This window comes from Zalophus californianus, chromosome X, assembly GCF_009762305.2.
Source record: "Zalophus californianus isolate mZalCal1 chromosome X, mZalCal1.pri.v2, whole genome shotgun sequence".
NCBI lineage: Eukaryota > Metazoa > Chordata > Mammalia > Carnivora > Otariidae > Zalophus > Zalophus californianus.
The window spans coordinates 35068341-35212519 of NC_045612.1; positions in this window are offsets into that span (position 1 = coordinate 35068341).

Consider the following 144179-nt stretch of genomic DNA (forward strand, 5'->3'; position numbering starts at 1 on the left):
CATTATATTTCCCTGCCTCAGTATGAGATATGCTATCTGTGGAGGCAGAAAAACTTATCTGACAAATAAAATTAAATGAGACTATATTTTAAATAGAACAGATGGCTTTGTTTGTATCCAAAAATATTCAACTGTTGAATTTTTCTCCATATTGTGTGAGGAAGATTTATTGGAATTTATTATTATGTGAAAGAAGACAATGTTCTGCAGATCTGAACAGAAGTCAAAGAACTGTCAAAGATCCTAATAAAGAAGCTCTCCAAAAGTCCTCTCCTCCATAAAAGCAATGAGAATATTGAAAAAAATATTCAAATCAACTTTTTTTTTTAAAAACTCTGAAAATTAACTAAAGGCATATAATAATCCAAGGAGTATTTTTTTCAAGAGAAACAGTTGAATCTCTGTAAAAACAAGTTTTGTGGTATTTTAGCTTGCCCTTAGCTATCCCCCACTCTCCAGATCTATGGAAACCTTAAAACTAACAACCTTGCAACTACAGTAGCTGTGAAAATCAGCACACTAGCAACCACTGGAAGGAAGAGAAACAGGTTTGGAATTCCACAAAACCTATCTTCTGATAATTGTCACTACTTGACATGGCTAGAAGCTCCTCACATAGCTCCCTTCTCAGCATTATTTTTAATTGATCTGAATCAGAGCTCCCTCTGTGCAAACAAACCAATACCTAGAGAATTTGTTGAAAAAAAAGTGGTAATTGTTAAACACGGCAGCTACCTAAGATAGTGATACCACTTGGAGTTAATAAGAGGCTGACTAAAAAACTTAAAAGGAAAAACTGGTGAGTGAAATGTTTGTAGCAAGCTTTGAAAAGCTCGACATGTGTTTGGGACTCCAGAAGTCCACATAGGTGTTCAGGGCTATAGGCATGTCCAAGAAAGACCTCAGAAAACACTAATTTCTCACCTCTGACTTTAAGGCTCCAAATAAGCAGGAAGTAAGGCTAAGGCAGAGCTGTAAACTATAGGAGAATGGAAGGTATGTATCAAGGAACATATAAAATCCTTTGGCAAAAAGCTGGGAGAATTGCTGGTTCATAGCATTGAAGGAAATCTCTGTCCAGTTATTAGCTGACTCCTGGGTTAACCAAACAGACATTTTACTGGATGCATATGGACAAGAAAACAGACTTTATAAACTTAATACAAGAAGGTCACTAAACAAATGAAGAATAGCAACAACGACAGCTAACAGCAATAACAAATCCTGGGGAGAGTGAAATTCTGATTTCTAGAGTTACCACATTTTATTATTTAAAATGCAGGTGGGTGCCTGGGTGGCTCAGTTGGTTAAGCGACTGCCTTCGGCTCAGGTCATGATCCTGGAGTCCCAGGATCGAGTCTCGCCTTGGGCTCCCTGCTCAGCGGGGAGTCTGCTTCGCCCTCTGACCCTCCCCCCTCTCATGTGCTCTCTCTCTGTCTCATTCTCTCTCTCTTTCAAACAAATAAATAAATAAATAAATCTTTAAAAAAAATAAAATGCAGGTAAATTTTAGAATACATGCAAAGAAATAGTAATGAATGGCTCATACAAAGGAAAAATGGCAGACAACAGAAAATGTCCCTGTGGAAGCCAAGATGTTCGACCTATTGGATAAAAGCTTTAAATAAGTTATTATAAAAATGGTCAAATAATCAAAGAAAATCTCATCTAAGGAATTAATGGAGTGTATGATATTGATATCTCGCCAAATGGAGAATGTTAGTAAAGAGACAGAAATTATTTAAAAAAAACAAATAGCAATTATGTAGCTTAAAATCACAATAATTGTCTCAAAGGTCTGTGGAACACCATCACATATACCAACATATATATAATGGGAGTTCTGGAAGGAGAAGAAAGGGCCAAAAGAGTAGTTAAAGAACTAATTGCTAACTAACATTTGCTAAATCTGCATAGCCAATAGTTCAGTGATCAATCAGTAAGATAAACTAAAAAATATCCACACATACACACATCACAGACAAACTGCCAAAGTCAAAGATAAAGGGAGACTCTTGAGAATAGCAAGTGAATAGCAAGTGAAATGTAACTCTTACATACAAGGGGTCCTCAATAAGAATAACAGTTGACTTCACATCCGAAATGGAGACCAGAAAGCAGTGGGATGATATATTTAACATGATGAAAGAAAAAACAAAACACCAAACAAGAATTCTCTATCTATTAAACTATACTTCAAAAACAGATTTTAAGGGGTGCCTGAGTGGCTCAGTCAGTTAAGTGTCCGACTTGATTTTGGCTCAAGTTGTGATCTCAGGTTCATGAGATTGAGCCCCTTGTCAGATTCCCAACTCAGCAGGGAGTCTGCTTGAGATTCTCTCCCTCTGCCCTTTCCCCCACTCGTGCATACTCTCTCTATCTCAAATAAATAAATAAGTACAGATTTTAAGACATTACGAGTATTTACAATTAGTAAACTTTTATAAATCAGCAACAAAAAGATAATCTAATTTGAAAAATAGGCAGTCTCTGAATAGGCATTTCTTCAAAGAAGATACACAAGTGGCCAATAAGCACATGAACATTTGTTCAGAATCATTAGTCATTAGCATAATGCAAATCAAAATGACATTAAGGTACCACTATACACTACACCACATGGATGGCTATAATCAAAAGAAAGAACAATAGCAACTGTTGGTGAGGATGCAGAGAAATTGAAACTAAAAGTGATAAGAGTATGCCACTTGGGCATAAGGATTATTTTGAGCTGAAGGCAACTAAGAAATAACAGACATAGGAGGAACTCTCTGCCCTCCCTTTCTCTATCCAAAAGCAGGGCATACGTTTCTCTTTTGGCGGTATCCTCCCTCCTCTCATCTAACAGGAAGAGGAGATGACTCATCAATGGAGAGAGCATTGACTTGTCTACACAACTAATCTTACTAAATAACCCTCATCTTCTTGTCACTTCTTCAAAATTTACCACCCTTTGTTAGAGTGGTATATAAGCTCCTGAGCCTAACCATTTCCTTGGGATTTTCATGTCCTTCCTGTGAAGCTCCTGTGTGCATGCAAAATAAATCTTTTCTCACATTAATCTATTGTTATTTTAATTCACAGTTCTTAGACACTGAACTTAAGGTAGTAGAGGAAATCTTTCTTTCCTCCCCTACAGAAATTTTATCCACTGGTGGGAGTGTAAAATTGTGCAGCTGTTTTGGTAAAACAGTTTGGTAATTCCCCTAAAAATTCAGTGCATATTAGCCAGCAATTTCACTCCTAGGTATATACCCAAAAGAACTGGAATAGATAAGTACACACAAGAACTGTGTACAGGAATGTTGAGAGTAGCATCATTCACAGTAGTCATAGAGAAGCAGGGAGATGGGGCGGGACTGCTAATGTATAGAAGATTTCTTTTCAAGGTGATAAAAATTTCTAAAATTAAATAATGGTCATGTCTGTAACACTCTAGTTGTACAGTGAATACACCATAGGCTATTACAATATATATATTTTTAAATGGATTTTATGATACATGAATTTTATCTCAAAAAGTTGTTATAAAATTGCTAATGAATCTGATTAAAAGGAATATCCACAGGGATGACTGGGTGGCTCAGTCGGTTGAGCACCTGCCTTCGGCTCAGGTCATGATCCCAGGGTCCTGGAATCGAGTCCCGCATCGGGCTCCCTGCTCCACAGGAAGCCTGCTTCTTCCTCTCCCACTCCCCCTGCTTGTGGTCCCTCTCTCACTGTGTCTTTCTCTGTGAAATAAATAAAATCTTAAAAAAAAAAGGAAAGGAATATCCACAATTTTTCAAAGATGTTAGTCTGTCATACAGAAAGGTATTTTCTATCAGGCCCCGTCTGTTTTCAAAAGAACAGAGTAACATTTATCTGTCAAATGACAGCCTTTTGTATGCTAATTATAAAAAATTCCAGTTCAAAAATTAGAGTTCCAGTTTTTTTCTTTCACATGCTAATCATCTATAGTATTGCAATTAAATATTAGAATTCTTATTAAGAAACAAGGCTTTCATTGAGCTCTAGTAAATGTCAAGAACATGAGAAGTTTGAAATCACAAGGAAATTCATGAGTACTAAAGGTACTAAAGACTGCCAAAAGAAGCCAAGCCTATATTAGCCAACCAACAGGTCTGGCTTCTTTTATTCAAATTTTGGTATAGTCGTGTAAAAATAGTAACAATGATAATAGGTAACATTTGTTGAATGTTTATTACATAACATCAAATGAAATAAAGAAGTATTACCATGATTTTTATAGATACAGAAACTGAAACCTAAAGTGGCCTAAGGCCACTCAGTTAAAAAGTGGCAGAGCTGGGATTATTTGAGTTTGTCCATATACTGACACGTCTAATCTTTTTAAACTTGATTTTCAGTGATCAGTTTATAAAGCAAGTATTTCTTTTAACAAAGTGGAATAATAAAGTATAAAAAAGGAGCATATTTCTTCCGACTCTTGAACTGAATAAAGTTTGGTATAGCATAAAATAAGGTTTTTATTCTTTTTGATTTTTTTCAGCCAGGATCTAACAACTGAGGTCTTCTTTCAATCTCGATTTTCTCAAGGGATCAGATTTAAAAAGAAAAGTATTTGATCATAGTGCAATAATTTCAGTTATTTTCAAATTCCCAAACAAAATACATTATAAGTATAAACATACACCTCTCAAATATGAATGAAATATTTAGTTTGATGAATTGGGTGAATAGACCAACGGACTATTGCATTCCCATGTTAAAATCTAGTTTTGACAGAGTACTAGTTGTGCAACAGTTTCTGATTTGTAAGTACACATGAATATTTATAAATTCCAGGTAAATCATATGTCTTAATTTTTCACAATCATATGATCAGGCAATATGAGGAAAAATGGTGAGTTACTGGCTGTAGTGACTATTTCTTAACTTATTAGCAACATTCAAATTCTTCATACTGTATTTATAATTGATGACATTTGGCTGAACAACCACCCAAAACATCTCATAGTGTTTTTTGTATTATCCCAATACCTACTAAGGAAGAATGTTTTCATTGCATAGATATAAACATTTCAGAGTCAAAAGTAGTGGGAAAAATGTGAGTACCCCTGTTCAGAAACTCCTCAAATAGTTAACATATACACTTGATAAACAGACAAATTTTTGCTTTCAGATGGCATCCCAGAATTTCAAATAGTACCCCCAAGTCATGGGGCTTGCCACAGCAAATACCTACAGCAGAGGATAAGAAATTATAAGGCATATATCTTACAATTCCTGTTACTAGGATTTTGATCTACAACATGCTTTCAAAGTACTATCACGCAAGGTACTAAATTGAGTTATATCAGCAGTAAATAAGTATCAATTATCAGTGATATTTTAGGAAAAAAAATCTATGGTCAAGTTTTAAAGGCCATTATCTTAGAAATTTTCTTCTGAGTCTTATATCTCAACACCTCACATAAATTTTAGAGACAAATCATGGAAAATGATAGACATTTTCACTTTACAAAAATATGAACTGCCTTTTTAATAGCCCTTTTAGTAAAAAGAGATTTATTACATCTTCTTCAAATAGGGATTTTACTGAAAAATGTTTCTACTATGAAAATCATATACATGTAGCCTGGTAGCCTTTCTGGACAAGGAGATATTATATTTGGGGATGTGACTGCCAACCTCCCCCAAAGCTCCATACCTCCCCAGGTATTAACTCTTCTGCTTCTTCCTGTCTGATGTGATGTCTGAACTTCTCTTAATACATATTAGAAATAGCTTAATGAATTTATTAAATGTCTTGTATTTTCTTATGTCATTGCTGCCTGTTGACCTGCTCATTTGTGGTTCTTAGGATTGGGCAAATAAGAACTTTGAAAATATCATTCTAAGGTTATTGTAACAAAACTGATCTCATGCACACACTAAGTAAAGCTGTAAAGCAATGAAAACAGTTCCTCAAATGAACAAAACAAAAAAGGAAATGAATGATGAACTAGGTATCAGTTACTTTCTTTTCTTATTTGACAGATATATTTATTTTTATTCACTCTCTGTTTTCTTCTCTCAGCCTATTCATGACTTTGTAACAAAAGTGAATTTTTACATGGCCTTTTCTACAATTACATTGTGAAAACCCACAACGTAAGAGACGCTAACTTCTTTTAAGAATAAAGGAAATTTCGGGCGCCTGGGTGGCTCAGATGGTTAAGCGTCTGCCTTCAGCTCAGGTCATGATCCCAGGGTCCTGGGATCGAGTCCCACATCAGGCTCCCTGCTCCTTGGGAGCCTGCTTCTCTCTCTCTCTCTCTCTCTCTCTGTCTCTCATGAATAAATAAATAAAATCTTTAAAAAAAAAAAAAAAAGAATAAAGGAAATTTCTCTTTTCAGAGAAGGATCTGCAGCAGTTTTTCTCTCTAAACAAAACCTCTGCTCTATGGTTCATGTTCAGATGTGGGCTTCATTCAAATCTGCTTCCCTTCTTCTGAGCTGCTAATGAGAGCATATGGTAACATTTCTGCCTGGGCTAATTTGAATCATCTCCCTTAAAGTGAGGCTAAGTAGATAACTTAGAAAGTTATCTCTTTTATACAAAGACGGCTGTTTTGACACAGTGTATAATCGTATATTTACAATTGAATAAATACAATTTTAAAATAATAGATTTTCTTCTCGCACACACTGAATGGAGATCATTGTACAGTGAAAATAACTGACATGTAATCCTTTTCTGAGAGCACCGTTAACCCAGAAAAAAGTGGGGACAGATCAACAGACCCCTGGGTTTGTATGCCGGGAAAGGGAAAATCACTGTGGGGTTAGAATTTACGTGAATCTTATTTTCAATATACCTTTGCCTCAGGAGATGGGCCATACAAGGAAGCTTGTATTCCACTCCCCTTGTGGAATGTGAGGTGTTTTTTTTTTTTTTAAATCTATGAGTAGGAAGAAATGTACAGCACATATTAACAAAGAACCTTGTTGCAACATTTTAAGTGTCAAAAAAGGCATGTCTATATCCAGTAAGGTTTTCTTTTTAAGATTTAAATCTATCCCTGCTATAATAAATTAAGCTATTCAAGCAATTCAGGGCCCATCTCTCTCGTCTCATGCTTTTGAAATATAAAGCTTTCAGTCCTGTTGCTTATAAGATCATATAGTGCTCGCTTTTATTCCAAGTTATGTTGCTTTAGTTCAAATAATGGAAATTTTAAATCACATCACAGCTATTTTGACAGGTGTACAGACCATGGTAAAATGGTTTTGGACATGTGTTCAGAATTCTATAAGCAAGGGGAAAAATAAGAAATATGAATATAAAGGATTCCTAATTCCCAAAGGTTGCTCTTTGCGAGAAATTCATTTGTAAGCAATTATTTCATAAGAACTTTAGATAATATACACTAAAATAAACATATTATAAATATGTTGAAACTCCCATTAAGTTTAGTTTTATATCAAAATTCTCATTAAAAAGATGTTGCATTTTATTTCAATAGAAAATAAAGGGCAATGACATTGTCAAGTTAGGAGACCGAGTTCTGATTCACAAAAATTTAATTAGTGAGTTCCTAATGCCATATATTCCAATAGATTAAAGATATTTGGACTAAAAGTGAGTAATTCCCTTGATCCTGACAAGCAGTGGGTGTCTTACCCACACTGAGAGTTTTCCACACAGTACTCAAATTGATTGACAGGTTTATAGATCAAAGTTCTTTTCCTTTTAACCTTATATTATTTCTCTTCCAACATTATTTCCACCCCGGACACTCTCTGGCACTTGGGGCATGGTAGTTACAATTATTGAACTTGAACAGCTTAGCTTTCTGACCGTTATAAGAACTCAAGGCAGGGCTGGCCTTATGCTCCAATATAATAGCCAGATGGGATATAAAGATTACTAATCTCTGTATATACCCTTCTCTCCTTCAGACTCATTACAGTGCAATTCCCACCAATAATGGTTTCCCTTTATGAACAGTCTCTTTCAAAATTTCAAAATTTGGAGAGGTAATAGACCAGGTATTTGACACCTTATTGACAATTAACTTACCAGAATCCTTTCCTTCATGACTGGGAAGATCCAGGCCATCAGGAAGGCACTGGACACCTGGGGCTGAGGCATTACGCAAGGGCCAAAGAACACTGAAGAGAGTGGCAGAACATCTCCAAGGATCAACATGGCCCCTTTACAGTTTGGCTAAGGGCTGACCCTTGAGCAAAAAGAACCTCTCTAATGAACAGCTGTGTCCATAGGGTACACCTCCGAAGGACAATTATTTCTGGCTGGAATGTACAAAACTAAAAAGCTTATTTTCCCCCCTCTTGTTCCATTTAGGTTATAAAATCTTCAATCCAAATTCCAAGACAAAGGTCCTTAATAAGAGGACATTCCTCTGGCATTGAGTAGGGAAGATTAGCAGTAGCTATTATCCCCTTTTATAATCATGTAGCGACTAAAAACAAAATGGAAGAAGACCCCCTGCCTTGCTTACATTGTAAACACATGGGAAAGAACGGGGAGCGCATGCCCGAGCAGGCCTGCATGTGCTTGAAGGGCATTCCAAGATCCTCCACCTCCATCTCCCAACTGCTTGGCATTCATACCATTCAAGTCACTTTAGATCTGTTTTAACAAACGGAATAAAAGAATCAGGGGACCCAAGAGCCCCCAGGGTCATCCTCTTCCTAGTTCCAGGGTAGCTCTGTGACATCACTGAATACTTTACTACAAGGAGTAAAAAAAGATAATATGAATGAATGTTCATTATATGCCTGGCACTTTACATTTATCTGAGTTAACTGCGACAACAATTCTGTCTAGGTATGCTTATTATCTTCATTTTGCAGATGCAGCAATAAGAAAGGAATGGTTATTGAACCCCCTTTAAGGTGACACGGCTAGTGAGCAGCTGAAGAAAGATTTCGACCCTAGCAATGTACCGACACTGCCCACACTTCTTGCCATTATACTAAGTTGTCAGTGGATGAACAGGACCCAATGAAAATGTCATCAATAGTCGCACACTCTGCACACCGTTGTATATTTCCCATCATGGGACCAATATTCAGATGGAAGACTAAATGTTTTATATTACATCCGAGTTTTCTGGCATCGGATGGAGAAAGGCAAGGGACTTCTATTCTGTTATTGACTATTTGTGGTGATATCAGCACTCCATAAACAGAACAAGAGAAACAAATGCTCGTGTTCGTACTATGTCTCTGTTATGCTGAAATGCACCTGCACCTCCAATTGCTTGCTTTAATATATTCCAGGGACATGTCACCAGGAGTAGCCTCAGCAAAAACCGCAAGTTAGATTCAACTCTGGTGCCCTTTGCATTTTCAAGGATGCACTACCCTTTCATCCACACCAGGTGAAAGGTGACTTCATGCTTTATAAATTCCCCTTTCACAGCGTGCTCTTAAAGACAAACCAGTCATGAGGCCCTTACAAGCCCTCTAAAAGGCCACTGGATTATATGATCCCAAGGCCTGCAAGTCTTGAGATTCCTGTATAGGAAAAATGCAGTGATAAACTGACTGATTGGTTGCTAATTATGTAAGTTAAGAGGATGGGGAACGCACAGACTACACATGGTAGTGGCTTAGACAAGAAAATTGTTTTTTAAATTTCAGCGAGCAAATTTTGCTATGCTACTGCCTTCCAAAGGCTGTAATTGCAGACCCTCTGTAAAGGCTACACAGGTACCAGTTACTATAAAACATAACCTCTTGGGGCGCCTGGGTGGCTCAGTCTTTAAGCGTCTGCCTTCGGCTCAGGTCATGATTCCAGGTCCTGGGATCGAGCCCCGCATCTGGCTCCCTGCTCGGCGGGAAGCCTGCTTCTCCCTCTCCCACTCCCCCTGCTTGTGTTCCCTCTCTCGCTGTCTCTCTCTCTGTCAAATGAATAAATAAAAAAAACTTAAAAAAAAACATAACTTGTCAATTTGTGTGTGTCAATCCCTCTCTCTCTGTCCCTTTCTCTCAAAATTGTCTGAAGAGATAAAAAAACATTTAAAAAATGATAAACTTTTAAGATCTGATATAATTTATTTTAGGCACCTGGAATCCATTGATTGAATGGCAAAAAAAATTCACTGCCTTCTCCCTTTTACCTTAATACCCAAATACTAAACTTCATTGGGAAGTTGCCTTGAATCTCTGTTCTATTAGAACAAATAAAGGTCATATCTAGGTAAAAATTTTAAAAAAATTGTCTTTAGAAATAAAGCTCTCAGCTCTGCTGTTGTAGCATAGAAACCTCTATAGAAAACAGGCAACCACATGGGTGGAGTTCTTTCCCAGTAAAACTCAATTTATAAAGACTGGTGACTAGCACACAGGCCGTAGATAGTTGAACCCATCTCTACAAAAAGTGTTATAATTTTAGGCTGTATATTTAGGTCTATGATCTATTTTGAGTTAACTTTTGCGTATGGTACAAGATATGGATAAAAGTTCATTTTCTTGCATATTGATATCTAATCGGTAAGTAACATTTATTGAAAATCCTTTTTTTCCACTAGCTTTCTTTTGTACCTTTGTCAAAATCAGTTGCCCATATACTTGTGGATTTCTTTCTCAGCTCTTTCTGTAGTTCCATTGATTTGTCTATACTGAAGGCTAAAATCACACTGCTTTCTGTGTTTTATAACTATATAATGAATCTTGAAATCAGATAGTGTTAGCCTTCCAAGTTTCTTCATTATTCTCTGCCTACTTCTAAGATTTTTCTCTTCATTGCTGGTTTCAAGCGATCCAATACTGGCGTGCCTGTACTTTTCCTTTTGGGTTCTTGTCCCTGAGCTTCTTTGAACTTTCTGGATCCCTGGGTTTATGGTTTTCATCAATTTTGGAAATTATTTGGCCATTATTTCTCGAAATATCTTTCTTGTCCTGCCTTCTGTCTCCTCTTCTCTAAGGGTATGAATTATACACATATTAGACTCCTTGAAGTTATCCCAGAGCTCAGGAATGGTCTGTCTCTTTCACTGGATTATTTTTCACTCTTTGCTTTGTTTTGGAAAGTTTTTATTGGTATACCTTTGAGTTCATTAATCCTTTCATCTCCAGTGCCTAGTCTGCCCTTAATCCCAGCCAGTGAAGTTTTCGTCCCTAGATGTTTTATTTGAATCTGTTTAAATATCTTTCATGTCTCTACTTACCTTTCTGCACTCATATAATACAATTATAACCACTGGTATAATGTCCTTACCTGCTACCATCTAATAGCTAGGTCAATTTCAATTACGTGATTTTTCTCTTCATTATAAATTATATTTTCCTGCTTCTTTCCATGCCTGGTAATTCTTTATTGGATGACAGAATTTGTGAATTTTACCTTGTTGAGGTAACATATATATATTCATATAAACAAATATTCTAATATATGTGCGTATTGTATATCTATTCTTGTGCTTTGTTTGGGGATGCCGTAAAATTACTTGGAAATGGTTTGATCCTTTCAGGTCTTGCTTTCAAGAATTGTTAGGCAAGACCAGAGCTGTGATTAGTTTAGCACTATTTACTCCCCACTAATGAGTTAAGACCCTTCTGAGCACTCTGCCCAATGCCCCATGAATTATGAGGTTTTCCAGTCTTGCCTGTGGAAAAGGCATGATTTCCAGTCTTGTGTGAGTGTCGGACACTCTACTCTCTGATCTTCTCTGACGATGTCCTCCTCTGAGTCGGGTAGTTTCCTCATACATTTAATCCAGTCATCCACTCGGAATTCTCAGTACTCTAAGTTCTCGCTTGTGTGCAAAGAAAAGAAGCCAGGCCTGAGAGTCGGCTTATACAGGCTTGGCTTCTTTTGGTACTCATAAATGTCTTTAGTACTCATGTGTTTCCTTGTCAGTTCTGACATCTCATGTTCCTGGCATTCTTTACAACTTCCTGAACACTCTCTCCAATACAGGGCCCTATATGTTTTAGTTCACTTTGTTTCTCGAGACCTCCAGCCCCTCAACACAGGGACTCCACAGGACTCTGCCTGGCTTCTCCCTACCTGTGCGATGGCCTCGAAATTCCCTTAAAGCAGTAAACTTAGAAAATCATATGGCTCACCTTACTTAACTGGATTTCAGGCTTCACTGTTCTTGATAACCTGATGTCCAGTGTCCTGATACCATTGTTTCAATTACTTTATTTTTTGTTTGTATGTTTGTTTCAGGAAAGATGTGAAATCTGATCCCCATAACTCCACTTTTTGCCAGAACTGGCATTCTCCACCTGTTTAACTTTACATTTAAGTGTAAGAAGACATCCTTCTTGTTGAGATGTCTTTCAGCAACTTAGAAATTCTGGTTCCATTCTGTGAGAACTCATTTAGATGGCACCCAATAGACTAATTGAATATTTTAGTCTTTACTAAAGTACTATAGTAGCTATGGTTACTAAAAATCCTCATTTTGCTTATTTTATAACTTAAGGTACTGAAAGCTAGTACTTGATATTATCATTATTAACTTACATAGATAGTCACCAGAGCATTGTTTATAATTGCAGAAATTAAAAAAAATACACTGCACATCTCCAATAACGGGAATGTTAAGATAAATACATAAGGTGGAATATTATACAGCCATTAAATAACATGTCTCAAAAATATTTAATTACATTAGAAAATACTACTATGTATGTTAAATAAAATTATATATATAGTTGAATGTCAATTTCGTTAGTAATACATAAATACACGTTTTAAAACTGGATGAAAATGCATTACCTTCTTAATAATAACGCTGGTTATCTCTGAGTGCTAAATGCCATAATCATTAACTATTGTTTGTTAAAACTTTAGCCTTCCCAACATATGAGAGGTTTGCATTTCCTGGCTTCCTTCTAGTCGGATGGAACCACATAACTACTTTTGGCCAGTGTGCTGTGAACAGTGCTGGGATGCAGCATTTACTTGGTATTATTAGACTCTCTAAAATCCCTCTGCCCTCTGAACAGTAATGTTCAACTCAGTTTCTGCTCCATCAAGCTCAGTTCTTGAATGACCATCATGAGTAGAAATTCTCATTGCCAAATCACAATTGACAGGTAGAATGAGTGAGCAATAAATCTTTGTTTTAGCAACTGAGATTCGGGGTTGCTTGTTATTACATGGACTGGACTACCCTGACTCATACCGGGGGCTTATGGAAGATTTCATTTTTCTTTTTTATACATTTCTCTATTTTACAAAATATACACAATGAGCCTGCATCAATCCTGTTATATAAAAATCCTTTATTATTAACTTATTTCACTGAATGAAAGATGACATCAATTGTTAGAAACACCATTAGCTTATGTACCACTAAGAAAAACAAATGTAAATTAAACGATGACTTAATGCTTTATTGATAGGTCTACATACTATTTGAATTGGTCACATCAGTCTCTTGCTGCTTTACCATTTCTTTCATCAGCTCCAAAGGATTTGGTCATTTTTTTTCTGTCTTCTGCCTTCAGTTGCATTACTAGATGTATGGTAAATGATCATTTTTCACATATAGGAAAAAGAAGGTAATGCAGGTTCATCTACAAGAAGGCATCATTATTTCTTAAGTTTCATAAAACTTCTGGTTTGTTTTTTGAAAGAAACTTAAAAATCTGCCATTTTCCTGCTAATCTCTAATATAACTAGCCTCCTATTGCAGCTGTAACAAACTGCAGCCAAATCAGTGGCTAAGCAACACTGACTTATTATCTTACAATTATGGAGGTCAGAAGTCTTAAATGGGTCTCAAAGGGCTAAAATCAAGTTGTCAGCAGGGCTACATTCCTTCTGAAGGCTCTACTTGAGAACCTGTTTCCTTGCCTTTTCCAGCTTCTAGAGGCTGCACACATTCCTTGGCTCAGGGTTCCATTCAAAGCTGGCAAGGTCAGGCTACATTCTCACACTGCCATGTCTCTTATTCTCTCTTGCAGTCAAATCTCCTGCTGATTTTGACTCATCTCCTGCCTCTCTCCCACTTGTAAGTGCCCTTGTGATCACACTGGGTTTACACTGATAATCTATTAAGATAATCTCCCTATTTTAAGGTCTCCTGATGAGCCACTTTAGTTATCCTATGCTATATAAGATATAGGGTAACATTCCAAGGTTCCTAGGATCCAAATGTTGACATCTTGGGGAGAGGGGATGGCATTTTCTGCTTACCATGATCATTAATATTAAACTCAGACCCCCTGTTCATTTTTCTGTCCCTTTCCCGCATGCTCAGTAACTTTTGCCTCAAAGAGAAATCACATTACGGTCTTTCTGGAGGCATTAAAAAAATAACACATATAGTAACAAGAAAGTATGCAACACATTGTAGTGATGACTACATAAACAACTCTGATCAAATTTTACCATGTAGACAATGACAACCAACTTATACCTGATAGATGGTAAAGCACCATAGATTTTTAGAATGCAGCCCTATATCAAAGATGTTGGATGTAAGAAAACAATGTGTGTCTTAGAATCAACGAGATACCTGTGTACAAAGGAATCATCCACCCAACTGCCAGCAAATCATCTGATGGGTCTCTAAAGAATGGAATCTATACATGGTAAGCTTTGATAGGAGAAGTCAAACAAGAACAAGGGCACTGTCTATGGTGAATAGTGAAAATGAGGCATGAAGACTATGGGTCTGTGTCCCAAAATGAGGGCTGAAATGACCAGCACATACAAGGACTGAAATGTAAGTAATCTCACGCTCATTTAAAAAAAAGAACCCTTCAATACATCTTCAAGGAAGTTTTCCATTTTTATAAACATAAATTAGGCTTACTGTCTACATGTGTTTGTCTATTTCGACATTTTGAATTGCACAGCAATGACTGTGTTTTGGAGAGTGATTAAGAAGTCAAATCATGCACCATAAATCAGATAATGGGTATAAAATTATTTCACAGTCTAACATAAAAAGTCTTCGAGTGCACTTTTCTAAAAACCATTTTTCATAGTTAATTTCCTTTCTCTTTATATCCATGGTAGGGACACTGATTTATTAACTATCTTAAGGTGATAAAAATATAAGGACAGCAAATAGAAACAAAACTTTACCACTGTTTACTAAATTTCCACTTTGAAAAACAACGAATCTTCAAGATGCAGCTACAGACAAAACTTCAATAATTAAGAGTAATTGGGAGGAAGGCAATTCTGATGTAGCAAAAAGTCTAAATCACAAACTTTGAAAAGAAATATAGCGGAGTTACTTTCACACAGTTCCCTGAGATGGATTTTTAAAGAGCTAACCAATTTTTAGCAATTGATGGGCCTTGTTTTTGTAAAAATATGATTGTGATTAGGTTCTACATGAACAGCATGAAAAACAGTAGAAATACCCAATGGACTGGGAGTCAAGTCATATGTACCCTGTTCCCCTATCTGCTGCCAAGCATACTCTGTCTCCTCATCTATAAAATGAGGGGATTAGAATGGATATTAGCTGAGATTTTTGAAGCTCTACAATGTTTGAAGGATTTATTTATCTGTAAATAGAGGTTGCTACAGTGGTTATGGAACTTAAGAGCTTGAATCAGTGATTTAGGCATTCCTCCTATAATCCTCTGGAAAATATTAATTTGTTTAGCAATCCCCTTTTCTAGACATAGTCCAAAAATAAGTCAGTCTCTGGCAAAGCTTGCTGTTGTTGTTTTAAATTGGAATTATTTTTTTGGTATTCTGACAGCTTCCTGTAGTTTACATTCACAGATAAACGTCAATTGAAGCAATTAAAAAAAGTAAACCCACTAATGGGAAACATGACGGAGGAAGACGTCAGTATTTCCACCTGCTTTCATCTTGGCAAAACATTAAAATTGCTCTTTATATGAAAATGATGCAATGCAGGCGTTTTGCTGTCAGTCAAAATCTGCTCTGTGCTTTCAACTGAATGACAGCAAGGATTAGCGGGACTGATCTAGTCTGAAATGTGTGTGGGAAGGACAGGGGATGAGCAAAGCAGGAGGAGTAAGCTCCCAAGCATGAGGCTCAAGCTCTTTTTGGTATGTGTGTGTGTCTCACAGCCCACTCTTCCTTATTCGTGCAGCTGCAAACCTTTCCAAAATTCCTTCCCTATCTTTTCCACCCAATTCGTTTTGTTTTACCCCTTGTCTTTCTTTCCTTCTCTTCCACAACTCTCCCTCTGTAACCACAGAGTTAAGTCCTACCCCGTAAATGCATTGCTCGCATTCATCACTACTGAGAAAAAGGCAAATCTAGATGAGATGAAATAGTGCCTATTTTGCTTAAAACTTGCTAAAATTCCCGTTAGAATGTCAAAATGGGATTACTCGGCCAGCAGCTGTTTCCTTCTATTTTATCAGGAACATTTTTAATAAAAGCAGCCCACAAATTTTCTCTTATGGTTTTACATTTAGCTCTTTGTTTGTAACGGAAAAAGTCTATTTAAACTGAAAGAAAAACTAAGTCATTTGCATGCAAACATAGCAATAAGGAGAGCTTGCACAAATAATGAACATGGCATATTAGCCAATCTTCCTGCCATCAGTGACCAGGAATATATTCATTCTGAATGAGTCTCTGATTCATTTTAGCTATTACCATAAAATGTGTCCTAAGATGTGTATATCACTTGAGATTAAGTGGCAGTGACTTGCAGTATATTTTCCTCACAATGTCATGAATTATAAGGACTGCATCTGCATTGAATATGATTAACAGTCATATCATTAAATTATAAACTGCCAAGTGGACTTCGATCAGAAAGCATTTGGAAAGCTAACATTTTGTGAATGGTTCATGAATGGTTTGTTTTTCTTCATGGAGCTTTACTTCATCAAACTGAAATATTACTTACCTCCTTTGACAAGGAAAGGTTTGGATTTCTTTGACTTGGAGAACAATGAAATACATGTGGATGCTTTTAGCTGAGGATGAATGAGCAACTAACAGCAAAATGACAAGTTTGCTGCCATGCACAGCAATAACCATGTCTCTTTTGTGGATCACGCTGTATGGAATAGAAAAGGCCTTTCTCTCTGGTGTTTCATTTGATTCTCAGTGCATCCTGGCACAGGAGATCAAACCTGTGTATTTATCCCTGTTTTACAATAGGTGACTGAGGTTCTTTCTCAGAGACTGTATCACTTGTCTAAGGACACTCAGCACATGTTGTCATAGCTGCTAAGTCAGTGTTTCTCAAATGTAAGAATAAATGGAAAGTGTATTTTGAAAATAGAGCTACCCTTTGTTGCATTAACTTCAATCTGTTTTCAATCTTTATATTTAGTTTATCTTAAAATTACAAATAACATTAAGGGTAATTTAAAATTGTTTACATATACCAAAGAGGCATGGCTTATAAAAGGTAGAGAAATAATATTCTAAATATCCTGGTATGTTTTGATATTAAAAAATGTTCAAGGCAAAATTACTGTTAGATGAAATTGGCAAGGAAATCCTAGTTTTACTTGTTTTTTTTCCCACTTACTTGTAAACACTCGTGGACAAGGACTTTCTTTTAATGAATTACTCTATTTGAAATACCAATAGCCTCTCATTATTGACAACTGTCAACCGAATGATGTAATAAAAACAGTAACAATAGCTACCACTTATTTAGTACTTTCTTTGTACCAAGCATTATTCTAAAGCTTTAAAATTTTTACTAATTTTAACTCATTAATTCTCCTTAACAACCCTATGAGACAGACACTTTATTGTTCCGTTTTACAGGCATGGAAACTGAGGCACAGAGAATTAACACCTTTTTTCATGGTCACACGACTAGTAATTGAAACAATTAAAATTAAGGGATTCAAGCCCAGGCAGTCCAGCTCCAGAGTCACAACTCTTAACTATTATCGATGCTGCCTAAAAAAATAAAGAAAACTTTCTAGAGTCTGCCTATTTGGGTTCCAGTCCTGGATTTATCCCTGACTAGTCACAGTCAAGTTATGTAATGTCTCTAGACCTCAGTTTCTACATCTGTAATACTATGATCATATCAACCTCATAGGGTTAATGTAAAGAGGATAGAAAACAGATTTAATAAAACATAGCAAGGTGCCTAGAAACTAGTTGTTATTGACTCTTTTTTCTTTTAAAGATTTTATTTATTTGTGTGTGAGAGAGAGAGAGAGCACAATTGGGGGGAGCGGCAGAGGGCGAGGGAAAGCAGACTCCCCACTGAGCAGGGAGCCCCGCATGGGGCTTGATCCCAGGACCCCGGGACCATGACCTGAGCTGAAGGCAGACGCTTAACCAACAGAGCCACCTGGGCGCCCCAATTCTCCTTCTTGTTAATGACAGTTTGAGTACTGCCTCATGAGAATTCTATATGTGAATTTGGAGGTTATCATAAGTTTGTATTTGTAACACGATCTCATCTATGCCTCCCATCTCCCAAAGAATTGCATTTTCACTATCTAGAAGTACCTGGGTGACTTGGCAAAAAGGAATTAGTCAACCAAATGATTAATTGATTTACCTGAATGAGCTACTGATTTACCAAATTTTTGTTTATCTCGAGTTATTTGATTTTAGACTAAAATTCCTTAAGAGACTGCTAGCTTTGGTCTCGTGCATAGACTAAACTATCACCGTTAAAAGGCACAGTATGATTAGTGTCCACCTCTGAGAAATGAATGTGATCATCCACCTTAGTTTGTTTAGGGGATTACAAACGAATACCCCGAATGGAGAAATTTTAAAATCCTAAACCTCTACTACATTAACCACTTTAGCCGAACATGCTTTCCTGGCCATCTGACTACAGACCAACAAATATTACATTTGCAAGAGTTAAAAATAAAGTTCAGTGAAATAACTATGAAGCCCCCTTTACAGGCAAGAAACTGTAGGGGCTCCCAAAAGATTTCAGAAGTTTTGCAATTGTGAAGTCAGCTTTCCAGAATTTGTCTGTGGTGTGCACTTTAGTAAACCCAATTTATTTTATTTTTTTAAAAGATTTTATTTATTTATTTGACAGAGAGAGACACAGCGAGAGAGGGAACACAAGCAGGTAGAGTGGGAGAGGGAGAAGCAGGCCTGCCGCTGAGCAGGGAGCCCGATGCGGGGCTCGATCCCAGGACCCTGGGATCATGACCTGAACCGAAGTCAGACGCTCAACGACTGAGCCACAGGTGCCCCTAGTAAACCCAATTTAGAAGGATGTTTCTCATTGATAACAGAAATCTGAACCAAAAGCCAGCAATGAGTTACCCAAAACTCAGATTAAACTCCTGTCTAGAGCAGCAGGAAAGTTCAGTTTTGATTCATCTATCCAGATTTTGTAATAAAAAATACCCAGAAGAGAAATATCTAGAAAAGATATCTAAATTATTTAATCTTAGCCTCTAGTCAAGTTTTATGTCATTCTGAAAAACAAAGTTTTATTTTTAATTGCATATCGATGTATCGATCACACTCTTTCCAGGTTTAGGATCTTAATCTAATTCCACCAAAAATTATTTTATTGGTGACACCACTGTGATCTGTGCGACTAATCACTGAATGGGGTATATTCTGGAAGAGGGCCTTTGAGCAGAGATAGCACAATTGAGGACAGGCCTATTCTTTTTTTTTTAATTTTTAAAATAATTTTTTATTGTTATGTTAATCACCATACATTACATCATTAGTTTCTGATGTAGTGTTCCATGATTCACCGTTTGTGCATAACACCCAGTGCTCCACGCAGAACGGGCCCTCTTTAATACCCATCACCAGACTAACCCATCCCCCCACCCCATCCCCTCTAGAACCCTCAGTTTGTTTCTCAGAGTCCATCGTCTCTCATGGTTCGTCTCCCCCTCTGATTTACTCCCCTTCATTCTTCCCCTCCTGCTATCTTCTTCTTCTTTTTTTTCTTAACGTATATTGCATTATTTGTTTCAGAGGTACAGATCTGTGATTCAACAGTCTTGCACAATTCACAGCGCTCACCATAGCACATACCCTCCCCAATAGGACAGGCCTATTCTAAGTCATCTCGCCAAAGCTGAACTCTGAGTTAGTATAAAAACTATGCAGTTTCGAACTTCGGAAGTTCAGCTCACTTTCTGTTAGAGCTTGACGCAGAACAGCGGCTTCATAAAGACTAGCTGGTTGAGGGCTGACTGATCGCTTCAGGAGTCCGTTCTGAAGAGCCTTTAGAAGGGCTGCCTGCTTCGTGGCCCTGCGCGGTTCCTGCAAAGCGGGCACCTGACAGATTTCCTAGCTGAGGCTGACTGCCCCTTGTTCCGGGAACGAAGCCCCTTCAGGCATCCTTGAAAGGCCTTTTCTCTTTGGAAAGAGCATCTCGCAAACCTTCACAATTTTGTTTCCTTGGATGCTAATTGGTTTTTAAGCCTGATGCATTAACAAAAGTTAGCTAAAATTCCAAGTTGCATTTGACGTGTAAATACCCAAATGGATAGGCATCTCTAGCCGATTTTTTCTTTCAGGTGACTTAGGCTTTGTCTATATAATCCCGGTTTCATATTGTAGAGTTAGGGCTGAATACAGCCAGTTTTGAAACGGATGTTGATTGCATGTTAACAGATTTCAATCACTGGGCGAAAAAGGCCATTGTATTTAAGAGTTTCTCTTTAGGAGGCAGAAAATAGTTCAAGCTTACGAAAGACAACAGGGATTTTTACCTCTTCACTACATTGATTAACACTCCTGTGTGCCCATATGAGCATAGGCCTTTCTAGGAAATTGACAATTGCACAAAATAGTGACCCTGCCTCAACTGACCTCAGGCTCAACTAAAATTAGAACTCAGGAACTGGAATTAGTTCCCAGAAACTTTCCACTATTCAACAATCACACGTTTACAGAAGTACAGAAGTACACACACACACACACACACACACACACACACATTGAAATTGTGAAAACCTTAGCACTTCAAAATATATCCTTGATACCTACTTGAATTTTGGTTGAGCCAATTTATTTTATTTTCTACTCCCAAATAGCTTCTTTCAAGCTTGCTCATTCTTTTCCAACATGTTGATGGCTTAGTTATTTAGGTTGGCATGCTTGGACATGGGCAAGGTTGCTTAGACATATGCAGGCATGGGAAGAAAAGTTCATCAGATCACTCATAGTCCCTTTCTTTCACCTCAATCTAGAAAAACAAGGCTATTTTTTTGGACAATACCCAGAATTGTTCAGGAGTGTGGAGAAATGTTTAAAATTGCTTTACTTTTACTTTTATAAGCAATAGTTAAAGCAACATCTACGGGTTTTCGCAGATAACGATATTGTTAAAATGCCCAATTCATTACACGTTCTTTTAAAAAGTAAGATTCCAAAAACATTTAACATCAACATTTAACAGCAATGTGTTTCCCTTTTGCAGCTCATTCCATAAAAATGAAAAAAGGTAAAAAAAAAAAATTTAAAGGAAATAAAAAAATAATAAGCTTATAGCCAAATAAAACCTTCTTTTAAGGTGAGCAATTTTCTTTTAATGTGAATATCTACTTCAGTTTGGAAAATTCTTTTCTATTAGTAGTGCTGTGTGGTTTTGTTTCATAGTTATGTTCATTCCTTTGCATGAATTCACTTATAGTTAATAATAAACATTACAGACCCCTTGAAAACCTCTGAAGTCATGAATCTCCCTTATTAAGTCTTCATGTTTAGCATAAAACACATCAAAATGGTCACATGTGAACTTATCAAGTGGAAATGTGAAGATTAAGGTAATAGCCCATCCTCTGCTCATGCACACTTGCTGGGAAAAGCTTTGAATGACAAGAACAATGGCAATGTCTTAACTCCTTGTCAGAAAAATCACAATTCAAATCCTTATGAATATATTCACAATGCTGCTTGGAAAAGAAAATCTGGCTTGAAGAGTTGTCACAGAGCTTCGACAATGTTGCTGAACTAGGGAATATTTTGATTTTGGCCCCTGTGATAATGGTTTAGTTATATATTTTTTAAAATGTTGCATGTACACAGTGGGGATTTTGAGTGATTACTGGGGTTGGAGGAACAGTTTTTCATGTAATTAATATAATTAATGAATCAAACTAGCTAAGGACTGGAAGACTGACAAAAAAGTAGGAAGATGGGAGTGATTCATTAGTTAATGAAATCAAGTTAGAGCTCTAAGATTAGGCTTAATTGGATACACATTTGGAGCCTTATTGAGAAACTCTCTTAAAATCCATGTTTTCTAACATCAGTAATTTATGAAATACTTGTTTATTATAAACAAATAATGCCTATTCCAAAATCATGATTTTCAAATTACTTCTCATGAATGAGAATTCTTTGCTTTACTTGTTTTTACATAGTGAGCTATGTATGCCCGAACACCTGCAAATAAAGCATCCGACTTCTATTTCAGAAGTAGATTGTGATATTTTTATTCATGTTTTAGGAGGGAGATTCCAAGATCAGCAAACAGTTTATTTTCTCCTGAGTACTTTGACTGCAATTAAAATCTGCCACCAGGTGGAAGGTGGTATTTTCATAACAGCTAGGATCACCACCATATGTCCCAACTGGCTTAGGAGAGATTTAAATTATGCTTGTCTCATTATGAACTATTAATAGCACCTCCTTTTCACTCTCAAAAGTTTCCAAATTTGGACAATTAATTTTATGATCACCCTACTGATGACTTCGCTATCAAAGAGCATTGCCGACTCTAAATTTGGGTGAATGGGTTCAGGGTCTTGCTAAGATGATGCATGAGATAAAGAACCCAGCACTCCAGATAATATTTCCTTTTAGGTACAGCATTTTCCCTTAGATTTAATAATTGTATATATTTTTATTTGTCATGTTTCCTTTGAATTATATCTAAGTTTTTTTTTTTTTTTTTACAGCCGCTCATATGCTTAAACCAGTGTAGTAATCTGTAGGTTCCATGTTTTCTGGAGAGTTCTATCTTCTAGTCTCGTCTGGACTTGTTGCACATCAGCTCTGCTGAATAACTGCTATTCTGGGACTTCCACTGGCCATTAGTGAGATTCCCTTCATCTCTCTGTCACTCTCTCATGCATTGATTAACCTGCTTCTTAGATACCACTCTATTGGCTTCTTTTCTTGTTTTAGTAGAATACTTTCTCCAGTAGCTTTAAATTTTTGAGGCTTTTCATATGTGAAAGCATGCACAAAAATAAACCCCGATTGATAATTTGACAGCTTATGGAATTTTATTGTATTATTATTTTTTAAAAAAATTATTTATTTGAGAGAGAGAGAGAAAGAGCAAGAGTGAGGAACAGAGGGAGAGGGAGAAGCAGACTCCCTGCTGAGCAGGAAGCCTGACACAGGGCTCCGTCCCAGGACCCTGAGATCATGACCTGAGCAGAAGGCAGATGCTTAACCGACTGAGCCATCCAGGCGCCCCTGTGCATGAAATTTTAGATTAAAATAGTTTTGCCTGAGGATCTTGAACACTGCATTCTAGCTTTCTGGCACTGGTATTAAGAATTTTGAAGCTATTCTGATTCTCGAACCCTTGAATGTAACCTATTTATTTTTCTCTTTGAAAGCTTCTCTTTGTCCCCAGAGTCCTAAATTGTATGCTGTTTGCCTTTGTGTCTTTTAATTTTTTTTTTGTACTAGACAACTAATAGTTACTTTCAACCAAGGAGCTGATAGCCTTCCATTCTAGGAATTATTTTTCACCTGTTTCTTTGATGATTTCCTAACCTCTATTGTATCCATCCTCTTTATTAATTGAATTGAGTTTCACGGTGGTGAAACCTATCTCTCAGTACAGATATCTTTCAAGCGCCCTTTGAAAATAACTTCAGAGAGCCTAGCTCAGTTCCTGGCACAAATTTAAAAAGTAAATAAAAGTATATTGAATAAATGACAACTATGATCACTTAATGCCAAGTATTAAAATGCAACCTCTGCTTATGTCTAGTCTTTCCTCATATTGATTTTTCTATTTTACCTGGAACCATCTGTCTCAAGGAGATGTGACAGGAATATTTTGATGATGTGATATTATCCTCCCTCATAATGTCCCATTTTACTCTCAAGTTATTTCTAACATTTAGATCTTCAGGTGCTGTTTTTCACCCTCTTGGCTTGTAGCTACTGCTATCATTCAATGATGATCACTAATAGGCCATCATATTTTGAAAGACATCCAGTTGGTTCCCCTGAAAACAGTCTTAAAGGCTGAGTTTGAAGAGAACTATCATTGAATACCCTGCCAGCTAGAGCTAGTGGCCCAGAAGGGGTGGTCCATACCTAAGCAGGGCATGAAGGTGAGATCAAATATAATCTCCAAAAGGTTAGCTTATTTTCCAAGTTTCTTCTGCTTTAACAGTTGAAAAGCTTAGTATTAGCAAGTGACATTTAAGAAATTCAGGAATTGGGTGAACTGTAGCAATGAAAGTTTCTGACAGCATCTAAGAGCTATTTACTACTCAAATCCAGGCATATGGTGAGGTCTCAACCTAAATAAAATAGACAGCATCCTGTCAAAAATGTTATGAGTTGTGAGAACTTTCCTCTTCAGGAACAAGCAACAAACTTCCCTATCACGTGTTCATCTTCCACAGCCTACCAATTCCCATCATTAGAACCTTTTTGGCACTAACATGGCAAATTAGTCAATTAATTAATTCTGGGATGGCATGATTCTTCTCTGTGGAAGCTATACTCAATAATCTTCTTGGACCTTCAGAGGATCAATTCTTTCACCATTAGCAACTCTCTCCACCACCCCCCTACACTCAATACACGCACAACCAGATTTCCAGGTGATCTCTAGGCATGATAGAAATAAAGACTATGTCTTCCATGGTGGTGTACTTTCCAGAAATTATTAAAAAAAAAACAATCTAGCGATTCATGAATTCAGTGAAGCCTAAGTGGGGTATATTGTAGATCTATCTATCTATCTATCTCCACCCTAAGACATATCACGGTGAAACTGTAGATCAATGGTAAAAAGAAGATTTTAAAAAACAGTTGCAGCTAAATAATAGTCGGCTTGTCATGGGCTAAAATGGAAGTCAGAAAATAGTAGAATAATATTTTCAAAGTGCTAAAACAATAACTGCAAACCTAGAATTCCATTCCCATTGAAATATGCTAATCTTCCAATGATTAGTGAAAAATAATGACCTTTTCATACAGTAAGTAGACTGTCACTAAAAAAGAAAACTCTAAAGAATGGACTTTAGGCAGCATAAAAGGAATCTGGGCACAATAATAATCATAAGAAATCTTGAATGCAATAACAAAGGAATAACAAAGAAAGTGGAATAAAAAAGTATTGCTCTTCTCTGTGAAAATGTGACAATCTCTGAGTTAAAAGTTCTCTGTAAAGTCTCTGTTAAATGTAAACATGTTACAAAAAAGGAATGACATATCATGTCATTAAGATTTCTACTATAGTGTATTCTAATACAGAAAGTGTGTTGTCTGGACGATTAGTGCTCTGAGAGACATTAATAGGTGTGACTTGAAAATAAGTTTACATGTTCAAACAAGTGTGGGAAGCATGGTGTTAAATAAGGTGAAACCAGATTCTTGACCGTGGAACTTCTCAGGACCTTTAAGTATGCTAATGCACATTTTGAATTACCAAGAAGATGATAGAATATACAGCATTCCCCAGTTTTATTTAACTACAGATTTTCTTTCAGAGTAACTCAATGAATTGGCATTCCATAGATCACACTCAAGGATGGCTATATCCTAGCATTTTCCTTGTGATTCTTTATCAAATTAGATAGATGTTAACTTAAAAAACAGCAAACAGTCCCTGATTCAGTGGTGCAAGAGGTAGGTAAATCCTTACAGAAAGAAGCAAAAAGGGCAAGATTTAGAGTATGAAGTGGTTCCTGAGATGAAAGATCCAGGTAGGGGAGCTACCTTTGTGAGAAGGAGAATTGCAAAAACACTGAGGACCAAATGGCAAATGACAGCATGTGCTTAAAACTTGGTCTGGGGCTGCTGGTGCTCAACTACATGGGTCATCCATGAGTATCTGCAATCTTTTGGCAATATAAAATAACACAATTGAGACATGAAATAAGCATAGGCACCCAAAACATGCAACTGGTTCTCTTTCTGATGCATCTGATTAGAAAGCAGTGTCCACCGACCATTCATGAAAACTAATGTGGAATCCTCAAGTATAATTTTTGTCTCAGTACAAGATATAAAATAAGAAAATCAAATGGTTTTTCATTATACAATATTAATATGATTTTACATGCAATGACCAAACATTTATTACATAAAATAATCATCAACAAAGGCCTATTGATAGGTTTCTTCAGTTCCACATATGAGTGAAATCATATGCTTTTGTCTTTTTCTGACTGACTTACTTTGCTTACTGTAATACCCTCTAGTTCTATCCACGTTGTTGCAAATGGCAAGATTTCATTCTTTTTTATGGCTGAGTAATATTTCATTGTACATATTTAATAAACAAAACAAACAGACATGGGGGAACAAAAGAGAGGCAAACCAAGAAACAGACTCTGAACTATAGAGAACAAACTGATGGTTACCAGAGGGGAGGTGGGTGGGGGATGGGTAAAATGGGTGATAGGGATTAAGAAGGGCACTTGTGATGAGCACTGGGTGTTGTATGGAAGTGTTGAACCACTAAATCCTATACCTGAAACTAATATTACACTGTATGTTAACTAACTGGAATTTAAATAAAAACTTGGATGGAAAAAAAAGCCTATCAATAGGTTTCTCATTCATCAGTAAGATTCATGTCTATTCTAATACTAAAAGCAATAATATATTCCCTAATAACAATAAGAATTTGTCCTAATAAATTTAGAATTTAAAAATTTTAATTATTAAGTCAGTATTTGTATTACATTAGTATTTTATTATTAAATTTTAATAAAATAAACTTATTTATGGAAGAGAAGAGTCTTGCAGAGTTGTGTAGTATATTTCTACACTTTTGCAAAGGCAACATTCTGAGAAATAGGCAGACCAGTAGTATTTTCACTGATTGGCAGATTATGTGACTTGCCTAAGGTCATGCAGCTAGTCAAAGATTACAAGGATTAAAGGATTATAAATATTATATGAAGATATACAAAGATTATAAACTGATGTTCTACTCCAGATACTTCTAATTAGATCACATTGTCTTACTTTATTATTTTTTCTTTCCATGAACTAAGGTCTGTGCCAGAAATGTATTCCAACTTAATTACTCATGGTACAGAGCAAGGAAGAGGTTTCTGTAGGCTTTATATAGAACTGCTTTCTTCTGAAAAAATCACATTGCTTTAAATCCCATATATTTTCTCCACATGTGCTATTTCACAAATAGAACAAATGAGCCTTAGAGAGTATAGGAAAATTGCCCAACATTACGTACAAAATACACTGGGAATCTTTGACCAGAAAGAAGGGCCTGCTTTTGTACATATGTTCAATGCTTTGTGGGACTGTGCTAACGTATGCTAATGAATAGAGATAATTGTTAATAGAGAGATGATCTCTGGGTTTCAGAAGAACCAACTCCCCGCACCACTGGTGGATAAAGAGCCAGATCTCAAAATGAGGCTAAGTAGGGAGAATAGAGTAGCTAAAAAAAAAAAAAAAAAAAAAAATATATATATATATATATATATATATATATATATGCACACTGGTCATCTTTAAGAGGTGTGGAGACCAAGAAAGGCCAACAACTAGGGGAATAGAAGCATTTATGCATATGCCAGAATCCATCCCAGAGGAATCAAATAAGAGTTACTGCTTCATCAGTGATGGCAAGAGCTCAGAGAAAGTTCAGGTTGCATTGACAGTAGAAGTATGTAGAAGCAGAAAGAATTCAGATTTCTGGGAAAGACTCCAATTAGAAACAGGCTGACTTCATAAGGTCAAGCAGAGGTATTGTTCTAAGTTGTACTCGCATTATTCTAAATTTACCAGCAGATATTAGTTGACATACACTATAATTTTTTCAGATCACATGAACTTAAGGACAGGTAATTGTTTAGGTTTTGGTTCTTAACTCCATTCAACTTTGTCACTGCACTCTAAGATTCCATATTTTTCCTTTTTTGTGGTGTCCAGGTGATTTTTAGACCTTCTTAATTAGTCATTGTAAATTTTGGATTGTAGCCTAGATTGTAGATTGTAGAATTTGCTCTCCTATGGTTACTTTTCCCCATCTTTGAAATAATTAAGTCATTGCCTTTCTCTTCTTCCCTGCTTACAATGCTAGTGCAGGATCCTCAAGGAATTACACCTATTTTGATTAACTTTGAATTGTCTGATCTTTATGGGACCACAGCTAAGTTTTCATTCTACATGTAGTCTCTTTGAGCTTAAATGTTCCTTTCCTCTATGAGGGATGGACATTTATGACAATCAGCAAACTGATTACATGATTTCTAATACTGCTAACTAATTACATGATTTCTGTCACTGAGTCCATGATTACATGATTTCTGTCACTGAGTCCACACAAAAATGATATAACACATTCTATGGGTGAAGTACTGTTACACGCATTTTAAAGGTATTAACATATTTCACCTCCAGATTCACCTCATAAGACAGCTATTTCCATTATCTCCATTTTACAAATGGGGCAACTGAGGCACAACAAGTCTAACTTGACCGAGATTGCACAGACATCACTTGTAGAGCTAGAACTTGAAACTGGGCAGTCTAGCTCCAGATGTCATGTGCTTTACCACTGATGCTACATTACCTCATATTCCCCAAGAGAAAAAGCTTACATGATCAAACCCCAAATGACCACAGGCCTTATTCCTATAGATTTCACATTTCTCCCGCTGATATAGAAGAGGGGGAAAATGGCTAGCATGCTATGTGTATTCAGTCATAGCTCTCACTGAATTCATCTCCTGCTTGAAAGTGATGAATGAGGAATTAATCACACAGAATCACACAATACACAAACTCAACTATGATGTACAAACTTGATTCTTTAAACCTTGGACCTAGAACAAGAATTTGTTTCTGCTTTGTTAGCTTCCTGATGTGAAGTCTAGCTACTATGACTGATTCCTCAGAATTTGGTGGCTATGCCTCATATTGGAGGTTTGGCAACCCTATTAAGGAATTAATAAAGTTGGAGACAATACTTGTGATGTGTATAGCAAAACAGGGCACACAGATTAAGAGAGCCTCCTAACAACTACTAATGACACAGAATTGGTTTGTCAGAAGCTGTGACTTGGGAAAATAGAAACGTGGGTTTTTCCCAGGGCAAATAAGTTTTGATGTCTGAGGTTTTAGGAAGGGAGAAAGGAAAGAGGGAAAAAAGGGTCAAGGTGCATGTTTGGAGATGCTAGAATGCTAAAAGATTCTAGAAGGGCCTAACCAACCAGGCAATAATATCAGAGAACACTGTGTAGCTGAGAGCCAAAGATAAAATCAGTCAAAAAAAGCTAGAGTGGTAAAACAGCAGAGATTAGAGTACTAGTTAAGATCCAGCTATCATTTCTGGCTCTTCTGAAAGCATCATTACTCTGTATACTTTATCATAAAATATCTCACTTCAGAGTTCTTATTTATTAAATGACAAGCACTGGACTAAACAATCTCTAAATACTCTTCCAGCTCAATCCTTCTATGATTCTATGATCCATAAATTTACAAAAAAATTAGAATTCTGACTTTTCTGAACTATACAATACAACCAATTAAAAAAGCAGTTTTTGGCAGGCTGCTTGGCCGAAAAATTGAATCATTATCAGATGGATGGTGTCCCCTAGCATTTTTTTCTTATCCTACTACAAGAACTCAAGTAATCTTAGGACTTGCCTTTGACTTTTCCCAAAGGGTTTCCAAATCTGCCATTCAGTCATCCAACATTTACTGAATTCCTACAATATGTGTGGACACTGGGTTAGGCTTTAGGAGGAGAAAGATGAATAACACAGAATCATGGTTTTAAAGACAATCACAGTATAGTGGGGGAGATAGAAACATATGCCATGAGCACAATATCATGATAGAGATATATGTAGGATATTATGGGCACAGAGGATAAGAGTATATAACTCAAATTGAGAGAGGTGATAATAGGTTTCTAAGTAGAGATTTTACCTTATGTCATTCATCAAACCAAGATGTGTTCTTGTGGGAGAATGTTGGGCAGAGCATGCAACCAAAGAGAATAATGTGAGCTAATGAATGGAAGTGAGAAATAGCATTATGAATAAGGTAGGCCTCTATTGTGTTTGTCTGTTCATACTCCTTTTCCTTTTCTTAGTTTAGCCATATATTTCTCTCTCACTCCAATTATGTAGTGGGACTGTTAAGCATGTTATACTGCCCCTGTGGATATAGGGGTAGGCGTGTGTCCCAGATACAGCCAATCATAAGATACCATTCCCCTGGGCATAGCTGTTCATACAGAGGATGGCATATTAGCCACACCAGATCAATCAGATTCTTTCACTAAGGTTTTAATATACCAAAGTTGCAAATGAAAAAGTATGTGTCACAAATGTTAGGATAATATACTCTAGTATAAGGCTGCTTGGGTTCAAACATAAGTTCCACCACTTATTAGCTGTATGAACTTAAAGTACTCAATCTTTTTGTATCTTAGCGTCGTCATTTGTAAAATGGTGACCACAATAGTACCTACATCATAGTATTGTGAGGATTAATGTGTTAATACACATAAAGCACTTAGAATATTTCTTGGCACACAGTAAGTACTTAGGAAATATTATTGATAATATTGTATTTTTTTGTAGGTTCAAGATGCTCTTTATTTTTTTTTAATTTTTTAAATTTATTTTTTTAAATTTTTTGTTATGTTAATCACCATACATTACATCATTAGTTTTTGATGTAGTGTTCCATGATTCATTGTTTGTGCATAACACCCAGGGCTCCACGCAGAATGTGCCCTCTTTAATGCCCATCACCAGGCTAACCCATCCTCCTACCCCCCTCCCCTCTAGAACCCTCAGCTTGTTTTTCAGAGTCCATCATCTCTTGTGTTTCGTCTCTCCCTCTGATTCCCCCCCTTCATTCTTCCCCTCCTGCTATCTTCTTTTTTTTTTCTTAACATATATTGCATTATTTGTTTCAGAAGTACAGATCTGTGATTCAACAGTCTTGCACAATTCACAGCGTTCACCATAGCACATACCCTCCCCAATGTCTATCACCCAGCCACTCCATCCCTCCCACCCCCCACCGCTCCAGCAACCCTCAGTTTGTTTCCTGAGATGAAGAATTCCTCATATCAGTGAGGTCATATGATACATGTCTTTGATTGACTTATTTTGCTCAGCATAACACCCTCCAGTTCCATCTCATTCCTTTTGATGGCTGCATAATATTCCATTGTATATATATATATATATATATATATATATATATATATATATATACCACATCTTCTTTATCCATTCATCTGTTGATGGACATCTTGGCTCTTTCCACAGTTTGGCTATTGTGGACATTTTATATAGTATTATTATATTTGTTATATACTAACTACTGATTGCTATGGGATTCTTCCTTCAGGATGATAATATGATTTGAATCACCACTAGAGCAAGGTTTCTCAACATGGGTACTATTAACATTTGAATTAACAAAGTTAGTTCTTTGTTGGGGGCAGTTGTCTTGCACATTATAGGATATTTAGCATCATTCCTGGTCTCTTCCTATTAGATGTCAGTAGCATCACCCCAATTATGACAAACAAAAATGTCTCTAGAAATTTCCAAATGTTTCACTGGGGACAAAATTGCCTCAGAGTGAGAACCACTGCAGCCATTTTACCTTTCAACTAGAGAAAGACTACTTACCATAGGAAAGAAGGAAGTCAATATGTGAAGAAAAACCTAAACAAGAAATGGGGAGATTTAGACAGAATGAGTCCTTCATTATATACTACGTCTTCCGTTCTAGTCCCTAAATCTAAACTCTACTGGTGCTTGCAAATCATCTTTTCTTTTATTTTATCTTTCTGTTAAAATTTTTCGTTTTTTAGGGTAAATCAGTTTCCTTGGATTTCTCTCACTTGCAAACTGGAAGAGAACTGGAATACTGACACATAGAGATTATCATCATTATACGTGTGGGTGTGCATGTGTGTAACTTCTGTGTCCCCACTGCAGTGTAAGTGCTATGAGAACAGAGACTATCTGTCATGTTCACTACTGTATATCCATAGTCCAGAACAGTGATTGGCATATAGGAGGTACTGTGTAAACATTTGTGGATGAGTCAGTGAAGAAACCACAAGCAGTTGCATGTCGCTAGAGCTAAAAGTGTATGAAAGTGAGTGTGTTGTATGTTATAAGGGCAATTAAATAGTTTTAGAAGTGCCCTACTTGCAATAATCTCTCCTGGGGTTGTCAACACCTGAAATATCACAATCAGGAATTACTTCCATAAGGATCGGTTACTTAACATTGATCATCTTTAACAAAAACTATACCATAGGGTCTACTCCTTATTTTCAGGAATATAAGAAATGAATTTTAGGGGTGCCTGGGTGGCTCAGGAGGTTCAGTGTCTGCTTTTGGCTCAGGTCATGATCCCAGGGTCCTGGGAGCCTGCTTCTCCCTCTCCCTCTGCCACTCCCCCTGCTTGGATTCTCTCTCTTTGACAAATAAAAATAAAATCTTTAAGAAAAAAGAAATGAATTTTAATTGATAAAATTAATGGTGTTTAAGGTAGATTATCGTTAGAAGTAATATATCAGACCTGCTTACCCCTTCATGGAGAAGGTTTAGAATGCAACAAAGAGCTAGTGGTCCAGAGCCCCTTTGGTTTTATGTACCTCCATTTCTCAGTCTTCTCCCGCCTAACCTGACTGCAAAACTCTCTAGTCATACCACTGCTGCTTCACTGCACCTTCCTCAGAATGTGATTTACATGCAAAGTGCCAATCTTTGGGTTTAGGTCAGAAAGTGGGATCTCCCAGAACTATAAAACAGGCTGAAGTATATTTGTTTGGTTTCATTCCTAACACATGTTTTATATGTTGGATGGAATTTAATTTGAGATTTTCCTTCATTGTAAAATAACATCTGCAACCCAGGATGTGTGAGAGAAGACATATAGCTCCCAACTACCTCTCACCACCAGAGGCTACCAATATTTACAAAACAACAACAACAACACCATACACACACACACACTTAGCATTTACTATATTGTCCAACTTAATTTCACTTATTTGCAACACATAACCATGGGCTTAAAAAGAAAGGTAGGGTAGGTTTAGACTTATCCTAAATGGGAGACCACTAAAGAGTGTAAAAGAGGTGAGTGAACTAATAAGATTTGTAATTTTGATATCATTGCTCTTACTGTGTGGACAAAGAACTCAAGAAGGGAAAGAATACGAAAGCAGGCAGATTAATTTGAAAGTTTTTTTTTTAAAGATTTTATTTATTTATTTGACAGAGAAAGACACAGCGAGAGAGGGAACACAGCAGGGGGAGTGGCAGAGGGAGAAGCAGGCTTCCCGCCGAGCGGGGAGCCCAATGTGGGGCTCGATCCCAGGACCCTGGGATCATGACCCGAGCTGAAGGTAGACGCTCAACGACTGAGCCACCCAGGCGCCCAATTTGAAAGGTTTTGATCCAAGTAAGAAATACGAAAGTGATTGCAGGGAGAAGATGAGGGGACCTATTATAAAAGCATATGCAGTATTTAGAATAAGCATGTTGTTAAGTAGGATGAGGGGAGTAAAGAAGGGATAGTCATAGACGCATCCTAGGTTTCTAGCTTATATAACTGGAGGAATGATGGTGGCACCAAGCGAAATCGAGATTATAAGAGGAGGTGCAGGTGCTTGTTTTTTGTTTCTTGATGTTTGTTTTCTCTTCCCTACTTTCCAGTCATCTTCCTTTGACTGCCAAATTCCATCTTAACACCCTGACCCCCTGACTGCCTTCCTTGTAGCTATGGTAAACATTTACTTTTCAGGCCTCTTTGAGCTATGTGTGTTCATAAATCATTTTGACAATAAACAAAATAAAATAGTTGAATTCAGCCAAAAATGGTTATTAAAAATAACAACATTGAAATAAAACAGCATTGAATTGCAACTACTTGTTGGTGATTTGTCAGCATCATCAACTTTACAGTCAACAAATACTTCACTGCCAGCTCAGTGCTAAGTACTGTCCTGGGCCTTAAGGATACAAAGACCCAGAGAGGCAGCCTGTTAGAATGAAGAATATGTTGATTTTGGAATTAGAACCAGAGTGTATCTCTTGTTCCACCTAGTAGGCTTGTGACCCTGGGTTAGTGGTTAGCCCCTGAGAGCCTCATTATTTTCCGCATGTAAAATTGGGATAATTGGATAATTGCATAATACATGCATCATTCAGCTGTCATGTTAAGTGAACTAACAAATCCAACTTAGCCCAGTAGCTGATACATTACAAACACCTGATAAATGGTAGCTGCTATGAAATAAAGTCATAATTATCCTCTCAGGAAGCTTGTAGTCTATTATATATATATATATTTTCTATATGAGCCTCCCATATCTTTTTTATTATCAGTTCAGAAAAAAGAGTTCTATTGTATCATTCTTATCACAAGGAATGTATAATGATTCAAAATGTTAGTGTATCATAGTCCTAGACAGCATTTCTTCAAAACTCTGAGTATAATCAAGTATAACATTTAAAGCCTTTGGAGACTTACTTCAAAGATCCAATGAAGAAAAAGCAAACGCCTTTAGAAGAGTAATGAAAAAATGGTGTATTGCTAACAAGCAGTTAAAATGTGTTAATTGGTTGTAATGTAGCACCAAGGGAGTGATGGGGTTTGGAGGCAGGAGAAAGCAGAAGCACATGAAGTAATATCAAAGTTTTTGCCAGATTGGGTTATAATGAACTTACTGTGTTTTAATGAAGCTAGTAACTGAGTATCTTATTAAATTTCACTAGAATCCACTGCAGGCCATTTTACTGTAGCCCTGTTAAGATCTTTTATGAACCCAGAAATGTGCCAAATATTATAAAAAAGAAAACCTAACTGCATTACTTTACTCCCATCATCATCTAATTTGCTTAAGATGTTTGTCAGCAGTTTATAACCTATATTCTTCCTCATTTCAATATTATTTATATTATAATAAATGAAAAAACATTGGAAAATAATATGCATCTAAAATATTCTTTGCTGTTACAAAATAAGAGAGAGTAAATTTTGGGTGAAACTTATATCCTAATGAAGTTTTAAGTTAAAGAAGTAAAAATAAAAAAAGAAACTTTGCCTTGGATTTTCTTTTTCTTTCTTTTTTTTTTTTTTGGCTTAGATTTTCAAAACTCAGTAAGTAAAATTTTGTAAAGACTAAACTTACACATTCTATGCAAACTCTTGGCTAAACTCTGCAGAATACAAATGCCAGTAAAACAGATGGCAATGACCCCTGTGTGGATTAGTCCAAGCCATGCTTTTCAACATTCAGCAATAGTTTCTTTGATCATCTACATGGAAGGCCAGTGCTTGGCAGTGCTATCCATTTGGCAAATTCTTTCTTTGTTGTCTACTATTCCTGGTTTTGTACCCTTTTTCAGACTTTCAGCTGTCTCTCCATTGACAGTCAGCAGTACTGACTATGCCACTGTCCTCAAATCTTTTCAGTTGAGAATATCTCACATAAGAGCAACATGTCATTTTCCAAAGGGCATTTTTATTTCACAGGTTAATGCCTTGAAAGCCTCTACTGCACACAAAACATAATTACTTAGTTTGAGTTTTGGGCCACTTTAACGGAACATCTGAACTCTATGTATCTCCTAAGTGGATATTTTATACCTAGTAGGCAATTTAGTGTCCCTACCTTGCCCAGAATTAATGCTTTTCCTCTTCACATGCCTTTCAAATCACCACACAAGGCAGAGCCACAGTCACTTCTCTGTCTCACTCAGGAATGCTTTCTCTAATGGTTCTTAGCTTGAGCCTCATTGTAACCAACTTTCTTTGCTTGGGGTAGAAATGGAAGGGAGGAGGAAAGCTAGCTTTTGCATGATAGTTGAGCCAAGTAAACTCCCAAACAGACAATTTCATTATTTATAGAACCGTGTCCAAATTTGTAAGCTAAAATGAAGAAGCAAACTTTTCAGTGTTATTGACACTAGCAAAAAGTAGAGCTAGTGGACTTAATGATGATGTTTTATATAAGGGAAGTCCAGGTTAGACTGAAAGAAACAGAAAGAAAACATTTAATTTATTTTTGCTGGGGAGAAGAAAGGGAAGGCAGGAAGGATTAGTATCCAAAATCTATAAAGACTTATCAAACTCCACACGGAAAGAAACCCAAATAATCCAGTTAAAAAATGGGCAGAAGACATGAATAGACATTTTTCCAAAGAAGACATCCAGATGGCTAATAGACACATGAAAAGATGCTCAAAATCACTCATCATCAGGGAAATACAAATCAAAACTACAATGAGATACCACCCCACACCTATCAGAATGGCTAAAATCAACAATACAGGAAACAACAGATGTTGGTGAGGATGTGGAGAAAGGGGAACCCTCTTACACGGTTGGTGGGAATGCAAACTGGTGTAGCCACTCTGGAAAACAGTATGGAGGTTCCTCAAAAAGCTAAAAGTAGAATGACCCTATGATCCAGCAGTAGCACTGTTAGCTATTTATCCAAAGGATACAAAAATACTGATTCAAAGGGATACATGCACCCCGATGTTTATGGCAGAATTACCTACAATCGTCAAGTTATGGAAAGAGCTCAAATGTCCACTGACTGATGAATAGATAAAGAATATGTGGGATAGATATACGATAGAATATTATTTGGTGAGCAAAAGAATGAAATTTTGCCATTTACAATGATGCGGATGAGGCTAGAGAGTATTATGCTAAGTGAAATAAGTCAGTCAAAGACAAATACCATATGATTTCACTCATATGGAATTTAAGAAACAAAACAGATGAACATAGCAGAAAGAAGGAGGAAGGCAAACTGTAAGACTCTTTTTTTTTTTTCTCCTGCAGAACTGCTGTGACTTTTTAAAAAATTTTATTATGTTGTGTTAGTCACCATACAATACATCATTAGTTTTTGATGTGGTGATCCTTAACTATAGAGAACAAACTGAGGGCTGCTGGAGGGAAGGTGGGTGGGAGGAGGGGCTAAATGAGTGATGGGGATTAAGGGGAGCATTTGTGATGAGCAGTGGGTGTTACATGTAAGTGATGAACCACTAAATTCTACTCCTGAAGCTAATATCACACTGTATAGTAACTAACAGGAATTGAAATAAAAACTTGAAAGTAGAAAAAAATAAACAAATAAATAAATACAATGGATCAGTTACATATTTTGAAAATATCATCCTTGTTACAAGTGTCTTGTCAACAGCGTTCTCACTTCCAATGTTTAGTTATTCTTAAGGACTTTCTCCTGAAGCCTACTACTCTCCTGCCTCTCCCCTCAGACCCTGCCTTCTTAGATGTATTCATAAGGGAACACCCATTGCCACTTTCTCCTCACTTCTTCCCTCTCCCTAAATGTGCATCCGTCCTTATATTCTGCATAGCAGAAGCAGTTTCTCTTCTTCTTCTGACAAAGCCTGTGTTTCCTATTGCAAAACAGCACTTATGAAATCCAAGCATTGTGTGTGTGTGTGGGGGGGGGTGAAAGTGAGAGAGAGAGAGAGAAATTAATTTCCTAAATTCTTGTTATTCACAATTAACATAGCGAGAAGCAAAGGCACTTGATCTAGAGTTTTATATAAAAGAAGTAATCACGGTCAGATAAAAAGGGGAAGGAAAAATCTGATCCTAGTAGCCTCAGTGGAATACAGGGATTGAAAGGGGAGATAGGTATATGTCTGCCTGCCTACTTTCCCTGTCTGGCTTGCCTCTTGTTTGGGATTCTGGAAATTTCTGAAAGGAGAAGGCCTCAGAGGTTGCCCCTCTACCAGAGTTTCCCTAAGAGCTTCCCTGTGTTTTGAAAGATACACAGAAGTTTCTGTTTCCTGTGAAGAGTTGTAGAATATACCTGCAGGTTATCCATGGGGAGCTTATCCATGAGGTTGTGGCAGGGATAAAGTAGTTCTGGATCCCATGACCACATACGATCCCTTATTGTGCCAGACATTATTCTAAGCACTTACACATTCATAACCATTCAGGCATGACAACATTCCTCTGAATTCATACCATTATTATTATTTCAAAGTGCAATATTGTATAACTCAGTCTTAAAACACCAGGCCTACACAATAGATTCAAAATACAACATCAGCAGGAGAACAAGTATAGTTTATTTCAGAAAGCATGATGTTTGCACATTGGAAAGGTCATAGATATCAAGCTTTACTGTGTTCATCTTATACTTCGGGTCACTAATGTAGTTCAGTAACTTCTATTTCATTTTCCATTTCACTGGATAATAGCAGGAACCTTGGCTCTTCTATCCTAGTTTCAAGTGGTAATCATATCTTCCAAGTAGACGTCAATCCAGTTAGCTGGCTGTTGTTATCTTCTTTCAGATTAATTTCCTGCTGAGGGAATGTCCATTCTCTTTGCACCTTCATCTACGTATTATCAGGTGCCAGTGCACTCAATCATTTGTAATGTTATAACTGCGTCTATCTATGCAGAGAGCACGTTTGTGAGGTGGCCTTCTTTTTTTTTTAAAGATTATTTATTTATTTATTTGACAGAGAGAGAGAGAGAGAGAGAGAGAGCACAAGCAGGCGAAGTAGCAGGTGGAGGGAGAGGGAGAAGCAGGCTCCCCGCTGAGCAAGGAGCCAGATGCGGGGCTCGATCCCAGGACCCTGGGATCATGACCCGAGCCCAAGGCAGTTGCTTAACCAACTGAGCAAACCAGGCGCTCCAAGGTGGCCTTACTTTTTAATGTAAGCTCAAAAGGGTTTCAGTGCACAGGTTCCCTTCTTCAATATTATAGATATTCCCCAAATAACATTACCCACAACAGATTTTACTTAATATCAATTACCTGAATAATATTTGGAGATCTCTCAGACCTATTTCTCACTTCTATGTTCATTCTCAAAGACTGAAATCATAAAGTATCAAATCTGTCTCTCTGTTAAAGAGAACTCTGCTTTCCCCACCCCCAGATGGCTCTGAATAATTATTCTTTGATGGTGCACTCATATTCTTTCCTTCACAGATCGCTTATTACAAAGATGTTACTCATATTCCTTAATTTCAGTGCTATAATTGGGTTCTCCAATTCTTTGCCCTGATTTTCAGAAAACCAATAAAGTTTACTCAATTGGACATCCCTCTGACTTGGATCCAAAAGCACTTCAGAAAATATCTGTGTGGTATTTGACAAATCACGTCCCCTTTCCAGATCTGACCTACACACATAGTCCTTCCTGATCTTTATCATCTTTTCTACAAACTAAGTTGATTGAAACATGTTGATGCTTTTGTATTTTTTTATACCTATTTTGACTTACGTTGTGTGAAATTATCATCCTTAACTAAATTATTACTTGTTAGTTGATTCCAATTCCTTGGAAACAGATTTGCATTTGTGTTTTTTCCCAGCAGTGTTGTGGAAACAAACAAATTGTTTTTATCTCATTCTTTTATGCTCCCAGACAATGTTGTCTGCTCCTCTATCTTAGCACTAACCACAGTAGGCTTTGCGGTATTTTCATATATAAGTGTCTAGCTAAGTGTTCCGATCTCTGTGATATGCTAGGACCACGTCCTAGTCATTTTTCAGTATATTGTGCAGTATTGTGAATACAGAAAGCTTTTCATAAAGTGATAGGTAATTTTCATCGAGTGACGTGTCTTGGCTAACTAACAGTGAGCACGTAGCAGTAGCTGTTTCTTGAAATAGTGTTTATTTCCATCTCCCTCTCCATTGCTTTCTGCTAATATATTTGGCCAAATGCCAGTACTTGCTCTATCCCATGTTTGTTTCAGTGGCATGGCTCGGCAAAGGGGCTAAGCTCTTTATTGATCAGAGTGGAGGAAGTTTGTGGTCCACTGTGTGGTTATTTCCTGTGTTTTATTATGATTGTGGTTAATCATTGTAATTACTAAACCTTTTGTTGCCCTTTGCAGTCCTGCTCATTGAATGGCAAGTTATATATTAGGAACTTTATATATTATATCACAACTCTTCACAGCACATATAAGGAAGCTATTATTCCAAAAACAATATAAGCAGCAGTATTTACTGATATACCGGACATTGTGACAAGTGCTTTACACACATATTTTCACTGACCCATCACAACAACCACATGAAGTTAGTATCACCAATACAGATGACCTTTGAACAACGTGAGGGTTAGGGGCACTGATGTCCCGTGCAGTCAAAAATCTGTATATAACTCTTGGGGTGCCTGGATGGTTCAGCCAGTTAAGCGTCCGACTCTTCTTTTTAAAGATTTTTTTTTAATTTATTCATTAGAGAGAGAGAGAGAGCAAACAGGAACATGAGCAGGGTGGAGGGGCAGAGGGAGAAGCAGACTCCCTGCTGAGCATGGAGCTCAACCCAGGACTCCGGGATCATGACCTGAGCTGAAGGCCGATGCTTAACCAACTGAGCCACCTAGGTGCCCAAACAACCAACTCTTGATTTCAGCTCAGGTCACGATCTCAGGGTTCTGAGATCAAGCCCCCTGTTGGGCTCTGCACTGGGCTTGGAGCCTGCTTAAGATTCTCTTTCTCCCTCTCCCTCTGCCCCTCCTTCCTCTAAAAAAAAAAAGAAAATCTGCATATAACTTTGACTCCCCAAATACTTAACTACTAGTAGCCTACTGTTGACTGGATAGCTTACCAATAACATAGACAGTCAATTAACACATAATTTTGTATGTGATATGTATTATATATTGTATTCTTTCAAAATGTAAGAAAAGAAAACATTATTAAGAAAATCATAAGGAAGAGAAAATACATTTACAGGACTATATTGATGCTGTAAGTTTATGTCACCTGTTTAAAAGATGAATTATCTGTGGGTACATCTGTCTTATATGATACAGAACACTAAATGTTATATGCATTATTAACACTGGACATCAAAAATGAAAAGATAATGTGAAAGAGGAGGTGGCTATGAAACTATCATAGCAGAGTATGTACTACAGTTAATTTTATGCAGTTATGATTTAATACTGCATCTTCATGTTTGTTTACATTTTCCTTGACTACAAATGGTGCCATGTATAGTATGTGTGTGCAGAAGTTTTGGTAAATTTTTACTTTTTATAATAGATTTGTACACACATATATACATGCTTTGTGTGTGTGTATATGTATCTGTATAGATAACATATATATACTATCCATATTTGCATACATGCCAATTTACAAAACAAATGCTTCAAATTCATTTCTACAAAATTAACTAACTGCCTACTATAAGCAAACACTATTCTCCTTCCACATCCCACACCCCATGTCCAAAATGACCTTTAATTTAGGCTTTAAACCTATATTTGATATTTCCTATTTTATAAGTGAATGTTTGTGTTGCCCCCCAATTCCTATGTTGAAACTCTAATGCCTACGGTGATGGTATTAGGAGGTGGGGCTCTTGGGATGTGATTTGTTCATGAGGGCATGACCTAAAGAGAGCTTAGGTGTTCCTCATAAAGTGGCATGGTTCTGGAAGAAGATAAAATAGGCTCTGAAAGAAGAAAGACTTAGTTTGAACCTTGACTTTTATTCTTAACACCAAGGTGACCTTGGGCAAAAGCCTTTAAAGTTTTTAAAGTCTTTAAAGTTTTCAAACAAAGTCTTTAAAGTTTCCAAACAAAACCAGGGGATTTTACTCCTAGTGTGGTTATGCAGATTAAATGAAACAGTGCACACTTAAAACATCCAAGAAAGTTCGTGGTATACACTAAGCACTTAAACAATGTTAGTCTGCCTACCCACTTGGTATTTTCAATATGTGGGACAACAATGATGGTAGGCTAGCTTTACAAACACATAGAGGGAACTCCAGAAAGTGGTTGATTCAGTACCCAAAACAATATATAAACAATATACACAACAAGAAGATTTGCGTAACATAGTGCTTTTTTTTTTTAATTTAATTTTATTTATTTGAGAGGAGAGAGAGAGAGCACAGGAGCACTGTGTGAGAACACAAGAAGAGGGAGTGGCAGAGGCAGAGGGAGAAGCAGACTCCCCGCTGAGCAGGAAGCCCAATGCAGGGCTCCATCCCAGGACCCTAAGATCATGAGCTGAGCTGAAGGCAGATGCTTAACCAATTGAGCCACCCAGGTGCCCCCAAATAGTGCTTTTATACTTTTCAAAGTACTCTTTCTTAGATTGCTTCATCTGTATTTTGCAAAAATTCTGAGGCAAATGGATAAATTATGAGGAAATTGAAGCACAGATAGGTCAAGTGATTCAGCCAAATTATAGGGGATAATTAGCTAAAACTAGGTTGATGCAGACAAAGAGAGAGCTCTAAAAATTCCAAAACTGATTCAAAGTTTTGAACTTGGGAGATTTGAAGTTCCTACTGCCAGTTCCTACAGCCAGTTGTCCACCAAGCATGCATAATCTGGCTTAATCTCAGGTCATTCCATGACTGATGGGTCATGTTAAAATGCAATCTGGAGGAAGGAATGAAGGTATTATAGTTGACTCTCTGAGGTGAGGCTTATAAATAACAATAAGATTCCACATCCAAGACCCAATTTGTCTTAGTTTCTTATGCTGAAACAGCAGGGATAGGGGAGCAAAATCATCTGAAAATAGCATTACACACTTTTGTGGTTTTGATACTGTATCATAGTTATTCAAATTGTTACCATTGAGAAAAACTAAGGACATGATGCATGGGACTCCCCTGTACATTTGGTTGGGGGGGGAGGTAACTTCATGTAAATCATTATTATCTCAAGATAAAAAGTTAAAAAGATAGCATTGCGCAGCATAATCCTGTGTTATTTCATACCTAATTCATTTTTTTTTATTTAAAAGCAGTTGCATTAGCTTTTATTGAACTGAGATTGGAATTTAATATTTAAAGAGCTGAGTATGACAAAAAAATCAAGGAGCCACCTCAATAAATAAAAGATAAATTCTGAAACTCAATCATGAAAAACGACACCAGGATAAGAAAGCTCCTGGACACTAGGACAGCTGGGCACCAGGCTGCGTGCACTGAAGTCTGTAGGCACAGATCACAGTTCCAGAAAAGGAGTGATGGATGGCATGGCATGTTGTTACTGTGAGTTAATAGAGCTCCTTAGGAAATTTCTTTCCTTACCAGCTATATTTCTGACCCAAACACTGTTTAGGCAGGTGACTATTGGCCACAGTGGCCATGGAAAACCCTTTTTCTGGTCCAATGCAATCAATACTATTGTGAGACGGGCCCTTGTAACTGAAGAGAGAGCTCTGTCCAATATGATAAGCTTTAATCTCTTTGTCAGGGCTCACATAATGTTACTGGGAGTTAGACAACACGATCAAAATAGAGAACTGTTGAGGATGGTATTTTCCAAGCTATGACAGAGCTAGACCTTTGTGAGAACCCAAATATAAAGCTGGGATGCTCTGTTTATCTATGCTTGGCCCTGCTTTTCTTTTTGTTTCATTTATCTGTGTTCATTATGATTGCCTCTAAACTGTTTCCTTCAAAAAATGTCCTTGTCATTATCCGTACGATAACCCATCTCCTGATTACCATTCTCTATTTAGAAGGGATATTCCCAAATGTCTTCACACAGGCTCCTAGGTATCCAGGCTCCATACTCTGGATTATCCTGATCTGAGCATTAACCCTATGGTTAGGTTTTTTTCCTCCACTCCCCAACTATCAAATTTTAACTGTTCTGTGTCTCATCCAAACAGAGACCAGATGTGGCATGCCACACTAGAAGAAACTGGTCAACTAATATACTAAATTCTGGATTAATTCTTGGCACCAATAGTTATTGAAGACTTACTTTACAGAAGACATGTTCTAGGAAATGAGGTTACAGCAATGAACAAAACAAATTTTATGTCTTCAAGGAGCTTACATGTTAGCAGGGGAGACAGGAAATAAAAAAGTAATATAATGTAATATAATGTCAAGTAGTAAAATAACTATGAAAAAATAAGACAGAATAAAGGAAGAGAGAATAATTGTTATTATGGGGGGATCTCAGGGAGGTCTCTCCCAGAGTTAATGGTATTTGAGTAGAAACCTAAATGATATGAAGGGGAAGTCATGGGAAGGAAGAGAGTTCCAGGTAAAAGGAATAGCAAGTCTAAAGATTGAGTGAATATTAGTAAATTATTATATTAGATATTTGTTGTTCTCTAAGGACCATAACAAGACCTTTGTAAATTTCTTTTCTTTTTTTTTTTGTGAATGTCATTTATAATATTAATGTCCTAGAGGCCCTACAAGCTGGTGGGTTGTAAAAAGGTCATAGTAAGTCCAACATTTAATTTTTTTGAAAGCTTTCTTCCTCCCTGCACCTGCCATATGTGGATGAATTCTGCATCTAATCCCTACTATTCTCCAATAACTAGAATCTTCAATGAAACACACCATTTTCTCCCTAAAGGGCCTGAAGGATATTAAACTGACTGGTCCAAACTATTTTATTGTGTTCCATTGTATAAAGATACATAGCCCTGACTGCCAGTGACTGTTACTTTTAATCAATAAAGATTCTAAATAGCGACAGAATGACAGTCTTGCCACATCTGAGCTCCTTTTATACTAATTGGTTTAGCTCTTAATATTTAAGCTCACAAAGTTTATCTTTCCCTTAAAAAAAAATCTATGCACACAATGTTACCCTTCTTTTCAACTCCTCTTCCTCCAACTTCTTTCCAATGTTTCTTTTTTCTTCTCTCCATTGATCCTGAAGCCAGGATCACCATCTCTGTTTTGTGTGAAATACACCATTCTTTCTGTTGCTAAAATATCTCATTTGGTCATTCCATGTCAAAACACCTCCTACTGATTATGAATTCTCCAGGGCTCTGCTCTTGGTTACTTGCAATTATGACTGAACAGAATCCTGAGCAATTACTCCTGGATTCAATTATCATATACATGCACATAGCACACTCGGTTCAGTCAGGTGTAATACCCAAAGCATTTGCATTTGTATAGAAGATTTAGGATTTTATAAGGGAAACATTGTAGTAATTAATTTAGATTCTTCCTTTAAGCTGACATAAAATTTTATTTTTTAAAGAGCCGACAACTAAAAAATGCATATGGATTTTTAATTGTGACGTCTAAACTTCAGCAGTGAAGAACTAAGCATTTATAATTTATAATACTTTTATTATACATTGCTATTCAGTCAAATAGTTTATAAAGACGAACTCTTCCTAAATGTGTTCAAACAATAATTGAAGAATGGGCATTCCACAATTTGTTCCATCTGTTATTCCTGACCCAGTGGTAGTTTGGTTCTCTAATAGAATATAATTAGGTATATATGTGGGAAATTAAAAGTTAAATCAAACTTCATTTCATTGACCACAATTTAAATTAATTCATGTCTTTTACTGTGTATAGGGTTAATTCCCACACTTCCCACTAGTCATAAAATCTGAACATACCTAATGTTAAAACTAACATTATTATGGGTCAGTTTCCATGTTGATTCAACATAATTTTACTTTGCTACAGTGTAGGGACTGAGGCTCTCAAAGTATTTGTGATACCGAGCAATGCTTACCATTTCCATTTTTTGAATATAGTGTTTTTTTATTTTATTTTATTTTTATTTTTTATTTTTTTAGAGATTTTATTTATTTATTTGACAGAGAGAGAGATAGCGAGAGCAGGAACACAAGCAGGGAGAGTGGGAGATGGAGAAGCAGGCTTCCTGCCGATCAGGGAGCCCGATGTGGGACTCGATCCCAAGACCCTGGGATCATGACCTGAGCTGAAGGCAGACGCTTAACGACCGAGCCACCCAGGCACCCAGTGTTTTTTTTTATTTTAGAGAAAAAGAAAGAGAAACAGAGTGTGTGTGTGTGTGTGTGTGTGTGTGTGTGTGTGTGTGTAGGGGGGAGGAGGAGAGGAAGAGGGAGAAAGGGAATCTCAAGCAGACTCCCTGCTGAATGCAGATCTGAGGCAAAGCTCCAGGCAGGGCTCTATCTCATGACCCTAAGATCAGATCATGACATGAGCCAAAATTAAGAGTTGGATGCTTAACTGACTGAGCCACCCAGGCACCCCATTTTTTGAATACAGCCTTAATAAGATTGATGAAATGACTTTCATGTAAAGGGAATAATAAAGATAAATTATTTCTCTGCTCCAAACAGCTCCCAAAGTAAGCTCTAACTAAGTTTTTTTTTTACTTTAATTTTGTTGATGCCTAGTTCCTAGAATTATCTCTACTTTGATACAAGTTCTTTTTTTGCTTCTGCCTAGGTGTTTTCCATAGCACTTTATTATCTCTAGTAAAGCGCCTAAGATATTTCATTTTTTTTTAAATCTATTATAGGTTTTTCTTATCCACTAAATGTTGGATCAGGTTCTGTGATCTATTTAACTTTATATTCCCTTCTCTACTTCACTGCTTGGTACCAAGTAGGAACTCAGGACGTGTTGATGGAATGAATAAATGAACAAATGGATACATGAGAACAGAGTATGTCACTGCAACTTTTCCTTTCATTGTAAATTGCTTTCAAGAGATGATATTTTAGCATATTGAGTACCCTGGAAAACCTGAGGAATACTTAGTCCCTGCACATAGAAGACATCTAGATAAACAAATCACAAAATCTATACTAATTTTCTCAGTCACAAATCATTTAAACTGACCTTGAGGACATGCCTACTAATATGATTAAAATTGCTATTTCATGCTAATTTATTATTGATCCACACAATTATGAACAACATTGACAGAAAAAGCAGAATATAATATCAAGTTGTAATGTGATACCTCTGAAAATGTAATAAATTGTGGTACTTTCTTCCTTCTGAGGTTTTAAAACTAGAAATTACATTCCTCCGAGGGACTGTTGATTTATACAAAATAGTTAACTCATTCTGGTAACTTGGACTAAAAAAAAAAATCATAATTGGAAAAATGCTATGGTACCTTCTGTGTAGAGAATGTCATCTGAGGTTGAAATTATATTTAAACTACCAATGGGAGAATACTCACTGTTTAACTGTTTAGAAGAGTGCAAATACCCTTCTTCTTGCCAAAGAATATAAAACTATCCTCAAAGTGGCAGTACAGGGCTGACAAAGTCCTTTAAGGGGTGACTGTTTTTCCTTAAAGAAGATGGCAGAGTAGGAGGACCCTAAGCTCACATCCTCATGCAGATACAACTAGAAAACATTCACAGTATAAATAACCCAGAAAACGACCTGAAGCCTGGAAGAATAAACACTAAATTTAGAGAAGAGGCCCCACTGAAGAAGGTAGGAAGGGCAGAGACACAGTTGGGAAAAAAACCAAAACAAACAACAGCAGACTTGTGGGGCTGTCTAAGGGAGGGAGGAATGCAGGAGGCACAGAGAGGGGAGAGAAACAGACCTCCACACTGGGGAGCCCTCATGAGGAAGACAAATCCCCATAACATTTGGTTTTGAAAACAAGAGAGATCAAATTTCTTGAGTTCTTACAACCAGCAGGACTCAAAACCTGGAATATTTTAAAGTCAGTGGGATGAGCTCTGGGAGAGCAGGGAGGGCCAGAGGAAGGGGAGTCCCTGTTCTTAAAGAGACAACACTACAAATAGCCTGCAGAGATACAGCATAGAAAGAGCAGTTTGAAAAACACCTGGGGCATAAGGGAGGAAACAGTGCTTACTAATCTCAATGCCTATTGAATAAGGGACAGGCAGGGCAAGGTAGGGAGAGATAGGTAGGGGGCCACGAGATCAGGCTCACAAAATTCAAAATGTGGGAGATGAAAGGAAACCAGAGATAAGAGAACCAACCAGACCTTCCTGTCCTAGGTGAGGTCAGAGGTGAGGTCTTGTTATAACAGCTACATGTGACCAACCAAGAATTACCGGGACCCTAAAAAGGAAGTAAGCCATTGAAGGTGTTATCACTAGTCCTTACTCAATGGTGCCATCAATAGAGATGTTAAACAGATTTAAGTTCCCCGGTTAGCCTTCTCTAAAAGACCATCCCTAAAAGCCCTCAGTGGCAACCCTGTCGGGACTCCTCTCACTTCTGAGAGCTTTTTCTGTATCCTGGCTTAATAAACTATCGCTTTACTCACTCTCCTTTGTCCTCAAGATTCATTCTTCGACTCCATGAGACAAGAAACTCGCTCTCCCTCATCACTGTCCTGGAGGGACAGAAATTCCTGGGGGAGCTCCTCCAGGAACAAAGGAATTGACAGGCACCATATCCTCCCGCCACCCCCCCCCCCCCCCCCCCCCCCCCCCCCCCGCATAAACACTGGCTGCCTAAGGGACTCACTACCTAATGTGCTAGCACTGCCAGCCCACTCTCAGGCCCTGCGCTTCAGCCAGCTTAGCCCTCTGGACAGCCCACCTCAGACCCAGCACTTCAGGGCCCCTCCCGCAGAGGACAGGGCACAAGAAGCTTGCTAGTGCTGCCTACCTACCTCACCACCTTCCACCATGCTGTGCTTTGGCAGATCAGTCTTCTCAAATACGCTCTTGGACAGAGCCCATACAGGGTGGTGCTGCAAGCCTGGCAGTGTGCAATCAGCCCCTACTGTGGCCAGCACCACTCCAAAGTGACTCTGGCCATGGAAGGAGGGAAACCTAACCACACACACCAGTTAGACAGAGGCCTCAGCAGTGGGCTGGACAACTGGTTTGACTCAGAACCTGCCCACCAACGAAAGCTTCTCATTAGAAAACACAGGGAAAGAGCCCTGCCTGCAGTTTGGTGCTACCACATCTCTGGCAAATGCCTGGTCTGACTCAACTCAAGACCAAGATGTCCCCAGATGGGCCCACTAATGCCACAGGGACCAAACACTGCCCACAACAGGCAAAGAGAGCCACTGCAGATGCCCAGACTAAAGGAAAAAGTGGCTCAGCCACAATAGCAGGGCACATGCATAACACATAGGAGACACCCCTGAAGTGACAGGTTCTGATGAAGAGGGGACAATGCATGGCAGGGCACTACAGGGCACTACACTCTTCCTTACAAGGCCATGACTTTCAAGCAGGAGAGGTAACTGTCTTTCCTAACACACAAAAGCAGACACAGACAGCCCTACCAAATGAGGAGACAGAGGAACATGTCCCAAATGAAAGAAGACAAAATCACAGCAAGAGACCTAAGTGAAACAGATATAAGTAATATGCCTGATAAAGAATTTAAAGTAATGATCATAAAGATACTTAATGGACTCGAGAAAAGAGTGGAGGATGTCAGTGAGACCCTTAACAATGGGATAAAAAAGAACCAATGAGAGATAAAAACCACAATAAATGAAATGACAAATATACTAGATAGAATACATAGTAGACTAGATGAAGCAGAAGAATGAAACAGTGACCTGGAGGACAGAATAATGGAAAGTAATCAAGCTGGGCAGGTGAGAGAAAAAAAAATGCAAAATGAGAATAGACTTAGGGAACTCAGCAACACCATCCAGTGTAATAACATTCACATTTTAGGGATCCCAGAAGAAGAGAAAAAAAGGGGACAGAAAGTTTATTTGAAGAAATGATAGCTGAAAACTTAGCAAATCTGAGGAAGGAAACAGAAATGGGAAGAAGACACGAACAGACATTTCTCCAAAGAAGACATGCAGATGACCAACAGACACATGAAAAGATGCTCAACATCACGTACCATCAGAGAAGTGCAAATCGAAACTATAATGACATATCACCTCACACCTGCCAGAATGGCTACAATAAACAACACAAGAAACAACAAGTGTTGGTGAGGATGTGGAGAAAAAGGAACCCTCTTGGTGACAGGGATCCACTCCTTGTCATCGGCCTTGCCTCTGCGACCTCCATGGCCTCGACCCAGGCCCTGACCACGGCGACTGCTGTGCCGGATGCCGCTACTGAAGCCTCCGTGGAAGGTGCCGCGGCCTCCCATTCCAGGGTGCCCGGGCCCTCTAGGCCCTCTGGGCCCTCCCGCAGCACTGGCGTCATCCGCCATTTGGTGTTAAAAGAAAAAGGAACCCTCTTGCATTGTTGGTGGGAATGCAAATTAGTGCAACCACTGTGGAAAACAGTACGGAGTTTCCTCAACAAGTTAAAAATAGAACTACGCTATCATCCTGTAATCGCACTACTGGGTTTATCCAAAAAATACAAAACCACTAATTCAAAGGGATACATGCACCCTTAAGTTTATAACAGTATTATTTACAATAGCCAAATTATGGAAGCCGCCCAAGGGTCCACCGATTGATGAATGGATAAAGATGAAGTGGTGTGTGCATATATATATATATATATATACACACATATATATATATATACACAATGGAATACTATTCATTCATTAAAAAGAATGAACTCTTGCCATTTGCAACAACATGGATGGAGCTAGAGAGTATTATGCTAAGCAAAGTAAGTCAGTCAGAGAAAGACAAATACCACATGATTTCACTCACATGTGGAATTTAAGAAACAAAACAAATAAAAAGAGAGAGAGAGAAACCAAGAAACAGATTCTTAACTCTAGAGAACAAACTGATGGTTACCAGAGGGGAGGTGGGGGGATGGGTGAAATAGGTGATGGAGATTAAAGAGTATACTTATGACAATGAGCACGGAGTAATGTATAGAATTGTTGAATCACTATATTGTACACCTGAAACTAATATAACACTGTATGCTAACTATATTGGAATTAAAATTAAAAAAAAATTAAATTAGGGGTGCCTGGGTGGCTCAGTCTGTTGAGCATTTGACTCTTGATTTTGGCTCAGGTCATCATCTCATGGTCCTGGGATTGAGCCTTGTGTCAGGCTCCATGCTCAGCATGGAGTCTCCTTGTCCTTCTCCCAGGGCTCCTCCGCCTACTTTCTCTCTCTCTTGATCTCTAAAATAAATGAATAAAATCTTTTTAAAAATTAAATTACAAAATGATGCATCTGTAGATCACTGCTCCAGTCTGTTGCTTCAATACAACATTCACACCATTTCCATTATTCACACTATGCGGTGCTCAAGTATTATTTAACTATTGTGAATAAATTGTAATGACTCAATTAACTTGTAAATCAAATTACTCATGGCAATAATGTTATATTTAAGAAAAGTAACAGTTAACATTGATTAGTAATTTCGTTTGGGAATTCTGGATTAACACAAATATGAGTCACAATTTTTGAACTAGAACTTTTGAACTAGAACTACCTCTTGCCTTGCTATATACTGTAGATGAAAGTGAGAGGTCTAGATGGTATTATGATTTTGATAATAGGATGAGAGATATACTAAGCTTAATTTAAATTGCAAATACTCCTTTAAAAGGTTGAAAAACAGAATTAATTTACAACAATATTGTCTTATAAACAATAGAAAATTCCCTGCATTTTCCCAGCAGTCCTGTAAGAAAATTATAGGTGTAAGCTAAGCGTTCTCTTAGGTATGATGCCAGGTGAAGAAGAAATCACATCGGTTCATTTTATTTTTTGGGGTTTTTTGTTGTTGTTTTTTTTTTGCTTTGGACTCAATGAGCATTTCTAACCTTTGTTTTATGAGAGTACGCATCCTATTAATGTTAATATTTATGTGTGTGTATGAAAGAGAGAGAAATAACAGAAGGAAAGGATCTGTGGTCAAGTAAATTTGGGTTTTCTGGGTTAAAAAATGTTTTAAATGGTTCTCCCCATCCAGTAAATCCAATAATTTGAAAGATATTACTTGTATTGAGGAAATCTGTGATTTTGAAGATCTAATGTCTCAAGGGATATTAAAATTTCAAGAAACACATTTTAGGTAATGCTAGAATAGACAGTAAACTCCTTTGAAGGTAAGAAGAATTTCCAATTCACGTCAGCATCTCTATTGCCTAGCACAGTACCTGAGTTCATGCTGTGTATTCTTAAGTACATAGCATAGGTTATAAGCATAGAGGGATAGATCTATACCTCTCTGTGTAGCCAATAGTTACAAGCCAAATTGAAAGTGGGGAAAACAGCCACTCTTATAAAGGTAGCCCAACAAGAAAAATTCTAAATTATAAGAAATTTGGATTTTTCTTTTACTTTTTTTTAAAGATTTTATCTATTAATTGAATTTAAATAAAAAAGATTTTATTTATTTAAGAGAGAGAGTGCATGTGTGAGCAGAGGGAGGGGCAGAGGGAGAGAAAGAGGGAAAGAATCCCAAGCAGACTCCACATCTAGCACAGAGTTAGACTCGGGACTGGATCCCAGGGCCCTGAGATCAGGACCCAAGATGAAACCAAGAGTTGGACACTTAACCGACTGAGCCACTCAGGCACCCCTGGATGTTTTTTTCTTCTAAGCACCTATTTGCATTGCTAATATTTTGTAACCAAGCTTGATCTTGTAGCTAAATGGCTACAGTTGACTTTGATGTCTTGAGTGCTGTTATTTACTGTAAAAATGGGAACCTTGTAATTGTTTGAAATGGACACTGATCAGATTAGAAAATGGATGCCAACTAAGAAACATGTTTCTGACAACCTAGGCAGTTTTCTGAGCTGAATCTCATACAGGGAGCAGAATGTGTCACTCAAGACTCCATTAAGGAAATAAAAATGGAGAAATTGTTGAGATGAGCTTTATTTAATTAAGTATAACATGTCACAAGTCATGCTGGCAAAATAGAAGGAGGTATGAACACGGAGTTCAAGTAAAAGGGCGTCAAAGAGAAGTTTGCATTCATATGTCAGCAACATAATTCTCAAGCATGCAAAGGTAGAAAACTAATCCCTGGAATCATTAGGGTTACACTGAAGTACAACTATACATTGTATTTAAGGACATAGGGGTACACCGGTGGCTGGATGGCTCAGTCAGTTGGGCAGCCAACTCTTGATTTCAGCTCAGGTCATGGTCTCAAGGTCGAAGGATCAAGTCCCATGTAGGGCTCTGTGCTGAGTGTGGAGCCTGCTTGAGATTTGGAAATTCTCTCTTCCCCTCTCTCTTTCTCTCTCTCTCTCTCTCTCAAAAAACAAAACAAAACAAAACAAAAAATCATAAACCCCGGAGGAGTGAGGCAGATCTTTTAGACAGACTCTGATACATACAGGCTTTGGGTTGTTGGAAGATTTAATTAACTTTCTAAGCCTCAGTTTCTTCAGTTTGTAAAATCAGGGTAAAACTACTAACTGCATAGGGCTAATATGAGAAATAAATATGTAAATGTATGTAAATGCTTTGTGCAAGGCTTGGCTTATAGTATGGTTGAATTAAATTGTAATCATTACTTTCACCATGACTGTAACTGTGAAACTGTCTAGCTGTCTTCCTCCCAACTTTTAACTATAGCACATGCCATCACTCTACTTTGTTTACATGGTAGCCTAAGTTGCATTATTTCTTGATTAGCTTTTGTGACTTGAAATATCCCTACCATTTTGGTCAAGCTAAAGATATGTCTGGGTATAAGTCTTCTCACCTCTGAGATCTTTTTCTGCAATGTTTTATTCCTGGAATACCTTTTGCCCTAGCCTGCTAAGTGGACTCCCTGGGGTGAGAGATTCTGATGTCTCTGCTTCCTGTGCTTAGAAACTCTGTTAAAGTTTTGTTTAAATGGGCTTTTAAATATGCTGTTTTATTTTCATGTCATTTATTTATTATTTATATATCACTCTCTTCCAGAAAAGATTAGAAGTGGCTAAGTCATGTTCCAGTAAGTTTGATTTTCGAAATCTTATCTCTGTATTAAAAGTAATATATTATCTCAACAACAAAAGCAGTTTTAGGATGGGGTGATGTTTATAGGGAGGCAACTCAAAACAAATGGGAAACCATACAGTGTCTACTTTTAAAGTACAAAGGTAAAAGGGCTGAGCTTGGCAAATGTTAGAACCGTAAAATTAGAAATCAAGGAAGAACCTCAGGCATCACCTTGTAAGAAAGCCTCATTTTAACAATGAGGAAACTAAAGCCCCCAAAGTTAAATGATCATAGTCACACAGCTAGTTAGTGGCATCATCTTTTTGTTTTAAATAGTAATGATTAAGGAAAACTAAGTTGATTGTATTTTCTCAATTACCCAGGATTATAGAAAGGATTACTGCCTTCCTATATTGCTATCTGCCATCTGTTGTCAGGGTATCTCATTTGAGGCAAAGCACTAAGAAATAAAACATTTCTTGAATGCTAGACTCACACGCCTAAAATTGTAAATAATTCTGATGCCCCAACACTACCACTCTAAGAAGGGGGTGGCAAGACAAAAAAATCAACAACCAATGTCATACTCTCATCTTTTCAACAGTTCTTAGGATTCCTTCCTTCCTTCAGGATAAACTCATATATTAATCAAATTGTCAGAAAAGAGCTGTGGGCCCCCTCCTCTACTTTTAGAATTTGTCCCTAGTATGAACTTCTTCTTGTTCCATTCTTAGAATTTATTTACCCCCAACCAGCAGATAAAATATATGCTTAGCTACTAATATTTTGCATAGAATGATGGAATTTTAGTAATAGAAGTGTTGATACTATTATTCTACTATCTATGTCCTATTCCATACCTTTGTCTTCATCTTAAACGATGAGAGATATCTTAGACTGTAAGCCCCTATATGAGAAGAACCTTTTCTTTCACTTGTTCACTCAATAAATCCTTGCCAAACTATTGTATACCAGATCTTGAACATCTAGAACCAGGTCAAGGTGAGCTCCCTGAAACAAAACTATACAAATAGTATGCTTAGCATATAGCAGAGGCTTATATATTTGATAAATGAGTGAATGATATGCTAGGTGTGATCTCAAAAAGGCCACCAAAAGAATACGGATTATCAAATTCCACTTCCCAGTTTAACCTATGGATAACTCATCATAGCCATGCAGTTCCATGTACTAAAAAACTGGTTAATCTTGATGACAGTGATGTTGGTGATGGTACATTTCATTGCCCATGATTAGAAAACAAAAGGATGGCTTTTTCTCTATTCCTACTGAACTCCTCCACAAAATGAATTCAAGAAAATGTACCCTTGAATTTAAAAGACCATAGCCCTGACTCAAAAATTTCCTTCAAAATAGGTCTTTTTAATGTTACTTTAATCAGTTGGATGAAGCTTTAGAATTAGCAAGACTGGCTTTATCTCATTATACATTTTCTGAATTTGCTAATGTTTCAATTGTTGGGGTTGGAGTGGTGGGGGTGGGAAGCTTTCAAAATATAAGTACTTTATTATTTTTTTTAATAAGTAAATTCTAATCTGGAAGGTTAAGTCCAATATTGTTTTGTCATGTATTGAGCCTGATTCTACAGTGCAAAGCTGCATTCTTCCCTCAAATATATATGCTTAATTTCCCCTGAAAATAAGAGTTTTGCTTGAATGATTACAGAATGTGGAACACTGATTACTTCCTGCTTGAACATACGGTTCTTGCTTTGGTTCACAAGATTTGGAATATAATCATATATCATGGGTTGTACTCCTTTCTTTAAGCTTACCAGTTTATAGAGAATATAAGTTAAACTTCTAGCTAATTTACAATGTCTACTTTAACCTTGGAGTCTCACTAACTCCACCGTGTACCTTGATGTGGAGTTCATATTACTTTATAGGACAAGCAGAATTCTCTTCGACTCCCATTATCTCCAAACCGCCACTTTTCTCACATAGGACTTACCTGTGCTCTCTGGAGTTTTTGTTAACTAAAGGGAGATATCTGATGAACAAGGACAATTATTCGTGACTTTCTTAGCCTGAAGATTTTACTTTAATTTCTTTCAGAGTTCTGCAGCCTCTTCTTTAGTGCTTCAGCTGAACTGTACAGTTCTTCAGGAGGCCCTTTCAATGCTCTGGCTAATCTGCCTTTGACAACTCTTTTTTTTTTTTTTATAGATTTTATTTATTTATTTATTTGACAGAGAGAGACACAGGAGAGAGGAAACACAAGCAGGGGGAGTGGGAGAGGGAGAATCAGGCTTGCTGCGGAGCAGGGAGCCTGATGCGGGGCTCCATCCCAGGACCCTGGGATCATGACCTGAGCCAAAGGCAGACGGAGGCTTAATGACTGAGCCACCCAGGCCCCCCTCCCAACCTTTTTTTCCTGAAGTCAATAGAGAGAGGTCTGGAGAAGATACGGATTGACTCATTTGGCACGGCTTAGCAGGAACAGAGGCTGCCCTTTTTTTTTGCTAGTCTGATTAAATTAGTAGGAAACATTTTCCTTTAATGAATCCTAGCATCTTCTCCTGCGTTAACACCTGGCAGCCACTGTGGCCTTGACAGAGGGCTAAATGAGTTAAATAAGCTGCTGATGTGCCTGCCATTCAAGCATTTATTCAACAAAGCTACTTCAAACCACACATCTTAACACTCTGCCTTTTCCAACTCTGCTCTAGACACAAGAAGTTTGTTTCCACTCCAAGGCATTTACGCTAGCGGCTCCCTTTCCCTGAACTGATCTTTCTCCAGATCTTCACGTGACTTTCTTCTTTATTTTGTTCAGGTCTCTGAGGAAATTACCTCGCCAAACTGGCCTCAGAAAACCCTGTCTAACGTGATCTTCAACCCCTATAACATTCCGCCTCCATACTCTGGTCTCCTTTTTTTCCCATACACCTTATCTGTTACTTGAAAACATGCTACACATTCATGTATATTTCTATTTATAACCCTGCTAAAATGTAAGTTTCATGTAGGTGTGGATACTGCCTAACTTGTCCTCACTGTTCCTCTATACCCTTACCTCAGAGCCTGGCACATGGGAGGTGCTCAACAAACACTTTTTGAATAAATGGATGAAATAGTAATTGAAAGTGGGCTGTATGTTTGGCACTGTTCCAAGTTCTAAGGATTCAGCAGTTGACAATACTTATAAAACCCTTGCTTTTGTGGAACCTACATTAATGGAGGACTTTTGCAAATGTCCTAGTGAGAGATCATGAGAAACTTTACTAGATTTACAGTGGTATGGATGACAAAGAGGGGTTAGATTTGAAAGGTGTTTAATAGGTAGACTGAATAGATTTTGCTGATTTTCAACATTAGGGTGATAGTTCATTGTCATCAGGGTCTGGATAAAGTTTCGATTGAGTTGAAGAACTTTTAGTCTTTTTGATGCTTCTTATTTCTTGAACTCTCTTTTTTTCCAAGTACTCAGTGCTGTCTTTCTTCTGTTTAACTGACTGAGTATCCTCCCCCAGTACATCCAGATCTACATTCTCTGTACTTGTCTAATATTCCAAATTTCCATCTCCTCACCCTGTTTGAAATCTCTAATTCCTGGGACTCTCAGCATTTAGGCAGCCATATTAGCATTAAACTTCTTTATATCTGGGATGGTCTTTTATCTTATACAACAAGTAGATTTTAGCACTGCTGTGTGCTAAGTGCTAAGGATACACAATTAAACAAGATAGACAAGATCCACACCTTCAAGAATCTCCCATCACAGTCATTCCCCAACATGGACAGCAGACGAGTTCTGTGTTTTCTTTTTTATAAAGTCCACCCTTAGTCAAACCACTTCCTAGCCTATTTCTTATGTAAAGAATGTCACTATTTTTCAGGTGATCAATATACCCAGAGCACATTAATGTTCAAACCTCTTCCGCCTGAGGTTACCAACTTCACTTACATCCCAGGTACCCTCATTCAATGGTTTCCACCTTATGTATACTTCCATCACCACCACACTCACACTAAACCAAGGAGAGGGATTAGCAACAAGAGAAATAATCTAAACAATATTAATAAACCCTCTAACCATCAGAAGAGTGGGTTGCCACCCCAACAGCTTAGATTTTACAGACCTCCTCCCGTGTATTATTCAAGGTTTGCAATGTTAAGCTAGACATTGATATTCCAGTGTAAGTCTCTCATTTATTTCTAGGTCAGGCTTCAGTGAATGTCTAGATTGTTTTTTCCCCTACTGTTGACTGATATGCACAGATTTTAAAAGCTTAGGTTGCAGTGACTCATGTTGCTATCTTATTTCTCAACAATATTAGACAGTGCCCACAAGCAATAAATATATTGGGTATATATAATTTTACCTTAGAAAAGTGGTTCATACAAGATATATGGTGTTCATTCAAATACTTCATGACAAAGTGAGTATGAACATAGGAAGAACTAAGAACCATTTGATGAAGACCTGGTCATTTATAAGCAGTCGGTAAAATACAGTCTGTACTATTCAGATGGCAGAGTTATCGGCAACAGTTGGGTAATTGTGTGAATCCTAAGATTATAATTTTAATATAATTTTTAAAACTTTTTCTTATAATCACTAGTAAAAACTAAAATGAGGCTTTAAAAACCCGAGCTCAAAGCATTAATTTTCTAGTTTCCTCTCAGGGTCATATATATTTCTGGTTGATATGATGTTCATGTAAAGAAAAGAAAATTTTTCCCAAGTGTCAGAAAATCTAACACATATAAGAGGCATAGATATTGATGGAATATTAAAGAGAAAATATAGTTTTTAAAATAGTAACCGTCAGGTACAGAGATATCTAGAATGAAGAACTTTATCATAAGTAAATTTATGTTTCTCCAAATCCATGAATTTGTAATAACACATTAGTTTAGGTGTTATATTTTTAATGATTAAAAAAACTCTTCTATGAATTTGATTTTTTAAAGCTTCTAAATAAGTTATATCAAAATACGATTAGTTTGAAATATCATCTGTTAACACCAAAATGTATGAATACATTTTCTCATTCTTGGTAGCACCTATAAAATCTTGACAATTTAAAAGACCACGGTCAGTACACGGATGGATGCATACGAGGTGTGCTCATCAAATTTTTACACTGAATAAAATGAAATAGGACACATAATTCTATTACTACTACTACTGATAGCTAACCTTTAATGAATACTCCCTATGTCCCAGACAATGCTTTAAGCTCTCTACATCCTTTATTTAATTTCATCTTTACAATCTTAGAAAGAATGTATCAAGATTAGGTCATTTTTCAGATGAAGAAACTGCAACAGCAAGCAATTAAAAACCTTACTCAATGTCATATAGTAAATCAGAAATACAGGATTTGAATCTACATAGTCTGACTCTAGAACCTATGCTCCTATCCATGTGTGAGAAAATAGAATTTTCTATTTTCTCAGAGATTTGGAGGCTCATGTTTCCCAATTTTAAGATGCTAAATCAAATTCATATATTTGTATGTAATTTGTCCTCAAATTTCAGTAAAAGGCACACTGTGTCATTAAATGTTTTTGAGTATTTGACATTCTACTAGGTGCTAGAGGTAAAATGGTGAATAGTAATTTCTGGTTCCTGTCATTAAAAAGATCAATATGGTAACAATGAAGATGGAGGGAAATGAATCAAATTGAGAGGTATTTAGAAGGCAAACAGTCAGAACTTGGTGAAGAATTAGATGATAGTTTTAAGAAAGAAGAAGTTGAACTCAGAACAAAGAATAAGTTAGTTGGTGGGTTGAGCAATCAAGATTTGATTTTGAAGTGTGTGCAGAACATCAAAGTGGGTAACTCAGAGAGTTAGAAATTAAAGGTAGATTTTACGAGAAAGCCCTGGATGACATATATTAGAAAGAAGAGGCATAAGCATATAAATGGTAAATGAAGCCATAGGGGTTTATAGGTCACTCAAGGACATGGAGATGAGAAGAGATTTAGGAAGACACCAATATTTAGGAGACAGGCAGAGGAATTCTTCCCAATCCTTGTATCTAATTGCCCTCCAGACATTTCCTTTTTAGATGTTGTACAAGCATCTCAAATAAAATATGTAGTTACCATTGATGGCAATGGTGTAGAGTTTGTTGTGTAACAATCCTACTGATAAGAACTCCGAGGAAAAGCTAGACAAACCTACTTGAAGGTACTGGAAAGCTTTAGACATAGAAAGCACTTGTGGGACCAATATCCCAGAGAAAAGGTAACAAGGGAGTGCCTGATATTTAGTACAACTTTTCCCCAGGAGAGCTGCGTGCAGAAATTTGAGCAATCACACATGGCTGAGGAAATTTACTGAAGCTCAAGGTCCCAAAAGGAGGATGAGACCTGATAAACACTTCCAGCTTTATTTCAGACCTGAAAAGAATATACTTTAGAAGCACTGGTGAAATAAAAATAGATTAGCCCTTACAAGGACTAAGACATAGCTTTGAATCAGTATATTCCTTGATTAGATTAAGGTAATCAGCCCCTAATCTGAATAATTTGTAAAATGAGCACTAAATCTTTCCTAGAGAATGATATTCAGATTCTAAATCTCTGTCTTTTTATTTACAATGTCTGACATTCAATCAAAACTGGTCAGTTAAATGTCAACCAGATATTGTATGTCATGTGATAGAAGAATCCAAGACAACCTATGAAATAGTCTTACAAAAAGAAAAACAAGGATAAACATAGATCAGCTCCAAATCTCTGGATCCAGCTTTTAATTAAGAGCAGGGAACTGCAAAAAATTTGTATAAAAGGCCAGAGAGTAAATATTGTAAGTTTTGTGGATTAGATATGGTCTCTCCTGCATGTTCTTTTTTTTTTTTAATTTTCAACCATTAAAAATGAAAAGAACATTCTTAGCTTGCACACCATACAAAAGCACATGGTTGGTCAAATTTGGTCCAAGGACTATAGTTTACCAGCTCTGATTCACATAAAATATAAAAGACAGGGAAACATATTGATCTATACTACACAGAAGCAATCTGTAAAAGTTAGTTTGGAAAACTATCCAGAACAAATGACTAAGTTTCTTTTTCCTTGCTATAAATAAGTTGCATGAAAAAACGGAGAGTGAACCTACAGATAAAAATAATTTAAAATACATATCTGTCAGTGGCAATGTGTGGACATTATGTTAACTTTAATTTTGAAATGTTAAAAACACGGAGGTGCCTGGGTGGCTCAGTTGGTTAGCTGACCGACTTGATTTCAGCTCAGGTAATATCTCAGGGTTGTGAGATCGAGGGCCACGTTGGGCCCTACGCTGGGTGTGGAGTCTGCTTAAGATTCTCTCTGCCCCTCCCCCTAGTAGAGTCTGCTTAAGATTCTCTGCCCCTCCCCCTACTCTAAAATAAATAAATGGTAAAAAATGTACGATATTTATGACAAATGGAATTTTAAATATTGCCTGAATATTTTATGATATACTGTAATTTTAATTAATATTTAGGTATCATAATCATACTGTGATTACTGTTTCTTAAAGTATCCTTATATTTAAGAGATACATTTTGAAATATTTATTAAAAAATGAGATAGCATCTGGGATTCACTTCAAAACAGTATGAAGGAAGGGGATGAGCCGATGGACCACTTTTTAATGATTGCTGGGGATTATTGAGGAGTATATTAGAATTAATTATACTATCCTATCTGCTTTGCATATGTTTAAAATTCTTCACAATATAAAAAGTATAAAAGTTATTAAAAAGGTGACAGAGACTTTAGAATGACTCTTATGAAATGTTCAAAAAACGAATTAAAAATGTAAAATATCAGAGAACTGGTAACTAAAAATCAAATAATAATTTTAGACGTAAGAAATACAGTAACTGAATTTAGAATTCAGAAGATTATATTTCTGCTTCTGTCCAAGACTGACTTCCAGAAACAAGATTTATCTCCTGACCGAAAGAATTAAAAAAATCAGAAAAAATATACAAAATAACAGTTTTTAGACATTAGGTATCTGGTAGCACAAGACAGGGTTTCCAGGGAAATGGGAAACAAACAAGTGAGTCCTAAGACTATTCCAGTTTACTTGATGGAAAGAAATTTCAGGCTACTGTATATGGAGGAGAAATCCAGATGGAAAAAGGGCTCAAGAACGCCAAAGGGATCTTCTCAATTCTTTAGACAAGTACTAATCAGAACATGTGTCAGGAAAAAAATAGCCAAGGCCAGAAAACACACACACACACACACACACACACACACACACCTGAAAGAATTAGAGGCAGCAGTTCCTGGAGCTGGAAATAGTTTGTGTTTCCACCAGCCACAATGAGGAAAAAAGCCTCATCCTTCACAGCAATTTGGATAGGATATTCAGAAGGCTATTGCCTCATTAAAGACAAAGTCAAACCTAGAATAAAGGTTGCACTGATACTCCCTAACAAAAATGTAAACCTCAAAAAGGCCAAAGTATTCCTGAATAAACGAACTGTGTTGCAGAAAAAACTCAAGAATATTCACAGGAATACAAAAATATTCAGCAAGATAAAATCCACAATATGTAGCATTCAGTTAAAAATTACCAAGCATGCAAAGAAGCAGGAAAATGGGACCCAGAATGAAGAGAAAAGCTAATCAATAGCCCAGAAACAAAAACGATGATAAAATTAGTAGGCAATGACATTAAAACAGTTATAATGAGCTTCCATATACTCAAAAAGATAGATATTAAGTAGAGTCATGGAAGATAGAAAAAGGCCAAAATAAAACTTCTAGACAATAAAAAGACAATATTTGAGATAAAAAATACACTGGGTAAGACCAACAGCAGATTCAAAACTAGAAAAAGCTATAGCAAACTTAAAGATACAGCAATAGAAACTATCCAAAATAAAACACATAGAGGAAAAAAAACAGTCATAAAAATGGACAGAGCATCAGTGAAAACTGGGACAATATATGTGTAATTATAACCACCAAAGAAGATATTGAGAAAGAAAAATATCTAAAGAAATGAAGGCCAAAAATATTCCAAAACTGATTAAAACTATAAATCCAGAGATCCAAGATGTTCTACAAAACTCAAGCAGAAAAAAACATGAAGAAAATTGCACCAAGAAACATGATATTCAAACTACTTAAACTAGTGATGAAGAGAAAAATCTAAAAAGTAGCCAGAAAGAAAAGTCACATTATGTTCAGAGGAAAAAATATAATAATAACAGCTGATTCCATGTCTAGAACAATGGAAAAGAGAAGACTGTGCAGCAACATCTTTAAAATACAGAAAGAAAAAAAATTGCTATCATCCCAAAATATTATACCAGAAAAAATATCTTCTAAAAATAAAGATGAAATAAAGATTTTCTTAAACATAGAAAAGTTGAAAGAATTCATTACCAGCAGAACTTCACTGCTAGCAATGTTAAAGGGAGATTCTTAGGCGAAGGAAAACCATAGAGATGAAGATCTGGTTTTAGACTCATACATACAGAGAACAAATTGGTGGTTGCCAGAGGGGAGGTGGGTGTGGGAGATGAGCAAAATAGGTGAAGGGAATTAAGGGGTACAAACTTCCAGTTATAAAATGAGTAAGTCACAGGGATCAAAAGTATAGCATAAGGAATATAGTCAGTAATACTGTGATACTGTTTGGTGGCAGATGGTGACTGTACTTATCGTGGTGAGCACTGAGTAATGTACAGAATTGTTGAATCACTAGGCTGTACACCTGACACGAATATAGCACTGTATATTACCTATACTTCAATAAAAAATCTAGTTTTATACAAAGGTATAAGGGGGACCAGAAATAGTAAATATGTATAATTATAAATTATATTTTTAAAAATTTAAATATTTGAAAATATTGAAAAGGATTTAAGGTAATTAGCAATAAAATGTATGCCAGTAACCCAAAGGCCAAGAAGGTATGAAAGAGAAGTAAATTATTGTAAGAATCTCATTGAATAAGTAAAGTATATTATTACTTTCAGTAGACTGTGATATTGTAAAGATATATACTATAAATCATAAAGCAACCACTACATTTTTTAAAAGGGCTTTAGCTAGTAAGCCAACAAAGGAGATAAAATGGAACTATAAAAATACATTTTACTTTGTCAAAAAGAAGGTAGAAAAAGGATAAAAGGAAAACAAGTAGATGAGTCAAATTTAAAAAACACAAAAAGCTAGATTTAAAGCCACCTTCTCCATACACAGTTAATGTATAGCAATGCAAACATGTTATCTGGAATAAAGAGGGTCACTTCATAATCATCAATCAATCAGTTTATATAGAGAACATAACAATGCCAAGCATTTATGCAACTAATAATGAAGCTTCAAATACATGCAGCAAAAATGTATAGAATAGCAATAAGAAAGGGACATTTCATAAATAAAACAGGATATTCCAATAACTCTTTCTTAATAATTGATAGGGACAATTAAAATCAGTAGGGCACTGAAAAATTGAACAACACTATTTACTGACCAAGTTGATCTAATTTGCATTTATAAACACTCCACACAATAACATCAAAATAAATATTCTTTACAAGTACAGATGAAAAATGTACTGAGATACCGTATTCTGAGTCTAAAACAAGTATCACTACATTTAAAAGATTCAAAAATAATACAGGGCGCCTGGGTGGCTCAGTTGGTTAAGCGACTGCCTTCGGCTCAGGTCATGATCCTGGAGTCCCGGGATCGAGTCCCATGTCGGGCTCCCTGCTCTGCGGGGAGTCTGCTTCTCCCTCTGACCCTCTTCCCTCTCGTGCTCTCTATCTCTCATTCTCTCTCTCAAATAAATAGATAAAATCTTTAAAAAAAATAATACAAAGTATGTTATTTGATCATAATGTAAGTAAATTAAAATCAATAACAAAAAGTTATCTATAAAATCCCTAAATGTATTTCACAACTAAAAAAACATATTTTTAAATAACCTGAGTCAAAAAATAGGAATCAGAAAGGAAATTAGAAGGTATTTTGAACTAAATTAAAATGCAAACACAACATATTGAAATTTGTGGGAAACTTAAAATAGTATTTAGAGAAAAATTTTATAGCACTAAATGTCTATACTAAAAAAGAAGCAAGTTCTCAAACAACGACCTCAGTTTCCATTTTAAGAAAGTAGAAAAAGAAATTAATGCTAAAGAAAGTAGAGGATAATGGATTTATATATAGAATATATAAAAAGAAGTCTCAAAAAGCAATATAACAAACTGAGGGTTCTGGAGGGGAGGGGGTGGGGGGAGGGGTTGGCCTGGCGGTGGGTGTTGAGGAGGGCGCGTATTGAGTGGAGCGCTGGGTGTTATGCGCAAACGGTGAATCATGGAACACCACATCAAAAACTAATGATGTAATGTATGATGATTAACATAACATAATAAAACAAAATTTAAAAAAAGCAATATAAAAGAGATACAGCAAAAAAAGAAACATTTATTCAAGAAAATTACTAAAATGTGGTAAGCACAGCAAGAGCCTGTGGCATTTGAACCGCAACCTGTTCCCTCCCTCTCAGCTACCAGACAGCAAAAGAGAAACTCCACTCCAGACCGGTGCAGTCAAGAACATAGCGTTTCCTCATCTCCCAGCAACCAGTCAGAGGGTGTGGTATCCTCCCAGGAGAGGGAGGACATTAGCATTTCTTATCCCTACCCCCCCACACCTGTTGCCGAAGGTATGTTCTGGGTAAATATGGGTGAAAAATGGGGCTCCTTTCCTGCTGACTCTCCTGCCATGAGATGGAGGCTCTACCTTGGGTACAGCATGCAGAGAACACTAGGGTCCAGACCGCGCTCTCTCTCTAGCTCATAGGTAGTGGTTTCATACCAAGAGAGGCAAGCCAAGAAGACTGAAGACTACTGCCCCCTAGCTCCCAGTGCCCAGCTCTTAAAAGAGGAGTGTCATACAAAGATAACTGTACTTTCTGTGATCTCATGTTACAAGCCATGGTTCAGAGACTTTGCTCTGGGGAAAAAGCAGGCCTTAAAACAAAAAGCTCCAAAGTTCTCCTCAAAGTAATTGACTTCATTTGCACTAGATTATCAGGAAGTTTAAGCCTGAAGACACTCTCAAAAACAATGGAGGTTATGGAGTAAAACAATTAAGAGGAGACTGGCCGACTTATTAAACATATAATCTAAACCGTAGGCCAGATAATTTACCAGAAAGAACCAGGGAAAGAGAGCCCTCTTGGAGTCAGAACAAATCTCAAGCACTGACCACACAAACTATCCCTACGAAGGAGTCAAATTTAATTGGATCAGTTGGTGAAGCCATTTATGTCCAGGTCATTGTTTGTAAACAATAGAGCAGTCCGCCAGCAATTAGGGGAGCTTGACAGCTGGGAGTGGTCAGTGAAAGACAATGAAAGAGAGACCTGATGAAACCACTGTCATCACAGGGAAGAGGACAATGGGCAACCTATGGCTGCGTCCTCTTAGGAGCAACATCACGAATTTCACACTGCGGGGGGGGGGGCGGGGTGCGGTGGAGCTAATAAAACAAATGCTATAAATATATCTTGTCCCTCCTTTCTTCTCTCATATTTAAAAAAAAGATAAAAATTTATATCAATAATTTAATAATGCATTGTTGTATTTGTATCATATGTTATGTAATATGCATAACAATAATGCCACAGAAAGAGGGAAAAGGGGAATAGGGTTATAGAGGAGTAACATTTTTGTATCCCACTGGAATTAAGTTAGTACAAATCTGAAGTATATGCTGGTAGGTATACTTCAAAACATATAGTGAAAAAATCATTAAGGAATTTAAAATGCCACATGAGAAAATATTAACCCAATGTAAGAGGATGCAGTATAAAAAGGAATAGGAAAACAAAAAAGATACAAGAGAGGAAGAGTACACTTAGCAATCATGGTTTCTAATACCATCTGCCAATAAAAAAACTCCTTGGAGAAATGGCTGATTCTAGGATTGGGGCAAGATATATCCAAGTTGGGGCTTATAACTCTTTATACTGCCGGAACATAGGGAACTACTGGAAAAAATGAAGAAGAGGAACCATGTCAAAGTGAAACAGAAGCCACCCGAAAGGGATACCAAAGATCAAACCTGGAACAATTTGAGCAGCAAAATAAATGAAGTAGCATTGGATTCTAATGCTGTGTTATTTTACTAGGGCTGCCATAACAAAACCACAGAGTAGATGACTTAACAAAAATGTATTTTCTTACGGTTCTGGAAATTATACATGAAGATCAAGATGTTAGGAGGTTCAGTTTCTTCCGAGGCCTTACTCCTTGACTTACAGATGGCTCTCTTCTTCCCGTGTGCCCACATGAACTGCCTTTGCTCTGTGCATGTGCACACCCTGGTGTCTCTCTGTATGTCCTAATTTATTTTCATAAGTATATCAGACAGATTGGTTTACAGCCCACCCTAAGGCATTCGTTTTAATTTAATTACTTTTTTGAAGGCCCTATCTCCAAATGCAGGTATGCAGTTACAGTTTAAACATACAAATTTTGGGGGAACACAATTTGGTTCATAACAAATGCAAAGTATAAAATAAACATACATCAGTCCGTACTGATATAAATGAGTGATTCAATAAATTTTTTAAAAAAATGGAGAAAAGTTTCTTGTGCTGAAGAATTACAAACGAATTTTGTAAATATTCCACTCTACAAGAGGGGGAGCATATCTCTCTCCGCTCCTTAAGTGTGGGCAGCACATAGTGACTTCCTTTCAAAGAGTACAGTATATAAAGGGGGAAAAGAGCAACTTTGCAATGGAGAGACCTGACAAACACTACTTCCTAAAGTAGTAGGATCAGCAGATATAGGGTTTTTTTTTGTTTTTGTTTTTGTTTTTTCACTGCCAAAGGAGTCTCAAAGAAAGGCTCTTGGAGTTTTATAGACTCTGGACTTGGGGGACTGGAGAGGGGAAAGTAGAAGGACTAGTAAGTAGCAAGTACTGAGAGAGCGGGGAGAAAAATATCTTCAAATTTCCCCCCTTCGCCCATAAGAAGGCCTAGGCAGAGGTACTCGAGGAAGGCCCCAGATAAAGAGGCCTCTAAATAAAGGCACCTGAGGTAGGAATGCAAAATACACGTAAGAACATGGCTGGCCAGTGGAGTCCGAGGCCGTGACTGCAACTCCCTTCAGAGACTGGCTATGTACCAAACCTCATGTGAGAAGGGCAGCTTTCCCCTGTAAGGACTGCCAGATAAAGCCTTGGTAATTGGCTATGCAACAATCACACAGAGGGCCTGAAAAATCTCACATAGTTTTTTGGCCAGGAGCCACACTCCTTCAAAATAAACTGTAATCAAGGTACTTTCAGAAAAACAAAAAACTAGGAAACTTTATCATCAGCAGCCCTGAACTAAAAGAAATACCAAAAGAGAGTTATTCAAGTAAAAAACAAATATTAATCCAGATGGAAGCACAGAAATGCAAGAAAGAAAAAAGAACAATGCAGAGAATATATATGTAGGTAAATATAAATGAGTATTTACTACATAAAACAATAATAATGTCATGCTGAATAACTACTGAAAAAAGAACAAAAGAATGTATCACTGATGAGCTACTAGAGGAGAAAACAGCATAATAAAAATACTGATTACTCCAAAAATAAGGAATAAAAAAATAAATCATAGCACAGATCCACACATCAAGAATAAAAAGTAAGTTGGTAAATTTAAACCCAAACTTCATCAAAAATTTTAAAAAAACCTCCAAATAAAAATAAATGTTTAGAATGAATTTTTTAAAGACTTATTTATTTATTTGCGAGAGAGAGAGCACACAAAGTGGGAGTGTTACAGGATTTTTGTTCTCTTAGTGCCCACAGTTCTTTGTCATGCTGCTTCGAAAAATGAAGAGGTAGACCCAAAGAGTGGTGGGCAGCAAAGCAAAGTCTACTGAGCGATAGTACAAAGTTCCCAGAGAGGGAGGGGACCCAAAAGGGTTTCCATTTTGGCCTTCACACTTAGGGGTTTTTATAAACTCTTTGCAGAACTATCTTGAGCATCCTGAGTGTGGGCCCCTTGTGGATTGACCGCTAAAGTGTGCCAATCAGGGCTTTGATCATGTACCTGTCTACCTATTGGGTTATTGTTCATGTGTTGATGGTTTTTTGGGCGGATGTTTGGAGACTAACTGCCTCAACTTGTGATAGTGACCAATGTTTTATGGTTAATTGTTTCATTTCAGGATGTTTTGCAAAAGTCATTCCTTTCAAAGGCTGCTAGACAGGATGCTATTGTGGTCTTGTCTAAGCTGTAAGACAGGATGCTAGTGCGGTTTTGTCTTAGCTGTCCCGGCCTTTTTGCTTTATTGTTGGGGACCCTGGCCCTGACTACCTAAGTGTCCAATTAACTCCCAACAGGAGGGGCAGAGTCTTTTAAGCAGGCTCTGTGCTGAGCTTGGAGCCCGGCATGTGAGCTTGATCTCATGACCCTGAGATCACAACCTGAGCCAAAACCAGGAGTTAGACACTTAACCGACTGCACCACCCAGGCACCCATAGAATGAATTTTTAAAGCTACTTTTCATAAGAGACACAATTTAAACAAAAATTCAGAAAGCCTGAAAGCAGTAAGATAAATATATGTCATGCAAATTTTAATTCAAGATACCTAGTGAAATAATACTAATATTGGACAAAGCAGATTTTAAGGTGATAAGGCTTACTAGAAATTGAAGGCATATTTTAGAATAAAAGGTCAATAAGGTAGAACAATATAATAAATTATATGTCCTCTCATCATAGCTTAAAAATACAGAGAGTAAAAACTGACAGAGTAAAAGGGGAAAAATATTTTTAAAAATCTACATAGTAGTAGATTTCAGCATACCATCCTGAGTAATACATTAAGCAGACAAAAACATTTAAGGTTATATATAAAATTTTAACAATGTGGTTGACAAAATTAATCCAACTGACATTTATAGAAATGCACGTCAACTACAGAATGTAAATTCTTGGAACACTTACCAAATTGGCCATATGCTGAGCAATAGTATAAATCTCAGCTAATTTTAAGAACCCAAATCACACAAATTATATAATCTGACCGGGATGGGAATAATCTTGAAAACATTGACAAAAAAGATAACAAGGAAACAAATCTCCCAAATATTTTGAAATTTCACAATACTTTATTAAATAACCCGTGGGTAAAAGAAAAAACAGCAATGAAAATAAGAAAATATATTGAATGATAATGAAATAACAATATTAAATATAAATTATATTATAAATTATTAATATAAACTATAATATTAAAACTTGTTAGAGGTAGATAAAAACACTCTTATGGTGTAATGTATAGCCTGAAATACGTATATTAGAAAAAAAATAAAGGGGAATATTCTGAGGGGCCAAGAAGATTCTGAGAATCATCAGCCCATGGGAAAAAAAGGGGGCTAACATTTTGCTTCTATTCTCAATTAATCAAGAGCTTTTCCATGGACTCCCACACTTCTAGGCCTCCTCACACTTCTACACTGTGTGTTCATGTGTGCGGGGCAGATTCTCACGGATATCTGCCATGGTGGAGAAGGATAAGCCCTGGTGAAGTGAAGTAAAGTGCTGTCAGGTTACACCTGTGTGAAATTGGCTGCCACAACAATGTCTGGTGAAAAAAGGCAGGCCTAGACCTGCGACGTGAGGCCCAAGATGGGCCCAATACAACATCCATTTCAAGTCAAAAAAAAAAAAAAAAAAAAGAAAGAAAAAGAAACAAGTTAAATGTAAAAGAAAGCAAACAGAATGAAATAATAAGGAGCAGAAATTAATATAAAAGAACTATCCTAGAGAAAATATCACTAAGCACAGTTTGTTTCTTTGAAAAAGACCAATAAAATTGATAAACCCTTGGCAAGACTGAGAAAGAAAGAAAAAAGCCAAATAGAAAAGGTACACATTGTGAATATTGAGAAGTAAAAATTTTATTGAACTTAAAAACATCAAACAAATAAGAGGATGTTATGAACAGCTTTATGCCAATAAATTTGAAAATTTAAATAAAATTGATAACTTCCTAGAAAAGTACAACCTATACAATGTACACAAGAAAAATATAGATCTGAATAATTCAACTCAAAGAAAGAATATTAAATTTATATTTAAAAAAAACATAGTTTTACCAGTGAACTTCCCCACACATACTCATATATGTCCCCAATTGTACCCAAACTCTTCCAGTGAATAGAGAAATATTCAATGCTTCCCAATTCACTTAATGAAGCCAACATAACTTTAACACTAAAACCTGACAAGGTCAATGTGTAGATGCAATATTACAAGTTTATTCCTACCATAAACATATGTGCAAAAAGCATAAACTGAAGCCAGCAATATATAATAAATGTAATACATGATGAAGGTGGCTTTTTTCAGGAATGCAAGATTGGTTTAACATTTGCAAAGTAATCACTGAAATTCACTACATAGAATAAGGGAAAAAATCATATGATGATCTCAACAGATGTAATAAAAGTATTTGATAAAATTCCAGATTCCTTAATGATAAAGGAGGAAAAAATTCTTAGAAAATTAGGAATATTAGCTGTGGGTCTTTCATATATATGGCCTTTAAAGATGTTGAGGTATGTTCCTTCTATTGCTACTTTGTTGAGGGTTTTTACCAAGAAGGGATGCTGTATTTTGTCAAATGCTTTTTACGCATCTATCTAGAGGATCATATGGTTCTTATCCTTTCTTTTATTAATGGGAAAACATTATGGAGATTCCTTAAAAAAATTAAAGGTAGAACTACCCTATGATCCAGCAATTGCACTACTAGGTATTTATCCAAAGGATACACAAATACTGATTCAAAGGGACACATGAACTGCTATGTATATAGCAGCATTATCAGCAATAGCTAAATTATGGAAAGAGCCCAAATGTTCATCAACTGATGAATACATAAAGAGGTGGTATATATTTACAATGGAATATTACTCAGCCATCAAAAAGAATGAAATCTTGCCATTCATAATGACATGGATGGAGCTAGAGTGTATTATGCTAAGTGAAACAAGTCAGTCAGAGAAAGACAAATACCATATGACCTCACTCATATGTGGAATTTAAGAAATGAAAAGATGAACATAGGGGAAGGGGGAAAAAGAGAGAGGGAAACAAGCCATAGGAGACTCTTAACAATAGAGAACAAACTGAGGGTTGATGGAGAGGAGATGGATGGAGGAAATGGGCGAGATGGGTAATGGGTATTAAGGAGGGCACTTGTGATGAGCACTAGGTGTTATATGTAAGTAATGAATCACTGAATTCTACTCCTGAAACCAATATTACACTATAAGTTAACTAACTAGAATTTAAATACAAAATTGAAAATAAACAAACACATAAATAAATAAATAAAAATTAGGAATAGAATGAAACTTCCTTAATTTCAGGGTTTCCATAAAATCCCTAGAACAATTACCAGACTTAATTACAAAATGTTGAAAGCCTTTCCTTTGAGGAGTGAGACAACTTCTTTACAATATTGAGTTGAAAGTCCTAGCCAATGCAATAATAAAAGAGAAATGTATTTTTAAAGGTATATAAAATGGAAAGAAAACTCATTCATTTCAGAAGGTGTGGTTGTATATATAGAAAATCCAAAATATTTATAAGTAAACTATTAGAATTAATAAGTGAACCTTAGCAAGGTTGTTGAATATAAAATTAACGTTCAAAATTCAAGCATGTTGTAATTTTCCCATCTTAAAAAATAAAAAATAAAACTTAAAAAATAGATACTATTTATAACATCAAATTATCACATATATAAGAATAAATCTAATGAAAACTATAAGATAGCTACAAACTTTAAAATATTCTTTATTAAAGAATATTTCTTAAAATGGAAAGATACATTTTTTCAATAGATTGAAAGATCTATACAGATTCAATGTACTTCACAAAAAAATGTATATCCAAATGTCCAGTAATTATGAAAAATGCACTACCCCATTAGTCATTAGGAAATGCAAATTAAAACCTGGAGATACACCTAAAACCCTACTGGAATAGCCATAATTTAAAAAGACTGGCAAAACTGACTGACAAGAATCAGGATCAGTTGAAATTCTTATGCACCACTCATTTTGCAAAGTTGTCAGTATCTACTAAAGTTAAACTTATGTATACGTATGACCCAGCAATTCATCTCCCAGGTGGGCACCTAACAAAAAGTCGTATATATATGCACCAAAAGACATGTATAAGATATGTTCATAGCAGCCTATTTGTGGTAACCTGACAATGAATAATGCAATTATCCAATAGCAGTAGAAATGTTTATTTTATTTATTTATTTTAAAAGATTTTTATTTATTTATTTGACAGAGAGACACACCGAGAGAGGGAACATAAGCAGGGGGAGTGTGAGAGGGAGAAACAGGCTTCCCGCGGAGCAGGAAGCCCCACGTGGTGCTCAATCCCAGGACCCTGGGATCATGACCTTAGCCAACGGCAGATGCTCAACGACTGACCCACCCAGGCACCCCAACAGTAGAAATGTTTAATGAATTGCTTTATGAGAATGAAGCCACTAACACCACACATAGAAAATATGGATGAGTTTCACTGAACCAAAAAAGCCAGAAACAAAAGTAAATGATACATAATTTCCTTTATAGAATTAAAATAGGGCAAAACTAAGTGATGGTATTATCAGTCAGGTATTACTACTCAACTGTGGGTCAGTGAGTCAGAGTAGTGACTGATCAGAAAATGTGAGGGGGTCTTTAGAGTGCTAGCGGTACTCTATTTCTCGATTATAGGTGATTGTTATATGTTTACTTTGTGATGATTCACCACACTCTATACTTATGTGATCTTTTCTATTATGTTCAAATAATATTTAAAAATCAAATTTATCAAAGCTGGGATTACCTTCTTTTCCTTAAACTTGCTTCTCCTCTAATGCCTGCCAATTCAAGGTAAGCAGCCATTCTTGATTGTTCGATCTTTCCAATCAGCCACTTTGTTTTTTCTACCAACTACCTATCTTTAAACCCATCTATGGTACTTCCATTACTTTATCCTAAACCATCATTGTCTCTCATCTGGATTACTGAAATGACTTTCTCCCACCTTACCCCTTGACTTCATTTTCTGCCCTTTGAAACCCTTTCCTTAGGGTGTAGTCCAAATTGATTTCCTAAAGCACAAATCACAAAACTGGTCATGTAATTCCTCTGTTAAGAAAAACCTTCATTTCTTCCTATTACTTTTTTTTAATGGTAAATATTGTAAGTCTTGTTCTGCTTTATTTTTTTAAATTTTTTTACTTTATTTTTTTATGTTTTTATTATGTTATGTTAATCACCATACATTACATCATTAGTTTTTCATGTAGTGTTCCACGATTCATTGTTTGCGTATAACACCCAGTGCTCCATTCAGTACGTGCCCTCTTCAATACCCATCACCAGGCTGACCCATCCCCCACCCCCCTCCCCTCTAGAACCCTCAGTTTGTTTCTCAGAGTCCATAGTCTCTCACGGTTCGTTTCCCCCTCGGATCTCCCCCCCTTCATTCTTCCCTTCCTGCTATCTTCTTCTTCTTTTTTTTGTTCTTTTTAAACATATAATGTATTATTTGTTTCAGAGGTACAGGTCTTCCAATTACTTTTAAGATAAGGTCTGTTGACTGTGATGTAACTCATCAAATGCTTAATGATCAGGCTTCTGCTTATTTCCCCAGCCTTATCTCTCGCCTTTACTGTTTATCTCCTCTTCCCATCAAATGCTTGCAAAATGTGATCCATCTACACTAAATAATTTGCAGTTACTAAAATATGCTTCTGACTGGTCAAGACACCAAAAGGTCAGAAAGGCTTTAGGGGCAACAGTGCTACTGGAAGTCTTCAGGGGAAACAATGTTGTTGGAAGATGATGCTAAAAGTGTTGATTTGAAGTTGTATTTCCATAACAAACAAACCTTTTTGTATGTGTGTTTCGAAACTGGTGGGCAGTACTAATGGAGCTTATGAGGGGGTTAGGAAGCCTCCCTTTGTCACCAGTTTGCTTCAGACCCTTGTGCTTGTAATTTGTGCTTTCTAGAGCTTTTTTATGGAAATCGCAACATGAGGCTGGAGAACTAGACAGTCCAAGATCATGTAGAGCTTTATTGGCTTTTTAAGGAGTTTGATCTTTATTTTTAATGGAATGAGATGTTGTTGAAGGGTTTTTTTAATCATGAGAAAATATCTAAGATATAGTAAGTAAAAAAAAAAACACGAAGTGCAGAACACAGTGTACAGAGGCTAAGGTTTATTAAAAATTAAGATACATGTACTTATAAATAGCAAATTTCTGAAAACTACACAATAAACTGACAGTGTTTATTGTCTCTGGCAATGGGGATTTATGGCCTGGGATGGGAGTTATACTCTTTTATATTATTTGTGTTTTTGTTCAAGTACATGATTACTTTTTCAAATAAACAAAAACTTTTAATGATCATAAATGTTGTGATCAGACAAAGATGGATTAGAATCCTGGTCTGCTTACTCACTGTGTGACACTGGACAAGTGACTTCATCTCTCTGAACCTCAGTTTCTTCCAATCTAAATGAGCAGGATAACATTCATGCTTAGAGTTGTGAGGATTAAATTAATGAGACGGGCTTAAGACCGAGTCTGACACAGGAGAAGCATTCACTGTATCTTACCTATTTCCTTTAGTTTTATCTTTATTGAAAGCTAAACCACACAGGTCAGGAGAGCACAATGGTTAAGAATTTGACCTGTGTAGTCAGAATGGAGTTCAAAATCTTTTTCTGCAAAATATTCATTGTGTGATTCGTCCCTTCTCTAACCCTCTGTGTCACATCCCTTCGCTAAGCTTCTTACTGTAAATACGGACAATAAGAGAGCTTATAGCCAGGGTGGTTGTGAGACCTGTGCCACAATCATAACAGCCCCCACGTGTTGGGCACCTCCTATCTGCCAAGTTATATTAAGTGCTTGTAGATACTGGTTGATATTATTATCATAATTGTTATTATTGATGAATATGTAAGGAAGGAGGGAGCAATATAAGCAGCAATAACTTTCAGATCATGTATTAGTCAATTACCAATTATTTCCCCAAGAAAGTACAGAGATACAATAAATGCATTTTTAAAATTTTTAAATCTTCTAATTTCCCTGGCCGAGGCTCTGGATAATGAAGCCATAACCAGTGAAAGGTCAGTCAGGCTACAATCCAGGGTGATACACAAATGCCGAGGCGTTTGGTCCAGACAAGAAAGAATGTAGGGTTTCTGTATATTGTGTCTGGCACCAAGTCAGAAAAGTGTTTTGTTGTGATTCTTACCCACATGGTGCTCATCAGCTGATAGTCAATACAAATGAAAAAATGGTACAGGACTGCCACGGTGTCACTGCACAAAGTGACATACAGTAAAGGACTGCCAGTCATATTGCAGATGGGACAGATATTCTCTAGGTTGATGAGGCCAAAATCCTTCTTATAATTGCTTTTTCTTCAGCTAGATATTACTTGTGAGAACCAGGGACAAGCCAAAACACACAGTCCTTTTGGGGAAAGATATGTATCCGCCCCCAGTGAGGTATCGAGGCTTAACCTTGGACAACTTGAATATGCTCACTACCATCATCTTCTAAAAGTGGTCCCTGGTCTTGCTTCTGCTCAGGTCTTCTATGATGAAGACTGACACATCTTTTTTTAGACATCCCTTCCGGAAAAGTAGTCTAGAGAAATCTGTCTATTCCCTCCTAGATAATAGCATAAAGATTATCTTTGTCTGACAAATGGCTGCATTATACCAGTTAGCCACTGGTTCTAACTGTACATGGCTTCCTAAAATGCAAAGTCCCAACAGCATGATGCTGACCGTGTCATTCAGACAGATAAAGATAGATTAATCCAGTGCATTATGAATTTCCACTGACTTCTCTGAACTCAAAAGGGCCCTGATACCAACACAGTTGCTAGAAACTACCACTCTCTCAGCAGCCTGTGGGTCTAATTCATGAAGCCATGGAGACTGTTGGTTTTCTGAATAACCCCTGTCCAGTCTCAAGACCAGATGGTATCATCTAAGCAAATGAAGCAACTCAGTGGGTTCAGCTGCTCTGCTAAGATACCATTCATGATTGCCTGCAAGCTCAGTGTCATGAAGAAAAATGACCACAAGGCCAAACTGGTAGCTAAAGCTCATGTAGGCTCTGGAGTGGCTACACTCAGCTACCAATCTCAGGATGTTGATCTCGCCATGATTATAGCCATAGTCATCTTGACTTCCAGAAAATATGTGGTTGTAGAAAACCGTGGGCACTACCATGTTGGTCACACGAATAGTAATGCTCAAGTATTTTAAAACAGACCTGCTCCGCTGCATGATCCAATTTGTTTTGTGTGTTTTTTAAGGACCACTGTGTGCATTGTGCATAGAAGGGGGGAGACTGGAAGCAACCAAACCTGTTAAGAAGGTATTACACTAATCTAGGCAGTAAACGGTGGTGGTTTGGATAGTACTGTGGCAGTGGAAGATAGTGGTTTTTATGTATGTAGGTAAAAAATTTATTCTAATGATGATTTGAAAAAGCATCACATTTGATGTTCCAAGCAACAGAGGCATTGCATGTATGCCATTATAAATGGAGTGGTCATGCATGAATTCACATGAAGTACTTGCTCTAGGTCCTAAAATGGAATAGTCTTTGATGGATCGAAAGGAAGAAGCAGATAGGGGAGAAGAATGATCAAATGCATGGGAGACAATTTTAAAAGTGTCTAGGGGGGTAATAAATAGAACAACTTAACTGAACAGTTTTTTTTTAAAGGGCGGGGTGGAAGTTAATGCGGGTAAGACAGATTGGCACCAAATTGTGAAAGTCTTTGCACAGTTTTAATTTTATCCTCTGGGCAATGGGAAATTATCAATCTTTTTGAACTGGAAATTAAAGAAGTTGGTGGTTTAGGAATATTAATCTGGCAGTGGTGAGCAGGAGTGATGAGGAGAATCTGGAGGCAGGGAGGCCAATTAGCAAATTACCACAGTATTCCTGTGGTATACATGCCTGGCCCTAAGTTAAATAAATAAATACATGGAAGGAAGGAACAGAGGGAGGGTGGGAGGGGGGAAGGGGGAAAAAGAGAAAGGGAGAAAGGAAGGAAAGAACGAAATCCCCAATAAATGACTGGACTATAAATGAGAGACTTTTATTTTTTTTTAAGTTTTTATTTTTAAGTAATCACTACGTCCAACGTGGGGCTTGAAATCACAACCCTGAGATCAAGAGTCACATGTCCCACCAACTGAGACGGATAGACTTCTGAATTAGCCATATGACAGTGGGAATGGGAAAACTCTGTTATGAAAATCCTGTAGGACTTCGGAAAGTTATATAACACTTTTGAGCCTTAATTTATTCACTTATGAGATGGCAATGTACTCTGTCATTGTTGAGAGAATACGAGACAAATCACGCCAAGTGCACAGCAAAGTGCCTGACACATACGTGCTCAAAGGATAATTCCTTTTTTTTCTGTTTTCTTTACTTGCTATTCAGACAAATGATCTAAAATTAAAGGTAGGCATCAAAGCCTGATTTGAAAACGTTATATGTACAAACATTTACTGGGAAATGGACTATACTAGTTATTACAATAGCAGCCCAATTAAAAAGATAAGAAGTGATCTGGAGAAGGGGTACTAAGAGGAAGCAAGGTAAATTCAGCTTTTGATATATCATCCTATTCAAGTCCAAGATCCTTGCTTGTGGTCAGAATTGCTGAATCAGACTGAGAGTCTACCCAGGTAGCACTAGTTGAAGCCTTGATATTAGATAAAGTTACCAAAGATTAAATACAGAGGTCAGAGAATTTTTGCTCCCGGACAGTTGAAAACATTTTCCTAACAACCGCCAATTTTCTGTAAGTTAGGAAATATGCCACAATAAGGGGTTCTATTCAAAGTCAATCTACTTTCCTAGAGCATCCATTATTTGTCAGATATTCTGTTAGGCATTTTATTCATAGTGTCTCATATAATTCTTCTAGTGACCTTCAAATAGATTTTAATAATCCTATTTGTATATGTGAGAAAGACAAGTTTCAGAGATGTTAAGTGAATTATGATGGGACATACAGTCATTGGACCCAGAAATTCAATCCAGATCTATCTGACTTTGTGATCATTAGGCCTAAATTTACTAAAAAAAAATTGTTTACAAACTGGCCAAATTTTTTACTAACAAAATATCCTTACTTACATGCTATGGTCCTTAAAGGGTATTGAAATAAAAATCAACTAGTCAGACAAACTGGATTTGAAGCCTGGCTCTGTCACTTACTAGATTATAACCTTACTGGGCAATAACCTCTTTAAATCTCAGTTTCCTCACATGTAAACATAATTAGACAATCAATATAAGCATCTAGTCCACTGTTGGGCATATTCTTAATTACACACTAGTTTCCTCCTTTCTTCATTTACTCCTTTTTCATTAAGTTTTGCATTTAATTTTGAGAGTGCATCCTACTGAAAAAGTTTCTCTCCCAGGGCACACTCTGTCATATGAGTAAATATACATTTTAATCCATTTGTCATTTGCAACATCAACTGTTATTCTCTTTTCAAATCATCACTAAAAATAACTTTTTATATATATACTTGATAACCACCCTTTGGAAAAATTCTGCCATTTCTATTCTCTTGCTCTAACATACAAGTGTTCATCATTTGACAAAGTCAACATTATTCTTTCAGTTTCTAGTCTCAGGACGACAAGTCCATGTCTCTTCCCAAGTACCGAACAAGTATAAACCCATCATATGGAATTGGATCTGACTCCAAAACTGCTTTATAAATTGTTAAGTCTGGAATATGAATCTAAAAGAGGCTACAGAAATTAGCAAGTTGTGATGGTATTGGAGGCTAAAGCAATGCTAGGCTGTATATTTGAACTTTTATAATTTTTTTAAATTACTTTGTTTTTGAATCTGAATTCTAGCAAATATACAAATAAAGCTAGGCCAACTAAAAAGAACTCAAACTTATTAGACGCTGTCTCTGCTTCCCATGTCCATCCTTCTTCCCTTTAGCCAGGTGTGATTTTCCCTACCTATTTGGAAATGCTTACCCATCTCAAATCAGGCATCAGTGCTGGCACTGGGTAGAATGCAAGCTAGAAACAGAATATTTGCTGCTATTGTGCCTTAGTGGTACCTGAGTTTCAGGCCATTTGCTATGAAATCATCTACCTGTATTTCATTTATACGCCATTATGAGTACAAGAAATTTGAATCATAGAGTAGTCATCTGCTCCTCCCTGCCTTCATTCACTTACCTGGATTTGTCATCTTATCTTTTTGCCTGATTCCTACTTTGTCATCCCCCTCCTTTCAGTCAAAGTCACAGTTTTATTCATCTCGCCCTAGACTTTTCTTTTTTTCCCTGTCACTTAACTCCTAGCCCAGTGCTTCCTATGAACTTTGCCGTTAGATGTCCACAGATGCCTTTGTGAGACATTGTTTTTCACAACGCTTCATCTGAGCATTCTTCACACACAAGATGTCTAAATTGCCCTGATCAACTTCACAACCTCCTGGCATCCTCCATTCAAGCTCAGATATTTCCTGCCATCTGCCTCCATCAAAACTTACCTATCCCCTGATCCATTATTTTAGGACCTAGATCTCTAACAAGGTTAACTCAATAAATAAAATCTGGTTTGGTATTAATGACTGATTATGAGTTAAGGTACAATTCCTACCAAGAAATACACATTTATTTTTCCCTGGTTTTTCATGTTTTCACCCAAATAAGTGTGACTGGTAAGGGGGCTGTATTGTGAGTTGGGATTATCTTTGAAACACCCTTCAAAACATGTGCAGTCAATATTTCAGCCATTAAATTTCTGTATTGTTTCTGAAGAATTACCTCCTGAGAATGTGTATTTATACACAGACACTCCAGCACACATTTACTCTTTATCTAAAAATGTGTTTGACATTGAGTGTATTCTGGATACAATATCCTCTGTATAGTTCAGTTATGATATTTCCCAAAAGCAATTACCATATTTCAATGGAGTCTATTCCCCGAAGATGAAAACTTTTCATATTTTGAAAGGAAATGCAATGCAATATAAAATTAACCAGAAAGATAAAGAAGATTGAGGACCTGATTACAGATAGAGAATGAAAAAAATGAGTCTTCATCAAGGCTAATGTAGACCACAGGGCAATCTTGCAAACTGAAACAAAAATATCTTAGAACCATTAACAATTTTAGCAGCTTAAAAATACATGAAAACACTGCTATATCCTCTACCCATGTCAGAATTCAAGCCCTCTCAGCATTCACCATGAAGATGATAGAATCAGGTTCTATTGGCAGGAGATTCCTTTAAAATGAACTCATTATTACATTCACTATGAAGTCTTTGCTAGTCTATGAAGGCCTCTCCTAGTCAGAAGGCATAGAGCTTCTCTTAGTCTGTTTGGGCTGCTATCACAAAACCATAGACTAGGTGGCTTTGTAAACAACAGAAACTTATTTCTCACCGTTCTGGAGCCTGGGAAGTACAAGATCAAGACACCTGCAGATTTGATATCTGGTGAGAACTCACTCACTTTCTGATTCAGACAGCATATTCTAGCTATATCCTCACATGGAAGAAGGGGCAAAGGATCTTCCTGGGGACTCTTTTATAAGGACACTAATCCCACACATGAGAGCTATGCCCCAATGACCTAATCACTTCCCAAAGGCCCCATGCCCACAGGGGTTAGAGATTCAACAAAAGAATTTGGGAGGAAACGCAAACATTCAGACCATAGCACATCCCTGCAGAGTGACTTCTTCCTTTCCTGGACTCTATTCCTACCACTCTTCTGGCATCTTTATCACATTCTAACATGTATTACAGCAGTTTGTGTACATGTTTTGTCCTTTGACTAAAGTGTATGTTTTTTTGAAGGACAATATTATATCTTTAGATCCCTAATGCCTATTAGAGCCTTCAGTGCATTAAAAACCATTATCAAGTCTAAAATAAGTAATTCCACTCTTATTCCTTAATTCCCCATTGATTTGTTTGTTCAACAAATATTTATTAAGCACTCATACTATACGGGGCACTCTCCTAGTCAGAAGGCATAGAGTGATTAGCAAGACAAAGGGCACTTGCCCTCACAGAGCTTATATTCCTGTGAGGGAGACAAAAGCAGCTATTAATTAGCTGACAAATTACTTCATTAAGATGTAATAAGTAAAAGGAAAACAGATGAGTGGTTGCCATGGGTTGGAGAAATGATTGATTATAAAGAAGATGCACAGGGGAACTTTTAGGGTAAAATAACTATTCTTTAGATTTAGGATGAAGAACCTATCTGTATTTGGGTGGTAGATAAATGTTTACACGTTATTTGTTAAACCTGATGGAACTATAAATTACATAGAGTTAATTTTAATGTATGCAGACTCAAAATGAAAATCATTTGTGATGTCAAAGTGTTTCAGGATGGAATGCAGACTGTGATAAATGAATCTATCTCTATTACAAATGTATGATATGACCACACTGAAGGGGGCAGGGAAAATGGGCTGAGCTGAGTAACTTTGGGAAAAAAATGATTTGACTGAAAACTGTAAATGAAAGACAAAAGGAATTGTATATAAATACTGTACTCTAGTTGATAAATTTGTTTATCATGGGGATATGAGTTAATAATTCTGAAACTGTTTTCCATATATATTGCTATTGAGCAAATAAGTAAATAAGTGTATGGTGAATAGTGACAGCCAGGTTTCTTAAAGCTGAAGTGAGCAGTTACAGACAAGCACAAGAGGAAGACTAGAATGAACCGTAATACTGGATTAGAGTAAGAGACATATGCATGAACTCATAATTGGCCTTACAGACATAAAAATAGGTATGTACAGAAATATCTAGTATGTTTATATAAGTGTGTGTATGTTTATGTTTATGTTTACATATGTATGTGTTTTCTTGCTCTGTCCACTGAAAAGGCCTAGAAACAATGGAGTTCCAGTAGCAACAAGCATAGTCAGTATCCAGATCTTGGGCTCTAAACACCATTCTGCAGTAAAAGGCACCAGGGCTCCTGGGAGAAAAGACTGATACTAGGGCTGAAGTGAGGAATATACAAAATGAGCGTGGAGCCTCCCCAAGAAAAATTCACAATGATGGGGATATGTCAGAAACACCTGAAAAAGCTCCCGATGGCCAAATGTGGAACAATGTGAGCAACAAAATCAGTAAAACAGGACTGGATTATAACCCAAAGTATAAAATAAATACATGCGCATCAGTCCATAGTGATATTAATAAATTGTGGAATAACTACATGGAGAAGTGGAGAAAAATCTTTCTCACAAAAAAATTCCAAATATGTTCAGATACTCCCCTCTCAAGAAGGTGAAGCTTAATCCTCCCCAACCCAATCCTCACTTAGGATAAGCTGGACTTAGTGACTCACTTCCAAAGAATAAAGTAGGGAAAGGGAAAATTATAACTTTCTCAATACACCTGACAAACACTACATTAACCAAATGATGCAGGTTGACATCATCAGTAATGCCATGTGGATATGATGTAAACTCTGATAGCTTTGATGAGAAGGGCCCTTGATCTCTGCAGTATTCTTCCCAGAAACCCATAAATCCAGTTTTCATGAGAAAAACACCAGACAAACTCAGGTCAGGGGACATTTTACAAGACACCTGGTCATACTCCTACAGATGTTCAAGATTATGAAAAATATGGAAAGACTAAGAAAATATCACAGACTAAAGGAAATGGGAAGTAAATGCAAGGTGATATCCTGGATTGAATCCTGAAACAGAAAGAGGACCTTAATGGAGTGAGTGTGTGTGTGTGTGTACACACACACACATATATATCTGTTTAAATTATTTATTAAATTGTTTGTGGGTCTTGCTAAGACCTATCTTATGTTGTGTCTTTAGCTTCTTAAAAATCATCTCCATCTTCTGTCCATTTGCACCACATCCAGAATCATTTCCTTACAAAAGTGCTTTCATTCTCTGCTAAAAACCTACTGTGGCTCCCCATGTCTATAGAAGAAATCCCAAACTCCTCAGGTAGATATGCAAGTTTCCTTCATCAGTTGATTCTCACCTTATTTTTTCAAATTCACATATGTATAAACTGAATGGATAAACAAATCTTTATTGGAATGGAACAACAAATGTTTATTAGGCACCAACTATTAGTAAAACATTCTGTTGGGTACTTGGTGCTATAGAAAATATTAAGGTGTTATACCTGCCCCAGACTTGTAAACAGAAACATAAATAATTCTAAATATTACAAGTGCCAAAGTAGAATGCAGAATAGTAATGTAGGAAATAATATTACATGGATAAGTATCTCACAGGGAAGGGAATGCAAGAGAGGAGTCTTGAGTGGAAGTAGAAGTTTACCAAGCAGGGAGGTATATTTAATACAAAGAGAAACGGTGACCAATTCAGAAAGCCATAACATACTTGAATAGGGAACAATGCCTAAAGAGTATAAGGTATGTGGTGGAAAGAGGCAGAGAGGAGCAGAAGAGCAAACTAGAGTCAATCTGTGAAGAGTCTTGGATTCCTAGTTAAGAAATTTTATCTTCTTTATTGAAGCTATAAGTAACCTCTCTGCTAAAATGTTAAGTCATCAAGCACAGCATTATATGCCATCTCACACTGTTTTGTAGGTATATTTGTATGAAATATTCTTTAACAAATCCTGCTTTTCTAGCCGAATTGCCAGCCAAGTCTTCCATTCTGGATCCCAATATTACGTAGCAGAGTACTGGGTCCATTAAGTAGCACTTTCTGAAAATTTTTGCTTCACATGTCTTTACGCCTTATCCCAGGCATTCTTGTAATGGAAAACAAATTTCTTATTTTTTGAGAACACTCTCATCCTGGTATTTGCATTTCTAAGAAGTTCACTAGATATATAACTGTATTTCTTTCCTTAAATTTCAGTATCAGTCAGTATTACACTTTGCACAAAATATTAGGTCATTCACCTAGTGGCCTTGAATTGACCTACTGTGTCTGCGTACTGTAAAATCTATAAGGAAAAGCCAGTTATCCCTGGGAACTTGCCCAATGCCTGGAATCATGGGGATTTCCCAGCTTGTCTTATGGTTACAGTCAGTTATGAATGAAATTGGATTATGGGCTCTATTCTCTCTCCTCTTCCAGTCCCTAATGTTTACTGATGACCAGTACATTATCATTGTGATCTTGAGAGACGAGGGAAGAGTTTGCTGAACACTGTGCAAGGCAGTCAAGTTTTTTCCTCATTCTCTCTTTCAGGGAAATAGATTTCATGAAACACTTTTGCACTGCCAGAGAAAATCAACTACAGTTTTAAGGTGAACAGAGGTGTGAGACATTTTCACCTTTATATTCTACATGAGAAAACAAACAGAGAGAGGCTATGTGAACACTTTAAAATCACAGAGCCAATTAATAGTGGTTCCAAGACCAGTGCAGGTCTCTTAAAGCAGTACTTTATAAAAACTATGAAGTTCACCAACAGCCCAGATAACACATGTGCATTTTAAGAAAACAGTAGAAAATAATGAAACTGCCTGATGCAGAATACCCCAGCCAAATTTTCCTCATGGAAAGATGCTCTTCCATGGACTGTAATTTTGAAGGCAGATGTTGCTGAAAACAACCAGGGTAATTACAAAAATAACAAAATTACATTTGTCATGAAATTCATTCACATACCAGAAAAGCAATATTTTTCTTGTACAATATCAACCACTGCACAGAAGAATATTTCATGCAACTGATAGAATCATAATTATACAAAAAATGAGCATACTTAATTGGATAAAAACCAAATAGACAGACTGTGTATGCAAATCCAAACATCTATCATGGTCACCAAAGGTGAGCCAGATAATCACAACTCCAAAATGAAGTTCCTGATTACTTCGAGTTGGGAATTAGGCTATGTGATCTGTGTGACAGCCGTGGCAGGTAATAAAAGAGAAGAGCCAATAAAGAGACACAAGGCTGCATAATAATGTTAAAAGAAGCAACAGATGTAATCAAGATTCATTAGAATTTGAACTTATGGTTAGCAAAGATAGTTTTTATTCCGCAGCTATTTAAGAATTAGGGGAAGTACTTTCCCCCCTAAATTAACAGGAGATATTGGTAGCCCCGAGATAACATGATATCTGCATTTTCTGATTTACCTAAACTAGCTGACAACAGCCTTCATGTTTTCTCACTGTTATTGTTCTGTGAAGTTTCTTTTGCTATCCCAATTCCCAGGAAGTGAAAAGTACAATCAGTTTTCTTTTCACTTCTCAATTTCCTTCTACTACACATTGTCTTTGGGGACCTTCTTTCACTGGCCCAATGACCAGCCAGTTAATTTATACCACAAATGAAAAAAAGCTAATATATAGTTAAGTTGAAAACATACAAGGGCTATATCCTACTGACAGAATTGAAAATAGAATTTTCCTTAAATTTAATAAGTGTCCAGCCTTAGATATAGTTGGACAAGAGTCCAGATGACATAATTTATTTTACAAAATCTAGGATATCGGTAGCACAATATCCCTCTTACAAATGAGCCCTTGTCATTTTTTTCCCTATGCCCGGATAAGAGAAACATCAAGTTGAGGGTTAGAGGAGGAAAGGATGATCTAAAGAGACATTTGAGATATTTCTTATTAAACGGACTATGTGATTATATTTCATATTTCTTCTATTATATCACAGGACTCTGTCTTAAGGAAAATTCTACCTCTGTCATTACTGTTAAATAGATGTGGACAGTAAGGTATTTTATCAAAAGGATAACCTATGCAGGAAAAGTGAAATAACTGTCTTAGTTTTCTATTGCTGCGTAACACATTATTGAAAATGCCGTGGCTTACAACAAAAATGTGCTATTTCACAGTTCTGTAGGTCAAAACCTGGAGAGTTGTGGTTGATTTCTCTCTTCCAGGTTTCACATGCTGGAATCAAGGTGTCAAATGGCCAGTGCTCTTATCTGAAGACTTTAGGGGCAAATCCTCTGCTCACTTCAGTTGTTGGCAGGATTCAGTTTAATGTAGCTGTAGGATTGAGGTCACTGTTTCCTTGATGGCTCTTAGTCAGGGGTCGCTTTTATCCTCAAGAGACCACTTGCATTCCCTGATGTGTTATTCCTTTCATTTTCAGAGTAAGCAGTGGTGCCTTGAATCCTTAAACTTCAAATGCCTCTTCTCTTTTTGCATCAGCTTTCCTATCTTCATTTTGAGAAATTTCTCTGCTTTTAAGGGCTTATATGATTAGATGGAGCCCACTCAGACAATTCACTCAGAAAAACCTCCCTATGTCAAGGCCTGTACCCTTAATTACATATGCAAATTCGCTTTTGCCACATAAGGTAATCACAAATTCGGGGATTTGGGTGTGAGTCTCTTTGGGGGACGGGTGGTGTTTGGGCTATCATGGTAACCTACCCAAGACCAAACAGCTAATGAATGATGTAGAAGTTTGTTAAGATCTAGGGCTTTTCTCACCCAGTGCATAGCTCTTTCCACTAAACTTTGCTATCCTGTCAGTCATTTTCTTCCCAAATTAATTAACAAAGATTAATTAACAAATCACCATGACTATATCGGGCAGTAAATATTATATCTTGACAATAAGCAAGATTGCTAAAAATGGAAAAATTAGAGTTTTATTAAAAACCTTGAGGCCAGGAGCTTCCAAGTAATGCATTGTTCCCAGGGAAGAAATCTGCCATTTTTCAGTCAAAAGTTCACAATTTTAGTTACTTAAAGTTAGTAGGTAAAGGAAACTCCATTTCCTTATACTAAGATCTATTTTCATGGCATGACAAAATATTGATTAGAAAAATTATGTAGGGGTGCCTGGGTGGCTCAGCTGGTTAAGCATCCAACCCTTGATTTCAGCTCAGGTTATGATCTCAGGGTGGTGAGGTCCAGCACCCCAATAGGCTCTTCGCTCAACAGGGAGTCTGCTTGAGATTCTTTATCTCCCTCTTGCTCTGTCCCTCCCCCTCCTGCACGCACGTGCTCTCTCTCCCTCTCTCTCTCTCTCAAATAAATAAATCTTTAAAAAAAAAAAAAGAAAAATTATCTAAGATTAGCCAGGATGTAATGAACACCGTCCCACCTGTTTGTTAAGATATTTTAGGGAGTTTGATCTGGTTGGTCTCTCTTACTCTATGAATTCTATGAAGAGCCATACTTTGGTTTTTCTCTCTCTGATTTCTTTTTTTTAAATTTTATTTTATTATGTTATGTTAGTCACCATACAATACATCCTTAGTTTTTGATGTGGTGATCCACGATCCATTGTTTGCACATAACACCCAGTGCTCCATGCAGTACGTGCCCTCCTTAATACCCATCACCAGGCTGACCCATCCCCCCACACCCGTCCCCTCTAAAACCCTCAGTTTGTTTCTCAGAGTCCATAGTCTCTCATGGTTCGTCTCTCCCTCCGATTCCCCCCCCTTCATTTGTCCCTTCCTTCTCCTAATGTCCTCCATGCTCTTTCTGATTTCTTTAAAGTCTAAATTATATACACACTCAGAATCTCCAGAAGTCAACCTCCCATTCTAAGCCTAGTGCTTAACTAATCAAGAGATCCGAATTCTAGTCCTAGATGTACCACTATCTGTACAACTTCAGTCCAATCACTTCAGCTCTCTGGGCCTCAGTTTCCCTATCTTTAAGTTAAAGGACATAATACAGGTGAAATATCCTTGGCATCCTATCTGTTTACAAAGCACTGTTGTGCCAAGAAATTCTCTACATCTCTAAAGGCATTGTGAATGAGGGGTCCTAGGATTCCAAACTTTGCATATTTAAAAAAATTTTTTTAAAGATTTATTTGCAAGAGAGAGTGAGAGAGAGAGAGAGAGAGAGAGAGAGAGAGAGAGAGAAAATACTGGGGGGGAGGGGCAGAGGGAGAGGGAGAAGCAGACTCCCCGTTGAACAGGGAGTCCCACGGGGGGCTCCATCCCAGGGCTGGAGCCAAAAGCAGATGCTTAACCGATTGAGCCACCCAGGTGCCCCACAAACTTTGATTATTTTTAATTTAAAAATCACTTAGTCTGGAGTAAGTATAGAGCAGTGGAGGTAATGGTAAGAGCAGCGGCAGCCACAGGGTTGCCCAGCCAGCTCACTCTCACACATCCCTGTAAACCCTGCCCTGGTTGCCTCTGCCCCCACTCCGCTGTAACTTTGGCCCAGGCCGGGCCTGGGGGCACGAGCAGGCACACAGAGGCCTCCACAGGTTGGCGAACCACAGTGGATACACTGGCTCCAGGCGATCATGGGTGTCCATTTGCGGGGTACCTCTTCACACATGCAGAACCCTAGGGACAGAGCCGTCATTACACCCAGTTTGCAAGTTTCAGGTGTGCATACCTTCAGCAGGCCTCAGGGAAGATGGCCACGCTGGGGGACCATCAGGAGCCCCCCTCGTGTCCAGTCCTCTGTCAATCTTGCATCACCAGGGACACCTGGGGCCCACCACCATGTGTCCTGTTTCATCTCTACAGTTATCAACAGGGCTCCACTGACTACAGCCCTGAGGTGCTCTCTCAGCCACTGCAGGAGGAGGAGTTGTCTGCCCGGGATCTCCCAGATGTGGAGGAGGGCCAGATTAGCAGAGACACCTGCTGGCTGGATTCCGAGGCACATCCCTAGAAGTCTCCATCGTTTCCCGCCCTGCATGATCCTAGAGATAAGGTGGACCAGAACAGGGGGCACTGAAGACCCTTCCGAGGAGCTTTTCCCATAGACCTAAGCGTGGGAACAGCTTTGGACAGAGTCCAGCTTAGAGCAGCTTTGGACAGGCCAGTTATGAACTTCAATACAAGTTGCTGCTGCTCAAGTTTCCATGCTTCCACATGGGCAAGAAAGCAGCAAGTACTCCTGCCACTGGTTGGGCTTCATCCACCACCAGTGCACCCACCTTGGCGAGAAGCCCTAGAAGTGCAGCGAGTGTGGCCAGGTCTTCAGCCAGAGCTCCAACCTGGTGCAGCACTGGTGGCAGCACATGGCTGAGAAACCCTATGCCTGTAGCCAGCAGGGCAAGGCCTTCATCTGGAGCTCCACCCTTAGCATCAGCGCATCCTCACCCAGGCATCAACTCATGCAATGGCGAGACGCACTAGGAGTGCCCTGACTGGGGCAAGGCCTTCCCGGGCCCTTCTCACTTCTTCCAACAGCTACAGACACAGACAGGTCAGAAGCCCTTTGTATGTGGAGCCTGTAGCAAGACCTCTGGCCAGCACTCCCAGCTCCTATAGCACCAGAGGGTTAACTACCAGGAGTAGCAGTTCAAAGAGGCCATTGCTCAGCTGGAGAGGGGATGCAGGTCAGTGGCCCGGACAGAGGCTCCTGCTTTCTCACTATTCCTGATTGGTACAACCGGCACCACACATCAAATGTCCCAAATAAATTCTTTTTAATTGATGAAAAAATCAGTGGCCAAATGGTTATAATTGGTCTTATTGCTATATTTTCAACAAAGAGGGTACTTTCTGAACAATGAAGTTTATACTATTTTTATTATTTTTTTAAAGATGTACTTGAGAGAGCACATGGGTGTGCGCGCACACGGGCGAGAGAGAGAGCGAGAGCCTGTGAGTGGGAAGAGGGGCAGGGGGAGGAGGAGATGGAGAGAAACAGACTCCCCACTGAGCAAGAAGCTGATGCTGGCCTTGAACCCATGACCATGACATCCTGACGTGTGCGGAAATTAAGAATCAAGACGCTTAACCGACTGAGGCCCCAGGTTTATACTATTTTTTTTAAAGATTTTATTTATTTATTTGAGAGAGAGAATGAAATAGAGAGAGCATGAGAGGGAGGAGGATCAGAGGGAGTAGCAGACTCCCTGCTGAGCAGGGAGCTCCATGCGGGACTCGATCCCCGGACTCCAGGATCATGACCTGAGCCAAAGGCATTCGCTTAACCAACTGAGCCACCCAGGTGCCCACTATTTTTAAAAAGTTATTCTCTGACCAGAAACTATTCAGTGGATGAACTGCCTTTGAAGACAATTTGGTATCTGTTATTCTAACTTTAATTTTTTTTTTTGGAAAATGGAGATAAAGATACATGGGCTGAAAAACCCAGTCCAAAGCTTCCTACTCCATTTCAAATGCCATTGGAAAACTCGGATCAAATTTCTAATGGGAAGGGAACAGGAGACCTGATTACTGTTTTTCTTTTTTCCATTTAGCAATCTAGTAAGATGACTGAGAAAGATGGCAATAAATACTATGATTTTCAGTTGAGGTAGACTAATGTCTGTAATAAGACAAGTGTAAGCCTCAGAGATGTGAGGAAGTATAAGCGTATTTCTTTACTCAGTATGTTTTAATGGTGATAATGAAGGTAGGGCAACTTCTGCTCCACAGGACTGCAAGCTGCTAGCAGCTCTGCAATTTTCAATAGATGATTTCCAAAGTCATCCTTGGAGAGAATACATAGCCAGGACATTAGGAAAGAGCATAAAGGATGATAAATAAAATATTTTAATGGGTCAAGCTTGAAAGAGCATATGTTATTTCTCTCTACATACTTCTGGCTATAAATCATTCATATGGCCACACCTAACTTCAAAGGAGGCTGGGAAATGCAGTCCAGTCATGTGCCCTGGAAGAGGAGGCCTTTAACTGATGGGATGAGGCCCACCCACATTACTGAGGATAATCTCCCTTAGTTAAAGTAAACTGATTGTAGAGGTTAGCCACTCTACAAAATACCTACACAGCAACACCTAGGTTAGCATTTGATTGAATACCTGGGTACTATAGCTTAGCCAAGTTGACACAGAAAACTAGCCATCATAGTATCTATTGAAGGAATTTTTGCAGTACAAAAAATTATTTCCTAATAGCTAAAATAAATCTCTCAAAGATAATACCTGGTTTGGCTATAAAAAAGAAAATTAAAGGGTTGTTTCTCCAGGGACACATTTTCAAGCAAACAAAAGTTAATTGGTTCCCAATGATTATTTTTTTCAATAACAAGACCATACCAATAAATTGTGGTCAGTGCATCACAGACTAAAAGCCAGCCAAAATATACATAAGGAAGGAGAGGAACTGAAAATATGCCACATCCCCTACACCTAAATTTGACACAGACTATAAGAAGAAGGTAAAAATCTCGATAAACTCATAAAGCCTAAATGAATGCCATGTAAAAACACACAAATATCATATTAATAAAATGATCCAATTAGAACAATTATGACATAATCTTGGACATGATTAAACTTAATTTAGCCATGCTCACTAGGACCTTTAAGGTGATTAATATATGATGAGTTACATTGAAGCATCTTGTACTCAATGAGACCACCTATACCTAAAATCCTATGAAGAAATATTTATAGCAGCAAATCATATTAAGAAATGTCTACAGTAGCAAAAGAAATGGCTATATTTGATAGAACTCTACATAAAGCTTCATATAAAAGAATTAAACATATGTTTTATTCATCACCATTATCACTTAAGTTGACCATATTCAGAAGGTAAATTCCTCCTTTCACTTTGTCTTTGGAGACTCAGATTTCAGACTTGCATTGAGAGAAGATACAAGGTTAAAAATGAAAAGAGGAATAAAAATCTTGTATAGACGAAGCAAGTTTTAGTAAACAGATGGGTCAGTTACAATTATTTTCAACTCTTTTTTCATAGTTCATAATGCTTTACCCCTACCCTGAACTCTATTCCGGGACTGGAATGGTGCTATGGACTTAATGTTTGTATTCCCCCAATTCTTATGTTGATATCGTAATCTCCAAAGTGATGATATTTGGAGATGGGCCCTTTGGAAAGTAATTAGGTCATGATTGGGATTAGTGTCCTTATAGGAAACAATATGAGAGAGTTTTCCCGACTCTCTCTTCCTCTCCCTCTCCCTTTCTCCCTCCCATGTGAGGACATAACAAAAAGACAGCCATTTGCAAAACCAAGAAGAGTGTTCTCACCAAACCCCAATCTGCCAGCACCTTGATCTCAGACTTGCCAGTCTCCAGAACTATGAGAAATAAATGTTTGTTGTCTAAGCCATCCAGTCTATGGTAATTTGTTATAGCAGCCTGAACTGACTAAGACAGATGAGGATATGCTTATAATGGAAAAAATTTTTATTGATTAATGAAAGATGATATCATTCTTTCTTTTTAAGTTTTTTTTTTAAAGATTTTATTTATTTATTTGCCAGAGAGAGAGAGAGAGTAAGAGGGCTTGAGGATACAAGCAGGGGGAGCAGCAGGCAGAGGGAGAAGCAGGCTTCCTGCTGAGCAGGGAGCCCATTGTGGGGGCTCGATCCCAGGACCCTGAGATCATGACCTGAGCTGGAGGCAGACGCTTAACCGACTGAGCCACCCAGGTGTCCCGAAATATGATATCATTCATAAGAGTTGGTGATTGTGCTCCTTTCATAGAAAACTAAACCAAAATCCTTCCAGCCAATTACTCACAATCTATGACTTTGTCCTCTGGTGACTGATTTTTTTTAATGTAAAAAGATAGAAATTTAAAATTCCAATTGTACCCACGTGGAAAGGTTAATTGGTCATCAATGAAAGACAAATGATCCCTTTCTGAATATATTTCAGAACAGATCAGCAATTGAGTATAAGATTCTTTGTCACCAATTGTATTTGCTGCAAGTATGTCTTAAATAGACTTTAAAAATCTCCTTGATCTTCATTTCTTTATCTTAGAAACAACCTTTATCAATGACAAATTGAGACCCTGGCAAGCCCTGATTTAGATTCTTTACTGCCATTCTTTATTTTTATCATATATTTTGGAGAAAAAATTAAAAAGGGGAATGAGTGAAGGGAAAATTTGTTCTGAAAACTGATGTAAAATACTTGGCTAAGACCACTGGTATTGTGCCAAACAGAGTATAGAAAAATCTTTGTTTGGTATGCTCATGATCTAAAATTAAAAAATTCAGGGTTTTGTGAATCACTTTAGTACTCACAAATTTTTGTAAGACAAGAGATATATCTAGCCGATGCATTGTAATATTTAGTATTACTGAGCACTTTGATTCTAATGTTTTGCCACCATATTTTTGGTGACATTCGTGTTTTCTTTTCTTAGAGTGAGGAGATCTGAAAAAAATCATTGTTTTGCAGGTGGAGTTATAAATTTTTTAGTCCCAATTAATAAATGGCCCAAGGTTGCATGAAATGTAAGAAAATAATGATTCCATGAGTAGCCATCAGCTACTTCCAGTCTATTTATTTCAGTAAACATCTTCTAGATTAAAGAAAAAATGTCCTTAAGTCAGAGAGTTACTTAGAACATACCCCCTTTTCTCTGACTTTACTTCAGGAGGCTAGGAATGAGTCACATTGAATAAAATAATTTCTGCCTGAAAAACAGAAACTTAACATCACTATATTTCTTAGATTTCATAAAGTTAATTCATTAGCTGTCCAGCACCTATGTAGAACCAGTCACCTAGAAGTTTGTGCAGCAAAAGTCATGCTTTTACTCTAATATTTGCTTCCGGTGACTCTTACTATCCTACAATTCTTTTGGTTTCTAACCTAAATAGAAAAGTAGCAGTGATACATTTAGTAATTTAAAATCCTGTTAAATGAGCTCTGAAAAGAACATTTTCCATATTTCTAAATAGATCTTTAAAAATCTCAATGACCCTGACCATGATTAGCCTTTACCTACTTGCAAATGACCTAGCTATATCTCTTCTATATGAATTAGCTTACAGTTCAAGTTTGATTCATTTTTTTCTTTAATGAGACTAGAAAAGTTGATTTTGTCTTCCATAAGCTGAAAAACCTTAATGGATACAACTGGAATAAAAACATAAGAAAATAAGAAAAAAAGAAGAAATGAAAAAGTTCCATACTAAGACTTCAGATTGAAAATTTTCCAACTTATATCTACTAATAGCATATACTATGTTTCAGTAATATAGTATTACAGAGAATTCAGGTAGAACTTTCTGTTCCTGAGCACAGTACCTTCCTACTTTTTATTTCTTATAATAAATCAATTACCCTAGGATTTATATAAAAACTAAACTTGGATTATTGCACCAAAAAGAATAAAATCCCTAGGAATAAACTTAACCAAAGTGATGAAAGACCTGTACTCTGAAAACTATAAAACATTAATAGCATTTTTCACACAAAAAAATAACAAATAATACTAAAATTTGTATGGAACCACAAAAGACCCCAAATACCCAAAGCAATCTTGAGAAAGAAGAACGAAGGGGCACCTGAATGGCTCAGTCGGTTGAGCATCTGTCTTCAGCTCAGGTCATGGTCCTAGGGTCTTGGGATCAAGCCCCACATGGGGCTCCCTGCTCAGCGAGGATCCTGCTTCTCCCTCACCCTCTGCTGCTCCCCCTGCTTGTGCTCTGTCTCTCTCACTTGCTCACTCACTCTCTCAAATAAATAAATAAAATCTTAAAAAAAAGAGAAAGAAGAACAAAGCTGGAGGTACCACAATCCCAGATTTTAAGGTATACTATAAAGCTGTAGTAATCAAAACAGATGGTACTGGCACAAAAATAGACACATAGATCAATGGAACAAAATAGAAAACCCAGAAATAAACCCATAATTATATGGTCAGTTAATCTTTAGCAAAGGAAGCAAGAACATACAATGGGGAAAAGATAGTCTTTTCAATAAATGGTGCTGGGAAAACTGGACAACTACATGCAAAAGAATGAAACTGAACCACTTTTCTAACACTAGTAGCCCTTGACATTTTGAGACACAACTTGGTAGAGAAGGGCAAGGAGAGTTGGCTTTGTTTGGATGGATAGTAAGGAGAATTGGCTTTGTTTGGATGGATAGTTAAGAGTATTGGGCTTCAGGGTCTTATATAGGGTGGAGTTAATTCCTTCAAGAACTGAACAATTATATAAGAAGGATTATTAAGCTCTGCTGTCTCATTTGTATTTGTTCTTTCTGCTACTTAATATACTGAAATAATGAATGATATCTTAAGGTCTTCTGGCAAATACCATTTCTGCTAAGTCCATGATCAGCATAGTATAATATGCCATCAAGGCAAAAAAAAAAAAAAAGCATCTCTTGGAGGCAACAAAAATGCTAAACTGAAGACCCTTACTTGGAATACCTTCAATAAATAATGATCATCACTTATTTTCAATTGTGAGGAAAGACTTCCTTCCCAGCAAAAGGATCTTTTGTAATTGGATTATTCACAAAGCACTCATGATTTCCAGTGTCAGACTTCACTTTCATCTTTTATTTTTTAAATATTTTATTTATTTATTTATTTAGAATGAGTGGGGGAGGGGCAGAAGGAGAGGGAGAGAAAGAATCCCAAGCAAACTCTGAGCTGAGCATGGAGCCAACACAGGGCTCGACCCCACAACCCCAAGACCGTGACCCAAGTCAAAACCAAGAGCCACTCAACCGACTGAGCCATCCAGGCACCCCTTCACTTTCATCTTTTTAAAAAATTTTTATTGTGTTAATCACCATACATTACATCATTAGTTTTTGATGTAGTATTCCACGATTCATTGTTTGCGTATAACACCCAGTGCTCCATGCAGAATGTGCCCTCTTTAATACCCATCACCAGGCTAACCCATCCCCCACCCCCCTCCCCTCTAGAACCCTCAGTTTGTTTCTCAGAGTTCATAGTCTCTCATGGTTCGTCTCCCCCTCTGATTTCCCCCCCTTCATTTTACCCTTCCTACTATCTTCTTTTTTTTAACATATAATATATTATTTGTTTCAGACGTATCGGTTAATACCTGATAGGACTTAATCCACTCTAGTAGCTCAGTGAATATATGGAAGAAGATGAAAGGCCCCTCAATTTATCAATTGTTCACGTTCTTCTCCTTCTGCCCTTGCCCCATCCTTCTAAAATGATAAAAAATACATTCCTACATTTTAAGACAGAATCACTTCAGCTTCCCTTTATATGCTTTTGTTTTGCCGGAACATACCCTGGGGAATCTGCTGACAACTCTTTCCTTTAAACAGTCTGTCCTAAAATTATACATGCCTTACATTCGAATTTCTGATTTGTTTGAATTGTTTCTTTCCAAAAATGCTTTATGCTCTTGCCTTTGCAACCAGGAATAGATATATCTTTCTGAGAATGATCTTGTAATTTAGTATCAAAGGCACTAGTTACATCAACGTTGTATTTGACATTGTGATCTTGAAAAACATACCATCTTTGTGTCTTTGTCAAAAGGTAATTTTAAATGATTTTATGGAATGTGCCTTTATCAATCTTTGATGCACTGAAATGAGTCAAATTTCATATTATACTGTTGGCTATTTATCAGAGCAATAATCTGGGAATACCTTGCCTGGTACTCTTAGAATAGGACAGATCTCATATACCTTATTGTCTAAAGAATAATCTAGATAATAGGTAATCTGAAGTGCTCTGAAAGTTCCTCGATTTCATTCAAATGAATTTCAAAAGACATTTCCCTTAAGATGGCCTTCCATTCTCCATTTTACTACACTTGGATCTGTAAGCAGATAATTAGTGCAACCTTTTGCATCTCAGTCAGAGCTTTTTAATGTCTGAATTGATTGTTGGATCTTCTGCAACATGCATTTCTTGTGCACTTCTGACCTTGCTGTCAAAACTGTGTTATGGATAGCATTTATACTTGTCCAAGTCAGTATGCTGCTACTTAAGCAGCCATGCTCACCCTCTTTTTTTAAATATTTTTATGTATTTATTTGACAGAGAGGGACACAGCGAGAGAGGGAACACAAGCAGGGGGAGTGGCAGAGGGAGAAGCAGGCTTCCTGCTGAGCAGGGAGCCCGTTGTGGGGGCTCGATCCCAGGACCCTGGGATCACGATTTGAGCTGAAGGCAGACGCTTAACCAACTGAGACACCCAGGCACTCCCATGCTCACCCTCTTTAAAAAGATACCAATGAGTGGGGCACCTGGGTGGCTCAGTCGTTAAGCGTCTGCCTTTGGCTCAGGTCATGATCCCAGGGTCCTGGGATTGAGCCCTACATTGGGTTCCCTGCTCAGTGGGAAGCCTGCTTCTCCCTCTCCCACTCCTCTTGCTTGTGTTCCCTTTCTTGCTGTTTCTCTCTCTGTCAAATAAATAAAATCTTAAAAAAAAAAGATACCAATGAGTTATGCTGATGGCAAACAACAACAACAACAACAGCATATTACTACACAGCTCAGTATATTTCCTGTGCTGTACATTAATTCTATTTTTATATATGTCTGGTTTCTCAAACAAAAAAATACAATCATAACAGTTAATTTCATTCTTCTGTCATTTTGCGTGAAAATGAATGGGTAATTTAGCATGGAATAGTGGACAACACTTGATAGATTACTAAGACATTTGGGTTTTAATCCTGTGTCTGATACTAAGCAACATGTGGCCCTGGGTAAGTCTTTTCCATCCTCTAATCCTTGTTTCCTCACTTCAGACAATAGAGTAGTTTATTAAGAAGCATCGGCTATGAATCCATGCTCCATGGACTAAAATCCTGGCTCTGCGATTCACCACATGGGTGGCCATGGATAAGATACTTTAATTTATGAGTGCCACAGTGGAGATAATAGTCTTAACCTTACAGGGTTGCTGGGAAGAGTAAGTGAGTTTAAAGCAAAGAAATTTGAACCCTGGCATTTATATAATGTTCACTGCATATTAAATATGCTAATGTAAAGAAGAAGGTTATTGGACCAGATAAGATTTATAAAGTCTTCCAGTTCTACAATTCTGTGTCTGTGATTGTGTATTGTAAACTCCTTAAGAGCAGTGCCTATGTGAAATTATTCTCCCAGAGTATTTATTAAGCCCAGTATTTGCCACATAGGTGCATGCTCAAAAATACTTGATGAATTAAATGAAACAAAGTAATAGAAAAACCTACATTCAAGCAAAAAGACAACTTTTTGTTATCTACTACTGGCAGGTAATTTTCACTGATTGGTATTTCAAAAAATACATAGAAATTTTAAAAAGTTTCTAGAAGCATCACTACCAATTAAGATGAACTGTTTTAGTTTGTTGACAAGATGGAAACTGATATTCTGTCATAAGCAGAAGTTAGCTTGCCTGAGAAGCAGGGCATTTTTAAAATCTAGTGATAAGTACATCCCCTAACCTATTTAGACAGTTCAAGACTGAAGGCAAAGTAAATTTAGAAAACAATATACAATGTCAATAGATGGTAAGTCTGACATTTAAAACTTACTTTATCATTCACACCTTCCTCCTATGGATATGAAATTCTTTTGTGTTCTCTTAAAAATTTCAACAATAGCCAAATTATAGAAAGAGCCCAAATGCCCATCAACTGATGAATAGATAAGGAAGTTGTGGTGTACACACACACACACACACACACACACACACACACATACTGGAACATTACTCAGCCATAAAAAATAAGGGAATCTTGCCATCTGCAACAATGTGGATGGAGCTAGAGTGTATTAAGCTAAGCAAAGTAAGTCAGTCAGAGAAAGATAAATATCATATGATTTCACTCATATGTGGAATTTAAGAAATGAAACAGATGAACATAGGGGGGGAAAAAAGAGAGAGGGAGGCAAACCATAAAAGAGACTCTTAACTACAGAGAACAAATTGAAGATTGCTAGAGAGGAGGTGGGTGGGGGGATGAGCTAAATGGGTGATGGGTACTAAGGAGGACACCTGTGATGAGTATTGGGTGCTCTATGTAAGTGATGACTCACGAATTTCTACTCCTAAAACTAATATTACACTATGTGTTAACTAACTGGAATTTAAATAAAAATTGAAACAAGAAATTTGAAGCCTCTGTTCTTATAAGTGACTAACTGAAGCTGGATGTTTTGCAAAAAGAGAGTGAAAAGAAAGAAGTTGATAAGATGAAGATGGTTTTAAAAAGCTGAATATCAAGGATTCCTCTTTCTGTACTCCCATGATAACTAATATATATATCTCATGGTAATTACCACATACATTAAAATGCCTTATATATGTGACTTTCTCTTGAAAAGACTGAGTTTTTTGGAATGAAGACTCTGTGTCCTTACTGATCTTTGTATCCTCAGTGTTTATTTCATTTCCTGATATATAGTAGGTGCTCAATAAATGTCTGTGAAATAATTAAACAGATAAATGGAAGGAAAAGTGAATGAATAAACTCATTATTATCTTTTGTGTCTCTGAGAGTTAAGACATCCCAACTAAAAGTTTCTTTTCAAATGTTTGTTCTATTGTTTCCTACTGAACAATTATTTAAATATAATCAGAAAGAGAATGGATGAGTACTTGGTGAGGATTCTCAGGACTGGAAAAGTAATTTTGATGACAGGCTGAAGCTACCAAAGTGGCAGAATTGGATGTTGAGACACAAATGCATGTGCCTCCAGGTCAAGAATTGTCTGCTGATGACTTCTTTCTGCTGCTTCCTCAGTTAAATCTAATGAAATAATTGATATTCTTGATTTTTAAGAATTTTTGTCTAAAGATCTCTATCTGGCTACTCTTGCAGTTCTGGAACTCACAGACTTCTGTGGGAAACAGAAGGTAGAATTAATACAAGATTTCAAAATTAGCATTTTTAGAGCAAGAGGGTTGGTACCTATAGGACATTAGACTTAAGGTGGTACACACATATTCCTAGTACAGTAGCTCTTAGGAAAATTGGCAATTCTGCTATTTTCCTCCCTTTCCCTCATTTTCTACATGTCCATCTTTGAATAACAAATAAACTATATTTTTTCTGGATAAGAATCTAGGTCTTAGATTTACTTATGGTCCTGTACAAGGTGGGCTTTGATGATGGACTGATTTTAAATAAGGATGTTTAAAGTACAGCATTTCTGAATATGACTATTCAGGATGTGAGCATTCAGTGATAAAAGAAGCTATTTAGTTCAACACCCTCATTTTAAGAATCTGGAAACTGAAGACTAGAGAAAAAAATTGACTTGACTGACTTGCCAAAGATCATGTGAATGTTTGGTCAAAGTGCTGAGACTAGCACCCAGCACCCTACTGTTCATTCAACTATAGGAAACTTCCCTCAGAAAAAAAGGGCAAAGCGTCTTCCATATAAAACAGAAAGTCCTCCTAAAAGGAAACATAGTGGAAATGTTTTGTAAAGGGTGCATTTCAAAAATCTGGTAAAATTTATAGCTAACCTATTTGTAGAAAGTAGCTAAAGGCACTGTGGACCTATGCTTTCTAAACTTTGACAAGCCAGGTTATGGTATTTCTTGCCATCTGACCACCCTCCTTCCCCTAAGTCATAACCCTGTCCCTGTAGAGCAATTTAGTAATAGAAATCTCTAGAGAAGAGCAGTGACAGACAAGTTGCAGAAGATACATTTAGCAGGAACAGTAGATACAAAGCTGTGGTCCTCATCATTTTGCCATTGGTCATCAGTGCATGGACTGTATGATGAAGACACATTTAGCGGGAACAGTAAATACAAAGCTGTGGTCCTGATCATTTTGCCATTGGTCATCTATAGATGGACTGTATGATGTATTACTAGCTTCTATGTGTTATTATCACAATCCAGCTCTTTCTTTTTCTTCCTTCCTTCTTTCTTTCTTTCTTTCTTTCTTTCTTTCTTTCTTTCTTTCTTTCTTTCTTTCTTTCTTTCTTCCTTTATCTTTCTTTCTTCTTTTTTCTTTCTTTCTTTCTTTCTTTCTTTCTTTCTTTCTTTCTTTCTTTCTTTCTTTTTCTTTCTTTCTTTCTTTCTTCTTTCTTTTTGAGAGAGAGAGTGCATGCACAAGCATGGGTGGAGGGGCAGAGGGAGAGGGAGAGAGACAATATCAAGCAGACTTCCCGCTGAACATGGAGCCTGACACATGGTTTGATCCCATGAACCTGAGATCTGATCTGAGCCAAAATCAAGAATCAAACACTTAATTGATTAAGCCACCCAGGCACCCCATCACAATCTAAATCTTGAATGAGCTTTCCCTTGTATTGCTTTGCAATTGGGAGATGTTTCAAAATACATGTTGAATGAATGAATAAAGTGCTTAAATAAAGCCACGTTTGAAATAAAACCACATTTGAAGTGAAATTTACAATTTCATATGAAATGAAATTACCCTTGTGTTAAAGCTTGTTTTTTACGTATTATCATGATTACCACCCATCTCACTCCTCATCCCTCCCCTTACTGTGAAATAAGCTAATAACAAATGATAGAATGTAAAGATGTAGGAGGGCAGGGATCTGGCCTCTCTTATTCATCACTCCATCTCTTGTACATAGCACAATGCTCGGCGCATAGGAAATGTTCAATAATCACCTAATAAGTGTTGAATGGAAGCCTATTAAATAGTGATATCTACGTGATGTCATGAGCACTGGGTGTTATATGCAACTGATGAATTATTGAACACTGCATCTGAAACTAATGATGTACTATACGTTGGCTAATTGAATTTAATTTAAAAAATTTTTTTAAAAATAAATAGTAGTGTCTACCCCCTCCTCTTCCACAAAATGCTTCCATTGATTAGTGTGCTTGGGACAACAATAAAAAATTACTCATTTGTGGAATTTGAGGACTGTGTGCAAGATATCTGGTGTTGAGGTCTTCCCACTGTCCATCATATATGAAAACTATTGTCTAATGCATCTGTTTCCACTGCCGTTATTCCCAGGAACACTTACTTGGAAAGGCCACCATTATAAGAACTTAATATCTATAGAAATTTTATTATAAAATTTATAAAATGTTAATTATAAAAATAATATTATAAATAAAATAAGGATCTCGAGGTTTCTCTTCTTTTTCGTATCATTTTGTGATACCATTTCTCCAGGATTTCATATAATATTCTAATATGCTTGGTTTTGCCTAAATTTATCAGTGACATTCTTGTTCACTATTTCTCCAGAGAATTCATACTATCCTAGATATTTAGGGAAGAACTCAAAGAACTAGTACAAGACTGGTTAAACACAGCCTACATGTAGATTTAACAAACATTAAAAATGCCTTTACTTCAAAGACTTAAAAAGACGCTTCACTAAGGAAGATATCCAGATGGGAAATAAACTCATGAAAATATGGTCAATATCCTTAGTCAAAAGGGCCGTGCAAATAAAAATCACAGTGAGATATAACTCTGCATCTCCTAGAATGACTAAAATTAAAAAGGTGACTATACCAAATGCTGATGAAGATACAGAGCAATTGGAACTCTCACAAATTGCTGGTGGGAATACAAATGATGCAGCTACTTTAGAAAACAATTTGGCAGTTTCTTATGAAGTTAAGTATAAACTTAACATACAAAATAGTAATCCACTCTTAAAAACATATCCAAAGAAAAATGAAACATATCTCCACAAAAGACTAATGCATGAATGTTCATAGAGACAATAATTATAATAGCTCAAAACAAGAAGCAAATGTCCATCAAGTTGTGACTGAATAACAAACTGTGATATATCTATTCAATGTGATGTTACTCTGTAATAAAAATAGACTACTAATAAATTTAGCAACACAGATCTTAAGACTGTATACCATATAATACCAATTATATGAAATTCCAGAAAAGGCCAAAGTATAGTGACAGAAAGCAGATTATTAATTTCTAGGGCTCAGGTAGGGGAAGAAGGAATTGATTGAAATAAGCACTGAAGGAACATTTTATGGTGATAGAATGTTCTATGTCTTGATTGTGGTGATGGCTATATGACTGTATATATATATATATATATATATATATATATATATATATATAGAGAGAGAGAGAGAGAGAGAGAGAGAGAGAGAGAGATGTCAATACTCATGGAACAATATACTTAAAATTGGTGAATTTTATTATATGTAAATTATACCTCATTAAAGCTAGTCTAAAAAATGCTTTACCTGAGAAGGTTTCCCTCAGCAGCCAGCCATAATACTTGAAAAGGCTCATCATTAGTCCTTCCCTTGATGAAGTCCTACAAGGTCTCTGCTTGAAATGTAAATCATACCTGAGTGATGTCATATATCAAGTTGTTATGCTTCATGAACAATTTGTGAATTTATTTTTCCATCTAGCTTCAAGGCCTCTGCAGTGATATCTAAGAATGGGACCTAAGAGATACAACAGATTGGGAAGGAGTAGACATGAGAGGCCAAAAGCAGAGGGGGTGGTAATGTGGTGGGTGGGGGCATCATAATGGAGATTACGGGAACCAACAGAGTCAGTATAGGACATGAGATGAAGGAGGTGGGAAGAAATTAAAGGATAATGGGAAGAGCAAAAAAAGATAATTTATCGTACACCTGATTAACACTGCTTTCCAAATATAATCTTCAAAATAACCACAAAGCAAATGTAAGTATCACTAGTCACCAGGGCAAATATAATTACCACAAGTTTACAGATGTGGAAACTGAGGTACAGAGAGGTAAGGTACGTGTCTAACATCACAGCCAGTGAGTAGCAGAGTTGGGATTTAAAATTACATGTGTATCCTAGTTAAAGAATTGTTCAAAATGTGTTGAAAGGGCATCCATTCTAAAGTTCTCATGTTATTAATAAAGATGATAAACAGTTGCTACCAAAGATTCGATTTTTGTACTCCTGCACATGCAATTCCTTGTTTTTTTCCTTTTTAACCTAAGTGACTCATAGATTTAAAGTTGGAAGTGGCAAATCCAATTTACTGCAAATATTACCTAGAATCAGGAAGTATGAAACTAGGGAGCTAGCTTTCAATGGGTAATCAGACCTAACAAGTTACTGAGACTAAGAAAAAGACTGAAAAGGCAAGGCATAGAAAGACTGTAATCTATGTTATTAGCTATGGAATTGAATTTAGATCAAAGGAACTTTCTACAACATGAAAAGCCAAGTGAAGCACTTTTGGCCCAATACATGGCCTGCCTCAAATAGTTATTTTTTAAAAAATTCTTACATACTGAGTTATGGAAAAAGGTTATATTTTTCATGAATAACATAAAAGCTAAAAAACAGCTTCTTTGATACTCAAGAGTTTACTGTCACCAATTCTAGGTAATATTATGTGATGTTAACTTTATTTCCCCATGCTGATATTTTCACTCTTTCAATTTCTACATCTGATTAGACATGTACAACTGCTTTAAGAAATCACAAGTCAACACAAGAAGTAAATCAGATGAGCGGTTGTATCAAAAAGAGATTGTCTTGTAAAATTGTATCATTTTAAAGTTATATTGTGAAACCACGACACACTAATTGAAATTAAGGGAGAGTTCAGATTGTGCTTATTTTTATTTTTTTAAAGATTTATTCATTTATCTGAGAGAGAGAGAGAGAGCACAAATGGGGAGGAGGAGCAGAGAGGGAGAGAGAGAATCTTAAGTAGACTCCCTGCTGAACGTGGAGCCCGATGTGGGGCTTGATCTCACAACCTGAGATCACGACCTGAGTGGAAACCAAGAGTCAGATGCTTAACTGTGCCACCCAGGGACCCCCCCCGCCTCATTGTACTTTAATTAAAAGATACTAACTTCATTACTGACATTGCCATATTCTGATATTTAAAAATATAATTCAGTTCATTTTCTGACTGCAGGCCAAATTTCTAGAGAGGATCCCACCATCGGCGTCCTGCAGGGATTTTGTTTGTTTGTTTGTTTGTTTTCACTGTTTTCCATAACCAACAGCTTTACTGACACATTCAGTCCTATCATTCTTTGTTGTCTGGCTACCATCTCAGCACTAATCTAGAGAAAACTACCTCAATAATCAGCTACTTTAGGGAAGCTGAGTAGTGTACTTCATCAGGAAAAGCATGTGGAGTGAAGGAATTTCTTAAATGTACTAAGTACATTTCACAAAGTAAGCACAAGATTTATTTAGCCCAAGTCAGTGAGGTTGAAACCCCAGGAGCAGATGTTAAGTATGATATGCATAAAGAGGGCTTTCCAGTGTCCAAAAAAGGACATGTAGATTAAAGAGTTCAAAATGGTGCATTAAAAACAAGGAGGTATATTTGTACTCCCAATCCGTAAGCACAAATATACCTCATGTACTGGGAGAACAAATATTGTTAAAATGTCCATACTACCCAAGTCAATCTATACACCTAATGAAATCCCTATCAATATATCAACAGCATTTTTCACAGAGCTAGAACAAACAATCCTAAAATTTGCATGGAACCACAAAACACCCCAAATACCCAAAGCAATCTTAAAAAAGAACAAAACTTGAGGTATCATAACCCCAGATTTCAAGATATACTACAAAGCTCTAGTAATCAAAATGGTATGGTACTGGCAAATAAACAGACACACAGATCAGTGGAACAGAATAGAGATCCCAGAAATAAACCCATAATTATATGGTCAATTAATCTATAACAAAGGAGGCAGGAATATACAGTGGGAAAAAGACAGTTGCTTCAAAAAATGGTATTGGGAAAACAGGACAGCTACATGCAAAGGAATGAAACCGGATCCCATTCTTATACCATACACAAAATTAAACTCAAGATGGATTAAGGACTTAAATATGAGACCTGAAACGTTAAAATTCCTAAAAAGAAATATAGGCAGTAATCTCTTGCAATAATAAAAATTTAATGAAGAGATTGTTCCATCCAAAAGTCAAAAATAAAGGTAGAAAATCTCTTCATGTAATTCATCATGCCAACAAATTGAAAGAGAGAAAAGATTATATAATCACTTCCATAGAAGGCAAAAAGGCATTTGACAAAATTCAACACCATTCCTGAATTTAAAAATTTAAAATAAAACACTCGGTAAAATAGGAACTGATGGTTACTTCCTTGCTGTAATTTTATGCAGCTGCAGTTGAAAAGGCAAATTTCATCCTTAATGAAGACACACTAAAGACAATTCCCACTGAAAACTAAGAGCAGGATGTCCACCATCCCTACTGAACCCTGACTCTACTGAAGTCATTACCCAACACAACTAAACCCAACCAGTAAAGAAAATCAGACATATTAAATTCTGAAACAAAAAGGTGAAATTTTGACCATTGTTAATGTTTTTGTTTGTATACCTGGAAAACCAAAGATAATGTAATAGATAACATCCATAAACAATAGAACAAAGTGAATAAATTAAAAAAAACCCTTCATATATACAAATAGAAACTAGTTAGAGTGCAAAAAATGAAAGAATAAGCTAACTCACAATTACAAAAAAGATAAATTACCTAAGAAAATGAAATGGACTAAATTTTCTTGAAGAAAATTCACTTTAAAACACTCCTAAAAGGTACAAACGTAGACATGAATAAAACTGAAACATGCCATAGAAATGGTACAATTCAACATAGTTTATACTTATTTAAATTAGTATGATATAATTTATAAATACATTACAATTCCAGAAAAATACCAACAGTTATTTTTTTCCAACCTGGAACTAGAGAGTTGAGCCTAAAGTTCATATGAAGAATTAAATAGACACGAATAGTGGTGCTGGGGTGGATGCATTGAGGGAAGCACATGGGATGGCTGCTGACAAACTTCCTGGAGTATTATGCCCAGGAGCCCATCACACAGAGCCCTCCATGCCTCACCATGTGAGGCAATGGTCCATGCCCATAGCTGTGGTCCATGCCTGAGGCCACCACCCCATGCTCTGTGGCAGCCCACAAGGGCTCAACCAACCCTTATTGTCCGCCTACATGACTGCTTCAGGAACCACATCAATATGGTGGAACAAATGGTGTAGGAAATACTCAGAAACCACTAGGGCTTCAGCTGGGGCTGTATGGTGGCACTCTTGACCTTCACAGAGATGCTTTGAGAGACCACAGATGGGGACCAACAGGTACCTGGGAGTGGGAGGTCAGTGTCATCCAGGACTGCCAGCACCTAGTAGCCTTGTGTGCTAGGCTCACAGGGTGCACTGCACCTGGCTTTAAGTGTCATGGGCCAGAACGGCTTTTGTTTCTTCTTCATACCTTTATTATCATCCTTTTGGAAAAGACTGCTGGTCTGGGCTCCTCTGTTATGCTTAATGGCAACAATCTTAATTGATTTATAGGCAAAATTATCAGGAGTTCTAAAATTTTTAACCCATTTTTATCTGCCTTTGACTAGCCAAATGAAGATTTGAGATGTGAAAGAAGAAAACAGTAGAAATGACCTTCTGAGACATTTTTATCTGCATCCATACAAGGAGTCTGCAGTGATAATTCAGCCAGTGTTTTAAGTCTTGATAAGTTCTCAGAGGTGCTAGGACAAAGGCAGGAATGGGTCCCCTTTGAGTGGGGGAAATGGGGAGTCCAAAAGCTTATTATAATGCACCAAAGAACTGCAGAAGAAATTGTTGGTCCATTAAATAGGAAATATGTGCTATTTGTTATATTTGCATAAATGTGAATATTAATTTCTCATCTATCCATGATTTCATGTGGTATTGTTAATTTATCAAGGCAATGGGCTGGGTGAAATAATATCAAAAGTCTCAGTTTAATGAAGAATGTAATATTAAAACCTCTTATAAGAAATTCTTTTAAATCCTTTAAAATTTAATTCCTAGGACATTCAGGTTTCTAGAGTTAATATATTAAGAATTTATTTGCCTGACATCAATAAATTGTTAAATATCTTCAAAATTTAAATAAATGTATGCATCTTCATTTGCAATGACATGGATAGAGCCAGAGAGTATTATGCTAAGTGAAATAAGTCAGAGAAAGACAAATACCATATGATTTCACTGATTTGTAGAGTTTAAGAAACAAAACAGAGGAACATGGGAGGGTGGAAAGAGAGAGAGGCAAACCAGGAAACAGATTCTTAACTACAGAAAACAAAATTATTTTTACTAGAGGGGAGGTGGGGGTGGGGAATGAGTCAAATGGGTGATGGGGATTAAGAAGGATACTTGTGATGAGTACTGGGTGTTGTTTGTAAGTGATGAATCACTAAATCCTACACTTGAAACTAATATTACACTGTATGTTAACTACTTGGAATTTAAATAAAAACTTGGGAAAAATAAATCTATGTATCTTTAAGAGAAAAGGGGGGAGTAGGTGAGGTAGGAGGGGTCTGAACTCATGTCCTCCCACCAACACACTGAATCTACAGAGAGCAATATCGTCTGAAGAAAGAAACAAGCTGCACAGCTCATATGAAATTGAGCAGAAGGAGAAAAAAATCCAAATCAAAGTGGGTAGGAAAGGCTGAGACACAGTGTCATCACAAACCCCACCCTGGCATGGTGACCCATAATCAAGAGGGACCTCAAAACCCTAAGCTTCTCCTTGAAGAGCAAAGGGTTTGTACCTTACATTAGGCACCCAACTTTGAAGACCAGCATCTCAGAGATGAGCCCTCAAAACATCTGGCTTTGAAGATCAATAGGGTTTTGAAGGCCAATAAGACCTGCTGTGCTGTGGTGAACTATGGCTCTTAAAGGGCTCTTGTATAGATTCACCCCAAGGTGCAGAACAGAAGCACTTGGAAAAGTCCCCAGAGTTATGTGAAACAGACTCACTTGCTAATTTTAAAGCTTTGTTCTGAGGGGCAGGGGCCTGCTGGGATACAATCTGGGGACAAAAGCTGGTGGGTGCCATTTTTCTGCTCTCTCTCTTCTTTGCTAAAGCTGGCAGATGCCATCTTTTTCTTCTTTTTTTTTCTTTTCCAGCAGGTGCCATCTTTGTGCTCCAGCATCTTATGCTCCAGCAGACACCATCTTCCACACTTTCCCTCTGCCTTGTTAAAGCTGAGAGATGCCATCATTTTTCTTCTTCCGTTTTTTCTTTTCTTTTTTGCTTTCTTTCCTTTCCTTTTCTTTCTTTTTTCCTTTTTTTTTTTTTTGGCAGGTGCCACCTTTGCATGCCCCCTCTACTTTGCTCCAGGCAGTGGGTGACATTTTGTACTTTCCCTCTGCGGCATTCCAAAGCACCAGTGTCTCTCAGAGGGGAGCTTCTGTACACATCTGGCAACCAAATTTTTTTATATCTGGTGATCCAGTTTTTGTGGCTCTTTACATCTGGTGATCCAGGTTATGTTCTTTGATCACCTGGCTCTGGAGGTCAGAGGGGCTTGCATTCCTGTGTCCTATGGGACTATAAAAATTGGAGAGACAGTTCTTGGCAGACTAGCATCCCCAGGGCACAATGCAAATGTGGACTGAAACACAACCTCAGTCTTCTGTGAAAGAGGCCTATTTGCTTGTCCTGGGGCTTTGGCCTAGTTATGGCAGGGTTGAACAATAAGGTTCATCTCCTATACAAGGCCACTTCATTAAGTATGGGAGAGGTGGCTATTTTAGCTAATGCATAAAAACCAATCCAGAGAATCAAGGAAAATGAAGAAACAGAGGAATATGTTCCAAACTAAAGAACAAGATAAAACCTCAGAAAAAGAACTTAATAAAACAAACATAAGTGATTTACCACAGAAAGACTTCAAAATAATGGTCATAAAGATTCTTGCCAAGCACAGGAGAAGAATGGGTGAACATACTAAGAATTTCAACAGTGAGATAGAAAATATAAGAACATACCAAATAGAAGGAGAGCTGAGGTATATATATACCATAACTAAGCTAAAAGGAAAAAAAAAACAGAAGATTCAATATCAGACTAGATGAAGCAGAAGAAAGACTAAATGAACTCAAACAGAGCAGAAGGACTCATCCAATCAAAACAGCAAAAAGAAAAAAAAAAGAAACGAAAAAGTGAAGGTAGCTTAAGGAAACTATGAGATAACATCAAGCAGACTAACATTTGTATATACTTGATTAAAAGCATGATCATCATATTAACAAATTGTCTCCAGTGTAGCAATGGACTTCTCTTCCAGCAGTTGATGAGTCTGAGTCTTTCATTGCTTTCTGGCCAAGCCTGATGGATCCTGGGATTATAACACTGCAAATTTGTTAGACCAAAATTAGTGTTCCACCGTAGTTTACATTCAGGTGTTTCAAACCCATTGCTGTTGCTTGAGAAGTAGTGACTCAGTATAGTTGTTAAGAGCACAAGCGTGAGGATCACACAGACTTAGATCTAGGTTTCAGCTCCAGGACTTATCAGGAATCTGACCTTAGGCAGTTTACTTATCTTTTCTCATTCTCAGTTTCTCAAACTACAAAAGAGAAATCACAGTATCTACCATGAAGACATTTATTGTGAGTAGCAATGCAACTGTTGGTATACAGTACTCAGGGAATGTTAGTTTCCTTCCTCCCTACTAATAATAAACCTACCTCTGAAGGTCCTATTGGTGGTTTTATCTCCTGAAAGAGAAAGACGGAAAAGGGAAAGCATTTAAATAGTAGCAATAGGGCAATGAAAAATACATACAATTTGATATGGAATTCTTGGCATCTTTAGAATTAATAAAGCATTTGGGGTATAGTGAGAAGTACACAGGATTTATAGAGTCAGATGTGAGCTCTTATAGCAACTGCAAACCTTAAGTCTGTTGACGACAGAAGTAGAGCTGAGCCTCTATTTTGTCATCCATGAAAATGGGGAGAATTATTTTATTTGCCTCTTGTTTAGGCGGTCTCCAGGACTACCGCCAGGTCCAGTGATTGTCTAGAAAGACTCACAGTTCTCAAGTCATTATATCTAGGGATACAGTTTACTGCACTGGGAGGACAAAGGAAATCTAGCAAAGGTAAAAGACACATGGGACGAAATCCAAAGGAAATCAGGCACAAGCTCCCCAGAATCTTCTCCCCATGATATTGCACAGATGGACTTAATTCCTCTAGCAATAGAGTTGAGCTAATCCATGCGAAATGTTGTCTACCAGGGAAGCTCATTACAGACTCAGTGGCCAAGGTTTTAATTGGGGTCGGTCACATAGGTACACTGGCCTTGCCTCAGTGATACCCTACAGTGCCCTAGATTAAGGCAGTTAAAACAAATCCCATTAACCATAAAGGTCTATCTTAAACGGTGGTGGCTCTCTCCTTAAGTTTCCATATTATTTTTTTTTTTTTACTTGGTCTGAGGTATCCATTCAGTTATAACACAAATGTGGCAGGTAAGTTGAAGCTGACCTGAAAGTCTTCCAGGGCCAAGGCAGGACCATGATTGCCAGGGTACATACATAAATACAACCCCAGAGAACACATATGGTCCTCCTAGAAACAAGGAGATTGCATTGGTTGGGTACCCCAAGCAGGACGTACATTAGTCAGGCAGTAACAGGTAAACTGGGCCCCACTATGACCCCATGTGGGGTCTTCCATGCTAGGGTTCTTCATTTAGTCCAAAAAAATTAGTTCAGTCATTGGTTTCAGAGGGACTTCCTGAAAGGCCATCAGTTCCCAACAGTTTTTCTTGTCTGTGACAACAGTTTATCTGACTCATGAGCATGGCCTACACGTGGAGGGGTTCAGTGTAAAAAGTGTAGGAGCCCTTTCAGTCGGTCTCATAATTAGCACTGTTCACACTGTTTCGTGTGACAGTAGGCTCTGCCGTCAGTTTGAATTCAAAGCACATGCAGCACTTTGGGAAGGCAGCATGGAGTGGTTTTCTTTGGGAAGAGGGGCGAGCTTTCAGGAGGAGTTTTGCAAAACAAATATCATTAGTGTCCTTCTCTCTCCCCTGTGCCTTCCCAGGTGCTGGGTTTTTGGTTTTCTTCTATTATAAAATCAGTGTGTTCCATTCAGTATTCATAATTTTATGATTTTTTATTTTTTTTATTTTTTTAAGATTTTATTTATTTGAGAGAGAGAGAAAGCGTGAGAGAGAGAGAGAGAGCACAAGTGGAGGGAAGGGGCAGAGGGAGAGGAAGAAGCAGGCTTGATGCAGGGCTCAGTCCCAGGACTCTGAGACCTTGACCTGAGCAGGAGGCAGATGCTTAACCGACTGAGCCATCCAGGTGCCCCCTAACTTTATGATTTTTTAAGTTATCCCACAATCTCATACAGACCTTTCACTGGGAAGGGTTGTATGCAAGAAAGACATAATCATGTTTATAGAAAAACATGTTCATATACTTTAACTAGAAAGATACCTCATGTTCAGGAGATGGTCCTGATAAAATCTTGAGTTTTTAATTTTGTTTTTCAAAATAAGATTACTTAACTCCCACCACCCCCCAATCTGTTTTCTCCTAACCATTTGTCCAGTGAGCGGCCAAGAAAAAAAAAATCAATCTATTTGGGGGGATAGCAACATTTAATAATTAAACTGTATTGCTAAAGCATATTTATTAGGGAAAAGGCAAAGGAAGTAGCATCAGGCTATCAGTCTGTTGTTGCACACTGCAACTAATCCAGAAGGCCAAAGAACACAAGTCAACAACATGAGGTCTCCCTGAGCTGGGGCTCAAAGTCCAGTCCGTCCGGAGTAGGTGCAAGGGTCACTGTGATGGTAACGTGCCCTCCCATGACTTGCAGCTTTCTCAGGAATCACGAGTTAGAAATGCAGTTAGCCTGTGTCAGAAACATAAAACCTGTGGGCAGCTCAATTTCAGAGGGCCGCATCAAAGAACAAGCCCTTTCCATGGGTATCTGCAAATGACCCAGCCAGTCCGGCCAGCATCTATAATGTTGTCATCATTTATGGGCTCAGAGAGGGTTACCCTAAATCTATAAAGGTCCAAGAGCCTGGGTTCTGTTCATTGAGCCCCTACCTGCTTTCAGTTCAGCACATATTTTGCTAAGATGAAAATAGGCCATAGCTGACTGTAGAAGGTTTCGGTTCAGAGTCAGATCCAGGAAATGAAGATCTGAGAATTCAGGATTCCAAAAGCCAGTGGCTTTTCTTAGGGAGCAGCAAAGCCTTCAGATGTGGTAGAGCCAGACCGTGTGTTCCAAATCCAAGAGCCAAAGTAAGGCTTCTGTAAGCCCATTTTATCTTGTCGGTCTTGGAGTCCAAATCGACCCGCTCTCAAACCTGCACATTAGGCAGGAAAATCATCATCCTCTGGGGGTCACAAATCTAATTTTATAAGAGCTCATTAGCAAGCCAAGAAAAGTGCTTTTTTTAAAATTCCAAAAGTGTGTCTCCATGTGAAGATCACCTTTCTTTTTATCTTGTCTCCCATCTTCTAGAGGTTCTAATAGGCCAAAAATCATAGAAAAAAATCACTGCTTACAGAGACTCGTTTTGTTTCCAAAATTGCAAGAGTTTAAATTCCAACACACCCATCAGCAGCAAAAAGCAAGGAAGTTGTATCCCACTAAATTGTGTATGCATGTATATGGCTTTCCCTTTAGCATTTATGAAATTACAAGCATATAACATTTGATGTTAATTTTTATCATGCACCCAGATACTACAGCCATAAATACAAAGCCATTCTTTAGAATCTCCCTCCCCCTTTTATCTCCCTACAAGTCTGCTCAAACACCTAGGAGTAAATTCAGCAATGAAAAGATTAAGATGGGGGTGGAGTGACTGCTGTAGCAGTTACATCAGTGAGGCTGGAGTGGTTTCATTATTTTTTTTCCTCCTCTGGTTTACCTAAAGCTTTGCTCCAGCCCTGTGAACTGATCTAAACTTTTTCATCCTACTTGGAGGAGAGAGCAATGCAGATCTTTAATATTTTGGGTCCACTCAAAGCCCAACTTCAGGATTTTTTGGATTATGTCCCCTGCTACCTGGCAAAAAGAACAGCTACAAACTACTTTTTCTTGACTTTTCCCGATCCAAAGCCCATTTCTGGGGAATGTTTGGGTTGTTTCTCCTCATACCTGGGGGAAAACCAAAGGCATCACATGGGCCGAGCTTTCCCCTTCATTTTAGTTAGCAAGGCCAAAAGCATCTGGGGGATCCAGGGAGACAACTCTCCCAGGGTTGGATCTATCATTTTGAAATCCACAGGTAACTTTGACCTCTCATCAAAGACAGCAGCTTAGCTCCATAGCCACCCAGGCACCAGAGTTTTGCCATCCCCCACCCCCTCTCTTTCTTTTTTCCCAAATAGCACTGTAGTCATATTTCAGTGGATCAGTGTCATTCTAGTGAACTCCACCATATTCACTGCTGTGTCAAGGGTTCCCAAGACCACTCCCATATTCACAGATTCACTATTCACTATCATTAACCATCCCACTAAAATCAATTTTAGAATACTTTCATAACCCCCAAAACAAACTCTATATCCATTAAGCAGTCACCACCTACCCCCTACCCCACCATTCCCCTCTGCAGTCCCTGGCAACTACTAATCTAGTTTCTATCTCTATAGATGTGCCTGGTTTGGACATGTCACAAAAATTTGATCATGTAATATGTGGCCTTTTGTGGCTAGCTTCTTTATTTTATTATTTTTTTAAGATTTTATTTATTTGTCAGACAGAGAGAGAGCACAAGCAGGGGAAGAGGCAGGCAGAGGGAGAAGCAGATGTCCTGCGGAGCAGGGAGCCCGACATGGGGCTCGATCCCAGGACCCTGGGATCACGACCTGAGCAGAAGGCAGCCACTTTAACCAACTGAGCCACCCAGGTGTCCCTGTGGCTAGCTTCTTGAAATTAGCATGTTTTCAAGGTTGATCCATGTTGTAGCATGCATCAGAACTTCATTCTTTTTCATGGTTAAATAATATTCTTTTATATAGATACACTTTTAAAAAAATCCATTTATTAGTTGATAGATATTTGGGTTGTTCCCAGCCTTTGGCTGCTATGAATAGGGCTACTCGGAATATCCCTGTAAAGATATTTGTTTGAATACCTGTTTTTAGTTCTTTTGGGTATAAATCTAGGAGTGAAATTGCTGGGTCCTATGATAATTCTGTGCCTAAGATTTTGAGGAGCCACCAAACTGTTTTCCATAGCAGCTGCACCATTTTACGTTTTCACCAGCAATGTGAATGTTCCAATTTCTCTACCTCCCAGCTAAAACGTGTCATTTTCTTCCTTCCCTCCCTCCCTTCCTTCTTTCCTTCCTTCCTTTCCTATTATTATAGCCATCTTAGTGGATGTTAAGTGATATTATGTTGTGATTTTAGTTTGTATTTCACTAATGACTAGTAATGTTGAGCATCTTTTTATGTGCTTAGTGGTCATTTCTTTATCTTTTTTTGGAGAAATTTCTATTCAGACCCCTTGTGCTTTTTAAAAATTGTGTTATTTTTCTTTTTAATATTTAGTTATAAGAATTCTTTTTATATGTTTGATACAAGCCCCTTATATGATTTGCACATATGTTTCTTCCATTGCACGGGTGGCCTTCTCACTTTCTTTATGGTATCCTTTGAATCACAAAAGTTTTTAACTTTAATGAAGTCCAATGTATCAAATTTTTCCTTTGGCACTTACATTTTTAGTGTCACATCTAAAATGTCATTTGTGCTTTGCCTAACCAAAAGACATAAAAATTAACTCCCATGTTTTCCTCTAAGAATTTTTAAAAAAATTGTTATCTCCTACATTTAGATCAATGATTGGTTTTGAGTTAATTTTGTGTATAGTATGAGGAGGGGGTTCAATTTCATTCTTTTCCATGTGAATATCCAGTTGTTCCAGCAATGATTGTTAAAAAGGCTATTCTTTCCCCAGTAAATATTTTGGCACCCTTGTCAAATATCAATTGCCTATAATGCAGGTGTTTTATTTCTGGACTCAATTCTATCCCATTGATCTGTATGTCTATATTTACGCCAACATCACATTTCTTTTTATCAACTCTAGTTTCATGGCAAATTTTGAAATTAGGAAGTGAGAGTCCTCCAATTTTGTTCTACTCTTCCAGTATTGGCTTGGCTGTTCTAGATACCTTGCAATTCCATATGAATTTTAGGATAAACTTATTTCTGCAAAAATAAAAATGCCAGCAAGGATTTTTATGAGGATTACATTAAATCTATGAATTGGAGAGTATGGCAATCCTAACAATATAAAGTATTCCAATCAATGAAAATGGAATTTATTTCTTTTTAAATTTTTTTCAGTAATATTTTGTAGTTTTTAGAGATTTAGTTTTGCACATCTTTTATTAAATGTATCCTTAAGTGTTTCGTATTTTTTGATGCTATTGTAAACAGAATTTTCTTAACTTTGTTTTTGGATTATTTATTGCAAGTATATAGAAATACTATTATACTTTGTATATTGATCTTGTATCTTATAACATTGCTGGACTTGTTTATTAATTCTAACAGTATTTTAGTGTATTCCTTAGGATTTTCTGTATACAAGATAGTGTCATCTGCAAATATAGTTTTGTTTCCTCTTCTCCACTTTTATGCCTATTATTGTATTTTCTTGCCTAATTGCCTGGAGAGGTTAGCTTTCTTCTGTACACCTAATGCTCACAGGTTTTACCATTGAATACCAGAGGAAATAAAGAATGTGAAACTGCTTTATAAACTGTAAAGCCTATCTAGACAAATATAAGGGTTTATTATTATAAATTTGAGTCACTACTGGGTATCTGGATGACAATAGAGGTTATTGCAAATTCAGATCAAATGTCTTGGTGACAAGAGACTAGTGACTCTCTTGACAAATAAATTCTCTTTGCTTAGGAAAAAGATGTATTTTTCCATTTGTACAGTGGCTGGTTTCCCCACCTCCATATATCAGGGAAGCAACCCTGGCTTTTATTAATCTGTGAAATCTCAGCAGAATTGGTAGAGTGGGTATAGGCCAAATGCAGGAAAGAGAGTTCCTAGCATGTACAATCCATTTCTCTACTATTTCCTAGAGCTTGCCAGGCTTAAGACAGTAAGAGTAAGGATCCATCTGCCATAAGTAAGGTCTCAAATGAGTGAGTCCAGAGATCCTGGAGTGGGTCTAGGAAATGCCCACATAAAGGAAACAATATATATTTGTTGCTCCTATATAAATGTGTAGAAAAACTGAAATATGGGCTTTCAGCTCTTTTTTCCCTATCCCCTAACAAATCTAAATCTCAGCAAATATGATCTTAAAAATACAAGTAGAAAATGGACTTTTCCCTGAAGAATAAGTACATCTTTAATATTTAAAAATGAATTATACAGAAGTTTTTAATATGATGACCTGTCTTGCTCATGTATTCACTCTGACTCCAAAATGTGATTATGAAGCTAATTGGAATTATATAGAAGTCAAATACAACTTTTGCTTGATTGATCTCAACTAGATTAGAGGAAGACGGCCAATTTTGTCCATTAAACTTTACTTAATCTTTGGTAGCATGAAGTTTTGTAGGTCTCATTCAGTCAGCATTTCTTTTTATTTTGCCTTCATGGCCTATAACAGGAATATATGTTGAATATTAGGTCACTTAAGTGAAATATATTGGGTAATATATTATGTGACCTCCAGGTAGTGGGATTCAAAATAAAATTGCAAGTTAAAGGTGAGAATTTAAATGAAGTATGAAAACTTGGCTCACCGAAGTGAATACTGTTTTTCATAGGAAGTGTCAAACTTAAGGGTTGAAGAGTACGTAAAAATCAAACATTATGCTTGGGCTATAAGCTATAGTTAATGTTGCCCAACAAAACTAAGAACCTCAGCCTCCATATGTTTATTACAAATTTTAAGAAATAGATATAAAATATTACCAAAATGCTTTTAGGTTATAGTGATATTTTTCATCTTTTTTGTAATACTACTAAAGAAAACCCCTGTAGTTGGTTGTCATAGTAAAAGGGTAATCTCTATCCATGAGCAGCCATCAGTTTTTCAAGAAATCACGAAAAAGCCACTTTTGAACGTTTAAAAATGGGATTTTACAAAAGAGCTTTAATAGTAGTTTACTATCAGACAAAGACCCTCTCTTTTGTTAAAGATTTTATTTTTAAGTATCTCTACACCCAATGTGGGGCTTGAACTCCTGACCCCTAGTTTAAGAGACACATGCTCTACCAACTGAGCAAGCCAGGTCAGGTGCCCCCAGACAGAGACCTTCCTGACACCTTATGGAGAAAAAGAAAAAAAAAAAAAAAAAAAGCTGAGTTCAAAATGAGAACCCTTCCCCTCAAAAAATCCACAAAAACTGTTGCCTATTAAAAAGCCATAAAAACTAAACAGTGTGCCTCATTTGCCTTGGAGGAAATGTGCCATAAACACATTGAATGAAAATATCAACCACATGGATGCTATTAGCTTTTTTTAATTAGCACTTATTGAGCACTTACTATATATAGACAAACTGCAATTTAGCTTGCATATAATATTCTTTATTTTAAAATTTTCTTCTCATAACAATCCTGTGGGGGAGGTACTATTATTATCTCCCATTCTTCAGATGTGAAAACTGAGTTTATGGCATTTAAGTAACTTGCTTAATATCTTATAGCCAGTAAATGACAAATAGAGAACTCAAACCTAGAGCTCCATGATATCAGAGAACAAGCTCTTACAGACATTATGTTCCAGTATTAGGTGCTTCATTATAATATATTGGCCAGGAAGGGATTCAGAAAATCAAAATGAAAGTCTTCTTCGGACCAGGAACGCTTTTCAGAAACCACCTTTTGTGATCAAGAGTTACATATAAAGATTTTTTTTCCTCTTTTTGAAACTGCCACTATTTTCTAACGTTCATATAGGGAAACCTACAATTTTCTACAATTTTGAAATAAATTGGCATCAATAAACCTCATGTATTATATAAGTTTTGACATATGTATATACCTATGAAATTATCACCACAATCAAGATAATGAATATTTTAATTATCTCCCCCAAATTTCCTCATGCGTTTTTTAAATCCATCCCTCTTTGCATTATCAACTCCCTCTACCCCAGTCCCCAGGCAACCACTGATCTTTCTTTCATTATAGATTTGTTGGCATTTCCTGGAAGTTTATACAAATAGGATCATACAGCACATACTTTTGGGGGGAGTATGTGACTTCTTTAAAAAGCCTCAAGATTTTGAGATTATCCAAGTTGTTGACTGCGTCAGTAGTTGTTCCATTTTGTACTATTGTATGGATATACTATAATCTATCCATGTGCTGATGAACATTTAGTTCCTGGTTTGGGGTTTTACAAATAAGGGCAATTATGAACATTTGGACACATGTTCTTGTGCATACACTTGGGATAAATATCTTGAAGTGGAATGGCTAGTGTATATTTAACTATTTAAGTAACTGCCAAACTTTTCAAAAATGTTTGTACTACTTTATGTTCCTACCAACAGAATGGGAGAGTCTCAGTTACTTTTTATCCTCATCCACAGTTTGTAGGTTTGTTTGTTTTTTTATTATTTCAGCCATTCTAATGGGCATTGTTGTTTTGTTTTGGTATCATGCACGCTGTGGATTTAACTTGTTTCTCTGATAACTAATGATGGCAAACATTTTTAACATGCTTCTTAGCCATTCATATATCTTTTTTTGGGAAATTACTGTTCATATCTTTTGTCCAATTTTTTATTGGGTTGTCTTTTTGCTATTGAGTTGTAAGTCTTCTTTATCTATTCTGGATACAAGTTCCTTTTTATTATATGTGTTGCAAGATTTTTCTTCCATTCTGTGGTTTGCTTTTTACTTTTCTTAAGGTTGTCTTTTGTATAGCAGAAATATTTAAAAATAATTTTATCTTTTTTTCCCCTTTATGGTTTGTGTGTGTGTGTGTGTGTGTGTGTGTGTGTGTGTGTGTGTGTGTGTTCTGTCAAAGAAGCCACCTGTATTAAGGCCACAAAGATTTTCTTCTATATCTTCTTCTAGACCGTTTTAGATTTTACGTAATCCATTTAGATTTAATTGTTCATTTATTTCCATATGGATATCCAGACGAATTGGGCCACTCGTTGAAAAGATTTTCCTTTCACCTTTGAATTGCCTTACAATCTTTGTCAAATTGGTTGATAATGTGTATGTGTGGGTTTATCTCTGAACTTTCTATTCTGCGCCATTGATCCACATGTTCATCATTTCAATAATACCAAACTGGATTAATATAATTTATAGTAAATCTTGTAATCATGTGGCATAAGTCCTCCAGCTTTTTTTCCTTTTGTGTTTTCAAATTTCTGTGGCTTTTCTAGGTCCTCTGCACTTCTATATAGATATTAGAATCAGCTAGCCAATGTATTAAAAAAAGCCATCTTAAAATGTTGTTTTCCTATTCATAAACATGTCATATCTCTCCATTTAGTCCTTTGAAAACTTCTTTAGCAATGTTTCATACTTTGTAGAGTGGAAATCTTGGCCATCCTTTGTTAGATTAATTCCTAAATATTTTATATTTTGATGCTATGGCAAATAGGCATTTTATTTACTGTTAGTATATAAGAATACAGTGGATTTTTAGAGTAGTATACATATTTACATCTAATTTGGAAGGCATTGGTGAATTTTAGTAATTTAAGTATATCTTTCGTGTTTTAAATATAAAAATCTTAACCTCACTTCCCTTCCCCTACCAGTTTTTTCCTCTTCATGATCAAAGTTATGTTAAAAATTGAAAGTTCCTTGTTCCCACATTATCTTATCACTGTCTGAACTCTAACTTGGTTTACTCAGGTAACAATTTGCTGAGATTCCCGTAACTCTTCACTGTGATTTCTAACACCCTGGCCATCATTATCATTATCTTGTTTGACCTCATTTCCATTTTTAACACTAATGGTAATGTCTAATGCACTGTTTTTCTGATTTAATTCCTACTTCTCTACCAACGTCTTTTAAATCTTTGTGTGAGCTTCTTCCTTTGCTCAGTCTTTTAAGTTAGGAATCCCGTGTTTGGCCCTTTTCCCACAACACACACTTCTCAGGTAATTTCATACAATTCCCTGACTCCAATTACCATCGATACCTTGAAGACTTGGACATCTCTACCTCCAGGCCAGACCCCTCTAACGAAATCTAGATCAAAGCTAAACATCATGTGTTAGTTTGTCAAATTGCTTCATAGAGGACAAGGACTAACACACACACACACACACACACACACACACACACACACAAACAACCCACAAAGAAACCAGGGTTTTTATCCTTGATTACCAACCTCTGATCAGTTGTCAAATTGTGTCATTTTATCCCTTTAACATTTGAGAATCTGTCCTACTTTTTTCCCCACTCCTACCGAAATGAACCTAGCAACAGTCAATGCAGCATTTACACTATATCCACAATGATTTCTTTTTAACATAAATCTCATCATGGATTATTAAATTATTCAATTATAAAACAAGCCTGTTGTTCAAACCAAAGACATATAAATGAAAACTAACCGATCTGAAGAGCAGAGATAAAGATTGAAAAAAGAAATGAATAGAGCCTCAGAACCTGTGTGATACTATTAAGAATTTTGAGAAATTTTTTTAAAGTATGAACTGCTCATGCATATGACATCATGGATAAATCTCAACAGCAATATTTTGAGAGAAAAAAAACCAGGCACAAAACGGTGAATGCTATATGATTCCATTTATGTGAAGTTTGAGAATAAGTAAAACACATCTATTGTGGTAAAAAAATAGAAATTTGCCTGAGTTAAATTTATGTTGAAAAAACTTAAGCCTGGAAAGGCATATTCATTTAAAAAATTCTGAATCATACTAAATAGCATTGAGAATGGTCTATATACATACACACACGACAAACATAATACTGAGTGAAAGAAATCAGACACAAAATCATAAATCCTGAATGATTCAATTTATATAAATTTTAAAAGTAGGTGAAACTAAACTGTAATGCTTAGCAATATAAAACTCGGTGATCGAAGTATAAAAGAAAGGTAAAATGGTGATTTCTAAAAAAGTTGACTCTTCGGCTATTGTGGCTGGTGAAGATAGAAGGGGTTGTGATTGAGAAGAGATTGAGAGTTCTAATAATACTTTATCTGATTTGGTTGTTGGTTATATGGATATTCACTTTATAATAATTGAGGTGAAAAACACTCATTTAATCACCAAATGTGTATTTACTAAATGTAAGTTCCATGAAAATATGGGCTGAACAAAAGTATTTCTCCTCTTCAGTGCTTTGTCTCTAGCATCTAGCACATAAGTGAGTGCTCAAAAATACTTTTGAAAAAAAAATGAATGAATGAATGAATGAATAAACTGAGCACTCATTCTATGTTTGACAGTCAGCTAGTGGCTGTTCCTAAGGGTATGCTAAAGTTACTGATAACCTTGTTTTTTTTTTTAAGATTTATTTCTTTATTTCAGAGAGAGAGAGCACGCGCCTGGGCAAGCATGAGGGGGGAAGGGGCAGAGGGAGAAGCAGACTCCCCGCTGAGCAGGGAGCCTGGCTGGATCCCAGGACCCTGCGTTCATGACCTGAGCCCAAGGTATATGCTTAACTAACTGAGCCACCCAGGGCCCTCCTGATAACCTTGTTTATGAGAAATAGGAATTTCTGTAACACACATAGCATAATTTGTAAGCTCACAAATTAACTTTGACTTATTTTTCACTTTCCAAGGTCAGTATTTCGTTGTTACACTTTATTAATCTCCATCGTAAAAATGTATTTAGGAAACTCCTATTCTGGAAGGGTTAACAGGTTTAATATTCCACTTTTGCAAACATGAGTATGCTCTTTTCTTATGAAATGGAAGAGTTTTGAAATTCTACCCAATTTGTGAAAATGCATTGTTTTTCTAAAATCAGTATTTGTCAATAACTCTTCATTATAATGCTAATACAGGTGTAACCTGATAGCTTAATACCAACTTGTTTATTTGAATTATAAATAGATTCTAACTCATGATTCTACTAGTTAGATTCTGCTTAGCCAAAATTCTGTCCTGATCTGTTATGCAGTCTTATTTGTTTTCAAATTTCCAGATATTTGCTCTCCTAGGAAAAACTATATCAAAAGACAAATAAATTAGTAGGTTACTGCTAATAGCACAGTACCTGTAGATTGCATTTGGTTTGCTATTCCATTTTCTTGTTTCTTAAAATATTGCCAAAGCCTTCTCCATAATGGAGTTTCCAAAGTAAATAAACTCAATACCAACAAGCTCAACAATGCTAAAGGTCAATGCAGGGAAAAGAAAATAAACAAATACCATTTTAGTTCATAAATATAAAAATGTTCACCTAATAACATTTTAATGGATTTTAAAAATACCTCTTGTACATATAGATTTGTTTTCCAAAATAAGCAGTAAGCTACAAGGAAATGGTTCCATTTATTGTAAATTGTGAAACTGTAAATCAGAGAGGGGAGAAGCAAACATATAAGAAAGGTAAGTACTTCTCAATGCACACTACTTCCCATATTAATAAGCATTAAAAGTAAAGCAAACATTACAACAAGCAAATGTATTAGTAGTGCTCGGTTACAGAACTTAGAGCAATGCTATTTGTACTGAATTCCACAGATAGTAAAAAAAAAAAAATCCTTTTCATTAAGGGTTAATATGGTATTATTAGACCTGAAAATATGTGACAAAAAAAACCTTGAATAGCCTTACTTTTTAAGTACAGGACAAGACCTTCATTCACTATCTCTCTAGCCCTCATATTTATTCTCTGCTTTTGCTATAACCTTAAAGTAGCATTCTTTCTATAGCCTGTTCATAGGAAAAAAGAAGAGTGGGTTGCTGATAGTAAATGGAAGGGTAGGTAGGTACAAGGTCAGTATTAGAAGAGACAGAGGAGAGACAGGTTACAGACTTTGTCCAACTTCAATTTAGTGCACAATTGAGTACTCAGGATATTTCTAGTATACGCTTAATAGGTGTTTGCTGAGTGAACAAAGATATAGTTTGTGGTGAAAGTCCTAACATTGGGTATTTATGGGTTATCTACATCTTTAAGACCAGCAGAGAGATCACAGCTGAAACTTCGAAGCCTGATTTCAATCCCCTTTGCATAAATAGTATTACATTAACTGACATTCTATTAAAGTACACCAATCCTGACCACTGCCACTGTATTTTTGTTTTACTTCTGCCTTCCCTGTGGAGGAAAGTAAACTTTTTCCCTAAGTCAGATATATCAAGGTATGATTTCCATAAGGTAAAATTCAATCTTTTTAGGTGTTCAGAATTGAATTGAATTCAATTCTATTGTAAAATGTGAATGAATTGTGAAAGATGGGTAAAGCTGAATAACCATAACCACAATCAACATATAGATTATTTCTGTTGCTTTAAGACTCTTTTTTGGTACATGCTTGTCAAGTTCCCTCCTCCATCACAAGCCCCTAGCAGCTACTGATCTGTTCCCTGTCCCTATAGTTCTGCTTTTATTTAGAACATCCTAAAAATGTAATCATATAATGTATAGCCTTTTTGAGTCTGGCTCTCTTCACTTAGCATAATGCTTTTGCGATTGATCCATGTAATTGCTTATTGCAGTAGGTCTTTCTTTTTATTGCTGAGCAGTATTCCTTTCTACAAATGTGCCACACATTGTTCAGCCAGTTACCAGTTAATGCATAGTTGGGGCTAGTTCTAGTTGTGTGTGTGTGTGTGTGTGTATGTGTGTGATCGTGAATTAAGCTGTTACATATATTCATGTACAAGTTTTAGTGAGGATATGTCTTCATTTCTATTGGGTAAGTATCTAAGAGGAGGATTGCTGACTCATATGACAAGCATATGGCTAGCTTTATCGGAAACTATCAAACTGTGCTCCAAAATGACGTTTTTCGTGTGCACTGAGTTCTAACTGCTCAGTATCCTTGCTACTACTACCTTTTCCCTCATTCCAATAGATGTATTTGTGGTTTTAAGTTGCATTTCTCTAGCCACTAACGATGTTGATCATCTTTTCATGTGCTTGTTTGCTATTTGTATCTCTGCTATAATGAAGGGTCTTATCAAGGAAAATACTCTGTAACTGAAAAGGGAATGATGTATTTGGTGCATGTTGGGATTCCTGTGCAGCCTATGCTCCACTTCTCTGAGACTACTCTCCTCGAAGTGATGGCTCCTAGCAGCACGTTTGCATTATGTGCTCTCACTCTTCTCTTATCACAGATGATTGGACCTAACTCAAGGGAAACCAATCCAATGGCTGGGCTGGATAAATCAGAGCAATCTGTAGGAGCTGGATCATTTAGCTACAGATGCTGAATTTGGAAGAGTGCTAAATACATTATTTTGAGACTGCTATTAGAGTCCATGTATAAATGGAGCCAGTCTGAAGAGAGACAGAGGGAAAATAAAAAACAGCTGCACAGAGAAAATCATAATCGAGACTATGTGGCCCCAGAAAGAGTGTGAGAGAGAGAGAGAGAGAGAGAGAGAGAGATGGTTTCTGGTAGCTTTTCAGTTTTAGAAAGTCTTTCATGTGTCTAGATTCACCTCCTATTGTTGATTCTCTGTGAGATAACCCTATATCCTTCCCATAAATTTCCCCTTTGGATTAAACTAGCATAGATTAGCTTGGTTGTGTTTCTTTTCCTTGCCATCAAATGACCCTTGACTAAAATAACAAAATGATGGTTCTGAATGAATGGAAAGCAAAACCTAGAACAACAAAAATCCAAAAGATTTTCAAGTTTTATAGGTAATAAAGTGCTTATTAGACAAAAATGTTTCAAAGTATTAAAAGCTGCCTGGCCTACAGCTCCTTTCTGAGCATTTCCCTATATAAGATGTTGCCCCATGGGCTTGCAACACTAAGCAACAGCTGGTTGGACCCGATACTGATGTCTAAAACAATGGCAACAATCTAAAAACTGGACAGCAATCTATAGGGTAGCTGGAATCATAATACGAACCAGTAAAGATTCACTAATGTTGTACAATGATTGGCTAAACTAATATCTTCATCTGGATAAGTCTAAATGCGAAAACAGAAAGAAAGCTAGCTAGGAGCTGCAGGATCAGTGGAAGCAGAGACAGAATAGTTGAGTCACCATTATACTGAAACACCAGCATTTAGCTGTAAATAATATAATCTCTAAGGCATGTTCTTTTACCAATCTATGTGGAGGGAAAAAAGAGGGTATATTGAAATGACTCCAAGCTCAGATAACATAGTAATGGGAAGTGGTGTGCCACTTAAAAAAAAAAAAAAGCAAAGAACTTTTGTTATGTAAGATTGCATCCATAGAAAGATGGTGTGGAAAACCACGGAGGTAATGAGACTCCTTTACTCTAATTGGTCAGGATGGTTCAGGAGCACTGTTTTAAGCTCTGAATTATAGATTTTAAGAAAACTCTTGCCATATTTCAGGCATATTCAGAGAAAGATGACCAAAATTGGTGAATGATCAAGAAATCATGCGCTTGAAAAAGAACTGAGGAACTGAGGGGGGATTAGCTTGGGAAAGAGAAGCTTAGAAGAATATAGGGCTGGTGTTTTCATATACATAAATAGAATATATTTGTTCTAGAATATTATTATAGATTACAGAATATTATATATATATATATGTTTGTGTGTATATGTATATATGATGAAATATATTTCGTGTTCATCCAGAGGAAAGAGGTCAGGTATAGATGAAAATTTTAAGTAGATTTCCCATCAGTAGAATGTATTTAATAACTAGAAGTGCTAAAAAATGGAACTGGAATGGATTCTGATGTTATAACATTGCCAAACATCAAATCCCAAGAGAAGTCAGACAGGAATGAGTCCGACATATTTGAAAAAGAAATTTCCTTTCAGCCCTGACATCCTCATTTAAGTAAATATTACCCTTGGAACCAATTTTCTCTCCTCCTAGATGCTTAGCTCCTTGAGGGCAATAACTTGGCCTTTACTGTATATTAAAAAGTACCCAAATTCTGAATGTAATCCTTGTAAAAATATTCATTAACATCTTAAAATGACCTTTCATATTTGTGTCCTCTCTTTCCTCTTTCGTCTACCAAACAAACACATCATATAAAAATGCCAATGAACAGCAAATACTGATATCTGTTCTTTTGAAAGAATACATTATTTCTGTCATATTTTCCTTGAGGGCTTCTTAACATTCTTGCTTCTTCTCCAAAGAGGTCTAGTGAGAGACCATGGACCAATCAGTGGAATGTCATTGCTATAACACATCATAAGACATTCTGCTGGCAGGAGCAGGAGGTCAGGAACTGCCCTTTTCAAAAACTTTAATGAAAAATAATATACCAATCAACTTTATGTTAAACAGGCTCAGAGGCAAAGCGAGGTCCCCACTTACGAATGAAAGATTTTTTTTTTTTGATACCTCTACAAATCGGTGGAGGGAGGGAAGAAATCATTCGGAAATAAGCACAGGATTGGGAGTCAAGAGACTCTGGACTTAACCTCAGCAATGACTCCAAAATATAGGTGCCATCTCAGGCAAATTGCTTCATTTCTCTGCGCCTTAGTTTCTTTATCAGCTAACGGCCCTCTAATACCTGATCTCACACACCGATAGATTTCCCGGTGCCACAACCTCCTAACTGTGAAAAAGAGGTTTCCCCCAAAAAAGAAACCCTGGTTCCATTTATAGGGGCTCATCAACTCTTTTTTTTTTAAAGATGTTATTTATTTATTTGAGAGAGAGAAAGAGTGAGCACGCACAAGTGGGTAGAGGGGCAGAGGGAGGGGGAGAAGCAGACTCCCCGCTGAGCAGGGAGCCCGACATGGGGCTCGATTCCAGGACCCTGAGATCACGACCTGAGCCAAAGGCAGAGGCTTAACCAACTGAGCCACCCAGGCTCCCCTACCAACTCTTTTATCTCCTTTAGCAGTATTTCATTTCTTTCTTCTTGTCCACTATAATGCCCCATACCATACTATACTATACTATATACTATACTATACTATACACAGATTGGGCAAATAATAAGGCTTAATTAAAATCTAAAGGAACATCAACAAACAAACTACATATCATAGAGGGCTTATTCAAGCCATGTGCTGTTCAGCAATCCTATATTCAGCAATATAAATAACAGTTATTAAACACTTTTGCAGGCCCATCCCTGGAGTCCCTGGAATTTTTACTGCCTCATTACAAGATCCTCTTAATTTCATACACATTAGCTGTGCAAGCTTTGGTAAGTTATTTCACCTCCCTGACTCTCAGTTTCTTCTCTGTAAAATGGGTATACTAAGGCCCAATTCACAGGTATGTAAAATACCTAGCACAGGCTTTGGTACTTGATAGGTCCTCCCTGAGCGCTACTTCCACTCCCCTTGTCTTACCTTTAAGACCCTGGATCCTCTATTTACTGCTAGTCCTATGTGACCCTTCTAAGGCCTTCTCACCTTCCTCAGGCTTCTCTCCTTAAAGACATTCCTAGCTTTACCATACCTCCTCCAGACTACTTTAACGTGGGCCTGGACTAGACAGTATTTTAATGCACTTTTTAAAGGCAGTCCTCTGAATTTCTAATTCCCTTTTAAGATCTTTGGGGGCCATTTAAAATTTTGAAATAAAAGACACATCCCAGATGAATGGGTAAAGAAGATGTGGTATATATACACAATGGAATATTATGCAGCCATCAAAAGGAATGAGATCTTGCCATTTGCAACGACGTGGATGGAACTGGAGGGTGTTATGCTGAGTGAAATAAGTCAATCAGAGAAAGACATGTATCATATGACCTCGCTGATATGAGGAATTCTTAATCTCAGTAAACAAACTGAGGGTTGCTGGAGTGGTGGGGGGTGGGAGGGATGGGGTGGCTGGGTGATAGACATTGGGGAGGGTATGTGCTACGGTGAGCGCTGTGAATTGTGCAAGACTGTTGAATCACAGATCTGTACTTCTGAAACAAATAACGCAACATATTTTAAGAAAAGAGAAAAAGAAAAAGATAGCAGGAGAGGAAGAATGAAGGGGAGTAAGTCAGAGGGGGAGACGAACCATGAGAGATGATGGACTCTGAAAAACAAACTGAGGGTTCTAGAGGGGAGGGGGGTAGGGGGATGGGTTAGCCTGGTCATGGGTATTAAAGAGGGCACATTCTGCATGGAGCACTGGGTGTTATGAACAAACAATGAATCATGGAACACTACATCAAAAACTAATGATGTAATATATGGTGATTAACATAACAACAAAAAAATTAAAAAAAAAAAGACACATCCCAGAACCTCTCCACCAAGATTCAACATCAGTCCCTTGGGGGAAGAGAAACATGTTCTCCCAAGGAAAAATGCTACCTACCCTTCCAACATGAAAAGGCAGCTGTGAGAATACAAAAGGTAATAGAAGTGAAGCTTTGAATAACTTCCAGGAGTAGAGAAGAATTATCATTTAAAGGGAAAGATCTGCTCTTCAATCAGCTGGGAAACTGGTTTTCTGACAATGAGTGTGAAACCTCATAGCAATTAAAATTATCTTTCTAGCTTGCCACATCAGTGTCCCTTCTATTGTGCCTCTGTAAAGCTCATTCTGGTTATATTCACTATCAACAGCTAGTGATTACCGAAGCAGTCACTGCAGGAAGAAACTCTTCCTAAGCTTCACAGGAACGTAATAGCATGTTCTTCGTTACACAGAGCAAATACTGATCCTGAATAAGATAATACCACAGTGAAAATACATTTAATGGGGAAGAAAACAACAGTGTTTGTTCTGTCCTCTCTCTGCAGATATTGCTGTGACAGGATTTCAGGCAAGAGAGAGCGGATGTTGGGTTCCTACTCCAATGAGGTACTCAAATAGGAATGATGATTATATCGATGATAAACAGTTTTATTGCTAAAAACTGCCATGCGAAGTGCCAGGGGATCTCGCCACCCCACATTTAATATGAGGTACATACATGGAGATGCCCTTGCTAACTCAGTGACAGTAGGGTGTGCAGTTTGAGCACTATCTGCAGTTGTGACACTGGGCTGGTGAGCCATCTACCTACTCTGTCTCCAATTTCATTCCTTACTTTAATGGATTTTCAGATCCCAGAATTAGGAAAGAGGGCAAGGGCAGAGAAAAAAAAAAAGCGACAACCTCTGAGATGTAAAGTGACTTTGATTCTATTCATTCACCACTCATCAAACTTATATTAAATACTTATTTATGTGCTATGCTTTATACTAAGTGTTAGGATACAAAGATGAACATGGTACCCCCAAGATATCACTTCTTAAGGAAGATACAGCCATTTAATCAGTTCGCTATGTGGTCTACTATAAGTCTAGAAACAACATTAATATACCTAAATATATAGAAAGTGCAATGAAAGTTCAAAAGGAGCAGCAACTAAGTTGGCCTTGTGAGAATCAGATGGGGCTTAAAAGAATAGAGAATTGTCGGGGTGCCTGGGTGGCTCAGTTGTTTAAGTATCTGCCTTGAGCTCAGGTCATGATCCCAGAGTCCCGGGATTGAGCCCTACGTCGGGCCCCATGTCTGGCTCCCTGCTCAGCAGGGAGTCTGCTTCTCCCTCTCCCTCTGCCCCTTCCCCTGCTCATTCTCTCTCTCTCTCTCAAATAAGTAAATAAAATCTTTTTTAAAAAAGGAATAAAGAATTGTCAGGTAAGTAGCTGGGACAGGATGGAGGAGTAGATCATTTTAGCAGAGATGAAACAGAAAGTACAGAGGCAGGGAAGCCCAAGAAAACAGTGCATTTTTGAAACTTTATATAGTTTGCTATTCCCATAGCATTGCATGGTCCATGCTCTCACCAGACAAGTCAAATTAAGTACACATATATTGTCAGTCATACAGAGTGATACTGGCATGGTTCTTAGTTTTGAAAAGTTGGGTTCAGTTCAAATGAAATCCAACTACAGATGAAGAGGAATTTTAATGACTTTCAGACCTGAGAGAGCTCCGGCTACTGATGTTTACTTTCCACAGGTGCCCTGGCACTGCCATATCTATCAAGATGGAAACAAGTGGGTAAAACTGTTCAAAGATGGTTAGTAAGAAATAATACTTAAGGTCTCTTTTAGCCCTGAGAGTCTGTATGTTACAAAATGGAATTTTATGAATTTTTTAAACAACAAAAAAAATCATGGTCAAGAGATAGAAGAGAATGAAATTGCAAAACTTAAATCTCAATTGAAAATGGCATTTCTCCTTCTCCAAAGGTATAAAGCTACCTCTTGGAAGCAAAGATAATGACTACTGAATCACTGTTAGGTACATTAGGTATTTTGAGTTGTTTTTCTTTGGTAAGGTACATTGGATAGGTTTGTTATCTCTACCATTTGTGGTCAATAGCAAATACTTACAGGGAAATATAAATTGAATTAATTTCATTCTGTGTTAGGGTATGTATATTATCTATGTACGTATCATTTACTTCTCACAGTAACCCTAGGAAATAGATGCTACCATTTGTTTGTTGTTGTCAGTTGCGTGTGTGTGTGTGTGTGTGTGTGTGTGCTTTTGTTTTAGAAAATAGAGGCAGAGGGGAGGAGGAACAAGATGGCGGAGGATTAGGAGACCTAAATTTCGTCTGGTCCCAGGAATTCAGCTGGATAGGGATCAAACCATTCTGAACACCTACAAACTCAACAGGAGATTGAAGAAAAGAATACCAACAACTCTCTGAACAGAAAAGCGACCACTTTCTGGAAGGTAGGACGTGCAGAGAAGTGAATCCGAGGTGATATTCGGGAGGGTAGAAGGCGGGGGAGGGGGCCTCCGTCAGCTGCTACTGGCAAGTGATAGAGCTGCGGAGCACAAAATCGGATATTTTAGAAGTCGGCTCTGCTGAGGGACGTTGCTCCAGTGGCTAAGCGGGCCATGGAACCCTCGCTGGGATGGTGTGGTCTCGGGACCCTCGGTGTCACAGAAAGACTGGGGCTGCCTGAGTGCGGCAGGGCTCCCAGGTACCAGAGCAGGGAAGCCGGCTGCAGAGACGGAGCCGAGGAGTGGGCTCTCAGCTCGGGGTTGCCATAAACCGTGATCTGTGGCACAATCAGGCCACTGCTCCTCCAGCAGGGACCCAACAAGCGGCAGAGCTGGAGAGACTCACCTTCCTTGCCCGGGAGGAGCGGCGCGGGAGCACACTGCAGGGATCTGCTGGGTTTGGAGACTCCAGACGGGGTCATGTGCCAGAGATAGAAATGCTTGGTCACAAGCCGGGTGAGCATGGAGTGCGGCCGGAGACCGTGAGACGGGAGTGATTGCTTTTCTCTGGGGGCTCACTGAGGAGTGGGGCCCCCGAGTTCTTGGCTCCTCCGGGGCAGAGATTGGGAGGCCACCATTTCACTCTCGTCTTCCAAAGCTGTACGGAAAGCTTGCAGGGAACAACAGCTCCCGAGAGCAAACCTGAGCAGATTACTTAGCCAGACCCAGCAAGATCAGGGCAATTCCACCTCCAGCAAAGACATCTGGGAACCACGGCAACAAGCCCCTCCCCAAGAAGATCAGCAAGAACAGCCAGCCAAGACCAAGTTTACCAATCAATGAGAACGGCAGAACTCCAACGCTAGGGGAATACTGCACATAGAATTCATGGCTTTTTCCCATGATTCTTTAGTCTTTCAAAGTTAATTTTTTTAACTTTCATTTTTTTTTTGATTTTTTCTTTTTCCCTTTTTCAACCAACATCTTATCAATCCCTTTTTTAAAAAATCTTTTTTATTTTTCATTTTTAGAGTCATATTCTATCCCTTCATAGTAGTTAACCTTATTTTTGGTATATATATATATATATATATATATATATATATATATATATATATGTTTTTCTCTCTTTAAAATTTTGGGATACAGTTTCTTCTAACAGACCAAAATAGACCCTAAAGCTCTAGTGTATGGCTTTGTTCTAGTCTCCTGCCTGATCACATTCTCTCCCTTTTTTTTAAATCCTCTTCTTTCTTTTTCCAACCAACTTTTTATCTTATCAATTCCTTTTATAAAATCTTTTATAATTTTCATCTTTACAGTGATATTCCATCCCTTCATCGTATTAACCCTTATTTTTGTACATATATAAGTTTTTCTTTCTTTAAAATTTTGGGAGGCACTTTCTTCTAACAGACCAAAATACACCCAAAATCTAGTGTGTGGCACTGATCTATGCACCAGCCTGATCATATTTGATCATATTCTGGTGTTTTGATTTTTTCCTTTGTTTGTTTTTATCTTTTTCTTTTTCTTTTTTTTCCTTTTTTCTTTCTTTCCCTTTCTTTTGCCCCATTTCAGGTTTCTTCTGATTTGTTTAGTGTATATTTTTCTGGGGACGTTGTTAACCTGTTAGCATTTTGTTCTCTCATTCATCTATTCTCCTCTGGACAAAATGACAAGATGGAAAAAATCACCTCAAAAAAAAAGAAAAAGAGGCAGCACTGACTGCCAGGGACCTAATCAAATGGACATTAGTAAGATGTCAGAACTAGAGTTCAGAATGATGATTTTAAAGATACTAGCTGGGCTTGAGAAAAGCATGGAAGATATTAGAGAAACCCTTTCTGGAGAAATAAAAGAAATAAAATCTAACCAAGTTGAAATCAAAAAGGCTACTAATGACGTGTAATAAAAAATGGAGGCTCTAACTGCTAGGATAAATTAGGCAGAAGAGAGAATTAGTGATATAGAAGACGAAATGATGGAAAATAAAGAAGCTGAGAAAAAGATAAACAACTACTGGATCACGAGGCCTGAATTTGAAAGATAAGTGATACCATAAAACAAAACAATATTAGAATAATTGGGATCCCAGAAGAAGAGGAAAGAGAGAGAGGGGCAGAAGATAAATTGGAGCAAGTTATAGCAGAGAACTTCCCTAATTTGGGGAAGGAAACAGGCATCAAAATCCAGGAGGCACAGAGAACCTCCCTCAATAAAAATAGGTCAACACCCCGACATCTAATAGTAAAAGTTACGAATCTCAGAGACAAAGAGAAAATCCTGAAAGCAGCTTGGGAGAAGAGATCTGTAACCTACAATGGTAGACACATTAGATTGGCAACAGACCTATCCACAGAGACCTGGCAGGCCAGAAAGGACTGGCATGATATATTCAGAGCACTAAATGAGAAAAATGTGCAGCCAAGAATACTATATCCAGCTAAGCTGTCACTGAAAATAGAAGGAGAGATCAACAGCTTCCAGGACAAACAAAAACTAAAGGAATTTGCAAACACAAAACCAGCCCTCCAAGAAATATTGAAAGGGGTCCTCTAAGCAAAAAGAGAGCCTAAAAGTAACATAGACCAGAAAGGAACACAGACAATATACAGTAACAGTCACCTTACAGGCAATACAATGGCACTAAATTCATAACTTTCAATAGTTTCCCTGAATGTAAATGGGCTAAATGCCCCAATCAAAAGACACAGGCTATCAGATTGGATAAAAAAAAAACAAGACCCATCCATATGCTGTCTGCAAGAGACTCATTTTAGACCCAAAGACACCCCCAGATTGAAAGTGAGGGGGTGGAAAACCATTTACCATGCTAATGGACACCAAAAGAAAGCTGGGGTGGCAATCCTTATATCAGACAAATTAGATTTTAAAACAAAGACTGTAATAAGAGATGAGGAAGGACACTATATCCTACTTAAAGGGTCTATCCAACAAGAAGATCTAACAATTGTAAATATATATTCCCCTAACATGGGAGCAGCCAATTATATAAGGCAGTTAATAACAAAAGCAAAGAAACACATTGACAACAATACAATAATAGTGGGGGACTTTAACAGCCCCCTCACTGAAATGGATGGATCATCTAAGCAAAAGATCAACAAGGAAATAAAGACTTTAAATGACACTCTGGACCAAATGGACTTCACAGATATATTCAGAACATTCCATCCCAAAGCAACAAAATACACTTTCTTCTCTAGTGCCCATGGAACATTCTCCAGAATAGATCAATCCTAGGTCACAAATCAGGTCTCAACCAGTACCAAAAGATTGATATCATTCCCTGCATATTTTCAGACCACAATGCTTTGAAACTAGAACTCAATCACAAGAAGAAAGTCAGAAAGAACTCAAATACATGGAGGCTAAAGAGCATCCTACTAAAGAATGAATGGGTCAACCAGGAAATTAAAGAAGAATTTAAAACGATTTCATGGAAACAAATGAAAATGAAAACACAACTGTTCAAAATCTTTGGGATGCAGCAAAGTCAGTCCTAAGAGGAAAGTATATAGTATAAGAGAAAGTATAAGCAATACAAACCTTTCTCAAGAAACAAGAAAGGTCTCGGGTGCCTGGGTGGCTCAGTCGTTAAGCATCTGCCTTCGGCTCAGGTCATGATCCCAGGGCCCTGGGATCGAGTCCCATTTCAGGCTCCCTGCTTGGCAGGAAGCCTGCTTCTCCCTCTTCCACTCCCCCTGCTTGTGTTCCTGCTCTTGTGCTCTCTCTCTCTCTGTCAAATAAATAAATAAAATCTTAAAAAAAAAAAGAAACAAGAAAGTTCTCAAATACACAACCTAACCCTACACCTAAGGGAGCTGGAGAAAGAACAGCAAATAAAGCCTAAACCCAGCAGGAGAAGAGAAATAATAATCAGAGCAGAAATCAATGAAATAGAAACCAAAAGAACAGTAGAACAGATCAACGAAACTAGGAGCTGGTTCTTTGAAAGAATTAACAAGATTGATAAACCCTGGCCAGACTTCTCAAAAAGAAAAGAGAAATGACCCAAATAAATAAAATCATGACTGAAAGAGGAGAGATCACAACCAACACCAAAGAAATACAAACAATTATAACAACATATTATGAGCAACTATATGCCAGCAAATTAGATAATCTGGAAGAAATGGATACATTCCTAGAGTTGTATAAACTACCAAAACTGAACCAGGAAGAAATAGAAAACCTGAACAGACCTGTAACCACTAAGGAGATTGAAGCAGTCATCAAAAATCTCCTAACAAACAAAGGCCCAGGGCCAGATGGCTTCCCAGGGGATTTCTACCAAACATTTAAGGAAGAATTAATACCTATTCTTCTGAAACTGTTCCAAAAAATAGAAATGGAAGGAAAACTTCCAAACTCATTTTATGAGGCCACCATTACCTTGATCCCCAAACCAGACAAAGACCCCATCATAAAGGAGAATTACAGACCAATATCCCTGATGAACATGGATGCAAAAATTCTCATCAAAATACTAGCCAATAGGATCCAACAGTACATTAAAAGGATTATTCACCACGACTCAGTGGGATCTATCCATGGGCAGCAAGGTTGGTTCAACATCTGCAAATCAATCAATATGATACAATCCATTAATAAAAGAAAGAACAAGAACCATATGATCCTCTCAACAGATGCAGAAAAAGCATTTGACAAAGTACAGCATCCTTTCTTGATCAAAACTCTTCAGAGTATAGGGATAGAGGGTACATACCTCAATATCATAAAAGCCATCTATGAAAAACCCACAGCAAATATCATTCTCAATGGGGAAAAACTGAGAGCATTCCCCCTAAGGTCAGGCACACGGCAGGGATGTCCACTATCACCACTGCTGTTCAACATAGTATTAGAAGTCCTAGCCACAGCAGTAAGACAACAAAAAGAAATAAAAGGCATCCAAATTGGCAAAGAAGAAGTCAAACTCTCACTCTTTGCAGATGATATGATACTTTATATGGAAAACCCAAAAGACTCCACCCCAAAACTGTTTGAACTCATACAGGAAATCAGTAAAGTGGCAGGATATAAAATCAATGAACAGAAATCAGTGGCATTCCTATACAACAACAACAAGACAGAAGAAAGAGAAATTAAGGAGTCAATCCCATTTACAATTGCACCCAAAACCATAAGATATCTAGGAATAAATCTAACCAAAGAGGCAAAGAATCTGTACTCAGAAAACTATAAAATACTCATGAAAGAAATTTAGGAAGACACAAAGAAATGGAAAAACGTTCCATGCTCATGGATTGGAAGAACAAATGTTGTGAAGATGTCAATGCTACCTAGAGCAACCTACACATTCAAAGCAATCCCTATCAAAATACCATCCACTTTTTTCAAAGAAATGTAGCACATAATCCTAAAATTTGTATGGAACCAGAAAAGACCTCGAATAGCCAGAGGAATGTTGAAAAAGAAAACCAAAGCTTGTGGCATCGCCTTTCTGGACTTCAAGCTCTATTACAAAGCTGTAATTATCAAGACAGTATGGTACTGGCACAAAAACAGACACATAGATCAATGGAACAGAATCGAGAGCCCAGAAATGGACCCTCAACTATACGGTCAACTAATCTTCGGCAAAGCAGGAATGAATGTCCAGTGGAAAAAAGACAGTCTCTTCAACAAATGGTGTTAGGAAAACTGGACAGCTACATGCAGAAGAATGGAACTGGACCATTTCCTTATAACACACACAAAAATAGACTCAAAATGGTTGAAAGACCTAAATGTGAGACAGGAATCTATCAAAATCCTAAAGGAGAACACAGGCAGCAACCTCTTCGACCTCAGCCGCAGCAACTTCTTCCTAGAAACATCACCAAAGGCAAGGGAAGCAGGGGCAAAATTGAACTATTGGGACTTCATCAAGATAAAAAGCTTTTGCACAGCAAAAGAAACAGTCCACAAAACCAAAAGACAACCGACAGAATGGGAGAAGATATTTGCAAATGACATATCAGATAAAGGGCTAGTATCCACAATCTAGAAAGAACTTATCAAACTCAACATCCAGAGAACAAATGATCCAATCAAGAAATGGGCAGAAGACATGAACAGACATTTTTCCAAAGAAGACATCCAAATGGCCAACAGACACATGAAAAAGTGTTCAACATCGCTCGGCATCAGGGAAATTCAAATCAAAACCTCAATGAAATACTGCCTCACATTAGTCAGAATGGCTAAAATTAACAAGTCAGGAAATTACAGATGTTGGCGGGGATGTGGAGAAAGGGGAACCCTCCTACACTGTTGGTGGGAATTCAAGGTGGTGCAGCCACTCAGGAAAACAGTATGGAGCTTCCTCAAAAAGTTGAAAATCAAGCTACCCTATGACCCAGCTATTGGACTACTGGGTATTTACCCCAAAGATACAAAGGTAGTCATCTGAAGGAGTACATGCACCCTGATGTTTATAGCAGCAATGTCCACAATAGCCAAACTATGGAAAGAGCCAAGATGTCCATCAACAGATGAATGGATAAAGAAGATGTGGTATATAGATACAATGGAATATTATGCAGCTATCAAAAGGAATGAACTCTTTCCATTTGCAACGAGGTGGATGGAACTGAGTGAAATAAGTCAATCAGAGAAAGACATGTATCATATGACCTCACTGATACGAGGAATTCTTAATCTCAGGAAACAAACTGAGGGTTGCTGGAGTGGTGGGGGAGGGAGGGATGTGGTGGCTGGGTGATAGACATTGGGGAGGGTATGTGCTATGGTGAGCGCTGTGAATTGTGTAAGGTTGCTGAATCACAGACCTGCACCTCTGAAACAAATAATACATTATATGTTTAAAAAGAAGAAGAAGAAGAAGAAGAGAGCAGGAAAGGAAGAATGAAGGGGGGGATATCGGAGGGGGCGACAAACCATGAGAGACTATGGACTCTGAGAAACAAACTGAGGGTTCTAGATGGGAGGAGGTGGGGGGATGGGCTAGTCTGTTGATGGGTATTAAAGAAGGCATGTACTGCATGGAGCACTGGGTGTTATATGCAAACAATGAATCATGGAACACTACATGAAAAACTAATGATGTAATGTATGGTGATTAACATAACATAATAATACTTAAAAAAAAGAAAATGGAGGCAGAGAGAAGTTCAGTGACTCTAGTATTGAAGAATCAGAATTTAACTTTAAGGCTTGGGATCTCACCTGACATATCATGCTATCAAGCTCTAATGAGAAAGAGAGTTGACCAGGATCAGGGATATAGACAACTTCTTTACATTAATGCTTCTGTTGAGTCATATTCATTCAAAACATGACATGCATAGCCTTTCTTTTTTTTTTTACTGCTCTGATCTATCTCCTCCCTATAATCAACTTATCTAAGTAACATATGTTCTTTAAATATGCTCTATGTCCTCCCAGGAATATTGAGTCAACTCAATCATCTCTTTGCCTTCAGAATTCTGGTAGCATTTATTTATTGTCTGTGTTGCCAACTTGGCACTTACTATGGGTAAAGATACTAATCAGATTATTTGTACAGACTGTATGTACATGTCTTGTATGCTCTGCATTCCCTATGTCTAATCTAGTCCAGTGATTTATAGAGGTAAATATTCAGTATGCTTTCTCATGATTATGGCAATTAGAGAATATTTAATTGGACATTGACTTCCTTAGCACCAGGTACTAATTTAGAAACATAATCCTTTTACTCTAGTGTTTATTTCTTTGTGTAGTTCTCAAAAATGATATGCCATACAAGTTTAATGTAGAACTACAATTAAGCACAAGAAAACAGCTTGAGGTATCAATGCTACAATGTAAGTAAAACTGGCCCAAAGACAATAGTTTTAATTATTTTAGAATCGCATTGAATTGTTATTTAACAGAGGGTTTATTTGCTTTTCCAGTTTCTTTTTGCATTTTCTTTGTTACCTTTTTTGACAATTTTGCAAAGGGGCTGAGGTCCAAATGTGGCAGATGCTGTGTGTCTGATTAGTTTGTTAGATGAGGAAAGGTATTCAGACTCTGTATGTAGATAGTACATGAACCAGACTGTGACATTGCTGGCATGTTCATTTAGACTGTCGACATGATGGATGCTGATGACCACAGCTAAATCCATTGAGAAAACTGCCAAACTGAAGTAATCACCAGGATCTGGGCCATTTGGAGGTCGTGGATATTTACCGTTTTTTGGTAGCTTTAGAGAATTTAGCTCTTCTTTCGGCTTTACCGTTCTAACTTTTCCAGTTTGAGAACTCTCTTGATTACAAAACTCATGTAAATATTTATTTACAGAATAATTAGTGTAAGGGGTAAAATACAAATACATACATTTTTATATGTAGGAGTTGCTTTTCCTGAATGCTTTTATCAAAAATGACTGACAGTCAGTTAATGAATCTAAGTCTATAGGAAAATTTTCTCAAATATATGGCTTGACCAAAACTATTTTTCTCCTACTATGTCCCTTCTTGCTTTATGTTAAAAAATGTTCTTAAAGAAAAGGCCAGATAAGAACCTGGTTTGCGGATAGCCAAACAACAGATTATTTTTCTCCTGTAAAACTTTCTTCATACAACAGGAGACAAAATGAAAAACATCTCATTTATAACATTATTTTCTCTAAATCCTGATTCAATTAAGTCCTTACCCTCAAGTAGAGACAATAGTAAGCCTTCATTTGGAAGAGAAGTAGTTAACTTTTATTTCCAAGGATATCCCAGTCAGCCAGGGAGTGACAAGGCTAATCAACCCTTGTGCTTGACATGATTATAGGCTGTTTTGACAAGGCTATCTAGGCCCTAAACTTATATGAACTTCCCATACTTTAACTTGTTTGCTCCTTCTCAAGCCCAGATCTATACCTCATGTGCAAACATGGTCTGCCTCAATTTTCTGGTTATTGCAACAGTTGATGTAATTTTTAAGCTTCAGGATTCCTCTAGCAGTTTTAGCAAATCTGCTTCCTCTTTCCCAGCCACCTATCCAATAGTCTCTGCTTATTTGCTTTCCTTGGCTTGGTCTTTGAGTATCTCCTTGCTGTGGTAGTCCCCCCATCCCTATTGCAATAGACCCCATTTAATAAAGTCTTTCCTTACAAATGTCCAGATCTATGTGTGTGTGTGTGTGTGTGTGTGTGTGTGTGTGTGTGTGTGTGTGTGTGTGTGTATGCATGCACACGTGCATGTGTGTAGGGGAAGTTTTGAGTTTGGGGAGGCAGAACTTAGACAAGAGAAACTACCATATTCTAGAATTTCTTAACAAATAATTATATAAACCAGGCCTCAGTTTCTCAACTCTAAAATGAAGATAATGATTTCTTCCTGTCCCTACCAGAAATATTCAGGTGACACATGAGAAGTCATATTTTGCTATGAGCCATTTGAAAGTATGGTACTGTGTTACATAATTAGAAGTCCTTAGTACTATCCCCATTAATATCAATGACGTCTTTTTTTTTTAATCCAGTGATTTTCCAAGTGTGGTCTTTGGAGGTTCTTGGTCCGGCAGCACCAGAATCACTTGGAAACTTACTAGAAATGCAAATACTTGATTCCCACTTCAGACCTATCAAATCAAAAATTCTGAGACTAAGGCCAGCCCAGTAATCGGTGTTTTAATAAGTCTTTCAGGTAATTAAGGAGCATGCTCAAATTTGAGAACTTAATCATCAAAATATATTAGTGAGTTTGAAAAAGAATACATTTTGCTGAGAGCTTTGAAGACATTTGTATAAGGCACCAGTTGCATTTATCCACACCTAAAAATAATGCCTAAATCCCTGGAAAGTCATTCATTTTTAAGCATTCATTATAGATATTCTTTCTGGTGGACAACGTGGATGTTTGACTCATTTCTTATTCTTTATTCATTTCCTTGCTTCTTGAAGAGATGTGAATGAACACAAGAGGCAAATTTTGTAAAACAGAGCCCTAAAATTCCTCTCACATCCTCCTCTCATCATGATAAAAAATTCACTATTGATGAATGATTCCTGTACTCTGTGAGATATCAAGCCCTATTAGTCACTCATTTATGCCATTTAAATGCTGGATTTTGTTTTTCAGTGCTGCAGACCTTTTACCAAAGAGGGCCCAGCTGTTACTTTTTTGCTTCAGGGACATTCTCTGCAAATTCAATGGGTTTTGCTTCAATTCAGAAAATGGAAAGCATTAGGTTTGTAACAATAATTATATATCTCTCCAGGGCTCTTACACTATCAAGCCAGAGAGGAGAGTAGTAGTAATTGGTTAGATTCATCAAAAGAGCAAATTTATTCTTAACATCTTTTTGCAGTGGGCAAGGGTCCATTGAACAGATGGGCCAACAGGCACAATGTTAGAATTCTATGGATACCTAATATTTGGGTGACACTGTTGAAAATACATTCAGTAACTACCTTTTCCATATTTATGTTCACAAAAACTCTTGGGTTAGGTAAGACTGGTGATCCAGAGTTTGAACAAATAATATCCATTTCTTTTGACTCAATATTTACTTCCTAGAGAAAAGGCAGTGGGAAGACTTATGCAATTGACAATGGAGAACAAATTCTGATCTTTTCTTCTTAAAGAGATGGTACTTCTTTGGCACATTTAATTCCTTCTAACACTTTTCTAAGCATTCTAACTTTTATTTTTAGCAAATGAGATTTTTCACACCTCTTCAACTGCTCCAAATCTACAGAATAGCTAGATTCCACTCCTACCATCAAGCAACGTGGCCTGACATGGTGTTAAAATAAGAACGTGGAGGAAATGTTTGCATATTAGGAGTAGATGGGGGATACCTAATGGATAAAAGTACACAAGTCAAAATATGAAAAGGAAAGACAAGGGCTCAAAGCTCCTGGCCCTTTTTAATGTCTCAGTTTTGAACACTTTTTTTACTTTTTTAGAAGTCATACCTAACATTAAGGGGTAGTTCCCCAATTTTTTGGTGGTTGTGGTAGGAGTTACTTTTTCTGAAAGCTTTAAGATCACTGAGGGATTTAGTGTGTGTGTATATGGACAGGACTGGTGGGGCAGGTGAGAGGCACATAACACCAACACCTATGGCTAAGAATAAAATTACTGACATCATGGGATGTGGATGCTGTTGCTGGCATGCTCCTTTTGGAAGCTGGCAAACTGGAGCATAAGTTGGGAGCAACATAAAGATACAGAGAATATCTACTAAATTATTTTTCTGAGGTAAGTTTATTTAGCAATTTCAACAAGAAGGCAGAGCCAATTGTTAAAAGGCAACAGACTTCTCTACAGAATTCAAACCTTTCAATAATGTAGTCCATTAAGATATGGGGTCCATAACTTAATTACTTGGACAAATCACTTGGGCATGCCACAGGAGACACATGATGTTTGAGCAAATGTGAAACCAACCAACAACTTTCCTGCCTTTCTCCAGGTAGCTATTGGGATTTTCTTTTCAACTTGCAATAGAGTCTGACATTTCCAAATGTCAAATAGTAGCTTAACAAGAAAAAAACATTAATTACATTTAAATAACTGAAGTTCAAGGCCAATTTCTCACAGTGTTAGTAAGCATTTAATGATGAATAATGTATACCTAAAGACATATTTTATCCAAGAAGTTTTAGTTTATTCTCACCTATTACTTTAAGCACAGTTCTTACAAGGGTAAAAAACCTGGCTCTACTATTTAATTCCTTCCTTTGTTCTATGGCACACACTAAGCGTCTTCTCTGAACTCATATAGCACGCATCTGTGACACTTTGATCATCATTTTATCCTAGTGGTGAAAAGAGTTGAAAGACTATTGCTTACTACTCATGGTCAAGTTACTTAAACTCTCTGAGCCTCAGTTTCGTTGTTTGAAAAAAGTGACTTAGAGTCAGATCAACCTAAATTCAAATCTTGGCTCTGCCTTTTTAGGGTGGAGAAAAAGGAACCTTTGTACATTGTTGGTGGGAAAGTAAATTGGTACAGCCACTGTGGAAGACAGTATGGAGTTTCCTCAAGAAATTAAATACCATATGATCCAATAGTTCCACTACTGGGTATGTACCGAAAGAAAATGAAAACACCAATTTGGAAAGATATATGCATCCCTATGTTTATTGCAGCATTATTTACAATAGCCAATGGAAGCAGCCCAAGCATCCAGCAATAGGCAAATGGATAAGGAAGATGTGGTGCGCACACACACACACACACACACACACACACACACAGACACTGGAATATTAAACAGCTATAAAAAAAGAATGAGATTG